At 31.1% G+C, this 144179-nt stretch overlaps 17 protein-coding genes across 17 annotated transcripts; 9 read left to right on the forward strand and 8 right to left on the reverse strand.

The window, feature by feature from the left end:
* Positions 1 to 1840: 1840 nt before the first annotated feature.
* LOTGIDRAFT_228046 (hypothetical protein) lies at positions 1841 to 4386 on the reverse strand. The gene is made up of 6 exons (XM_009045767.1): positions 4186 to 4386; positions 3880 to 3975; positions 3589 to 3629; positions 2845 to 2916; positions 2361 to 2412; positions 1841 to 2192 (listed from the first exon to the last, which is right to left on the reverse strand). Exons 1-6 carry the CDS (start codon positions 4331 to 4333, stop codon positions 2116 to 2118), a joined length of 486 nt encoding a protein of 161 aa, XP_009044015.1. The 5' UTR covers positions 4334 to 4386; the 3' UTR covers positions 1841 to 2115.
* A 702-nt stretch (positions 4387 to 5088) lies between these two features.
* On the forward strand, positions 5089 to 6799 carry LOTGIDRAFT_78082 (hypothetical protein; the record flags this gene model as incomplete). Its single annotated transcript, XM_009045768.1, has 3 exons — positions 5089 to 5247; positions 5812 to 5886; positions 6695 to 6799. Coding segments are annotated over 3 exons (339 nt in total), but the record flags the coding sequence as incomplete, so codon positions are not given.
* A 2505-nt stretch (positions 6800 to 9304) lies between these two features.
* Positions 9305 to 28317, reverse strand: LOTGIDRAFT_177167 (hypothetical protein; the record flags this gene model as incomplete). Its single annotated transcript, XM_009045769.1, has 31 exons — positions 9305 to 9403; positions 10101 to 10180; positions 10352 to 10476; positions 10654 to 10739; positions 10914 to 11057; positions 11251 to 11388; positions 11643 to 11690; positions 11883 to 12047; positions 13386 to 13413; positions 13611 to 13690; positions 13855 to 14021; positions 14459 to 14537; positions 14749 to 14817; positions 15357 to 15528; positions 15670 to 15815; positions 16073 to 16304; positions 16627 to 16730; positions 16928 to 17054; positions 17399 to 17547; positions 17725 to 17870; positions 18375 to 18423; positions 20089 to 20138; positions 21377 to 21426; positions 21698 to 21771; positions 22044 to 22183; positions 22404 to 22533; positions 24639 to 24746; positions 25302 to 25382; positions 25874 to 25954; positions 26406 to 26501; positions 28222 to 28317. The coding sequence occupies 31 exons, from the start codon at positions 28315 to 28317 to the stop codon at positions 9305 to 9307; spliced, it is 3339 nt and encodes a 1112-aa protein (XP_009044017.1).
* Positions 28318 to 33523: 5206 nt separating this feature from the next.
* On the reverse strand, positions 33524 to 40638 carry LOTGIDRAFT_228048 (hypothetical protein). Its single transcript, XM_009045770.1, has 8 exons — positions 40499 to 40638; positions 39262 to 39399; positions 38700 to 38884; positions 38331 to 38570; positions 37930 to 38017; positions 36245 to 36844; positions 35026 to 35175; positions 33524 to 34803 (listed from the first exon to the last, which is right to left on the reverse strand). The coding sequence occupies exons 2-8, from the start codon at positions 39368 to 39370 to the stop codon at positions 33782 to 33784; spliced, it is 2394 nt and encodes a 797-aa protein (XP_009044018.1). The 5' UTR covers positions 39371 to 39399; positions 40499 to 40638; the 3' UTR covers positions 33524 to 33781.
* Positions 40639 to 41106: 468 nt separating this feature from the next.
* LOTGIDRAFT_208507 (hypothetical protein) lies at positions 41107 to 43206 on the forward strand. The gene is made up of 6 exons (XM_009045771.1): positions 41107 to 41236; positions 41439 to 41544; positions 41745 to 41799; positions 42033 to 42101; positions 42412 to 42467; positions 42843 to 43206. The coding sequence occupies exons 1-6, from the start codon at positions 41172 to 41174 to the stop codon at positions 42897 to 42899; spliced, it is 408 nt and encodes a 135-aa protein (XP_009044019.1). The 5' UTR covers positions 41107 to 41171; the 3' UTR covers positions 42900 to 43206.
* A 3703-nt stretch (positions 43207 to 46909) lies between these two features.
* On the reverse strand, positions 46910 to 47509 carry LOTGIDRAFT_102792 (hypothetical protein; the record flags this gene model as incomplete). Its single annotated transcript, XM_009045772.1, has 1 exon — positions 46910 to 47509. A coding segment is annotated over one exon (600 nt), but the record flags the coding sequence as incomplete, so codon positions are not given.
* Positions 47510 to 49404: 1895 nt separating this feature from the next.
* LOTGIDRAFT_152335 (hypothetical protein) lies at positions 49405 to 50274 on the reverse strand (the record flags this gene model as incomplete). Its single annotated transcript, XM_009045773.1, has 1 exon — positions 49405 to 50274. One exon carries the CDS (start codon positions 50272 to 50274, stop codon positions 49405 to 49407), a length of 870 nt encoding a protein of 289 aa, XP_009044021.1.
* Positions 50275 to 52774: 2500 nt separating this feature from the next.
* Positions 52775 to 53080, reverse strand: LOTGIDRAFT_102930 (hypothetical protein; the record flags this gene model as incomplete). Its single annotated transcript, XM_009045774.1, has 1 exon — positions 52775 to 53080. One exon carries the CDS (start codon positions 53078 to 53080, stop codon positions 52775 to 52777), a length of 306 nt encoding a protein of 101 aa, XP_009044022.1.
* A 1095-nt stretch (positions 53081 to 54175) lies between these two features.
* LOTGIDRAFT_102306 (hypothetical protein) lies at positions 54176 to 55299 on the reverse strand (the record flags this gene model as incomplete). Its single annotated transcript, XM_009045775.1, has 2 exons — positions 54176 to 54327; positions 54618 to 55299. The coding sequence occupies 2 exons, from the start codon at positions 55297 to 55299 to the stop codon at positions 54176 to 54178; spliced, it is 834 nt and encodes a 277-aa protein (XP_009044023.1).
* Positions 55300 to 60855: 5556 nt separating this feature from the next.
* LOTGIDRAFT_102206 (hypothetical protein) lies at positions 60856 to 62198 on the forward strand (the record flags this gene model as incomplete). Its single annotated transcript, XM_009045776.1, has 4 exons — positions 60856 to 60982; positions 61349 to 61470; positions 61699 to 61828; positions 62026 to 62198. The coding sequence occupies 4 exons, from the start codon at positions 60856 to 60858 to the stop codon at positions 62196 to 62198; spliced, it is 552 nt and encodes a 183-aa protein (XP_009044024.1).
* Positions 62199 to 64729: 2531 nt separating this feature from the next.
* On the forward strand, positions 64730 to 67838 carry LOTGIDRAFT_152338 (hypothetical protein; the record flags this gene model as incomplete). The annotated part of the gene is made up of 7 exons (XM_009045777.1): positions 64730 to 64838; positions 65076 to 65179; positions 65433 to 65499; positions 65661 to 65726; positions 66180 to 66403; positions 67107 to 67254; positions 67786 to 67838. 7 exons carry the CDS (start codon positions 64730 to 64732, stop codon positions 67836 to 67838), a joined length of 771 nt encoding a protein of 256 aa, XP_009044025.1.
* A 117-nt stretch (positions 67839 to 67955) lies between these two features.
* LOTGIDRAFT_208512 (hypothetical protein) lies at positions 67956 to 75971 on the reverse strand. Its single transcript, XM_009045778.1, has 15 exons — positions 75806 to 75971; positions 74546 to 74616; positions 74195 to 74361; positions 72916 to 73062; positions 72528 to 72610; positions 72192 to 72260; positions 71697 to 71774; positions 71492 to 71590; positions 71250 to 71313; positions 70693 to 70811; positions 70309 to 70406; positions 69871 to 69978; positions 69432 to 69600; positions 68969 to 69071; positions 67956 to 68688 (listed from the first exon to the last, which is right to left on the reverse strand). The coding sequence occupies exons 1-15, from the start codon at positions 75857 to 75859 to the stop codon at positions 68555 to 68557; spliced, it is 1563 nt and encodes a 520-aa protein (XP_009044026.1). The 5' UTR covers positions 75860 to 75971; the 3' UTR covers positions 67956 to 68554.
* A 284-nt stretch (positions 75972 to 76255) lies between these two features.
* LOTGIDRAFT_228053 (hypothetical protein) lies at positions 76256 to 78502 on the forward strand. The gene is made up of 2 exons (XM_009045779.1): positions 76256 to 76355; positions 76582 to 78502. The coding sequence occupies exon 2, from the start codon at positions 76758 to 76760 to the stop codon at positions 78099 to 78101; it is 1344 nt and encodes a 447-aa protein (XP_009044027.1). The 5' UTR covers positions 76256 to 76355; positions 76582 to 76757; the 3' UTR covers positions 78102 to 78502.
* Positions 78503 to 81076: 2574 nt separating this feature from the next.
* Positions 81077 to 82058, forward strand: LOTGIDRAFT_152341 (hypothetical protein; the record flags this gene model as incomplete). Its single annotated transcript, XM_009045780.1, has 2 exons — positions 81077 to 81092; positions 81538 to 82058. The coding sequence occupies 2 exons, from the start codon at positions 81077 to 81079 to the stop codon at positions 82056 to 82058; spliced, it is 537 nt and encodes a 178-aa protein (XP_009044028.1).
* Positions 82059 to 109561: 27503 nt separating this feature from the next.
* LOTGIDRAFT_152342 (hypothetical protein) lies at positions 109562 to 111286 on the forward strand (the record flags this gene model as incomplete). The annotated part of the gene is made up of 2 exons (XM_009045781.1): positions 109562 to 109608; positions 110944 to 111286. 2 exons carry the CDS (start codon positions 109562 to 109564, stop codon positions 111284 to 111286), a joined length of 390 nt encoding a protein of 129 aa, XP_009044029.1.
* A 7697-nt stretch (positions 111287 to 118983) lies between these two features.
* LOTGIDRAFT_152343 (hypothetical protein) lies at positions 118984 to 126868 on the forward strand (the record flags this gene model as incomplete). The annotated part of the gene is made up of 8 exons (XM_009045782.1): positions 118984 to 119115; positions 121639 to 121773; positions 122560 to 122877; positions 123178 to 123310; positions 123702 to 123793; positions 124157 to 124292; positions 124742 to 124885; positions 126489 to 126868. The coding sequence occupies 8 exons, from the start codon at positions 118984 to 118986 to the stop codon at positions 126866 to 126868; spliced, it is 1470 nt and encodes a 489-aa protein (XP_009044030.1).
* Positions 126869 to 134331: 7463 nt separating this feature from the next.
* LOTGIDRAFT_152344 (hypothetical protein) lies at positions 134332 to 141218 on the forward strand (the record flags this gene model as incomplete). Its single annotated transcript, XM_009045783.1, has 6 exons — positions 134332 to 134383; positions 135655 to 135734; positions 138052 to 138225; positions 138703 to 139092; positions 139407 to 139634; positions 140712 to 141218. The coding sequence occupies 6 exons, from the start codon at positions 134332 to 134334 to the stop codon at positions 141216 to 141218; spliced, it is 1431 nt and encodes a 476-aa protein (XP_009044031.1).
* Between the last annotated feature and the right edge of the window lie 2961 nt (positions 141219 to 144179).

A 144179-nucleotide genomic window follows, 5' to 3' on the forward strand; every position in this document is an offset into this window, starting at 1 on the left:
GAAAATTTTTGTCCGAATAATGAATTTGTTAAGCTGTGCTGCAGAACTTTTGAGGTTTGCAGGAGCATTTCCAAAGATAAAACAGAAATTTGTCAAATTGGCCAACATCTTGGTGCAGATGAAGTTGAAAGTATTGAAATCGATGAAGACCCTGAACACACAGATATGTCGACTGGTTACAAAGAAGCTCGATTGATGACAAATCTATTCTGCCCTGAAACTAGTCAAATCTCTAATACTTCCTAAGCAGCCGCGGCGGGTGTGGCGCCATACGGGGTATGCTCAAAAGCTTACACTTTTAGACACCTGATACCACTTTTCATTCTGAAATACTTCCTCACTTATGATTGATGTACTTCTACATGTGAAAAATTCATTATCTGCTTCTGATGTTTCGCCAATATGTTGTTTTGCAGTTCAGATCTTTAGTTCTTGGTCCATAGTGTCTAAACACATCCTCGATTCTCAACGGAGCTAGAACACTGAACTGAGCGATATTCTGATTCTATGCTCTTATTGATAATTAATTCAGCTACAAGTAGTAGTAGACGTTATTTTTCGAGTTTTGCATTATTGACTATCACGTGCTTAAAAGTTGTATATATATATCGGATTGTACAAAAGGCGCAGCTGTATAGGGGGCGCCAAAACGATTTCTGTCCTTACAGCCGATTCGGAGCCACCACGCAACTGATGATTTGTGCTCCAATGAAATTTTGAACCTAACGTGTATGTGTAAATACGTATAAAATAAAATGATGGTAAGGAAATAAAAGATTCAGATCAACTTTATCCCGGTCTGGTTTATATAACCTTTATTGTATTATTACAAATAATATCGGTCATCATATTCCATCTTAAAGAAAACTAAAGCAACAACCACATGGTCTACAGTTTTGTATAGTTATTATTTTCTGTAATAAGTACAATGACCCCATAGAAACTCAGCATGGTAATGTTGAAGATGAGACGATACCATCAAATTTACGGTTTATCAGATATCGATTAGCTGTTACAACGATGATCTGTTCCACTATTTTTTTTATCTCCTGTCTAATAATTTCACATATTCACTAGGTCGTAACAAAATTTAAATCGTGAGAAATGGAAATCGATTTTAATGTATAGAAAATTGAGAAAAAAGCTACTCCATTTAACAGTTGCCAAGTTATTTCTTCATGACCTTTGTTCATCTAGATTTATTTTTATTTAAGAGAACAGTCCACATAATATAGATATTATAGTTTTAAATGTAAACTTTGATTTTTGAATAACATTGATATTAAGTAATTAAAATCACAGGTATTTGAAGTTTATTAATAACTACCAAATGCATAAAAGCGAGATAGTCACTCATCACTAATGGGAACCACAGAATTATCAATAGAGGGCCATTGTCAATTTATATGATAAGAAATTTGAATATAAGAGGGGGGGCAAGTCTCAATTTTGAGAATGGTGGGGGGTGGGGGGTTGGGGGCATCACTGCACCTCCTCCCATAATCGTAGGGATTTAATCATTTATTTAACAATCAGAGTTATGAACATTTTTGAGAATTCAAACAGGTCTATGAATGAATAAAACATAAACTTCTAAAAAAAAAATTTCTTTTTCAATCTATAATAACAGCTCCAAAAAAATTGAGGGTGATATCTCTACAATTTGCGCTCTGTAAATAAACGGCAAGATACCTTTAGTTAAAACCTTCAAATAACCCTATGGATAATATTCTCTAGATTTTGGTCTATAGTCATTAATTTATGCACATAACTTTTTCAATCAGACTGCCCCTTTTACATTTCCTCATGCAAGTATCATAGGTAAAGAAGCACAAGATATATGGATATACATTTACTAGAATTCTGAAATGTCAATTACATGTCGGTAACATTTTAAGAGAGTAGAAGACCAATAAATTGCAACTAATGTCTTCAGTAATTGTCTACATTGTACATCAACCAGGCACAACATAGTTACAATCAATGCTAATCTGACAAAACAGAGAGAAAATTTCAGCAAATGACTATGGTATAGATATTTTATGCATTTATTCCAAAAGAGAGATATAAAAACTAACACTCAACAAAGGCACAGATTGCTTAAAATATCCTGTGTCATCCTTTACCATCTTCATCTGGATTCCTCTTTAAACCAGGCTTTCTTTCTAAATCTGAGTATCTAGGAAATTCAGCTGTAAATAATTCAAATTTAAAAAATGATATGTTGAAAAATATAATATAACAAACAATATAATATACTTCAAAAAAAGGCTATTCCATATCTTACTATGATAATATACATGTTCACAATATCAATATAAAAAATATCAGGTGCAGGTATAACATATTTCAAATCTTACTTGATTTTTCTTTTGTATCAAATTGTTCATCTTGTTTATATTCTCCACTTTTCTAAATAAAAATAAACTAAAATACTAAACATCATTGAACTTTATGGTCAGTTGCCAAAGAATAAGTAAATTGTAGTCTTCTGATGCTCATAACAGCCACTTTAAGTCAAGATTGTTTGCATATATAAATGAGTTGTCCCCCTTTTTTGACTCAGTCAACTATTGTCTTCAAAATAAGTCTGAAAGAGTTATGCTGATGCTTAACAAGAGGGTCTAAGGTTAAGTGCTTGGAATTTGGAAATAAGAATTAAATAATCATAAGAACATTCAACCATTAAATACAGGTCGACAACACTGCGACACTTTGACACATTCAGAGATTTAGGAAATTCAAATAGTGCATCCAACACCCACCATGAGATTTTAATGATCCATGAAATCTGAGTGCATAAACAAGAATACAAAATCTACTATATATAAGGTACATAATTACCAATGATTTTTCCTCTAGTTCTTCAGATCTCATTTGTGTCCTTAATAAATATACATAATTTTCTTCTAATTCCTTTAAGAAAGAAAGATACATCTTCACGTGGTAAAATTGAAGTAGATAACACAAAATCATGCCTGACATAAAATTTTACTAGGTATTTTTTGAGGACCTTGTTCATTTCAATCACCCTATTCTCTAAAATAAATCTGAAATGGTGTCTCATAAATTTCCCTATCTTGACAGCTAGTGATGTTCCGATTGTCGGCTACAATCGATTATACAGTCGTTGAAAGTCCAGCAATGTTACTAATCGATTCTCAACTCAAAGTCGGCGACGTTGGCAAATCATATAAAAAGTCAGTCATGATGTTTTTAGTTGATAATATAAAATTTCTGATAATTAAATTTAACTTAACTTATTATAAGATTAGGCGACTAAATTAGAACCTGATAATTTGTCACACCTTTGATTATTTTTTTCTCGAGGACTAGCCTTAGATTTGGCACAGGAACAAATGAGGCATGATTTATAAAGCCTTAAAACAAATACATGTTCATTAAATGGGGTGTATTTTGATTATTAATCGATTACATAATCAATTATGCCTCTCCGATTATTTCGATTAATCGATTATTATTTTCATCCTATTGTCCATCACTATTGACAGCTCATATTTCAAAATTTCCATTGCAAGTACATGCATTCCTTCATCTTATATCTACAGTAAAGAAGATGTACCATACCTTATCAGTTGGTGGATCTTTTCGTTTGTGTCTCAACCAGGCTAAAATACATGAGGCATAGTTTATTGTTAAAATAGCCTGATGACAATCTATTTCAGACTAAGTTTATATTTCTTTTATCAATGACTTAAAGGAGAGACAGAATAGGAATTTTGCTGTAAATACAGCTGTTATATTAAAGGATAATGACAAAATGAGAGAATTTATTCATTTTTGTAAAGTATTTTAAACATGTCTTGACCAGACATTTTTAGCATTTTTCTTTAATATTAAAACAATGATCTGACATACCTTCCCATTCTTTAGGGATAAGTGGTGCTTCAAGCTCAGCTATACTCTTAGGGTTCACATCTTTTATATATCTAGCAGGACGCTTCAATTTCTCTGCTTGAAATAAAAGAAATTACAAATAAACAGAAAACACCATGAATACTATAGTTGTGACAATTTTCTGATGTAATTTGGTAATGAGTAGGCCTAAATAGGCCAAAATCTGGTTTTATTTCTACCAATCAAAGTCACCAAGTTACTTGGAAGATGAGTCGTATCAGTGATGTTTGTAAGAGTAATTTACTAATTTACTAATAAGTATCTTACCATGACGAGTACCGGTATGTTTTTCATAATACAAATTACCAATATGATCCTTTCCAATAAATACTTCTTTAGTTCTAGCAATCGTCTGTAAAGATGTTCTAAAATTAGTCCATAGTAATCTGATATAACCTACACCTTTTCCTGACATTTTTCGTTTTTGCTTTCTTAGTTATCGTCAAGAAAAATCAGTCGTTCCTTAACCTTACTTTCGTTTGCGATGTATTTTGCAAATTTTGTTTTCATTCGTTGGTATTTTTAGACCAGCCTATAAGAATGTTTGTTACAAACTGTGTGAGTTGATATAAACTATAGCTATTCACACAGCAAATCTCGTACGAAAAACTATATTCACTACTAAGACGTTTCCATAGAAATTGAATTAGGTTTAAGTGCGAAATTTGGGTCAGTAAGTATATTTAAGAGGAAAATTAACAAATTTTTAACTGAGATTTCCATTTACTACTGACAGTCATAATGTAAAGAGTTCCATTTCACATGTAAATAGGTAGATCATTTTGTAGTCTCGTATTTCTAATGTAAATAATTCTAAAAGGTATTGCGTCTGGATGAAAATGACAAAACAAGATGTCTGACAGAAACAAGGATTCTGTAAATAATTTACAAAAATTTGATAATTCAACATCGAAATCTGATACAAGCGAGATAAGACATACGGAAAGTGCCAATTTAGAAACTAAACATCCCCACGCCAATATTAATAGCAGGAAAGACATTACACATCAAGATATGAATAGATCTACAAGTTCCAAATATAAACATTCCATTTTACCAACTCAATCATCAACTTCAGAGTCAGATATCCCCCACCACCCATCGATAAATTCTGCTGATGATCTTTACTCTTACAGTGTTGCAATTCCCCACAAGACAACTGACGTTATATCTTCTTCACATGTAAAAGATTCTACCAGCACTGTGGGTGCTGCTGGTGCTGCACCTTGTTCAAATGCATTTGCAAATGATGGTAGTTTTATGGCAATGTTTAGGAAAAAAGTCAATGAGGAACAAATGAATAAAGAAAGCAAAGGTGTTAAACGACCTGTTGAAACCAAAGAGAAAGAGAAAACAAGCCCAAAGTCAGGCTCATCTTTTAACTTACCACTTGTAAGGAGTAGTTAGAATTAAATTATTCAATACAGTGCGTATGAAAATATAACTATAGCCAGATAGGCTCACAACAGTATACCAATATGTCACTCCCACTATATAAATAATTAAAAAAGAAACATTAAAACATAATTTGAATCATGTTGTTTCTTAAGAGTTTCACGCTATGCGATCTTTAGACATAAAGCATCACATAACGTAAAACAACAACAACATGATTCAAGTTCTGATTTAATATTTCTATATCGCTCTACAATTGATGTATTCAGCACCCTTTTAAGAGTGACAATATTCTATAACCGGTATTGTAAATTATAAAATATGCCGGTATTGTATTTATATTAACTAAGCTTATTCTGGAAGAGTTCAATTATGATTCCAAACCTGGTATGTAAGCTACTAAAACTGAAGTATTTTGAGGCTAAAAATTTGTAGGCTGTAGGCTTTTTTGAAGTCAACACAATTTTATACTCATGTTGTAAGATCTTCTATCTATAGGTGGGGCGAAGGAAAGGCCCGAAAATGTTAAAAACTGGTGTTGTAGCTAAAAAGGTCAAAGACGAAGAAGAAGAGGTAAAAAACTTAATATAATTCATATTCATTCTGACAGAATTCCATGCCATAAAGATAGTGGACCACAGCCATATACGCCCACCACGGCATGCGGATGGTAAATATTCAAGATTTTGGGGCAAGGGCAATAACTCTGCTTCGAAAATAACTTGATCTTCATTTTATGAATACGTATACACATACCGAATTTCATTTGATTTCATAAAAAAATCTAGTTTATAGAGCGTTTACAAGCAAATGTTGACGGACCGACAGACCGACGGACCTTCGTTTCATGAATATGTATGGAAATACCGAATTTTATTTGATTCCATCAAACACTCTAGTTTTTAGAGTGTTTATTTGCAATTGATGTTGATAGAAGCACTTACAGTATAGAGGTTAAAGGGCGATAACTCCTCAAAACTGACGTAAGAGGCCTAAATCTTGAAAAAGTCTTAAATTTAATCAGAATAAACTAAACTGTCTAAAACCTTTCGATTTAGGTCCAATAACATCCATTTTAAGTTTCATCAAAATCGGTTGAAAACTAAGAGAGTAATAGCATATTCAAGATTTTGGGGCAAGGGCAATAACTCTTAACGGTTGAAAATAGCTCAAATTCAACTTGATCTTCGTTTTATGAATATGTATACACATACCAGATTTCATTTGATTCCATCAACAAATCTAGTTTTTAGAGCGTTTACAAGCAAATGTTGACCAACGGATGGACTGGGGTGCCGACAATATACGTCCACATAGAGAGATGTGGGCGTATAAAATCGATCTGTTACAGTTTCATATTATGTTGATTTTCTCATTCCAGGAGGACACAAACTCTGATGCATGGTCGAAATATTTAGCTGAAGTTCGAAAATATAAATCTCAGAAATGTATTGAAGATGATGGAGGTAGCACTCCATTGGTTAAGTAGTATAGGTGTATGACTCCCACAAGTTTTAGGCTAATTGCAAAATCCATGTACAGATCATATCATAAGGACATAACGAAGACATAGTCGCAAAAGGGGCAGACTGGTATATCCATACACATTTTCAAGGACCTGTGTTTAAGATAAAATTTTCCCTTTTACTGAAAGTAAGTATGGGTTGTAAGGAATCAGAGATCCAGACTGTGTACAGCAATTTGAAGATTCACCAAAAACCATTCTACTGGTACATGTAGGCCACTCCTGAATTATGGGCCATTTTGGTGGGATGATTCTAGTCTTTAATGAAGTTAACAGGCTTCAGAAGTACTAGAGATGTACGAAAAATGCCTAATTCCTTCAAAAATATCTCTAACTTAGAATGCCTTTTCCTATTTCTATAGATGTCATCTATGTATGGCAGTGTCTCATGAAAAGACAACTCATGTTTTTCACTTTCAAGCACAGATAAATCTTGACACATGGATTTGAATGCTCAAATTTCGACTATTCCCATTTCTGAGACTAAAGTATTTTGGTAGAAAAATGGTGCATATGTCCCTTTTAAGTCCAGATTTAATATAAGGTTCTATTAGTTTACAGAATCCTAGTGTGTTTCAATGAGAATCTGGCTGGGATATTCTCAAATTATATAGTGTGTATTTTGAGGTATGATGTAAATGGATAATGAATAAGGTAGAAAGGTGCGTGTGTGTGGAATGTTGATGAAGGAATTTAATGTTATCTTCTTTATATTATTTCTTCATTGTCAACAAATGATTAATCATACATTTGTGTTGTATTCCTTCCCTTTATGATAAGAATTCAATTTTCATTTGTGTATTTTTACTGATATCCCTTGTTGAACGAAAGGCCCTGCCCAGATTACATTCTATTAATCAATTCTATACATTCAAGATCATAACTTGGAAGAATATACACTTCTATTGTGGCTTCCGAATCTAGATTATATGCATTGGGTAAGTTTTCATTGAAAATATCTAAAAGTCAACAGCGTTCATAATAGTATATTGTTTTTAAAATACATTTCTTACATACACAGGGATTGGATTTGAAATAAACATTCTCTAATCATATCATCAATTTACAGCCTTATTATAAATACAAGAACAAATCATTAACAATCTTCATTATACATAATATAGTAATTAATTCGAGTAAATCCATGAAATTAGGATCCAAGAAAGATGTAATCAACACTGACAAGTACAAAGATCCAAACTTTCATTGAAAAAAAAAAAAAATGTAACAAATTTTGACCATGCAAACCAATATTGTATATTTTATGCATATCAAACTTTAAGACAGAGTTTTCTTGACTAAAGTACTAAAAATTTCACACCTACAAACTGAATGTTAAAGTTCATTTGCACTAATCAATTCTTTTTGAAATGTCTGGTTATGAAAGTTTATGTCCATTTCATTTAAAATAAGACAGTACATATCGTTGTGACATTCTAAAATTTGACATGGGTTTGTGTATAAGAAATATATCGGGTAATTTCTCAATATACAAAGTCTTAAATATTTAGTTAAGACATACTGTTAGTCGAAAAGGTTTTTGACATTGCTGTGAGAAGGGCTAGAGTCAATAATATGAGCAGTATTTATCAGCTTCTGATACTTCCTATCTACATTACACCATACCTTTCCATAACTGTTTGATTGTTAAGACTATTAGGGATTTTATATTTGTGTTAAATTATATACAATAATAAATAAAAAACAAAAACTTAACAAGTTATATCAATATAATGCACCTTATACAATGTTATTCCTATATTTTGAAATATGATCATCTTTTCAAAAACGTTTGCATTACGTAGATGACAAAAAAATTGCATGAAAAAAACAAATTATTGAGTGATGATATATTTTTGCAACCATGAATAGTATAGGCCTATAATTGATTTCACCATACTAATAATTCCATTTTTATCACAATTTCAATAATAAATGTTCTATAAATATATATGTACAATAAACCATACAATAGAGATGTATCATATTTATTCACACACATAATCATTATCATATTACACACGTCATCACACTTTGAATTGTTAATTGAATTTTAATGATTAACTTAATGTGAATTGGAATATCAGGTTAAAATAGTCATGCAGTCTTACAATGGCTTTCCAGTGATTAAAATATAAACATGGACAATATTTATGTAGAGGGTTATTCTCACCAAAATTTTACAAAGTTTCTTAATTGTCAATGTAAAAAGTAAAGGAACAAAACTCTATATTTAAATCAATACAAAATGAAGCTGATGGTTGAAAACACTTAAAAATTGATCAGAGAAATTAAATTAAACAACAAAAACAATAAGAGTTTAGTTTACACTGGCATATTTTTGTTTACAGTGGGTCTTATTTCAGTCAAATATCAGACATTGTTTTAAAAAGAAAATTGTTTATGGTAAAATGTGGACAGTAGAATATGGTGACATCTCTATCATCTGGTAATATTTAAATAATGTTAGGATTCTGCTGTTAATAAATTACGTACATCATCTAATACATTAGATAAGAATGTATTGTCGGTACTTTTACCATCTATTTTGAGTGAATCATTCACCTGAAAGAATAATATACAGTGATATAAGCTGGACAACCATACTGTGTAAATATCACTTTCGAGATATTTGAAAGGGCGATAACTCCTCAAAACTGATGTAAGAGGCCTAAATCTTGAAAAAAGCCTTAAATTTAATCTAAACTAAACTTTCTCAAACCTTTCCATTTAGGTCCAACAACATCCATTTTAAGTTTCATCAAAATCGGTTGAAAACTAAGAGAGTAATAGCATATTCAAGATTTTGGAGCAAGGGCAATAATTCTGCTTCTAACGGTCGAAAATAGCTCAAATTCGAACTTGATCTTCGTTTTATGAATATGTATACACATACCAATTCTATTTGATTCCATCAAAAAATCTAGTTTTTAGAGCGTTTACAAGCAAATGTTGACTGACTGACGGACGGACAGGGGTACTGACAATATACGTCCACATAGAGATATGTGGGCGTATAAAAACCGTTCATCGAAAAATCGTGAATATGGAACTTGTCCAAGATCTCATCAACATAAATGATCACACCAAATTTCATTCGAATCAGATGAAAACTGTAGTCTCTATAGGCCTGTTTTCCATTCCTTAAGTGAACAAAATACTGTTTAATAAAAAAAAACCACAGGAATTTTGTTTGTCTTGTATTTTGTTTGAAATGTCAAGTACAAGACAAAATTATTCTAAGATATCAAAACCATATTACCTTTTTGACTAGTACACAAACAGGGTGACCTTGAATGGATCTACTATATAATGATGCACTATTATCTACTTGTTCAATCACTAAAATAATCAAATAAATAATTCATAGGCTTATACATAACTTAAAATAGATTACAAAAATCAAACCTTTTCTAGAATGTTATATCCCAGACATAATATTGTGACTGGGATTGGCAGTAAAGCTTTCGTGGACAATGATAATATGGTAAACATATTCAATAGCTTACTTACCTCGAAAATGTAAGAAGAAACAGAGTTTGGTTAATGAAATATGTAATATGGAATCAGTTGGTGTTAGCTGTAGAGATGATTTGGCTGTTAAATCTCCACTAGATAATAATGTTGTAAAGTCAGCACTGTAATAATTAATATATTGATATATAATATACTGATGACAATGCTAAGGCAGATCTTTTTATTTGCCACTCTCTAGTCACATTTCCTGATCTGGATTGTGTAGTAGATGTGAAGAGATTTCAGGATCTGTGATATCTTCTCTATAAACATGAATAGAAATAACTTAAAATATTTACCTTTTGCAAGGAGTTGTAACTAGATAAGAAGAACAAGGTAATGATAATTTAAAATCTATTTTATCATGACTGGATCCATCAGCACTCTGAAATAATAAAAACATTACATAAAGGAGAATAAACAAATAAAGTCTTCAATTTGGAATAGGCTACAACTGCATAACTTGCTCCTGGTTTTCTAAACTCATTTCATTGACTACAGTGATTATCAACTAAACCATTTCAGAATGTAAGACCATGAAAAAAGTAAGTGAGGTTACCTTCACAATGTAAGTTAACGTTCCGCGTAATTTTTGAGGCATAGTGATATTTTCTACAGAAAACGCAAATTGTCCTTCATTTTGACTTTCTGGTAATATATTAAATGGTACTTTAACTGCATCTGATTGGTTATTATGACCAAGCTGAAAAATATAATAACATATGTTAAAACTTTTATTATCAATCAAGTTTATTGCATTAATCTTATAAACCTTTACATTTAAGCTATTTTTTGGGGGGTTAAAGACAAATTCAGATGAACAAAGTATCAATATTTTACAGGAGTTTTGCATTTGATGACTATATAATAGATCACCATAAGTTCAATTGACTTACCCCACGGATTAATTTGGTATTAAGAGTATCTAACACATTAAATTCTAAATCTTTGATGTTATTTTGGGATAAATTAGTAAACACTATAGATACAATAATTTGATCACTTCTCTGATTAGTAGCACGTACTTCACATGTCTACAATAAAACATTGAATAATTCAACTTAGATAATGTAAGCTAGGGTATCAGTTGGTATCAATATGTTTCATTAATACTACTAGGTTTTTCTGGGCAATGTTTGAATGTTTAGGACAGGTAGTTTTATTTTGTATTGAATGAACCCGAATGTCAACTACAAGTTAAACCCAACAAGATCAAAATAAGTATAAGATCTTTATGTATTTTATATTGAACACTTTGATTTTGTAATGAATGTATACAACATCTTACCATTTTTAATGTTGTATTTTCAGCTAGTAACTGATAACTGGACATTGGCTGGAATAAAATACCATTAAAATTAACATAGTTCATATCAAAACAATATATTATCTTATACATATGTTTCTTGCAGGTCATAGTTTCTTACAAAAATTCTCATACAAGATTTAATGAGTTTACACTACATTACAGCTGCCATTGTGTCATTCATTAGTCTTTATAACAAGCACATATTATTATATAACTTACAGGTAGTTGTACATCAAGAGGAGTGGGTTGTTGAGACACTGAAATATTTTCTTTAGAAGGTGTCGTTATTCCTTCAGCTACTTCATATTCACTTCTTTTTAACTTTTCTTTCTTTTCCTTCTTTTTCTTTTCCTTTTTCTTCTTTTCTTTCTTCTTTTTTGTTTTCTGTAAACATAAGAGATTTCTTTTTTAGTATATAACACTAACTCTTTCAAAATTAATAGCTACTCCATCAGCTACAAATGGCTTGATCCATATATGAACAGCTTCTACCAAGTTCCATCTGTTCCCATTATCTTGCTCTGTAAGGTATAGCTGATCTTAATAAATCAACCTATCATATTGCACATTTCCAATAAAAAAATTTCCAAAAATCTTTCAACACAACTTACTTCCTCGGTTTTATCATCTTCATCAGTTGATAAAACTATGTTTTGTATATCACCATTAGTTTTAGTAAGAGTTGTAGATATTGTATTAGTTATAGTTGTATTGGCTGTGGAAGGGGAAGGAGTAGTGTCAGCACTCTCTGACAACCAGAATTCTATATCATCATTCTACATAATATAACAATCATATTCATATCCTATTCATTTCCTATCAGCGGCATTGTTGTTGTTGTCAAGTAATTCTTGCAGTGTTAAGACATATTGTCTGTCTAATCATAATAATTGTGATTTGCTACATAATTCACATTTATATTTCTATTTAGAAAACTGCACATTTTCAGGATCTTTGTTTTGGATTTCAAAATGTGTCCCTGGTTTGATAAAACATGGATTAAGGAACTCTTTTGTTTCTCACCTTGTTTGTTGGTTTTGTATTTTGGATCACAGATAAACTATCAACATTATTAACCTCTTTAACTTTGACCTCTTCACCTTTCTCTATATTATCTCCACCATTTAAAGGTGTGGCAAGTAAAAGACTGGGCATTTCATGGTTATTGCTTTTTGATTTCTTTTTCTCTTTTTTCTTGTCTTTGTCTTTCTATGATAATAAAATGGATTGTCAGATTGTGTACAAAATAAATTAAAAGCAATCAGATATTTTGGGTATACACAAAAAGTTCTTCTGTAGTTCTTTCAGCATATAGTATAGTAGCCCGACAAATCTGGTCTTAATATTCTACTTGCAGTCCAATTAATATTAGACAGGCATTTCAGTCTAGGGTCTAACAACCGGACTCTTTAGTGATCTAAAAGTGGGTCTGATTAACTCCCATAAAAAGTGCCATTATATGCCTAGCCCAATCATGACAATATCACATCCGTACATCACGTCCGAGGAACGGTTAGGGCCAGATTTGACCAACTAATAGTATAGTATTATAGTGAAATAAATAAATTTCTCAGGGCAACTTTCAATTGATTAGATTTTCAATACCTTATCTTTCTTGTCCTTCTTCTTGTCTTTTTCTTTAACCTTATGTTTTTTCTTCGTTTTTTCTGTATCAGGTGGTTGATTAGGAGAGTCATTTAAAACAACATGATGTGTTCTTACTGGAAGTCTTTCGTCATCACGTAGTGGCCTACAATTATAATCAATATAAATTGATTCAAACCAAATAGAAACAGGATATTTTTACAAGTGCTCTTGTTAGTCAAGGCTTGAAATAAGCGTCCAGACACAGACATTGTCCGGTACAATCTAGTTTGAGCCAGACATTTTGTCCGGTACCAAATGTATGTTTGAAACATAGTTTCTGATCGTTACTAATATACTTACTGATCTAAGTCCATATCTAGTTTTTTATTTAAATCATTACTATTATCATCATCATTATCATTATCAGATAGATGAATACCCTGTAATATAATATATAGTTATTTCCTAAATATATCAACAATAATTAAATGAAAGTTATTCTAAAACTTATTGAGGTAAATTTTTAAGACTGATAAATGAGAAAATTTATGCACTTTAAGATCAATCCTATAATAGTTTCAGTTTCACCAGAAAAGACTTATACCTCAGGCATATCTACTACTGTACTAACAGCATGCAGAACTTCTATATCATGATCTGATTCTTCATCACCATGTTTTCTTTTCTTCTTTTTACCCTTTTTATTACGTTTATTTTTACTGTCTGTATCTTGATAGGCTGACAGACGTGCATATTTATCAGAGGAAGATCCTACAATGTACCACTCTTTATAATACTTCATCAATTTCAATAATACCTCAGCTAGTTACTAGTTCTGAATTGTCAGTGGTAATTATGTCTCCAAAATCAGAAATGAAATGAATGGGAGTTTAATATCCTGCTTTCCTGCTGCTGATTTGGGCTAATGAAGACGGTCAATTCTCTGAAGAGTGCAAAGATAGAAATTTTGCCAGGAACACAGAATAAGCCTACTTTTTTTCGATCCCAACTGTCAAGGGACATCACAGGAGAGTCAGGTTGAAAAATACTGAAGGTATTATCTTGACCAATGCAGGTAAACGAGCAAGTGCCTACGTCACTGAGACACTGCGGCTATCCTTGATACATGAGAGGTTTGAATAAATACATGGTGATGGGGTTACATTTTTCAGTAATGTGGCAGGATAAAGATGAATAAAGGAACATACCCGGTATATGTAATGGTACAGAGAGATTGATCTCAGCTACTGGAATGTTATCAACTTTAACACTATCATTCTTACGTCTCTACAATAATACAAAACTGTTCATCCAAAGTTTACAAAGATTGAATGTATCCAAAATCTCATCAATGTACAAAGGCATAATAAGTTTCATCAAAGCAGTTGCCTTTTTCACATTAATAAGCCAATTGTCCGTAAAAGACTGGCATCCAACCCACATCATAATATGGGCATATAAATCAAATTTCAACCATATATAAACTAATAATATTTACCTTGGATTTGCCATCATCTTTCAAATAATTTGGATTGTGTAGTTGTTCTACTTTTCTTGCTGATCGACTCTGAAAAGAACAAATAACATGTATCATTAGAAGTGTTGCAATGGTTAATCAATTAATCAGTTTCGGGTAGATTTGAGATGATCGGTTAACTTTATTAGAAGTTGAAAGAAAGTATTTTGACAAAAATATTCCTCACTTTATTAATCTTTAAACTGTTCTTTTCTCTAATAAATAACCTTTTCCAGACAGGGGATTGAACCCATGACTTCATGGATAGTGAGAATGCACTGTACTCAATGGGCCACCACAGGCCCTGGAACCAATAAATTATGCTCTCTTATGATTTTAAATTGAACCTAAATTTCAGTTGAATTACAGGCACTTGTTTGTATCTTTGTCATAATTTTATAATGCAGAGGAGCTCATTAACACATTTTGAATAAAAAAACACATTTTAGGATTTAAATCAAACTCACTAACCATTTCAACAGTAATTTTTTGTGAAATTGATATAGATCTTGTTATCCTATCCTTACAGTCTATGTCTTTTTACATATCTCATACATTACCTTCATTTGCAATTATAGTAGTAACATTACCTTAGTTATTTCTTCTTCTGTAGGTTCATAAGTTTTTTTACTAGGTGTATCATCATATTGGTATATAGCCCTATGTTCTTGTGATACACCCATAGTAAATATTGATGCTCCTTGTATTTCATCTTCTTCACTGTCTGATGGCGGGGCATTGATCCATTCATCTAAATCTAACCTGTATCAATAAAATAAAATTGGGTATTAATAAAAAAAAAAAATTGAAACATGAAATTCAGGAACATCACAAGATGACAAAATATATATTACACAGTTGATAAGGTTTGTATTTTAATTCAGGAAATGTGTTAAAACATACCCTTCAGGAACTGGAACTTTTTTCTGAGCTTTCACAGCTACCGGGTTTAAATCACCAGCATATAACTGTTCTAATTCATCTCCCATTTTAGCACCTTTTTCATGTAATTTACCAACATATTTAGCTACTTGTAATATACAACATGCCTGAAAGATGAATATAACACTAAATATACCTTCTGATGCTCTGTGACACATATTTACAACAACTTTCAGGGTAGACAAAAAGAATATAAATTTCCATTGTCATGGGAAGGGTTATTCATGTTGATGGGAACAGCAGAGAAATTGAAGTAAGAAGTGGTAACCCTGTGTATCTGCTATATAATTCAGTATTGTGTATATACTTGTGATTACAAAATGACACAAAAAAAATTCTACATCTCTAATTGGGAAATACATACTCTCTCTTGGACTTCTAAATCAGCACTCTGTATAAATATAGGTAATTTATCTGATAATAACTCATTGACATTCTTTAACATTTCTTCATTTTCCTCATCTTCAGCTCTCTTCACAACTTTACCATATAATTTTAACATATTCTGTACATACACACTCTGTATATGACCAGGTAAGATGGTTATTTTAGGACGCAACATACATTCTAATGTATTTAAAGGATCTGATAAATGTCTGAAATTGAGAAGAAAACTTTTATAGCAAAACAATGATTTATGAAAGTACAGGGATGATTCACAGGCATTTTATTTTGTTTTGGGGCAGAATATTAACTGGATCATTATTTCTACTAAAAACAAATGGAAAAAAAATTCTTCTCGTTAGTATACTGTCAGATAAATAATTACTAAAACATTTGCTAAATCAGAGAGCACTTAAGGTAATTGTATTATCAAATTTCATGTGAAGGATAATAAAATATGACTCCTGATCATAGACATTATTAAGGAACATTATCTATTGATCAATGTGAAACTGCAGTAAAAGTAATACTCACTCTGCAAATTCTCCACAAACCCATGCAGCTGCATACAAAACTTCACATATACCATTTCTCTGAGAATTACTTACTAATGCATGGGAATTCTCTAACAGTAATGCCTGTAAAATTACAGATTCAATGAAGTCATACTAAGTTGAATGCTTCATTTCATATTTTCACATGGCGGCAACTTAACACAAAAAACAAGCAACATCAGAGATATTTCAAAATAATTAAATGGTATCACAGGAGATGAGATGAATTCACTATATAAGGATAAAGTAAATGGAAGTAAGAGAATTAGATAACTACATACCATCTGTGTAACAGTAAAATGTCGTATAGCTTGTACTCTGATAGCTACATCTAACATCTGAGAGGCTATTAATTTACCATGTCTTGTTCCTTCCATCCTGGTTAATTCTACCAGTATACTAACATACCTATACATACAGAATTTAATATTTTATATGAACCAATGTTACATATGATGATTTAAGGTACCTAAAGAAAGTAACATCAGCAGCTTAGAACCCAATTTTCCAAATTAATCAGGCTTTTGAGCAGAATTGGAATTGTAATCCCGACCCAAAGTGGTTGACAATGCTTAGATGGAATGGCAAAAACTATAATAATATTTTATTTGAGTGTATACAAATTTTAGACTACTAGCAGTAGTGTACTTGAAATGGGACATATTTTATCAGTAACAAATAATGTCCATATTTGTCTTCCTTTTGATATTTTCTCTCAGTATAGTATTACATTGTCGTGTGTTATTACTAACCATTCAAAATTGGTAATAAATTGATAATTAGATTGACTACATATTTCAATTATTTTAGATAATAATTCATCTCTATAATGTGAACCTTCAGCTTTATCCATATGTACCATTAATTTTTTGACTATTTCCATTAAATTCTTCTTTGATACCTACGAATATAAATCATCACATATACAAAAACATTCATAGGTATTCAGAGAAAAGTAAATCAAGTGCAAGAATTATTTTGTTCAATATCTGACTGACAAGAGTTCTTTGACACATACATACATGGATATGGCAGTCTCATTCCTAAATTACCCTAGATAAATTATGTATACACTTACCATGCCATATAATAAATCTAAAGCTCTAATTCTAATGGATTCATCTTTATCATCTAAACATTGTAAGATTAGATCTTTATGGGACTGAACACTTTTCGGATGAGTTGCTAATATGCGTGACATGGCTAATAAACCTAGATATTTTACTGAAAAAAAAAAACATTCATTTCAATTGATAGTCAGGAAAATGAATTCAAGATTGAGGTTTGGTTCTGTAGCAGTCAGTAATATCTTTGGCAACTTAACACATCATCATTTGTTAGGTTATATCAACAAATGATGGTTGTGATATCCATCCTCACTCAGTCTGTGAAAGTTTGATGAATTTGAATAAAGATGACTTTGATTAAATCATCTTTTCTCATTATTTTAGTTGATTTAAATATATTTTATTGACAAAAAAAAATCAATTGGAATTGGACACAAGTCCATTATTTTATTTGACCTAGCTGTGAATGGGTGAGGATAGTCTAGGAAAGATTACTGTTAAGAGGTTCACCAAGGACTAGTTGGTAGAAACAATCCCTATGAGCCTAACTAACAATATATGGTTGTTTCTTTTGTATTTTACGTTTCACAAAATTACTAGAAGTAAGGATATGTAAACTCTAACTAAGTTATTGAATCTTAGAAAATGCAAATAAACTTACAGTTTTGGTCTGAATCTTCAATTAATATTCTTAACTTCTGAACACACAGCTGAAATATTTAATAACACTTTTACGAGACGTATTTAACGTTAGAAATCATTATTCCATGCAAAATGCAATCAAAATGCTATAAAGGAACAATGCAAGGAACAGAGCATTCAATTAAGGATCAAAATGTTTTAGTATGGGACGTCTTAATTTTGGTTATTACATAATCATAAATTCATAACAAACTAAATGGCAACAACTAATCTGTTAGTAGAAATGAACATGGCTTAATATATAAGGTTAATTTTAGATGAAGATTTGTGAACCTAGCAGGGTTAAAGAACAAATTATGGCCCAGGAATTTTTTTTTAACAAATATTGATTGAAATCATTATCAATGTTTTTATTTTTTGATTGAGAAGGAATAACAAGGTATTGCAAGTAAACAGATGTGTAAACAGACCAAGGGTAGTAGATCAATAACAATATATTGACATTACATATACCACAGCTGTCAGTAAGCAATAACATTCATATACAATAAAGCCACAGACAACAACTACTTTACTCTTTATTGTGTTCTTTTTTCTGTAAGTTCATTATATATGATCAACATTGTCTCATTATTCCCGTTCAATGATTAATATAAAGATGTATGGCTAAGGATCAGAAGGTAGACAGGATCTTAGAGAAATATAATTCCTTCTTTAATTCTTATATTTGTAACATAGTCAAATTGCTTAATTTGTCAGAAAAAGTCACGTAATCATTGTTTTAAATGAGCATAATCCTCTATAAAGAATTGAAGTCTGCACTTTTTCATCTACAAAGCAAGAGTATTATAAGGCAAGAAGCAACAACCCCATATACATTATACATTTCTCTAAATCTACAGCTTAATGGGCACAGTAAGTAGGCCTTTAACCCTTCACCTCCAAATAACTAAAACTAATAATTCAGTGCTCTGAAATAATTTCTAATCATTGCAAATTTTATATTAATTCTAAAGATCACCACCACTGCTCAACATCATTACTGTAAATATAAAGGTTTAAACCAAATTTGAACAAATGAATATTTGGAGGGGAAAAGTCCATCACCACCTTCAATGTAACAATAAATTTCATTCATTCACTTTCTTCTATCTTCAACTCTCATAATATAGTTTATCAATGTTGATCAGATTGAAACACAGCTCTAGATATTTTGTTTCACTCATTTTCTTTGGGTTAATCACTCATTCAAACATTTGACATCATTTATTTAAATCAAGTATGGACTAATGATTAAGGTATTGTACCTGTCAGTCATTTGACTAGTTGAACATTACCCTTGTTAAAAATGTCTTTAGATTTAGATTGAGCAAAGAAAGCCACAGAAAATAATAAAACCAAACACCTAGACCTATATTTGAATTAGATTGTTAATCAATTAATAACTACAGCCTTCTTAATAATATATAAGTATTGAGTTATAGAACTAGATATCAAATCTAATCATTATTTGCTGAAAAATATCAAGAACTTGACTGGACTTTGATTGAAATCAGCAGATTAAGAATCATATTTCTTGTGAGAAATGTTCATAATAATGAAGCCAATCCCTGCTTATGGAATTGTTTGATATCATTGTCATATTAGCTTATATGTCATTAAGCTTTGTACGAGAGTTGAAGAGTAGAAATAAAGGGAAATAAACGATATATAAATAGTAAGATGGTATGTACCTGTATACTAGCAGAATGATTGGGGATGCCTGAAGATATAGAAACGAGTACTGTAATTAAGATAGAAATAACATATCAAATATTAATTATACATACAATTTAACCAGAATCTACATTATAATCTACATTTATAAAAACCTACTAGAAATACTTGAAGCCATTTTGACATAAAATGACAGTGTTTTTCACAATTACATTTGTTTTGAAAGTGATAATAGTTGGTAAGATACAGAATATATCAATAAAAATGATTCATTGTCATCATATTATCAGACCTCTTAACAATGTGAAGCCATTACAGTATAACCACCTTTCTTGTATGCCAGTAAATAAAGCCAATCATAGCCTTAACAGAGACTTTATACATTGTAACATTGTCTAGAGACTTTCTGTCGAGGACTCTGATCATCAACGTACAATCAAATCATTCAATCCATTACTTGTATATTGCAGTCAAGGTATAAGATGAAGTTTGTTATAGCATGACATTGTGAAGATGATGATAATTAGATTAACTTGGAACTTTCAGTCAATTCTGTTAGGATGTATTAAATCACGTCTGAAAAGTTATAGGAATCTCATATCACAGAAGTCACTTATTGCTATGCTGAACAAGTGATATTTATCTTCATGTTGAGGTTGTATTCTGATTTTCCAAAAACATGGACAAAAGCTCTCATTTCAGAAACAATATCAGTCCATCAAAAATTAAAAGTTGGAGATAAGACTAACAATCAACCATGATTTTGAAATTAACTACATGTAAGCTTATATAAGATTTATCAGAAGACACATGTTTAGCTTGTTGAAACAAGTGGTTACCTAGAAAGATACACCCACTTCCCTGATGAACTTTCAGTATATCAAGAGCAGTTGGTAATCTGTGTCAAATCATTCTAAAAAATCTTATTTGTCCATTATATTATTGATCTGACATAAACTGTCGCCATTCACAAACCACATGTTAGATAATTTAAGTGCATCATTTATATCAAATAAAAACTCTAGTCTCTATTGTGTTCACAAACAAATTTTGAAGCATATTTCCTAGTCTCTATTGTGTTCACAAATAAACCTTGAAGCATATTTCCTACGTCAAGGGCAAAGACATTAAAAATCGGATAAAAACTGTAGTCTCTATTGTGTTCACAAGCCATTTGTGTATGGATTGACAGGGGCGATGACAATATACAACCATAATGTGGGCGTATAAAAACAGAAACAGTCCATAACAGATACATTCCATATTGACTGAGGAAAGGGAATATATAGGAATAAGATATCCTACCTGCTATCACAGTATTAATACATTCATATAACAATGACATAGCTGATGTACTGAAAATATATAAAAAATGTCCATAAAATGTAATTTTCAGTTACATTAGGTAAGTTTTGACAATTTCTTCAATGCTATCTTATGTTTTCAAAAATTTGGTGTAGAAAATATCAATTCATTTTGTATATCAATTATCATACGTAAGATTATGATACATTATCTAAGATTCTGCTTTAAGAATCATGAAAAGTTCTGCCAACTCAGTTGATTCTAAGAATGTTACATGCGTACCTAATAGACATGAAAAACCCATCAGCAGAATATACTTACCTGTGTATTAAATTGGTTAATGGTTCTATTAATTTCTTTCCTAACCTAGGTTCTAATGGTGTTAAAGCTCCAAACTAAAAATAAAACCATAATAATTAATTTATCTAAGACATTAAGAAAAGACAGTGATAGGTGTAAGCTTTTAGAACATAATAAGCTGTTAATTGTTATAGTTAATTCTTCTAGTTCAACAAATGGTTGGAGACGTATGTGCTTCAAAAGAAATTGTATGAGTTGATATATATTGCAACACAAATTATCATTCTTACATATTACCTGACATGCATGGTTCCACACACCATAAAATTGTTTTAGAATTTAAGTATGATATTAACTGCATGCTTACCAATTTGATGATTTTAATTAAAACCCAATTATTCGTGGAACTGGTCATAAGTTTAAAGAATAAGGGAGCTAAAGACAGGTAGTTTTTAGGATTTTTTCTGGCCAATTCACAGATGACATTGACAGCCGCAGACTGGGCTCCTGAAAAAAAAAAACAATATTTCATCATAATGATAGTCATTTTAATCTCTTTATCATCAAACAGTTATTTTGATCATATCACACACAATCCAATGGTGTCCTATGAAAATTGTGTCCTACATCCAAAAAGTACTTTATTTTGCAATCATCATCTATGTTTGAAGAGATTGATCATGCGACAGACTTTGTGTTAATGAAAAGTATGAAATTGAACACAAACCAGGATCTGGATCTTCTAATTTTTCTTTTAATCGTGGAAAAGCTGGTCGTAAAGCTTCAGGAAATTTAAGGAATACTTTATACATAATCAAAACAGCTTTCTTTCTTAAATAGGGTTTCGATGATGTCATCTGAAAATTGAAGAAAACTGACCTCAGCACATAATTATTCTTATTTAGGTGTCAGAAGTAGATTTCATCATATAATTATTCTTACTTACTGAAATTTACTAGACATTAAAAATAAACTATATCAGTTTCTACTACACCATTTCATTATTTATCATAAGAGGTGTCAGAAGTAGATTTCATCAGATAATTATTCTTACTTATAGAAATTTACTAAACACTAAAATAAACTATATCAGTTTCTACTACACCATTTCATTATTTATCATAAGAGGTGTCAGAAGTAGATTTCATCATTTAAAAATATATTCATCAGTTAAAACCAATATTTCCTGTCACATCAGAAATGGCTAGGGTTCATGTTAGATTAACTTAATGGGGTATTGCACTTTTTTGTAAGTTTTCAATATCAAAAACATTGTAAATTATACCATAAAATATTCCAAAGTATGTTATTTATATCTATGCATCTTCTTGATCAAACTCAATTTGTATTAAAAGGGTTAAATAATATTGTTAATTAAGCAGTTTGGCCTAGTTTTGGTGTTGGGCTTTAAAATGGCTTGGTATTATTAGTTGAAACCTTTAGAATACATAGGAGAGACTTATTACCAGCTGTCGGAAATGATAAAATCTTTAGCTGCTTGATTATGAATTTTCAAAAAATCTTTAAAATATTAATAGGTCACGGCAAAACCTCAAAAACATTTCATCAAATTATCATCCAATTCAATAATGAAATAGCTTGCCAAGCAAGGTAACATATGCCCACTAACAACTCTCAGAAATAATAACAAAATCTTTAGTGGCTTAATAATGAATTTTCAAAGAATCTTAAATTTAAAACATCTGTAAATCAAGGCAAAAACCTTATCATCAAATTCAAACATGACCAATGTCGCATCGCTGTACACACAATTGCAATAACTCGGAAACTGTCATCCCATAATTACCAATTTCTAACTTGACCAAGATTGGATAAAAGCTGTAGTCCATATCGTGCCTGCAAGCCAATTTGACAAGTTTTTACTAAGTCAACGGCAATAACTCCACTCGAGTGAGATCTCATCAATATATACATGCATAACTTATTTCATGTAGGTTGGATAAAAACTGTAGTCTCTATTGTGCCAACAATCAAAATTTGATTCGTTTATACTAAGTCAAGGGCAATAACTCTGAAACTGTTATTCCGATTATTACCAATTTCAAAATTTGACCGAGATCTCATCAATATATATATGCATACTAAGTTTCATCAAGATCGGATAAATATTGCAGCCTTTATTGAGCATACAAACCAAATTTTAACGCGTTTTTACTAAGTCTAGGGCAATGACTGTAAAACAGTTCATCTAATTATTACCAATTTTGAACTTGACCGAGATCTCATCAATATATACATGCATACTAAGTTTCATCAAGATCGGATAAAAATTGCAGCCTTTATCGTGCATACAAGCCAAATCTAACGCGTTTTAAATAAGTCAAGGGCAATAACTCTGAAAACATTCATCTGATTATTACCAATTTCGAACTTGACCGAGATCTCATCAATATGTACACACATACCAAGTTTCATCAAGATCAGATAAAAACTGTAGCCTCTATCGTGCATAAAACAAATGTTGACGGACGGTACCGGTTCTTCCGTTTACCCATGTACAGTAAAGAAAAATGAAAAAAATGTGGTAATATTATCCGTCGATGAGGCCATACTAAATGAGATCATAAAACTAAACCTAAACTAACCCTATGGAAGACCCCGAAGGCAGCTGGACCTTGTTCCACACATTTGAACATATGGACATCCCTGTCTAACCCTAAGACACTAAAAATTCGATTGTTTTGATTTTTATTTTTCTGTTGCGCATGGGTAAACAGAAGTGCCGGTAAAATAGCGAAAAAGGAACTAGACACAACTAAATATCCACTTAGAGAAATTAATGGATGGATTTTGGTGTATATTTTTCGCAGAATGTCCTTAATGTAAAATAATAAGTTTATAATTAAGCTTAATACATTTCAGATTGAAAATAATATCTTTTGGCATGATAATAGATCATTCAGCAACAGTATATCTCAACTATTATTAAATATCAACTTACCAATGTCATGATGTCATTAGCTAAATCTCTGGCTAAATCAACTGTTATAAAACATGATAAACCATTTAATGCTACACCAGCATCATACATATTTTGACTACTTAAATCCTGTAATAATAAAAAATAATAAAGATATTCAGGACTCTTCACTTCCGAAAGACATGAAATCATTAACATATAAGATTAAGGTATTAAGGTAAAAAGTCAGATATAATAAGTAAATTCTTTTTAAAGCCAACAAAATCAGATAGCAAAGGTAGGCTCAATTTTTGACAGTGAGCTGTGAACACTATAACTGATTAGCTTAGCTAAAAAAAAATCTGTTTCTGTGACTAATGTACGATGGGTCAAACAGATGGCCAACCTGTCCCTTTAAATATTCCATATTTCTAAATTTCAGCTGTAACCTCTTGTTTATTGACACTAGTGTCTATTTTTGCAACATCATCACCATAAAACCAATTACATGGATAACTTAATTAAAACTAGAGAAGAAGAATGAGTCCAAGAATATGGAAAGCAATCAACTAAAATTCAATACTACTCAACATGATCTATAGAATATACAATAAGCTAATTATATTACTATAGAGACTTGATCATTGATTTTCTTCATGTCATAATAGAATATAGTAATCATAACCATGTGTTATATTAACTTACCTTTCTTATCATATTGGTTGTCAACATCAACACATCAGTTCCATCGTGGAAGCTCTGAGATGCTGCCAAATATCCAATTCTCTAAAAAATTTAGACATTTATACAGTTATATTTATCCTAAGCCTAATTTTTTCATGCTTCATTATACTGTGAGGGCTCAAATATTTTCAGCACATGTTTCAGACAAGTAGTTAACAGTTCCTCATGTAACCATACAAATAAAATAACCCCCTTTGATATAATTGAACAAATAATTATCCCATTTTAAAAATACTAGAGATTTTCTGAACTTTTCATGTGTACCGGGGTTCTAATAGCATAGATTTGCATTATTCCAATTTTTTAGTCAGGTGTCTGTAGTTCTAGCAATAATTCTAAAACTTAGTGTAATTGAGAGAACCACAGAAACCTTACTGAAATTTTTTAGAAAATCTCTTTACAATCCCTTTTATGTAAATATCTCAAATGTAAGTTTACACCCATTCATATAATTCATATTCTCTTAATGTAAACATGACAGTTTCAAACTATTAAGTTGCAAAATCAATATATCTAATATTTCACATATTTACCTTATATGTAAATTTAGTTGAGCTCATCACCTCAATAACATTAAAAGCTGCCCAACTTATATCATATCCTAGCATTTGTAGCTAAAATAAATGAAATATGAATGTAATGTATGCATAAAGACGAATCAATGGATCAAAGACCATTCTGATGTAAAAATTATATTTCTGAAGAAAATGTACGCTTTAATTCATAAATCATTTTCTCTCAAAAAATAAATTAATTTAGATAGAAATAGGATAAAATTGACATGAAAACACAAGGATCATGTTATTTTAAACAAGCATTCATTCAACTCTAATAGTCCATCAAAAAGATAAAAAATCAGTATGTTACAAATAGAACATTACCCTGAATATCAGATTTAATTAACATACACTGATCAGCACAATCATCAATTTTCTTCTTTATGAATATTCCAAACATGATCATGAGGAAAATAAGCTTATTCCATTACCAGGACAACACATAATAATGATTTCAGACAGTCTGAACCCTAGGAAAAATCTATATAAAAAAATTAACAGTACTTACATAATTTAGTTTACTAACAGCATTGGCTTTCACTGCTAAATTATCTTGTTTTAATTCCTGTTTTATTTCATCAATACAATCAGCTATATACTTAGACTAAAATGAGAAAAAATTAATAAAACTGATAATTTTCACATTGGATACAAGAACCTTTATATTATGGTATATATTATAACCTTACATCAAGAAACTCTTCATAATTCATCCTTCTCATAAGCTTACAAATGCTATATTGTATGTATCATTTCCACTGGGTAATTGAATATGTTATGAGTTATGTGATATGTAATGTTTCTATACTAAAAACTAATTTCAGATAATTACAACATGAAATAGAACTCAACTTAATGATGATTGTCTCATATTTTTCATGCATATTGATTACATTGAAAACATCATTTTTCAAATGGGGAAAAAAAATTGATTTGTCCAAATTCATGAAGTATTTTACAGACAGCATTTTCTGTCTGGTCGCTTCAATCATGATTTGAATTTTAGTCTGTCCTTTCACAAATAATCAATATCAATTTTTCAGAAGCATGCTTAAAAAATATAATTTTCTTAAATTTCCAAAATTATTCATTCAAATTTCCAAGGAATCCCATTTAGTGACATTGACTTTTATGGATTACCTTTCGCAACTAGCAACATCACCAAACACTTTAGTTACATTGAAGGAACCACAGACTTCTGATTGAAAATTGGAATGATGCATATTGATGATATCAGTATTTCTGATACACATAAAAAATTTAGAAAATCTCTTTAAACAATCTATTTAATAAGCAATGACAGAGATATACTCTAAATTTGTCAGAGTCTAGAATATCATCAGAAAATTCATCAGAGACTGATGATTCACAATGCTATAATAACATAGTCAAGAAACAAATTATGTGTACTATACATGATATGAAAAGAAATGAGTTTTTCATCCTACTTTTATGGGCTAATGAAGATGGGAAAAGCCATGCAATGTACAATGAGGGTAATTTTGCCAGGACAATGGCATTAGCCAACTCATTTTTCAATTTCTAACTTTCGAGAGATCTTTAATGTGCACAGCCTGAAGCATGTTTATTGTCCCTTCAATGTTTTTTCCACGTCAGCTCATCCAACCTGCATCACTGACAGGGGGAAAACTCTGAAAGTATTATGTCGGGATTGATCCTTAAACAAAGGGAAACAGTACTTTATGCATGTGGAGTTTCATGAAACAATTGTTATGTTTGGTAAGCAAGATAGATAGATATCGGCTAACATATTGACAATGAGGACCAAAGACGTCTGATTCAGATTAAAGACATCATGCTTTGTGCAATAGGAGAAATTTTGAAACTACTGGTACGGTACCAAAATAAAACAGGTGTATATGAATTTGACAGTACATTATGTGTAGTGCATCTAATAAATATCCTATGCTGCTGGCATTATAAATTTCATGGCTGTAAAACAGCACATGACACAATATCCAGGTTTACTTCTCTACATGCTAAAACTGGCTTTGTAGCAAAGGGCAGCCTTGTAGAAGATAGGACTTGCAGGCCTAATAGCAGGCATGTCAAAGCTTAAGAATTCAAGTACTAGATCAGGTCTAAATGGAATATAATAAGTCAAAGGAAATATTGATTTTATTTTCTTGACATACTGAGCTGTATTTCACAAACTGAGGTACACATAACAATTACAGGAGTATTCAGTCATATAGATATAATAGAAATGAAACTACAAAAGTAACTGTCAAAGTGCATATTGAGTGCCCCACCCCTTAATTGTATTATACATTATGTATGCTATTATTGTTATTTCTTGATACCTCAGATTCCTTATGATTTCGTATCCCTCTAACTAAATCCTGTAAGTTCTTATCCATGACCCTATCCAGGGTTCCTTTCACTTTCCTAAGCGCCATTCTTAAGGACTTGGTTAGTCTTCGATTTAAAATGACATTATCAGTACTATTTCAATATAATTTTCACAAAATTTCAGCCGACAAAATGCAGATTACAGAGAGGCGAATCCAACATGGCTTCCAACACAATTTGATCATGTGACACATTTGACGCGTACGCACAATTTAAAGTGACGCCTTGCGATAAATTTATCTTTGGCAAAGGGCGATAATAACAATAACTCGATGATAAAGTATGAAAATATCTGTTCAAAATGACAAATATAATCACCATTTCCTTATTCTAAACAAAATTTTCTCCCAGGCAATCTTATGAAATATTATTTGCTGTTTACTATTTATAAATAAAAGTCTAAAGAATTATGAGAAAATTCCAATTCTCGAACTTTCGATCATTCATTTTTCCACATTCCAAATATCGTTTGAAACTATTAAATGCTTAGTAATTGTTAAATATAATTGCGTATATTTTAGAACAATAAGACTGGCTCGTCTAGATGCACAGTAAACTCAAACTCAAACGTAAACTCAAACGTAAACTCAAACTCAAACGCATGCCGATTCAATAAAAATAAACGGACCAGGGCAAATCCTATACAAATCAAATTTTCGACTTACACGTGTCCTAGTACATATGCAGTGGCAGAGCCAGGTTTACGTCCGGGGGGGGGGGGTCGGGGGGTGGGGGGACGGGTTCTCCGCCACTGTGCACATGTAATCGTAGCTTAAAAGTCGCTAATTGGTAGACAGTCGCGCAAAAGGCGGCAAAATTGTCATCAGTTATTAAGCTGCGATTACATGTGTACACCAACCCAATAAAGAACTAACCATAGAGCAAATTCATACAAAGCCTTAGAAAATAAAATTTTCGGCTTAGCCTACATGTGTTCTCAAAACGGATGGCTCTTTGAATTATTTTTTTGCGTCAAGCTCAAAATGCCATGATACGATAGGCTACGTATCGTGACACAAGGGTCACGATACGATACGTATTGCGATATGGTGTAATAGGATAAAAATAACTATCTTCAAAATTTTATATATTAATTCGGTTTATTCCTATTTCGTCCCTTTCCGTTTTGTTCCTTTCCAATTCGCCCCCTTCTTATTCCCATTTCGCCCCTTCCCATTTTGCCACTTCCCATTTTGTTCCCGATTCGTCCTTTTTTGAATTTGCCCCTTTCCAATTTCGCCCCTTTCCCATTTTGCCCTTTATTCCCACTTCGCTTATTTCTCAGTTCGCTCTTTTTCGCAATTCGACCCTTTCACATTTCCATTGCATTTACAACAGTTGAAGACGGTATAAGAATAAGTTAAATACAAAAAAAAGAATTGCGATTAAATTGATATATAAAAAAAATTAAAAAAGGAGTAGGCAGACCTCAAACAGTAACATTATAATTTCAACTAATTGTTTTGCCATTCCAGTCTACTCTTTATCAAATTTCCAAAACCATATAGAACCAAAATAGACACAGGAGCGGAATTCAAGGCACCAGGCAAGGTGTATATGCAAAAAGTATTCACAAAGTCAAACTTGAAACTTATTATAACCATATATCATAGTGTAGCTTATTGTTTTCCTACTGCATTTCAAACATACAAAGGCCAATGCTGGAGGACGACGGGGGAAACACGTCGAAACGTTGCATAAAACTTTAACCAGTGATTGTTGTTCCATAAAGCTGTGTCTATATACTATAGGATTTGTCAAATAGATATACAAAATTTGTCATATAGTCTTTGACTGAGCACTTCCAGGAGTTTGGAATGAAAACCCCATTATTTTGTACATTTTGCGATATTCGCAGCATACCGGTCCAAATCCCATCCCCATTACTGTAATTTTAGAACATCTAGGAGCTTCGTCTAACAAAGGTGCCATTTATTTTGAACATTTTAGGATATTCACAGCTGAGATTAAATGGTTGGTTTCAGTTTCTATACCGAAATTTCTATGAAGTTTCTATGAACTGGTGGGTTCGAATATGGGGCGGACTGTCTCGTTGGGGATACATGACCCATCGTAGTTGAGATTCCAAACGTGGAAGCTACAGCCAGCCAGTCAACAAAAAAAAACAAAACAAAAAACAGCCATTTTCTAAATTCCGAGAAATAAATCAAAAAGAAATTGACCATGAGGGGCTTCGTCTTTAACTAATCCGTAACAGATGGGCATGAACCAGAGGCAGCTGCCTTTCGGCCATGGAAAATTCGGCCCATGACAAAATTTTGTAACAGTAAAAATTATAAAATAGTCAATAAATTTCCGCGGGCTCATCGAAAATTGTCCTACAGGGGCGTGATGTGTGAGAATCGACTAAATTGTTTGAGCCGACTGGTGACGAATGCCGATATCATGCATACGATTGATGCTGATGAGCTGATTGATCTGTTCCTGAAAAAAAAAAGAAAAAAACTCCTGCCATAAAATTGCAGTCACACCATGCCCCTTACCTAAAATGAGAAATTAGGCCCTCTACCGTTCGTTTGCCTACGGCCCAACAAGTCCAAAATCCGCCACTGGAATGAACATACTAATATTTTGGAAAATTTGGTTACCCACCACCATCACTTTAGACTTTGAAAAATAGATTATAAAATAAATGGCCAATGGTCTATCTGTCATGGTATCATATATCTGTAATGCATGATAAGCGTGATTCTGATGACCATGTAAGAATAGCATCCAATTCATCCAATATTTTTCGATTTTCTGCTTTTCAGTAATGTTCGGGTGATTCAACCAAGTTTCTTTAAAATCTGTTGAGAATAGTGCCTTGAATGAGATTTCAAGAACAAGGGCAATAACTCATATCAAATATTTTCCTATTTGTTTTACGAACCTTCAAACCATGTTTGTCACAATCCATCAAAACAACAATTGTGGACAGACAAGACAAGACAAGACCACACCAAAAACAATTTATCTGGGAGGTCAAAGTAAACAAAAGCAAAATGACTTGTATTGTATATTTGAGACACGAATTGCATAATTTTTACAGTATTTTTGAATAAGTACATATACCTAAAAATAAACAATGGGCTTGACTAGTATATTTTTTTTAAAGGGGCAGTCTCATTTTCAATGAAAGTTTAGTGCTCAAATAAATGAAAACTCTAGACCAAAATCTAGATCCCTTGGCATTAAGCTAATCTGAAAATTGAAATAAAAAAATGTGTTGGTTTCTAGAATGCCAAAACTATTTAAAAGATTTACGTTAATTTTAAAGTTGATATGATTTTGGATTGTGTAAGAAAAGTAATGTACAGATTTTAGCAAAAAAAAAAAAAAAAAAAAAAATAGCGATACCATCGTAATACGCCCACATTTGTAATGGCAGCTAATATGTTCGGGAGGTTGACAAGAGTTATCAGTAAATGAATTTTGTCGAAATCCATCAAGAATTGTGCCTTGTAGACTGTTTACGAGCGAATGCGGACGGACAGACGACAAAATACGCCCTCATTTCATGTTGGCGTATAAAAAACCGCTCATCGAAAAATCGTCAAATTCGAACTTGACCAAGATCTCATGAATATGAATCATCACACCAAATTTCATTCAAATCGGATGGAAACTGTAGTCCCTATTGTGTTCACAAACAAATTTTGACGCGTTTTTCCCGAGTCAAGGGCAAAAACTCAAAAACAGTTCATCGAAAATGCGTCAAGTTATAACTTGTCCGAGATCTTATCAATTCCAATGATCACACCAAGTTTCGTTAGAATCGGTTAAATAGAGACGTTTCGCAAACACACGATTACGATTACGATAACGATTTTATAATTGTAAACGTAATTTGCATCGTTATTTGAAAAATGTAAGTTTCGCAAATAAACGATTTCGAAAATTACGATTCATGTCCCAAGACGGGATTCGAACCTGTCGATATATTTCCCGGCATTAGAATGTAGGTCCCGGGCCCACATCATCATGATTTTCATAAGCCTGTAGCTTCAATCCAGCTCACGAACTATTTTTATCAATTTTCGACGCGTTTTAACAAAGTCAAGAGTAATATCTCAAAGATAGCTTGCGTTGCAAGGTAACATACGCCCACTGGCAGCTGTCAAAAAAAATAAAACAGTCTTTAGTGACTAAAGTAACAATTTTCTCATATTGAAGAAATTATTCATGCTGAATAATTCCACAATTTTTTTTAAAATCAATATCAATAACCCAAATACAACAAACAATTAAATCAAAAAGCTCTAATCAAGGGCAAAAAACAACTTTTGACGCGTGTTTACAAAGTCAAGGGCAATAACTCAAAAAATGTTCATCAAAAATATCTCTTGTTAGAACTTGTCCGAGATCTTATCAATTCCAATGATCACACCAAGTTTCATCAGATTCGGTTGAAAACTGTAGCTTCTATTGTGCTCACAAACAAATTTTAACGCGTTTTTCGTAAGTTAATGGCATTAACTCAAAAACATTTCATCGAAAATGCGTCAAGTTAGAACTTGTCCGAGATCTTATCAATTTCAATGATCACACCAAGTTTCATCAGAATCGGTTGAAAACTGTAGCTTCTATTGTGCTCACGAACAAATTTTGACGCGTTTTTACAAAGTCAAGGGCAATAACTCGAAAACCGTTCATCAAAATTGCATCAAGTTAGAACTTGTCCGAGATCTTATCAATTCCAATGATCACAACAAGTTTCATCAGAATCGGTTGAAAACTGTAGCGTTAATCCTGCTCATAAACTATTTTTTAGCAAATTTCGACACATTTTAACAAAGTCAAGGGCAATAACTAAAAACCCGTTCATCGAAAATGCGTCAAGTTAGAACTTGTCCGAGATCTTATCAATTCCAATGATCACACCAAGTTTCATCAGAATCGGTTGAAAACTGTAGCTTCAATCCTGCTCACGAACTATTTTTAACAAATTTTGACGCGTTTTTACAAAGTCAAGGGCAATAACTCAAAAACCGTTCATCGAAAATTCGTCAAATTCGAACTTGACCGAGATCTTATCAATCTAAAGCATCACACTAAGTTTTATCAAAGTCAGATGAAAACTGAACTGTAGTCTCTATAGAGCTCACAAGAAATGTTAACGAACGGGCCCACGACAATATACGACCACATATTTATGTGGGCATATAAAAACTGTAGTCTCTATAGCGTACACAAGTCAATTGTGACAGACGGACGAATAGGGAAAGTGGGCATATAAAAACACCAAATTGTAGAGAAAATCTTTTCTATTAATTCCAAAGGTTTCAACAAAAAATAAAGGTTGGACAAGTAGATACATATTTTAGAATTCTTTTCACAAAATTTTCATTAATGACAGTTTCACATACTGCCCCTTTAAAATCTTGCAATGCTGCATTTAAGTGTATTTGAATTTCTGATCATTTGACATTGCAAGCTTAAATTTTTTTAATATGTTATGTTATAATATAAATGTAATTCTGTTCAATACAATAAGTCATATGTTCAATTTTATACATGAATAGACAGAGAGGCAAATCTGTACTGCAAAGATGTAGGATTTCTTATCAATACACACAAATCAACATTAAATGGACTTCTGTTCATTAATTCATTTAGTCCAAGAAGGGAACAGAATGCCAATCCTGACCCTTGTCCCTGTCCGAATACAAAACGTCCACAGTTAACAAAGCCAATAGTTTTTCTATCATTCAGGGTCAAATCAACAGTATCAGATGGCAAAAATTCTGTTCTCTTTTTCTTAGGTCTACTTTTCTTATTTTTCACCTTCTGTTGACCCTTATTATGATCTTCATGAAGTGTTTCTGTTGGTCCACCATATTTGGAATTTGTAGATAATAGTTTCAGATCGTCAGTTGAAGGGATACAGACATGTGAAAACTTTGATGGAATTCCTCTATATCGCACAGTAATTTGAACAGGTATAAGAGCATATACATGATTACTCAGTAATGATTTCATTTGCTCTAATACTTCACATTCAGGGTCCTCCTTTCTCTCAGCAATAGGTAGACGTTTTGAAATAACTTTAGAAATATTCCTCAATTCCTTTTTATTTCTTAAAACATAAAATTGGTCAGAAAAGTCTGATGTGTCTTGAAACTGATCCTTCCAAGCTTTAACTAAACCATTCCAAGAACATGAAAATGGAGAAGGCACACCCAACTTGAAATAATTGGGACATTTATCAGGAGGATATCTTTTATATTTATCTAAAAGTTCAGTAGCTACTTTTGTTTGTTCTGCTTTGCCTGCTGGAGTATCTATTTGATCAGAGGGAGAATGAAGTGCACCCATTTCAGCATTTAAACTTTCAGCTTCTTGTAGACCCCCTGTACGTCCTCCTCTATAAACAAATGCTATGTGAAAAGCCATTCCCCAACCAGATGGAACTACTATATCCCATCCACTACCATAACCTAATCTTCCTGCATCAGATTGTTGATTACCAGGTCTCTGTATCAATAGGACAGGAATTCTTGATTCTTTTTCTCCTAATTCTAATGCTGAACCTAAAATAACATTGTTTAACATAAAAAGTACATTCAGAAACTAGTAGCTGTTAAAAATGTCCAGTTGATGTGGACCCTGCTAGAATATTTCACGCCATCTTTACAGAATTGAGAAAAGGACTACCAACTTTTTGTCGACAGTGGCATAATAACTTACATGCTAGTCCATGATATTATCTTCTACTTCATCATTTGTCGAAGAAAAATAAGAATACACATTACCTGGAACCACAAGATGAGATCTCATTTTATTGAGTTCTGCATCTGTTATTTTAGTTTCTTTCACTTCTTTTCTAATATCTAGATTCCACAGTGGTGAACTGAGTAGATCAGGACTGGGTAGACATGATTTTATATCATTGGTGTTTAATCCTATAAAAATACAGAACATATTAACTCAAATCTTATACTAACACAATCCTGTAATTATTCACTTTTAAGTTGATATGTGCACACTGACATTTCAATTTTCAGATGGGTCTGTAATCAGGGAAATTATCGATAAGTACACATGAGAATAACCATATTGTATATTTTATCTTAAATATCATAGTTTATGATGAATCAGACAACAAACATTTCTCCACAATAACTGAAATTCAGCCATCTGCTGAAAAAATGAATATTTAGATGGCTATATCCCTTTAAAACAGATTTGAAAGGACAAAGTGCATTGGATAATTGTCATGAACTGGAGCAGGAATCGAACCTACATCTCTTGATTATAATAATCAACGCTCTGCCACTTGAGCTATCCAGTTTTGTGTATTATATAGAACAAATAAATTCAAGATAGTTTTGAAAGAAATTCTGACATAAAACGACATTGCAATAGGGACTCAACTTATTATATAAGTATATTGAATACTTTCCTCAAAAAAAAGATTAGAGTTAGGTCAAACAAAAAAGATAGCTTGCCAGATAACATACTCCCACTGGCAGTGGGCAAAAAAATCATAACTAAATTTTTATTAACTAAAAATATATTAGAGATCTTCATAATACAAAATTTCTCATAATGAAGATCTTCGTAATGCATTTGTAGTTCAAAACCTTTATGCTATGCATACCAAGTGTCATTAGCCTTTATGGTGTTTACAAGAAATGTGAACAGACGGGTGGACAGTTTGGGCGACAGCAATATACGTCCACATGGAAGATGTGGGCGTATAAAACAGTTACAGATACATCGTTTTTGAATGCAGACCGAACAGACCTCTGAAGGGTAACAAGCTGAAGAATGAGTCTGTTGTTTATAGATTTTAGCAACCTAAAATAGAAGCCTTCTTTGCTGATGGAAATTAACTTTATTTCCAAAGCAAATATACAATACAGATATATTTCAACAAGCCCTCATGTGCAACAGGACTATAGCTTAAAAATTGCTCAATTCACTGTGATCAGAGGATACTTTATTTTAGAACCTACCATGTTAACTTACCTTCAAGTTGCAGTTTAAGTTTTGTCTTTTTATCAGGAAGAAATAATCTAGGATCCCTTACTGTAAGAGGCAAGATCATTCTTGGTGGAACCTCTGCTGGTGATTGACATCCCTGAAGCTCCTTCCACAACGCAACTTGCCCTTTCGATTGTTTAGCCTTGCTTTTATAGTATTTTTGCCACCAGGAATCTTGACAGTTTATACCACCCACTTGTGCTGGTTTCAATGAATCAATCAATATTGTATGGCTCAATGGGCCAGTTAAACGGAATTTCACTAAATTATCTTTTAATGAAGTTATTATTGTTTCTCCTATCTTCACTTGCTTATCATAAAGACAATTTTCGGTCATCTTAACAGATTCCATGAGTAAATTTTCAGATTGGAATGCATTAGTAATTTCATACCAGATAGCACTATAACAGGACGGGTGGCACCAGAGCCAAACTTGTCTTAGTTTATTCTGCTGGCTAATAACTTCAGGGTTCCAGAGAAAAGAAACCTGTCCTACTGCCTGTTCAGGATATTGTTCATAACTATATAGCATATTTTGCCCTTGACGATTCCCTTTGATGACAGCAGCTCCACCTATTGTAGAACCTAGAATGAATCATAAATAAACACTTAAAGGGATTGTAAAGAGGTTTTCTAAACTTTTTATGTGTATCAGAGACACTGATAGCATCATTTTGCAAACATTCCAAGTTTCACTCTGTGGTTCTTGCAATTCCACTAAAACGTCACTAGAGGAGAACTGCATAGATATCAATAGTAGCTGCCGGCAACTCCCCTCCAGTGACATCATAAAATGTGGTAGTATTAGTGGAATTGCAAGAACCTCAGACGTCAGAATGAAAATTGGAATGGTGCAAATTGTAGCTATCAGTGTCCCCAATACACATAAAAAATTCAGAAAACCTCTTTACAATCCCTTAAAAGAGATTGTAAAGAGGTTTTTTTTAGCTACAATTTGCACCATTCTAGTTTTCAATCAGATTTCTGTGGTTCCTGCAATTCCATAAAAAAAGTGTTGAAGATGTCACTAATTGCATAAAGCATATTGAGTGACATCATCAAACACTTTTTTTTTACCACTTACAATTCCTTTAATTCAACTTGTGAGTTTTTACATGAAATGTTCATTGGTATTAGCATTAACTGTATCCAACAAATTTATACGAATGACAGACCCACAAGTTTCTGGGACCCAATATCAGTTTCTACTACACCATTTCATTATTTATCATAAGAGGTGTCAGAAGTAGATTTCATCAGATAATTATTCTTACTTATAGAAATTTACTAAACATTAAAATAAACTATATCAGTTTCTACTACACCATTTCATTATTTATCATAAGAGGTGTCAGAAGTAGATTTCATCATATAATTATTCTTACTTATAGAAATTTACTAAACATTAAAATAAACTATATCAGTTTCTACTACACCATTTCATTATTTATCATAAGAGGTGTCAGAAGTAGATTTCATCATATAATTATTCTTACTTATAGAAATTTACTAAACATTAAAATAAACTATATCAGTTTCTACTACACCATTTCATTATTTATCATAAGAGGTGTCAGAAGTAGATTTCATCATATAATTATTCTTACTTATAGAAATTTACTAAACATTAATTTCTTGAAAATTGACAAATAAATCCAAAAAGTACAAACCTGTTTGATTAGTCAATAAATGACTAAAACACTGAATAATAACATCTTCGTATCCACATATTTCAATACAACATTCATAAGATACATCCTGAAAATAAAATGACTCCTTGCATGAGTAAAGTCAGGAATGTGTCATTCTGACATTTAGGACCTCATCAGATTTATCAATGTCAATATTCTTTCTAAAAATGTAAATTTAAGTTGTGTTTTCACCTCATCAGGTACTTTGCAGTTCCATTCATTTCAGAAAATTTATATTTCTATTAAATTTACCAAGATTTTATTAATGACACTTAATGACAGCCTAAAAATGTCTACACACCAAAAAATTAGAACAGAAATCACTTCTAAAGATTTCACAGGTACATTATTTCGAAGATGTAACCTTAGAGCTACATTACCTGTAAAAGGCAATGGTTAACTGTAGCTCTATAACAAGCTCTATAACTTCTATCAGTAGGTCGAACAGGTAACTTATATCCCCATTTTTCTGTCATATGAAATCGTTTTGCATGCCAAATGTGAGTCTCAAGCCATTTAACTCTACGCTGCCTTCTAACATAGTCAGCTAATAAATTCTTAGGTCTTCGTCTATGTTTTCTACTAGGTCTTTTAGTACCAGTTTCGGGCCTATTTTTATACTGAAAAAAAAAAAAATCAAAATTCATACAATAATTTTCAGTTGGAACGTTTACCTTATGCCGAGTGCTTTTTCAACATAAGAAACCTTTTGTCAGATTTGTGATGTATCATATTACAGACCTACATACCTCAATAAGCGCAGCTTCTCTCAGTCTCCGGGGAAGTCTCTTGATGTTATGACTCATAGCACGTCGACGTAAATGTCTAGGCAACTTTTGGAAAATTACTCTGTTTCCTCCTATGTGATGAATGTTTTGAAGCAATGCATTGATTTCTGATGCCCTGCTTTCTGCAAACCTATAAACTTTGATTTCTGAAAGAGACAATCATAAAATTTCAAATTCTAATATATATATATATATATATATATATATATATATATGTGTAAAAAACCTAATGATGCACAAGAAGGGTGGAATGATATTCATCACTTTCAAATTATTTTATGCATCAATTTAAATAATGTGAATATTATCAGTTTCTACTACACCATTTCATTATTTATCATAAGAGGTGTCAGAAGTAGATTTCATCATATAATTATTCTTACTTATAGAAATTTACTAAACATTAAAATAAACTATATCAGTTTCTACTACACCATTTCATTATTTATCGTAAGAGGTGTCAGAAGTAGATTTCATCATTTATATGATCTGAATAAAAAGGAAATCACCCAAAGAAGCTTACCCCTTGGCATAACAACATCATAAACATCAATTCGAGATTTTTTATTCTTACACAACTTGTCTTCCTTTCCATTGTCCAAATTTCTCTTCTTACTAGATTTACTAGTCATGTTGATCTTTCATCACATCAGGTCAAATTCTGTAAGCATAATTGTACCAATAATAATGACTCAAGCTTATCCTTATAATAAATGATCTTTTGGTTTATCACCTTATCAACAAAATTAAAAAATAGTTGGTTCGACTAACATAGATATTCTTATCTGTCACAATCAACAATTTGTAACTTTCTAGCTTTAATAATCAAAGATTTAAGATAAAACCAACAAAAACGATAGATTAGTTCTGTGATTGTCAATTATACTTTTCAGAAATTAAAAACCAGCCATCCAAGGATAATTACAAATAATAGGGTAGTAAATGTTGTTTCTTCCAAACAAAAGTTGGAATATGTCTTTTTTCTACCTCAAAATAAATAGCAATAAATTTAAAGCTAAGGGTCAGATTTTATTTGAGTTGATAAATCCTATATCAATAATAGACCTTATTCACACGTCAGGCCATATTGAAACCAGAACGTGATTCATAATGCAAACAAACGTAACAGCATAGCATAGCATGTCAATGCGGTAAAATTGCCAACTTCTGTCCTTCACAAATCTGATTAACTCAAAACTAATTATAGTTTACATCATTATAATCAGAGTTAATTAATCTGCATCTTGATACTTTCAGATAAAATTTACCCCCACCCTTCAGAGAAAGGGCAGCTTTATGGACAAAACTGCCAAGTATCTTGTACAAAGGGTTTACTGCATTTACAATCGTCAGACTTGTGATTCAGACTTGTGATGTATGTCGTGAGCTGAGAAAACTTGATATTTTTCAATGTAGCTAACAGTTTATATGAAATCTTTGTCCGTCGCTGGCCATAGACTGCATGTTAAATCGACGTTGTTTATCCCGAGGCGTAAGAACTAGATTGATTAGAGGAGAATCAGTGTGTTGCGCATGCGCACGTATAATACCGAATTGGCTTATTCATTGGCAGTTACCAGTCTGATCTTTAAATGACCAAGTGATATTCTAAGTTTGACCTTCCTCCAAAGTCCACAGGCGACTAGTCGCCAAAATCTTATCGGATGCGGTGTTTATTCACTTAATTCAGTGTGTGTTCCCGTATATCTCGGACTACACCACAGGCTAAATTTTACATGTAAAATTTATTCTCAACACACCTCTCATCAAAATAACAAATCACCCTTTGCTACGATAACCAAAACTGTGGGCATGAATACTCTTTATCGTGCCTTGCTTAATTGTTCTTAACAAGCGTTTTATCAACAGAAATGTGTGAAACTAAAACATTTACAGAACTTGTCAAGCAACGTGCTGTAACTAGTGGGCGCTGCGATCAGTTGATCAGTTGAGGGGTGTGTCTTTTTACAGCCGAACAATGACCAACCTTTCTGGAAACGTAGCCTCAATGACATGGAGTTGTAGTCTACCCTCTTCTTGTCTGGATGAATGCATTGATTTTCAAGATGTTAATGCTATCGTGAAAAATAGCACTGTATTAGAATCTAAGTGTATATTTCATAGGTGGATATCTGGATACGTAGCCTATGGAATGTATTTTGCAAACTCAATTACTGTTAATCATTATTTCTCACTTGAAACGTTTTATCCTTGAACAATATGCATCTTGCGTAGTTTTATTTAGCCTATTGTAGCATCTGACACCCAACTATAGAGTTATAACTCAATGCACCAAACTACGACCAGTCCAGATGGCTAGTAGATTACACACACCATATTCGTGACACCTTTATATGATGGGAGGTAACCGAAATTAACAAGTCTACTGAAGATATTGACAATCCATATCATCATTTCAAGATTACCACCAAAATGTCAGGATTTGTTAGAAGAATAATTCATACATCGAAAGCACCTAAAGCTGTAGGGCCTTATAGGTAACTGTGATATTAATTTGGAATGACTCGAGGCATGTATATCTGTATATCTTATGGACTTATGTTCAGAAGGAAATGAATTGGTTGGTGTGTCTTTGAGCTCAATTGTGGCCAAAATGCACATAATGTGCAAATCTGAACTTTCTTAAGATTCATTAAGGCCTATATAATTTCTTATTGAGACTATTTTTTGTGTTTATAGTCAAGCAGTTGTTGCTGATAATACTATGTATATTTCTGGACAGATAGGATTTAATCCAGAAACTATGGAATTGGTGGAAGGTGGAGCAGTTGGGCAAGCCGATCAGGTTTGTACATTAGATTAGTGTAGGCCTAGTGTCAGCTTTGTATACAGCATATATACTTACGGTACTATAAGTGTACCTAGGTTTACTGGACTATATTATAGAAATTTTGAAGTCTATCAAAGTCTATCCTTGCATTGATTCACTGAGTAGGCCTACCTTTAAGTATCACAGTAAGCCTACCATTTTATTTTTATTTCTAGGCGTTAAAGAATATGGGAGCAATTTTAGAAGCTGCTGGTGCAACTTTCAACAACGGTAGTCATAAATGTTTTTAGTTTCTTATAGACAAGATAAACACTGAAAAGGCCTTTCAAGGATTTAAGCAATTGTATTAGAGGAAATATGATGATCAATATCATAAAGTAGATATTTTGTGGCTCAAGTCAGACATGACATAATTTATAAATTTAATTTAAACTATCCATAATCAAATTTTTATTCAATTTAGAGTTACTTGCATTGAAAATTATTTCTTTGTAAAATTTCAGTTGTTAAATGTACAGTATTATTACAAGATATTAATGATTTTACCAAAGTAAATGAAGTTTATTCTAAATGTGAGTACAATCCAATCAAAACAACCCATATTTAACCTAATATATAATGTAATTATTTGATATAATTGTACTTCTTAGTGGTGTTTCATTTCCACAAACTCCCTGCCCCTCCCTGACCCCTCAAAAATGAAGCTAGACCAGCTACCACACACCACCAGCCACCTCTACTTTAAATTTCTTATATTGGAAAGGGAAAGAAATTGCATGTGAGCTCCCTTTGACAATTTTGTGGCCATTACTCTGGCCCTCTGATACTTCTGTCAATACTTGTGAATAATACTTTGTATAAACTACGTTTTTTTCTTTTTAGATTTTAGTAAATCACTTCCGGCTAGAGCAGCCTATCAAGTTGCTGCCCTTCCAAAGGTAATAATATGGATAATCTCCTCAAATCAATTCTTTTCCTTGCAAATAGCATTTATATTTTACTCATTTGAACCCAGAAACTTTTGATGTGTGTAATATGGGCATCAAGAAACACTCCCAGAACGTGTTTCGATTGTCACCATATTGGTAAGAAATATGATCCAAAATTGTTTGATTGGTAACTACAATCAGTAAACTTTGGTAATAATTTTGGCTACAGTCGCTACAGTTGTCAGTTATTGTCTAGTCATCGAAACTAATATCAATATCAATATAATCTGTAATTTTTTGTACTGTGCTTTAAATAAATGGAAAAATTTTATTAGGAGTAAAGTAAAGTAAATACATGTGAAAGGTATTCTTATCATATTTCAGAATGGATTAGTTGAGATAGAGGCTATAGCTGTATTGGGAGAAGTCAAAGATCAATGACTACATTTTACTAGGACATCTAAATCTTATCTTTGAATTATCTTTGTGCCTTTTGTTTTGTGAGTGATCAATAGAGTATTTTCTTTGTTATTGTAATTATCAAATTGTGAAAATTATTTTTTAATGGGCTAAATACTATTTTAATAGTTTATAATATAATATATACGTTAAAATTATACAATTCTTTATATAGAATATTGAATATTACTTACTGATATGTATGAGTTTTATATGTACATTTAGACAGTGATATCTTTACCTATATAGAAGTAACCTTGATTATCTAAGAATTAAATCTACCCATGTCCATGTAGTTTCTGTTAATGGATCCTGGATATTTCTTTAAATGTGCAGAGGTTTTCTTGCTTTTAAGTCAGTGACAATGAGAGCATCGATTTGCAGGGTCCTTATGCACATAAAATGTTAAGATAACCTCTTTACAATCCCTTGAAGATATATATACATGAATTAAAACTGTTGACGGCATCAATTAATTAAACTATAAAACAAAATGAAACTTTATAAATGAAGTTGTGCCTGGTAAATTGTTACACAGTAATAGGCCTAGCTGTCCATGGGGTACCCTACCAAGTTCAAGTATAATTATAAACTCTTTATTTGACATGGGTCATAATTAGGTCCAATACGCAAGGGCATGGTCCTGTCTAACATTCAGCCCATGGGGACAATATCATGGATGAAAAAACAAATTTCACCTTATGCTGAAAATTAGTTTCACAAAAATGCTTCAAAAAAGCTTAAGTTCCATACCTGAACTAAACCCAGTTTACTTAAAAAAAAATAATTACCTCTCCAAGTTATCCCTTGGGTTAAACCCAATCATAATCCTCGCTAATAATCTTAACCGTAAGTCTCGGCGGCCGAGTGGTTTATGCGCACGCTCCGAAATGAAGTACTCTTTCCTTTCATATATTTAAAAAAAAACTATAACCCTTTAAGTAATATATACGGAGGGGTAGGGTATTTATTCGAAGTAATGGAATTTGACGATTGTGGGCAATCCATACTTTGCCCCCATGTAAGTAGCTACGCTAATGTTTGTTGCGAAATTTTTACTACACATCTGTTTCATTCTTTTTATTTGTTCTATATCTAAGTCAATGTTCAAAGATATAAGGAATAAGGAGGTACCTGTTTTATTTATTGAGCTTTAGGTGACAAGGTTATGACATGCTGTACTGTCCATAAAGAAATACCACGGCATAACAATATACAAGAATACAGATAATTTTTTCATCAATATTAATATACAGTTAACAATTATTATTTAAATGGACAATATAATATATATCACAGATAGATAGAAATACTTGTTGGAATATTAAATGGAATTTGCTTGTGTACCCATGTTTTGTTGTTTAGCGCGCCACTGAAACCCTACTTTTAATTTTATCCTTATCCGGAAATTACAACGTTAAAAATACCAATCCCATATTATTTTGCAGGTATTTAAACAATTTTTAAGTGTGATTAAATGAGAATTCAGATGAACCAATTCAAGATCAATTCTAATAAATGACACGGCAATGATTCGATTTAAAAGCTATTCGAAGACGGGTTTTAATTAATTTTGCCACATATTACAAATAATAATAATGATCTCGTTGTTGTATATACATAGTTGTGAGGAGTAAATAGTCGTTGTTGTTTAAATTGACAAAGGTATTCAGCAAAAAATCAAAAGATTATTAAATCTTTGGATGTTTCTTTTAAATTCCACATTCCAAAAATACAGTCTGAAAAAATGAAAGATTAAAAAATTGGAGGTTATAAGTGAATTAAACAAACACATGAGATACCAAAAAGTCTGTAACCAATAATTTCTAGTTCGTACCTTTTTTTTTTTGTTGAACAGTTGAAATTACGTTTCTTCTGCTTCTATCTGTTCAGCAGCTTGTTGGTTATCCGCTGTAGTTCCATCTACAAAATATATAAATATCACTTCTGTATTACAACCCTCATACCAAATAAGCCAGAGTACATGTATTTTTGTGTGTGTGTGTGTCTTTTCAACTAAAATCTTACTAAAGACTAACTAATTTTCACATAATTAATAAGCTTATCTATTGCTCTGTGGCCTAGACCAGTGCTTTCATTTAGACTCGTCTCAGGTATCAAAGATTGAAATATCTGCGTCGGCATTAACCCCAATTGGATGCAATGTGATATAATTATGCAACAAGCCACACGCCAAATAAATTTTTTTTATCAAAGTAGCAAAGGGGAAAAAGATATATATCATTAACCTAAAACAAAATGTTTCAAACGGTCATTTATCATGGTGGGATCTAATGAATGTTCAATAAATCTGGCGAGAAACTAAAATGATAGTATAATAAACAAGGTGATTAAATACAATAGTAATATAAAATATTTAATATAAATGGTATTGATTGATAGATCAATATAATCTTTTTGTTCTACTATTTCAATATACAATGTTCTTGGGTTTGAGTAATTGACTAATTTCCACCTATATTAAAAATTTACCATCTAATTTTATGTCGTTATTCGTCAATATGACACTCTGTTAAGGGTGCAATTCAAGGAAGCTATATTACACGATACCATGCATATAAATTTATTCATATGAATACTTTGATTAGTTTGATCTTTTATCTACCTTATTCTTTTATATTTTGTTGGTAACTGATATATTCATATAGAGTTATGATGTAATATGATCAGTATATAATTTATTATGTTTATTATTAACTAATATATAATCATAGGAAGATTTTCGTGTAAATAGGATCGTATTTAAGTACTTTATATTAAAGGTAAATGCAAGTTATATAATGTAATGTAATTTAGAAATTTGAATATCAATATGAGACAATCTGTCCAAAGGGGTAGACGACAAATCAAGACAGGAACACGACAAGAACAAGACAAGACAAGACTAGAAACTGTCATGTTATATACTAGATTGGTTTTTTTTCGCTATGCTCTCCACAACAGAAGACTCCTCCAATCCTTCCGTCCTTAAAGTTTTAAAGTTTCAGGGAGCTGGAATTGCATGGTCGCTCGCTCGACCTTACCATCGGTCAAGATTATACCTTAAGATTTTTTTACCTTTTCTTCCTTGACATGCAGGAAGACTTACTACTTGACAAAGACTCCTTGGAGGAGAGTGGTTCAAATCAGACAATAAACCAAGATTCAGTGTGCTGCAGACTGTGCGTGTGAAGATCCCTGGACAGTTTGCTACTCTTTTGGCAAATTTTCCCTTGTCGCACTCTGCATGACGTTGACCAATTTTATCAGTACAGGAGGCTCTTGATAAATAACTATAATATGATCTCATACACAGTCTTTCAGTCAAATAAGTAAAGGAAGAGTGAGTATTCCTTTGATCGTTGGTAAGTCCAGAACTATCAGACTGACATGATGATCAAAAAGTCATAATTTGACATTATAACGTGTTCAAAATTTCTTACCTTTTTGTGACTCGACAGGTTTAGTTTCCTCTTGTTCCTCTTTATTTGTCGTTTGCTCTGTTTGAGTTGTCGTTTGCTCTGCTTGAATTGTCGTTTGCTCTGCTTGAGTTGTCGTTTGTTCCTCTGGCTGGTTTTTTGTTTGCGCTACTGTGGTTTCTGCAGATTCTGATTTCGAAGCTGTCTGATCCGTTTTACCTTTACTCTCCGCTACTTGAGAACTTTTACTTCCACCACAACCCATGTTTTTACTTATAAATTTCCTGGTTTGATTCGATTTAAAAAGAAATTGGTATTCCAGTTTGTTGATTAGAGTTTGGACACAACAGTATTAGCGTACAAAGATCCAAATCCAACGAGCAAGCCAGCTTTACCTATGTTGATGTTTATCATTGTGTTTGGAAAGTTGTCTTGACTACTCTAATCTAATTTCTGTAATGGTATATCTTATGTGGTGATTCGTTTGTATAATTAGCTACCGGAGACAAACAAATATAATATATAAATTAATATTAAATTATTATATTTACTCTGAAATCTAGTATGTCACACCTACTTATTTAGATCAGTGTGTCGTAAACTAAATACTAAAACAAACTGATGAATGAACTTTAAAATGAACTTTAAAATGTTAGAAAGACATGTACTTAATAAAATGAAACACGTGCTAGTTTTGTGTTCTTGAAAAAAAGTAATGAATATATAAAAATTTATCAGAGTGATTGATAGTGACAACTGAAGGTTGTTGATTGTATTTGGACACTGATGGTAGTTGATTGCAGTTGATTGTATTTGGAGACTAATAGTAGTTGTCAGTGCTTGGAGACTGTTAGTAGATGATTGTACTTGGAGACTAATTGTAGTTGTCAATGCTTGAAGACTGTTAGTAGATGATTGTATTTGGAGACTAATAATAGTTGTCAGTGCTTGAAGACTGTTGGTAGATGATTGTACTTGGAGACTGATAGTAGTTGTCAGTGCTTGAAGACTGTTAGTAGATGATTGTACTTGGAGACTAATTGTAGTTGTCAATGCTTGAAGGCTGTTAGTAGATGATTGTACTTGGAGACTAAGAGTAGTTGTCAGTGCTTGAAGGCTGTTAGTAGATGATTGTACTTGGAGACTAATTGTAGTTGTCAATGCTTGAAGGCTGTTAGTAGATGATTGAACTTGGAGACTAAGAGTAGTTGTCAGTGCTTGAAGACTGTTAGTAGATGATTGTACTTGGAGACTAATTATAGTTGTCAATGCTTGAAGGCTGTTAGTAGATGATTGTACTTGGAGACTAATAGTAGTTGTCAGTGCTTGAAGCTGTTAGTAGATGATTGTACTTGGAGACTAATAGTAGTTGTCAGTGCTTGAAGCTGTTAGTAGATGATTGTATTTGGAGACTAATTGTAGTTGCAGTGCTTGAAGGCTGTTAGTAGATGATTATACTTGGAGACTAAGAGTAGTTGTCAGTGCTTGAAGGCTGTTAGTAGATGATTGTACTTGGAGACTAATAGTAGTTGTCAGTGCTTGAAGGTTGTTAGTAGATGATTGTACATGGAGACTAATAGTAGTTGTCAGTGCTTGAAGACTGTTAGTAGACGATTGTACTTGGAGACTAATTGTAGTTGTCAGTGCTTGAAGGTTGTTAGTAGATGATTGTACATGGAGACTAATAGTAGTTGTCAGTGCTTGGAGACTGTTAGTAGATGATTGTACTTGGAGACTATGAGTAGTTGTCAGTGCTTGAAGACTGTTAGTAGATGATTGTACATGGAGACTAATAGTAGTTGTCAGTGCTTGAAGACTGTTAGTAGATGATTGTACTTGGAGACTAATAGTAGTTGGCAGTGCTTGAAGGTTGTTAGTAGATGATTGTACTTGGATGAAGACTGTTAGTAGATGATTGTACATGGAGACTGATAGTAGTTGTCTGTGCTTAAAGACTTTTGGTAGATCATTGTACTTGGAGACTAAGGGTGATTGACAGTGCTTGGACACTGGTAGTAATCTTTTGTACTTGAGAGACCAGGAGTAATTGACAGTGCTTGAAAAATGGTGGTAGTACATATTATTGTACTTGGGCACTTTCATATAATGTAATTCAGAGGCCAAGCGTGCATAAGATTGTACAAACGTTGACTGCTTTGACAGTTCGATAATCAATGATTACTTGTGGAGTTAAAAGTTTTAGAAACATAACAATGCATAACTTATCAAGGACTATGTAAAACTTGTAATCTGTAAAGTGTTATTTGGTGATAAGATTGAGAGATATCTGTTTCAAATACATGTACTTTATAATTCAAGCTGAATAATCCAAGGTAGATAAACAGTGTCGATTATCTTTATCTATTAATTGGATTCAGATTAATCACATACTTTTTCTTCGTTGTTATTTTACATTTTAGGCCTTAAACTTCTTTCATTTGGCATTTTGGAGAGTCCACATAACCTGTTAAATGGTTGAGTCCATAACAGGAAAATCACAAAATGACAATTAAATATGCATTTATATTTGAGAATGAGTCTGCATTAGTTGTAATAATACAGCATTGGGTATAACAAGTTACAAACCATAATGTTATATTGGTAGCTTTCAACTAATTAATACAACAATTTATGTCACTTCTTTTTGTATTAGGGATAAGAATAATGCCACATCTACAACCATTTAAATTTCTAATAATCTTCTTGACTAAATCGATTTCTTTTTATGAAAACAATATTTCAGTTACTTTTCCTCATCAGAAAAGTTGAACCTATCACTAGCATTTACGGTTAAAGTGTATCACGTTTTTCCGACTTTAGCTGATCACCAGCTGACATAACAGCTACTTTGATACTAGTTACAACAGTTACATTATGGGCTACATTATGTGTATATGATAAAACAATATCATCGACAATATATGTCGAGTTTAACGGTTTGAATCGGCTTCTGAAAGATATTCAATACCCACAAAAAGTAAAAAACATTGATAAAATAAATTATGTAGGTTAAATGAGTACAGTAATAAAGATAACACTGTCTACGAGTGTTTCAACTTCATTTCTCATTACGCTTTTTCAACAAGTTTTTTGGCAGCCTTTCTCAAATAAGTACATTTTATCCAAATAAATGGTAAAATGAACGACTTGGCAATGAATAGTATTTGTGCTACAACTTGAATCCAACAAAATGCATCACAATTTTCCTCCAGGTTTGGGCATTTAATAATGTCATTCCCAAAAGCCAACATCACGGCTATGGGTGAATAAAGTAAAATTGTTAGAAAACTGGCAGAACACACATCAGTTGGTGGCTGCATATCGATGTAAAGAGGTCGGGTGTCCGTCAGACGAATTGATCTCCACATACAGCGGTAGGTGAAAACAGCTGCAAGTGACGTAACAACTACCAGGAAGGCGGCAGGGAAATACGTCACTATCAAGAATAAATGTTGCAGTTCACTAATATCGAATAAAAACGAACACGTGGATCCCAAATTTTCTATAGCTAACAGAAATAATGGAACCATCACTCCGATTCCCAGTAACCATGGTAACAACAGTAGAACAGATTTCATACAATACTGGATCTTTCCAGTTCCATAACATTCAGAACCAATATTAACAATATAGTCCAGATTCAACATGGCAATTGACATCGTTGTTACAAAAGGCACGACGATGCTGTAGGTGACTTCCAATGCTAACTGAGCATGACATATCATTGGTCTGCTCCACATAGACACGTCAATAAGAACAGGTCCTACGTACAACCCCATAATTATGTCACCAATAGATAAGCTGGCCAACATCAAGTGTTTGCTGGAATATCGTAATTTATCAGAAGACAACACCACGCTAATCAAGATAGCATTGGTAAGAATAATCAAGACTGTAAAAACTATAGTTAGAACTAAATATATTATATCCAGCGACATCTTGATACTGTTTTATTATCTCGTCCTGAAATATAAAGATAGAATGTTCAAGACACAAATTTGTCATTTAATATCTTATGCTTGACAGACTAGCGGAAACTTCCGGCAAAATCCGATCTTTTAGACAGAGATTCACTCAGTCAGATCGACAACGTTCACAGATTGATCAGCAACCCATGTCATCAGTTGCAAACAGTATATATTATCTATATATTTTGGTGAAATACGTGTTTTAGTAAAAAGCCAATTTATGGTACCAGACTATTGTTTTGGAAGGAAAGGTAACGGATATCCTGTTAGTTATAGAGTATATATATTGTGTAATACAGGTCTATATTAGTAACTACAGATTACTTTAATAACACTGACATTTACCATATTGTGAATTAACCTAAATTCTTTACATTAACATTATACATAAATACTAATTTTCTCTGTTTATAAAAAAATTATTATCTATCAGTCTTCACTCAACAAATTTATTTTATATAGTCCTAGGCCGGATTCTAACCTCGGTTTTCGTACCACCTTCGTACCAGCTATGACGACATTAAAAGCTGATTGCGACCAAAAGAAATGAAGTAGGTCTAATCATATCAGTACACAATTCAAAAATTTGATTTCGGTCTGGTTTTTAAGTATATAATATAAAGTACATCAAGTAATAATGGTTTATCTATACACTTGGGGTGTAATTTATGTTTAAGTATAACAGTAACAGGTCTGAAGTGTATTTAGTATATATAATGGAGTTTATGGTACCAAAAAACATCTGTTTATACTGTAACAAGTACTTGAACAAATATTAGTATACACGGAAACGCAGATATCATACTATTTTACTATTTAACATATTATATTCCACACCAAATACTAGAATCGTTTTTACAGACCCAACCCTTATATTATTTTCATCACATTCCCTGACTTATGGTACTATTCTATTCTGACTAATTTACAAATGTCTGACAGAAGACTATTCAATTAGTAAAACAAAAACTATCTGACTACTTTATCCATATATGTATAAACACGAAATTATGAAATCTTAAACCTTATGGCCCACAATGATTTCGCAATTCTTTAATAATACATACAATCAGTTACTTATCAACAAATCTCTAATACTTTTTTTTTAGGTTTTGATTTTGTAAAAGTTTTATTATGACATCTGTTGTGGCAACGACTGCAGAAATCAAATGATTTTTAAATCCGATCAAACGAAAAGTTAACTTCAACATATATAGCTGGAAATATGAGATTGTTCTAAATTTCTACCGTGCTAGGTTATGAACTTTACAACATGGTACTGATTTAGAACGCTATTCGATAAAATATTCAGACTTTGGTTCTTACCTTACTTATTGCTACAAATTTAATAGACTTATCCAAAACATAATGTTCAAACTATTCGACACTACGTCTTTATGTTGTGTTTCTGAAAGAGATTCAGAATGGTTTTTAAAAATAACAGAAAATTGAATGATGAAGTTAAAGTTAGTGAGGTTCCTGTTGTTAATATCAAGTAGCCAGTACGATGGAATTCTTCCTTGAGTAGCCTGATATTTTACTCCGGTTCACATAGTTACTAAAAATAACTCAAACATGTGTGGGTTAAACTTCACGCCAAATTCATTCTTTCTCCGACCTTGATCTCTTTAGGTTGTCACAACTTTACTGAGATTTAGTGGTTTTTCATGTATCAAGCAGGGTATAGAGGTGCACCACGCGTTTAATAGTAGCACTGCGGTCAAATTATGACAAATTATTTTCGGTGTATGACATTAACATGTTATTATGGGGCCTCTGAAAAAATATTTTTTTCGAAAAGAAAGCAGGGTAAAAAAGTGGAAGAGAAAATAGCATGCCCTGCATCACCTTCACAATGGTTAAGGTATACGTTTTCATCTTATACCTTAACTGCAAGGGCCCATTTTCTTGTTCAGCGGTCGGCGATTTGATCAATCAGTGCCCTCCATTTAATGCGTAATTATTTTTTACAGTCTTTCTGTCGAGGGCTCAGATAGGCGAGTCAGGCTGTTTTTGCTGGAGTACTATCGAATCAACTCAATTCCTCAATCAACTTGCTGCATTCACAAACGTGCATGAAACAGTATAATATACACATAATGGATGGCGATTACTGGGCATTCATGGATTTCTAACCACAGATAGTTAAATGAAGAATAAGTTAGGTTTTTGTCTGTTCTATCTGTGCTTGTGGCCAAAGACTGCATTAATAGAGTATTAAGGCTATATATATGCAGTCAGAGACACGTTTTCAGGAAAGCTAAATAAATAATTTGGAAAGATAAAACAAGATTTCGGTTGTAGGTAAAACGTTTATTTGATGACACCAAGCAATATTTGTGTATACTTTGTTGTTCACCAAAGATACCAGTAGTTTGAAACCAAAGATATATATCAGAAAAACATCCACATTCCCACACAAAGCCTTCAATCAAACACATTACGAATATCAACGGATATTCGGAGCTAGTCAATCATTATGGCTAGTTTCAGATGTAATTGTATAAGAACGATATGTCCACAACATCGGCATAACACATACTGCTAACATTAAAAATACGAAATAAATAATTTCATAACCAAGATAGTCCGTTAAAGCTCCGGTTATAACAGAAAAACACAGTTTACCAATCACTTCACAAGTGGCCAGAGTCGTATAATGAGTGGCTTGAACATTGGATGGTGCTCTTTTTGAACATTCCATCATCAACGTGAATGTTAATGTTGTAATAGAACCACTAATGACGAGCAGGAAAGACATAACAATCACCACCATCACTGAAAATAAAAGAATGACCAAAAGAATTATAATTAAGTAGTCAATTTTTCTGAAATTATGAGGTTTCAATCAGATGCAGTGGCAAATAAGGAACAGACAAACTCAATGGGGGACAATTGTCCATACTGAATTAAAAAAGCGGCAACTCCGTGGAGTCTTCGAAGTCGTAAGCATCTCATTGAGCGTCTGCAAGGGTTCTCCCAAGACAATTTTCGAAAAATTGAATTGATTGGAGCATCTTGACTCTTATTTTGGGGCAAAAAATATAGTTTTTCAGACTTTTTCGCCACTGTTCAGATGTATACGCTTTCGAAATTGTTCCAATGATTTCAAAAGACCGTTACGTGTCTGTGAACCAATCATTCTGATCACAACCAAAAAAAATTTCTGACATGACAATTTAATTCAACATTTCCCGCCGTCCTTGGTGCTTCGAAACTTGATAACAACTTCACACCTGTAGTAGCTTGCTGCTTGTACAAATGGTAGATGGGAGTTTGGGGAATTATGCTTCTACGGTGCTTGAAAAATTGTAACGTAGGAATATGCCATGTAACTGCTACCTTACCAAGATTAATGTGGTGTCCAAACCAAACCTCTATGGATGACCAGAAACAAATGATGATACATTGAGTTAACAGAAGTACGATTCGAACTGTGTTTGTGAGTTTTAATGACGATATAATTGAACATCTACAATACAAAATATAAATAAATGATTGATCCATATTCTTCTACTGGTTGTCATACAATCTCAAGCTATTACGATCTTAGTCTTGCAATGTCCACCTTTCTTTTATCACAGAATGCAGCTATTTGATTGTACACTATCGAATACAACCAATCACATCCCTTGACTTAAAAGACTGTAAATGTAAACATTTTGGCTTATTATTTAAATACTTTCTGAGGTCTCTGATAGGCTTTATTTCTTTGCGTACAATCCATTCAACTCGCTGCATTTACACATATCTGTGATACAAGAATGGTGGGTATGGCAGTAAAGGTATAAGACGAAGTTCGTAATAACTTCACTTTGTGAAGGTGTGAAGATGACATTTTTGCAGATGCTGATCATTTTTACCTCAATATTTACCTGAAATAAGATGAAACATAGCCTCCGATGATGGAACCGACAATAGAAGCAATTTGACCAACAACACCAATCCAAAATCCCACTTTGGTCGTAGATACACCATTATCCAGTAAGAACAATGGTGTCATACTTAAAGCACCTTGCTCTCCTGTAAAATAGAATTGGAAAGGAGATCTTTATATATTTGTAGAGATTAAAAGAGGGTTTCTTATATTGACAATAGACGAGGTACGGTACAGGATTGTCGATACAGTAGAAAATAATAGAAGCAAATCGTTTCAACATCCTTTAGTTCGCACCATTTCGAATGTCCGTCCAACGTCTGCTCTGTCCCTGTAATTCTACAAAAACTTGATTATAATTGATACAGTTGATCACATTATAAGTATGTTCATTTTTCGAGACAATTTTCACGTTTGGTTTGATAAAATTTCTTACCTAATTTATAAATCAGAACATACACTAGAATCCAGTAAGTTCCTTCAGTATTGAAAACATCTGAAATATGGCGTTTCCACCAACTATTTTGGTTGGTAACTACATCGTCTTTAAGGTCGCAATTTTCTTTTTCGCTAGTTTTCGGGAGGAATGTGAGAACAATGAAAACCCCAAGACAGTAAACCATAGCTAAGGATTGAAATAATACTACCCAACTTATATACTCCATTAACCACGTCATTAATCCACCACCAAATATAGCACCAAATTTATACCCTACAACTTGAGCAATATTCCCATAGCCTAATTCCACGGTCGTTAGTAAATTAATTGCCACCCCGTCTACGGCAATGTCTTGTGTAGAAGTCAATAAATTGAAGAGTAACAGAACGCTGGTCAGTTGAATTATATTGTCTGGTTCAGAAACAGCACCAAAGAAACATGTTACAACCAAACCAACCATACTAGTCACCAACCACGACTTCTTGCTGCCATATTTATCTACCAATGGTGCCCAGAGTGTCTTTAGCATCCATGGTGCCAATAGTAGTTTAAATAGTCCTAGTTTGGTTAAAGACATTCCATTGGATCTGAAATAAGTTGGCAGAAATCTAGACTGTAGACCATACGGCAGTCCTTGTATAAAATAAAGAAATACTAACAACAACAGATGAGATGACATTCTCAACCTATCACTTTTTGACGACCGTCGAATAGTTACATCTTCCAATTCTGAAAAATAAGAGACAAATTATTTCCAGGTTTTTAGTCACGTTACCTCACAGTTATTCAAAATAATAAAGCATGGACTTAGAGAATTAGTTGTGGTCTGAGAACTGACTCAACTGAGAGAGAATGCAAAAAAGAAATTATGCTCTGTTGTGCTCCGTTCATAGAGGTATGGCACTGTTATTAAAGGGAGGTAATCATTGAAGTGGTTGTGGCTACGTGTTCTTGTGGCGAATCGGTGTCGATAACAATAACTTTAACCTTTATCTTCTAATTTAATTCTATAACTTTAACTATATGTAGAATAATATCTCCAATGCCTAAAGAACTTCGACAGATAAATCGTCGAATAATGCTTCTTTTCGATTCAATACTTACAATACCAGTTCCCATTTTTGTGTTGCCGCTTACATCAATGACAAACGTCATTAAATTTGATTTTCTTTTCTACATCAAGCATCAGCCAGTATTTATTATTGAAAATCATTTCATAATAATGCAAACTGTACATTAGAAAGATATAAAGAAATCATTCAAATATAAGGACAAAAAAGAAACGGAATTATGTTTGTCATTGATGTAAGCATGGAGAAAAACAACAATGGCGGGATAATCAAAACAAAATAACTCATGAAGTATTAAACTAAATTATTTCGCAATGAATTTAACCAAGAATTTGATAGAATCTTTGAAAAATGATAACTTGGAGTGAGTTTTCACCCTAATTACCTCTTGTCCTTGATATTATCATTATGGTTGACTGTCGATGTACAACCATATTCATATTGATCACTACAGTGGTGTAACCTATTTTCGTGAATATAAGTTTTCAAAACCGAATTTCTTCCAAATATGAAAACGGATGTTTCTTCAGATATTCTATAAAATAATCAAAATTGGTTTGGTTCTTTATGAATCCCTCACCTTGACCCATATTTCATGAGTAAACAACTCGACCATGGCTGGTAAATGCATCACCTATTTTCGTGTACAATGTTTGATCTATAAGTAAAAATAAGTCAAGAAAAACACGTTGTATGGATACCAAGTTGTATAATTATCATTTCTTAGTATTTATCTTTAATTAATATCAAGTCATTATAACCTATGTCAATTCCTTCGAAAAACAATGATTTGAAGAACAAAAATAGTGACTGTCAAAATATGATAAGTCAAACCTAAAGTAAAAGTAATTTATTGCTAAAATTCATTGAAACAACATATTACATGTAATATGACCTAATCTACATTGTGAATTTTTCTGTTGACATGGAATCCGCTAGTTTGTCATGTTACTTTGTTCACTGGAATATATTTTAGCAGACGACACTTAGAATTCCGATTACAACTGGGGATTATAAGGAAATTTGGCCGATAAATTGTCACATTTGGTAATAACTGAAATCCACCATTTTGTTTATGTTAGAAATAGATAATAAATGTGACATTGCTTTGAAACGATTGGAAAAATTCTGCGTGTTGATGTTTTAGAGATAACCCAAGTTTATGAAAAGATGCAAATGCTGAGGTCACTTGAGGTTGCAATTATTTATTATTTCGGAAGATGCACAAAGTTAGGTTTGCAAGAAATTAGGTTACTTGACTGTATTAAAAAAAATAATGAATGTGATGTCAGATGAGACTGGGGTGGCTTATGTCAGGGGAATGTAAAAAGCCCCAAAATTAAATATTGACAAAGTCTGAGAGTCTGTAACTGTTGTGTATGCATCGTTATAATTGGGTTTAGACTTTAAAGGTGCCTACTAGTAATTAATACTGAGTAAGAAATAAAAACATGCACATACTATATTTACTATTACAGAAATGCTGAAATATTTCTTGTGCAAGGAGCAGATCCAAACTATGTGTTTCCGTCAGAAGGTGTTGCTCCTATACATTTAGCTGCTGGTTTGGGTAAAAAGGCTTTGTCTTTATTTATTGAACACGGTGGGAACCCTAATATAAAGTAAGTTATTGATGGCACTCATTTTAGTTACATGTAAATTGATCTTACAATAATTTAGATTTTATAAACAGTAGTTGGAAAGGGACTTAGTTTAATGATCCTTAGAAATAAGTGACAAATATTTTGCATGCAAATGAAATGCAATATCTGCTTGAGGGAATTTGAAATTATAAGCTTACAGTTAATTAAATCACATTGTGTGAGTGATGTTGTGTCTTGAATCTAAATATTCTATTTTCAGATCTATAGAAGGATCAACACCTCTACATGTGGCTGCTACTTGGGGTGATGATGAATGTGTTAAACTATTACTACAGTGTGGGGCTGATCCACTGATTAAAGATCAGGTAGTTCTCGTTGTATTATGGTTCCTGCTTTACAGGTCGTCTTCCTCTGAGTGCTGTCTTCATTAGCCTATTAGGTGTAGAAAAGTAACAAGTATTTGTTATATTTTTTTCTAGGATGGCTATCAACCAGTGGATGTAGCTAAAGTATATGGTCATGAAGATGTATATGTTTATCTGAAGTATTATTCTTTGTTATTATTATCTGATAATCATGACTTTATTAGTGAGAAATATACAAGTTAGTAGTTTATTTATAATCACAAATGTTCATGATAATAATGTTACAATCATAGGCAGGGAAAATTTAACATTTATACTGTTTCCGTGTGTATTAAACTCACAAGATTTATGTTTATAATTTATGGTAAATATTATCTTGATAATGCAGGTGGTGAAGCTTAAAATCATTATGCAATACATTCAACAATAATCAAAATAATTTTTTTTTTTGTATTACAGGAATGCGTATAAGTGAAGATGATAATCAAATAAGAACAGATGATAGTAAATTTGATTCTAGTTATGATAGTGATGAAGCTTCACAGTTATTTGATGATTGTATCACATCCAGAAATTATAATCATCTGTATATCAACAAACTAAATCATCAATTATATCATCATACAAGATGTGGTCAACCAATTTCTATTGATGTTACCTCCCCTGATCATCCTTATATGGATTATAAACAGACGTACAGACAGACAAACTGTTTATCTCCTGTTTCAAGTAATTCCTTAGAAGATTCTTTCATTTTATATGATAATACATCAGCTGTGACCAATCCTTATCATCGAACTTCATCTAATGTGAGAGACAATGGATGTCAATACAAGTTTATGAGTGAGCCATTAAAAAGTCCAGACCAATTTAACAAAAGTAAATATCTAATCACCAGTTCATCAATGAATGATATTCAAAAGGATGAAGCAACTCTGAGACGAGGTACATCTCCTTTACCTGAATTTCAGAAGAATTTCAAACAAAACAATACAATACAATGGGTATCTGAACATGCTGATATGTATAATAGAACAAATAACAGTAAATTGGAAGAAACTGATGATGTATTGAGATCTCAAAACCGTGAACATCTGCCCATTACAGTTTTAAACCGCTGTCATCCTCATTCTAATCAAACTCCTACCCTTAAAAAATTCTACAGTGTTGGTTGTAATTTACCACAGTTAAGTCGGAAAACCGTACCAAATTGTTACTCAAGTATCCATTGCTCTGCTGATCAACCAGCTTGTAACAGCTACCATCCAGAAATTCATCAATCATATGGAAATCAAGGTGAAAGAAATTATCAACAAGAGCATCATCATCATCCTTCTTCCCCCAAACCTAATCAGGATGTTAAGCATTATATGCAATGTCATGCAGATAAGCCTTTAGATACTGCCATACCAGCACCATCATCTTTACAGCATTCAGAGTCAGAGTCAGATTCAACTCTCAGTCAAAATTCACAGAAATCCAGTAATAGTCAGTACTCGAAAAGAAAATTTGTGAAATCAACAGACAATAATATTGTAGCTAGGAGATGTAGAGACCGCCAAGATCAATTTAATAAATTATCTCAAATCAATGGATCTCATAATGTTCCAGAACCAACAGATCAGAGAAGTTTTAATTTTGAAGCTTGTATAGATTCTGAAATCAGTTCAGATGTATCACATCATATGATATCAGGTTGTGTACCTATACATAGTGAAAGTAAGAATATTTCAACATTAACAGACATAGTATCTCAAAACCGAGCTGCTTACACAGAAAGACTATTAGAAAATAAGCAGAAGTGGCCAACTCAACAAAGCCTGTTATATTCTGGAGAAGTACCATTCACTCCTGAAAATGATAACACGAATGTTAACAATTCCTATATTTCTGATGATTCCAATCTCACCAACATTTTAAACACAGCTCAATTATCAAACACATTACCATTTGAACTAAATTCCAGCCAATCTTCAAATTCAACAACTAGAAATTCGGTAAGTAACACCAGACGTGAAAGTAATTCATCTTGTGACACTTTCGTTACATGCGAAGATGGTGACCCCAACAGAACAATCTCTGATGAGCATATCAACATGTCATCAACATCCAAGTCAAGGACGACTCCACAATTAAGCTCTCAAGGGGACAGCAGTATTAATAATACAAGTGAACATTATATTGAAGGAAGTAAGACATCCAAACCAAAGAGAACCAAGTTTAATGTTGGTGATCTGTCAGATAGACTTCAGTCATTTAAATTTGAAAGTCCTAAAAGAGGGAGAAGAAATAGAAGAGAAATGATGGATCATGATGAAAAACTAGTTAGAATAACAGATGGTGTCACCAACAGAAAACAGTATGAGTCCTCATCAGAACCCAGTTTGATTTCAGTGTCAACACCAAATGATAAAAATATCTCTCCTAATACAAGGAAACTATCAATCACGTCATCAGTTCTAGACAAGAGATTTTGTGGAGACAGGCGGCCATCTTTGGATAGTATGTTCAGTAATATTACAGTTAAAGAATATGTTTACAGAGATGTGGAAAGGGGTATAACTCTAATTGAACGTCATGTATCATCAGAATGTGGCAACAGTACTACAGGAAGATTGTCCTTAGATTCTGTTACCAGTGCTAGATCAATTGATTCACAGAAAACTGAAGAATATGACTGGAAATCTTATGTTAAAACTAAACCAGATTTGAAGCAATCTGAGACTGACAGTGATGTTGAGACAATTCAATTATCTCAACAGTTCAATTCCATGTCTAATGAAGAAATAAGACAGAGACTGTTATCATATGGTGAAGATCCTGGGCCAGTTATTGCTGCCACAAGACAGACATATTTAATACGTTTGGCTAGTATTACCAGTAATCCTGGTCTGATTCAACTTAGTAAACATGGTCCAGGTATGTTTCTGTATTCAAACATTAATAGTTTTTAATCCTACTTTAAAATGGAGCTCATTATTAGGAAAGGTGGCCTTTCAGAGTCTCCATCCAGGGACTGATTTGCCTCTTATATTTTGACAGATAATACTAAATTGGCTAAAATTTATTATCAATTAATTCAAGTACAATACTACATTCACCTTAAATGTTTTATTATTCAGACTATTCTGTAGAGTTGCGGAATGCTATGGAAGGAAAGTTTGACGATGTTGGTTTACAAGATCTAGAAATAAAGATGATTGATTTATTTAATAATTCTAATGGTAGAAAATGGAGAGAAGGTGCTTTAAAATCATCTTTCAATTATTTACTTCTTGATCCCAGAGTGACCAAAAATCTTCCATTAAGAGCTAAAAATATGGGTGAGGAGGAAAAGAAGATAATTTTATTTTTTAAGCCATGTATGCACTAAAGATTTAATTTCGTATGAACCTGATCATATCAACTTTTAGAAGGTATTTTCAGTATAAATTCATGATAAAACTAAATACTGTACAAATAAAACCAAATGATGCAACCTGTGTTTAACTGAAAAGGACACATCTTTAAACAGACATACAAACTTGACTTGTAGTACAGACACAACTCTTGAGTAACAACATGTTTTCAGGTTCTGGTTTAATAATTCTTTTGTATCATACACAGATCTGAATCAAGAGAGCTTTGGAACATTTCTTCATCTTTTGTACCTATTGGCCAATTACTTATTTTGACTATTATATTTACAGCTGATGGAGATGTATTCTGTACATTTGTAGCTGCTATATTTTATATTGGTAAAGGCAAAAGATCAAGGCCTTACACTCATTTATATGAGGCAATAACACAGTTACAGAAACCTAAACCTAATGTAAGTATATTCTATAAAATAGAACTATCACCAGAGCAAAATAATTGTTATTAGTCAAGTGATATCGATCTCTGAAAGAGTGGTATAAAGTGTACACAAATATCAGACTAAAACTTATCTAATGAAAACTGTTGGAGATAAAACTAGGCTTGTTAGTTTGTAGGCACTATTAACTGATAATTGTCATAACTTATATCATTACTGTATCTATGTATTTTGTATTATTAGGTTAGTAATAAAGTTCAACAAATATTAGATATATGGTATGAACAACAAGGTGTCGTTTCATTACATATCTTTCAAAACGTTATACCAGTAGAAGCTTATACTAGAGAGGCTTGCATGATTCAAGCATTCAGTGAGTTGAACAATTTTATCTTAGGAAAAGTATTTACCTATTGCTTTCTGCATTATTTTCTGATTAGTCATATTTGTTTCCATGATAAATTTCTTGTGTGTGCGATATGTGCACCATGCCTCCAAAATTCATTCAAATATCAAAATATTATGTAAATATTATTATTAATACTGTGATCCTCTATTATATTATTGTAGGTTTAGATAAGTTAACTAATAAAAAGAAGGGAGATTTTTATGGAACATCTTCTACTTGGTCTATGAAAGTTAAAAGAAGAATGGGTGTGTATTTTTTGAAGAAAGCTTTACAGATTTTTTTAGCTGAAGGAGAACGTCAAATTTGTCCACCTGATATCAAAATGGGACAATGATCTTTTGACATATCTTATCCACCACCCTACTTTCAGGGAAATATAATATATTTTTATATGCATGATATTATATAGTTTGTCCATTTGTTATTGTATATATATCATCAAATATATTTCCTCTTAATCCAGTCTGTACATACACAGACATTCATGATTAGTTATGACTCTTGATTATATGCAATTGGTATTCTATTTATGATATTTTATAAGACTTGAACGTTATTAGAAGTGAGAAGTACATGTCACAAACACAAGACAATATTATGGAATAAGCACACTTTAATAAAATATTAAACATATATAAATATGGAAAGCTTCACGAATTTGCACGTCATCTTCCCGCAGGGGCCATGCTAATCTTCTCTGTATTGTCCCAACTTTAGTATATGAATTCCATACGCAAGCATGACATGCGAATTCGAGAAGCTTTCCTAGTTTTTAAGTTTAATATTTTATTAAAGAAGTGTGCTTATTAAAAAATATGGTCTTATGTTTGTGATATGATATTTTAGTTTGTTTATTTGTTCACATATTTCCTGTTAATGGACAAATTGTTTGTAACTAAGTCAGTGTTTTATAGCTATGTCCCATCATTAGTAATCTACATAATTGTTCTAATTGCATTTGACTGTTCTTTCTTAAAAATATAGTGTCTGCAATTGCATCGAAATATAATATGAGTATCAGAGGGTTCAATGCGTATTTTTTTTTCTTCACCTTTTCTTCAATTTTGGTTAGGTTTTTCAATGAATATTAAAGATGCCTTTCCTTATTATATATATATTTGATTATTGGAAAGCTAATACTTATATCAATCGAAAGTAGAGGTGTTCTTATGATTGGGAAAAATACCAGTTTGTCACAAGAGTCCCTAATAAACTTGTAATTAGCTAATTAAATAAGAATGCAGACAAATTTTCTAAAGAGTGTCCGATCAATAAAGGTCAATTAGTCCCTTTTATTATCCAGGCTGTACATACACAGAAATTCATGATTAATTATATGCAACAGCTACTCAAGTAATTTGATATTGCATTTATTAACTCCAGTAATAGGAAAAAATATATTTAAATTTCATATAGTTTTAAAATGCGAAAAAAACATCTTTAAGCCTGGCTTCATTGGTTTATTAGTTTTAAAAAAAACCACTATATTTCATTTCATGTTCAAAAGTATTATTAATTCATATCACCCGGTGAATTTTTCAGTATATTCAATATTTCAGTCTTGACTAAGTTGTTCATTACAGAATAAGTTTGAATTCATAACAGTGCCATTGGATTTTTTTGGGTATTTGTCGTTAAGTTTCTGTTTGTTGAATTGTTAATTAGTTTGTTATGTATGTAATTAGAAATATAATGTTTAATTTGACATATTGCAGAATTTAAATGGATGAATCATATTATCCTACTTTTACTTACAGTCCTAATTTTTTACATCTTGATGTAGCGAGTTCATTGACCCTCTTTGATCTTGATCTCATAACTAAACTTTGATTTGTTGAGGATTTCTTTCTCTATCCATTACAACAAAATACTAAAAATAATTATTATGTAGATATCATTGAGTAAGTATCAATATTAGTAAGTATCGATGTATCAGACTCAATAACTTGTGCCATTATTCATGAAGTTTTATAAAAAAAACTTATGATAATCTATCAGCAATTCAGTTAAATTTGAATTTAAAATGAATTAATTGTTTAACATGTAACATTCAAATGTGAAAGCCTCTGGATTATTTCAAATTCACATTTTGGTCACTATAAATATTGTTAAAAGTTTGTTTTTCGTGTTGTGAATAATTAACATGTATCAGTTATATTTTGTTACATTCAAAGATCTTTTGCGAAACAAATTATCAAGTTGCTCATCTTATTTACATAAATGTGTATTTTGTTGAATAAAAAATCAATCTGAAATGGAAATTTTTATTTAAATTGATATAAGTAATGATTTATAAAAGCCAACAATATCTGTTCGGAGAATTCTGTATTTCACACTGACCCAAATTACATACTTACCCATAGAACTGTATACTGACATACAATTCTATGCTTACACTGTTAGCATTCAAGGGAGATAATCTGTCGTATGCTCTCTAAAGTTGGAGATCAATTCAGTATTGTTATTATAAAAAAAGCCAAAGTAGGATGACTCACTTGAATAAGAGGACATTCGATTTGCCCAGATCTTATGAGTATACACAACACACGGTATAAACTTATATGGTGCCAGTAGGTCCTGTACCGAAGTTGAATTTTGAGAAATATTTTGGAGATACCTGTCTGGAAATGAAAAGAAGACTTATTAGGCCAATGAAAAAAAATCGAAATCTAGGACCCTTGAATTTGTATCCTAATAAAAAAATATGTAAACATTGAACATTTTTACCGGCGATTAATCTATGTGGACTGCCAAAGTGATGTTGGTGATAAAAAAAGGTCCTTAGTGTTTAGGTCATTGAAGATATTTGTCATGGATTCAAACCAATCATCATCTAAACAGCCATCACCTGATAAAAATAGAAAAATGGCATCACCAATAAGAAGAAGAACATTTTCTGGAAGTCGTTTTTTCTCACCTGTAGACAGTGATCAAGAATTAAATGATTTGGAAGTGGAAAATGTGTTTGGTGATGGTAAGTAGCCTAATGGGTAATTAATGATCAAAGCTAAAATGACCAGAATAATATTATATATAGATATCACAAGATTCCTGAAAAGATGCGTCCTTAAATGTTTCCATGTTTACCTTATTTTTCCCAGAATTGAGAGCTGTATATTCAATAGTACCAGGGGTATATACAATTTTTTTTTATTATGCATTAATAATTAATTCATATATGTTACATTGATAATTGGTTTTTATAATTTAGGTAATGAAAGTCTTAATGGAAGTGCAAGTGATATTGATTCTTCACCAACTAAACAATACAGACGACCAGGCACTGCCTCCAAAATCAATTACTCACCTTTCAGGGTAAGATAATACACAGTTTTAGCCTTGGAATTTATTTCTTGAAAAAATAGCAGACATTCAATTAAATTTGACGTCACAAATATAATGTGTTGCAATATGTATTTTATAAAATCAAGATGTATTATTTATTGTTTTGAATATTTTAAAACAGTATATTATTTTACCTATTAATAGCCATGGATTTATAAAAATAATTTCCAATATTGGTCTACCCTAGATGAATAATAAGTAATTAATTTCATTATGATTACAGCCATCAACAGTGATGTCTAATTTACAAAGAGGTAATGTTCAAACAACAACACCATCAGTTATACAAAGTAAGTTTTCCTTTTGTTATGTACACAGACATCATCTTCAAGTTTCCTGAGTTGGACATGAAAATTTTTTCAACTTTATTCAATCAAATAAGATGTACCATAGCAGAAATCTACTGTTAAAGAATGTTTATTATATAATAAACACTATAATTTGATTATAGATATGAGTATACATCAAATGGCAGCTCAAGGTGAATTAGTTTTATTGACACAAGAGATTAAAGATGGTATGTAGCTAATTAACATGTATTTATGTATTTCTGATTTACAAAGTTCAATTTCAGCTGCTATTGTACCATGCTTGTACAGACTTCTTGTTTCCAGGGCAGATATAACTTACAATTTAACATATCAGTAATAACAGTAGACGAAAAGGTCAAAAACAAAGGTTATATGATTTGCACCGCATGTATTTGTTGAATTGTAACTGTGTATTAGATTTTAACTCTGAAAAGTGATATGTATTTGTTGAATTGTAACTGTGTATTAGATTTTAACTCTGAAAAGTGATATGTATTTGTTGAATTGTAACTGTGTATGAGATTTTAACTCTGAAAAGTGAAATATATAGCTGAAATTGATCTATATCAACAAGTGAAGCAAATTGGTAAATGACTCTATCTATTATATGAATAAATGCAGAAGTACAGTAATTGACAAACTTTGACATTTTTTTTCAGGATGTGATATCAATAAAGCCGATGATTCTGGATTCACACCTATATTATGGGCGTCTGCTAACGGTCAGATGTCTAGTGTAGAATATCTATTAGAGAATGGTGCCTGTATTAATACTGTTGGTAATCATGGTGAAAACTCATTACTATTATCAAGTTGTTATGGATATTCTGATATTGTGTTAGAATTATTAAAATTAGGAATGGATATTAACTATAGAGATGAGGTATACTATTTGATTTGGTTAAGTTTATGTATTGTTGGTAGATGCTAATGCAAATACAGTATATCAGGGATGGTCAAATCTGTGTCCAAAAATCTAATTTGGTGCAAGATATTGTTGATTTAATCAAACACAGAAAATTTAATAAAATTCTGACAGAAACTGTCACCTTTATCGCATTAACAAGCCAACAAATTTTGATGCGTTTTTACTAAGTCAAGGTCAATGACTCAAATTTCGTTGATCGAAAAATCGTCAGATTCAATCTTGACTAAGATCTCATTATTATAAATGATCACACCAAATATCATTTAAATCGGATGAAAACTGTAGTCTCTATTGTGTTCAAATTTTGACCCTTTTTTCGTAAGTCAAGGGCAATAACAAAAAAAAAACGTTCATCGAAAGATAGCCAAATGTGAACTTATCCAAAATGATGACACAAAATTTCATTAAAATCAGTTAAAAACTGTTGTCTCTATAACATTCACAAGCCAATTGCGTATGACGGAATGACGAACGGACAGGGGCGACAACAATAAACGACCACATTATAATGTGGGCGTATATAAATACATGTAATATTTTATGGATTTTTAATGCACAGTATTTAATCTGGTATGTACTCATGTTAATTGGGAAAGAAGCTTACGATTATTGCAAGGAATTTAGTAAATATAACTGAGTGCATGGATTTATCTTTTAGAGTGGAAGTTCAGCTTTAATTTATTCAGCTTTCAATAATCACCTATCATGTATACAGTTATTATTAGAATGGGGAGCTGATATAACTATTATAAATGAAGATAATCATACTGCTTTTGATTTAGCTGTAGGTCAAGGTCATAAAGCAGGTAAGTAAATAGACATTTTTCGTTGGGATACATTTTACTTGACGGAATGAGCTCTTATGAATACCAATAAGATGACTCTAATAGCTTCTGTTGTTTAAAGTAGGCTTTGAGAGCCTCTGAGACTCAGTAAGTTAGAAGGTCCAGGGTTCCATCCCAGCATAGGTCGTGAAAATACCTTCAACCCGGTTTCTCCCTGTCTGTGATGCAGGTAAGACAGGCTCATGCGGATGGGACAATAAACCGTGGCCCCATGTGCTATAAGCTGTTCCCAGTTAGAAAACGAAAAAAAGGAGGCTCATGCCAAAATTTTCCTCATTGTAGCCTGCATTACTTTTTCAAGTAGGCTATAGTTTTAGGAAACATTTCAATCAAAGATTAACAGTCCACCGTATAATCATGTGGTTTTGTATTTTTCAAATTTGTTCAAACAATATGTACAGTTCTTTGCTTGGTTTTAAAATGTACATGTCGAAAATAGAATAAGTTATATAATCAGATTGTAAAAATATGAGACAACCTTATATTTTCCAGCTCAACAAATAATAGAGAGACATATGTTAGGGATGTTTGAAGATCCAAGCTGATATTTACAGTACAGACTGTTTTAAATAAATCTCATAGTTCTAATTTTAATTCTACCAGGAACAAGTGAAGGAAAAATTGAAAGACTTGTATCTCAAATCTTTGGCACATGACTTCTTGAAGGAAAGATGTCATTGAAAGAAATATTCCTTAACAATTACAATGCTGTACAGAATGAAATTAATCGTAAGGCTGTTTAAAAAAAATTTTTTTATTTTACTATGTGTAAATGTAAAATAATTCACAACAATTAAAAAATAAATATCAACAAAAAAGGGCACTTAAAATCACATGACACTGGACAGTCCGAAATGAGAGACAAAATTAAAACATGATGGAGATTATTTGGATTTGATTGGAATGTGAGAAAGTACAATGTGATAAATTATGATGTGATATCAACCTTATCCTCTGTATTAACTTTAAAGAAATAACCGGTATATGTTAATATTGTTATTTGTACATGCAATATCTTGCAATTGGTTGAGATAAGTAAATTGTGGCTATATCCATCATCTACACTGACTTGGTAGTTTTTGTCTCTCACGTATGAGTAAAGCCCCTAAATGTCCTGCTATGATTTTCATATTGAGATAATCATTTCTTTCAATAAGATAAGATATTTTTGGGGATCTTCAGTGTTATACCATGATTGATGCAAATTTGGTGAGAAAGAAATAAAAAATATCACAGAAAATAGTACTTTGTCCCTATTTAATCAGACTGATTCATATTCTTTCTGCCAAGCTTCATATTTAGGTTTAAGTTGTTTTGCTGATGGTTTAGTTCTTTCTAAGGCTATCATAACATCTCTTGTTGTAATAGTATCTAATCTCAAATGTAACAATTCACCTGAAATTAATCACAAAATAAAAATTCCACCTTGAATCTATATTAGTTTTATGTTGTTTTTTTTAAAAAAACTCTTGGGGCATGAAGCTATTACGATTTGCATAGCATGTTTACTAATTGGAATTTATTTATAGCTCAGTAAAATACAGAACTGAACACAATATCAAACGATCTTTCACACATGATTTTCCCTGATTTCACCCAGTTGATGGTGAAAAAAGAACCAAAATTAGGAGCATTCTTATGATTGAAAAATTTGATATAAAATCATTATATTTACCTTCATTATGTCCTTCTAAAGCAGCAAATATTTTCCTCACAGGTCTCATAGCTGCTTCTTTACATAATAACTTAATATCAGAACCAGAATAGCCATCAGTGTGCTGTTTAAAACAGAAAACAATACAGGAAAATCTTATGCAGTCAATTCAATTATGGGCTTTCAATAGCCAAATTGACTTTAATGCTACAGTATAACAGTATTCCTTAATTTTGAAATCATTATCTGATCTGAATTATATACAATCATATTTCATATAGTAAACATTTAGCTGCATTTTACAGTCTTGTTTAATAACAGCTTTAACATGTATGGTACAACTTTTTATTATACAAATTTATATTAATAGTTTGGCAACAAAATAAATTTGATCTGTAATCTGATATGTCTAGAAGTCAAGATGTTGCAAAAACAGCTATCTGTTATTAACACAACTATTAATGTATGATATATTATAACTCACCCCAGCTAATTTACCATAATCTAAATCAGCTAATAATTCTAATTCATCAGAACCTTGATTAACCACTGGTGGTAGGAACTGGTTGATCATTGACTTTCGAGCATCATAGGTAGGCATATCAACTAATATTCTCTTTTCTAATCTTCTCAACATAGCATGGTCCAATTCCCTAAAATACCCGGAGCATTTAAAATCAGAAGAAGCAGGTGATGAGCTTTTATCAATATATTTACAATAAAAAAAAACGATTCATGTTGATTCAGCTGAAAATTTCCTACAGAATTGCTGATGGAATAGACTTTTTTTTTAAACCAAACTGAAATTTGTGTGATGTGGTTTAATACTAATGGGAAAATTTATGGATCATATTAGCAATCCTATAACAGAAAATAATATAAAGTACAAAATTGTCCCATTGTTTTGAGAAGATCATACCTACCAAGGTAAATTAGAAGCTGCTAATAAAAATACTAAATCATCTGTTTTAGCTAAACCATCCATTTGCACTAATAGTTCTGTTTTCATTCTTCTACTTCCTTCATGCTCACTACAACCAGAAAATCACATTATATGTACTTAATATTCTTTACTTTATTCAGAATTGGTATACATCACAGACTTATAGTATAATATATATATAATATATCTTAATCAAAATCCATAACGTGTCCATCTAAGCTTATGTTGGTGCACATCAATTCAGGAAAAGGAAAGACTCCTGAAACCTTTCTTTGAAATTGTGCCAAACCCTACTAATCCAGGATATTACTAACACACAGGCATACCAACTGTGTTCAAATTTGTCCACAAGAAATATTAAGAGACTGAGATTGTTACTATAATATGTATCTACATTTAAATTGTACATGATTCTTACCCCCCACCCCCTCCAGATCCTCGTATACTCATTAATGATTCTAATTCATCTAAAAATATTGTTGATGGTGCGTGGAATCTTGCTAACTCAAATAATACCTGTAATAATAATAATAATAATAATTTATATTTCTTTAAAATATGCTCTATATACATCTTATTGCTTGTTATAAGTTAAACAATATTTCACGTTAGTTCTCATACCATCATCAGGAATATCATGAGTGTCTCTTATCTATTCTAATATGCCATTGAATAGATTGCAAAAAAGATCAAAAGAACCCAAACTTTTGTTAAACTAGTACTAGTAAACAAATAGTCTATGCACATCAAGCAATATCAAATGAAAAGTAGGATCTGAAGAAAAGGGCAATAAATAACTTACCCTAACAAGTTTTTCAGAGTCACCTCTCCATTTACTTACTATGCTAGAGGCTGATATATTAAAAAATGTTGTATTACATTCAGTTGCTACAGCTTTAGCTAATAATGTTTTACCAGTACCTAAAATATATACACATAAAAACCAATAAAGATCGTAGAATTTGATAAATAATCGCTATCAAGATTAGCCGCATCCAATGTAATTCTTGGCAGTTTCATTAGAGCAGAAATTATGACTTTGTCTTGTCTGTCAATGTCCAATAAATATCGTTTTTTTAGTGCATTTTGGTTTTGGCATTAATTTCAACAGAAGTAATCATTGGCTTATGAACTTTTCCCAAAGCAGTCCATTTTTCCAAATTTTACAACTCGTATTTCCTTATGAGATAAATATTCAAACAAAACTTGTAATTTGCCACACAATGCATTTTAACAAACAATTAGTAAGCCTATCAGTAACCTTCAGCACAATCAAGGAAAGAATGAAAGTGACATATATTTAGATAGCAGTTTTGTATCAAAGTATTTGTAAGGCAATAAATGTATAACATGGCTTACCTGGAGGTCCATATAACAACAAACCTTTCCACGGTGATAATATACCTCGAAATAACTGTGGATACTAAACAATATAAAATACATTTTATAGTCAGAAAACCAAGCAAATCTTAAAGATTAAGCACATTAAGTTGATAAAGATTATTTTTGGTGATGAGGATGGTTTCTTTACACTTTAACCAACAATAAAGACAACCTGATATTATCATGCTAAAAATACAGAAACATCATAAATCTTATACCTTTATAGGATAAACAACAGCTTCTTTAACTAATCTTTTAGCTTCATCTAACCCAATAATATCATCCCATTTAACATCAGGATTATTAGAATAGATATCCTAGAATAATATATTTTATATGAAATAGAAAGATGTAACAGATGGACATTTTGAAATCATGTTTGGAAAGGCTTATTACTTTCAGATAATTATAGGAGAAACTTACTCTACTTATAACTTGAGCCAACTCTCTCCATTCTGAATTATATCCAACATAACCACCAAGAGGTTTTAATAAACGATCCTAAAAAATCAAATACAGTTTAAAACGTAAAATCTTTTCAAAAATAATCTTACATCAACCATTTAAAGGATTACTACCTCTTAGGATAACATACAGGGTGTCATAATTATACAAGAGATTCCTCTATAATCCAATAAATCCATAAAACTAAGTAATTATCCATAAATCTAAGTAATTAAGATAATAAGGTAATCATTAAAAAATTGATATTTTTAAAGATATCTTTAGTTTTAAGGATTTATTGTTACATACATGTAGTCTGTTTTTTATTGCAAGAGATAGTATACCTTTGAATATTAAAAATATTATTCTTTACAATTAGCTTGTAGTATTTATGACTATAAATCCCTGGCAGGAGGAGCTATTGAGAGATAACGTATTACTTCTAGCAGTAAACCAATAGTTAGTTTGACTTACACTACTATCAACACCTTCTTCAGCATTCATTTTAGTAGCATCATTTATCATTGCACGTATATCAATAATCTGACCTGGCTGAAATATAACAAGAGTCACTTACATACAAATCAATTATAACCTTATAATGCATCTTGTTAAATTTAAAAAGACCACTAAACATATTATGTATGCCAAATCTTATTTTGTCACTGGGAGCATATTTTTCACTTTTCATTTCTCTGATATGCATAATATTAAGTTATACAGAATGAGACTTTAGCACAGATAACTCAATATCAGTTATAATAGGTAAATATTGAATAAAGTTATAAATACCCGATTTCGTTGTTTGACTGGAGCACTATTATTTGATAATTGTATGTCATTTTGATTATTTTGTAAACCCTGGACTGTTAAACCTTGTAAAGCTAAACCATCTCCATTTGTTACAGAATTACTTTGATTTGCACCATTAGTTACTGTTGCTTGCTGAAACACAAAATACTGTTTGATTAACATTCTCCCCTGCTATATAATACATAAAGATTTCATACATAATAATACTTGAAAATTTCATCAGTATGTTTCTTACTACATGTCAGATTTTCATCCTGAATAGGGTCTAAAATATTTGGACAATTATATCACCAATTCAAACTGTAAGACTCAATTCCTAAATCTTCTAATTTAGTAACATCTCATTTTTTTTTCAGACCAGAGCTGTAACATTAAATATAAAAACATACCGTATGACCATTGACAGCTGTGGTTTGTGGTTTTTTACTGATCTGAGGTTTAATTACTGGAGCAGTGACTTGACCTTGACCTCCAGAACGAGGTCGTGCTGGGGGACTAGGTAATCTTGCTGTTTGTGGTATTTTTGGTAGAGCTGGTGTATTATTTACCTTAATACTGAAAGATGAAAAAAAAGCAAAATACATTCCTCATACTTTATAATGTTATGTCATGATATCTTTTGGATCAAAACAAAAATGTTACAGAATGCATATATTTTTAAATATCAGCCTTTGGCAGTTAGTTCACATTGGCCTCTTGAGAATGGGGGTATACAAATACCCCCCCTGTACCCTCACTTGTGCCACCACTGCTTGTTCAGTGATATAGAACTGTTCAAATAGAATAAAAAAAAAATTGATTTGACTTTGACTTAATACTTTGTGTGCACTACACTCTTACCTTGTATTTCTTGTCAGACGTCCCTTTCCACCTCCCCTTCCATCAACACCAGCTACAAAAATACAATTTAATTAATGTTTCATACTTATATACATCCTTTGAAAAAATTTAGATCAAAATAATGATGATACAATCAATATCATATAACAATATATTTAATATATAAAACTCAAGTAAAGGAGTCAGAAGCCAGTTCAGTTCAATATTAAGCTAAAGCTGTGGATTGAAGTTATTGGAGAAGTAAGGGAATTTTTAATAATAATATAAACCAAACCAAACAACAAACATAATAATTATTCCGATTACTTGGTGAATCTTAACAGGCTTTCATCTTTCATTAACAAAATTGCAAAAATTAGACATCATCATTTGGTAATGACACAAATGTCAGACATTAAGATTAATTTAAATATAATAATCAATTATCACAACTACAAAGAATAAACTGGATTAAATTAAATGTGGGTTGTGGTAGTAAAACATGGTAAGAAACGCTTTAAACCAAAATCAAAGTATTAAAAAGTTAGATTCTCAACATCAGAAAACTCAAACAATTACCTGTAAGTCCTGAATAAAATAAAAACAAGTGTAAATTTGGTGTAGAAATAACAAGAATACAAAATAAATAAAAATTTGGTCACAAGAATTTCAAGTTGTGTAAGCTTATGCTTTGATAAATATTTGACAAATTCTGGATGCATGAATTTCATTTTAATCATAAAAGACTTCAAACACCAGAACGCAAGTCACATTTTGGTGTTGCATTAGGAAAAATGTGACATTTTGAGATAGTATCAGTGTTTTGCAGTCAAAATCTTACTTACCACTTTGAGTGAGTCGTTTTGTTATTTTAGGATGTCTATTAAATTTAACATAATAATAAGATTCATATTCCATTAAAATAGTATCCAGATCTATATTATCACAAACCTCATATTTACTCATATCAATATTAGTCTCTTTAGATAATGTTTGTGCTGAATCACGATATCTATAATTAAAATATTCATTATCAAATCTTTGAGAAAAAACAAAATGGCTAGCTAAGCTCATGCTGCTGACACATGAAAATAGCGTTTAACAACCAATAAGCTTCAATGTTTTAATACTATGGTATCCTAAGAATTTAAATTGTCTTAAAAGTAAAAAGCTTAGTTTATCAGCTCAATACCTACCCTGATTCGGTTAAATAATTCAAAACTAATATCAACAGATTTTTCTTTCTTGAATCTGTTCGTAATTCATCCTTCAAAGTAAAATATAAAAATCAAATCATATTTTATCACCATAGTAACACAGATCAAGCTGTCAACAGTTTATTTTCAGCTATCTTAAAATAATTTAGGTAGGTTTAAACAGGGAACCGTTTGATCTTCACACAAAACTTTATATAAACATGTATCATTGTATGTGTCCTGCTCTCAATAAGTTTTGGATATATAATGACTAATAATTCACATACATGACCTCACATGACCTCCGCATTTGCATGTTTTGATAAACATGAGTTGACTTTTCTTGTTGTATCAAAGCCATGTCAAATTTGTTATTTATTTTTAATATATACAAAATGGTGGATTTCCGTTATTACCAAATATCACAATTTTTTATAGGATTAATTTCTTTATAGGCTAATCCTTTTAATTACAGCTTTTGTAATCAGAATTCCAAGTGTCGTCTGCCAGAATATAACCCAATGAACGAAGTCACATGACAAACTAGCGGATTGCGTGTCAGCAGAAAAATTCTATGGAACACAATGAGGGCCATATTCTTATGTTGTGTCAATGACTTTTAGCAATAAATCACTCTTACGTTTTACATATCTTATTTTGTAAGTCAATAATTTTTTTTTTTATAAATCATTGTTCTTTGAAGGAATTAGTTATAAATGATAATATACAACTGGGTATCCATACAAGGTGATTATCTCAACTTATTTATAGATCAAACATTGAACACAAAAATAGGTGACGCATTTTGCCGCCGTTGTCAAGTTAGTTACTCATAAAATATGGGTCAAAGTGAGGGATTCATAAAGAAAATAGAAACAAACCAATTTCAATTACTCTATAGGATATTTGAGAAATAAAAAAAAAATTTGTTTAATTTCGACAAAATTAGGTGTTGAATTCTTATATGCACGAATATAGGTTCATCACTACAGGCCTATATGAGAAAATTACCCATATTTTACTAAAATTTTTAGAGCGAAAATTTCTCTAAAATAATTCATGATGATCATTCAGTAGTAATATGAAGTTGCTATTCAATCCATCCAAAAATGATTGGCGAAATGCTATTTTATTAACACTGAAACAGATCGAGATTCCATGTCAGCTTCGACGACAGTGAGTGTGAATGAGTCCCGAGTTGTCTGAAACTTGAGTTTTCTCGGACTAGCCTAAGAAATGAATAAAAAAAAACAAACTCACAGCTTCTCGAGCCTGATTTGCAGACCGAATTGATTGATAACTTAATTCGCTCATCGCGCATTCCGGCTGACGGGTATCTTATCTCAAAACAAACAAAATAGGTTTAAAAATAACAGTGAAAGTTGAGAAAAAAAGATTGTTTATCGTCGTGAAGAAAGAAAAAATGGCGAATGACAACATCCGGCGGTGCAGAACAAAATATTTATACATCCTTAAGTCCACAACAAAGTTTTGTTTTTCATTCTATAAAAACTTCCCTTAAATGTCTATCCGAAAATAGTATTATTCTCATATAATTGTTGGATAAGACATAGAAGTCGACAAAATAATAACAATAAATAATATGATCTGTATTAGTGGACTTTTAGGGCTTTATATTGGCAGCATGAAATATATGTACACCGCTCGCGTAGACTAGGTCGATGAAATTACAAAAGACTGGACAATCGAATCAACTATATATTTTTTGTCGGTGAATAAATGTGTATTATAATTTAAACAAAGACCAAAATCAGCTGTATATTTTACATATGGTTGTATACTGTACATGGTAAATATCTATTTTGCTAATTGGAACCTCATAATAACTAATTTATGCTGAAAATTATTTCAGAAAACGACAAGTTACTAAAATATGGATGCTCTTACTTTGACTCTGCTGATGCATTAGCTATTAGGCCCTATTTACCAAACTACACTATGTAGTCAGACTAGGCGACAATAGAATCTCCTTTTATGGACAGTTATATGTTTATTTAAACTATTTCTTTTTTAGCTTAAAACCTAATTTCCATACCAGTACTACAAGTCAAACTATTGAATTCTGCAACTCTAATTCATCATTATGTGGCTTTGAAAACTATTCAAAGTAGACCTAATAGCTACTCGCTACCTGTCACTATCTAGGTTTGATTTCCATATTGCTTTATTTCCTATTGCCAAATTTAAGAAAATGAGTGAATCACCAGATGAGGAAGCTAGTGCTCCACCACTAAAGAAAGCTCGATATCATTGGCAAGTTAAAAATTCAAAAAGTCGTAACAGAAGGTGTGCCAGTGAAGATGAGAATGGAAACCCTAGTCATAGTGTTGAAAATACTTTGTGCAATGACAATCAATCACATTTGAATAATGACGAGAACATTCTGTCAAATAGCATTGATATAGATAGTGATGAAGATACCCTATTAGAACAAAATAACAATGGTAGTACAGAATTTAAGATACTGAACAAAGTGAGGAAATTTGTAAATGGCCAAACACAACAAATTGTTAAAACTATGGTGTCTGAGACAAATGACGAAAATATTGACTGTTTAGGTTCTGTTTTAGTAGAACCTGCGATTAATAATAATCATTTAGATGAAACCAATAATGTTAGTGCTTCAACATCAAATGCTAGTAACAGATTGTTTTCAGGGCCTTCTGAGACTATACCAGACATTTCTCATAATTCTGATGATCAGCCTGAAATTCCAGATGTTGTGAATGATAGGGCTGCTGCACCTAGATTAGACTATGTTTCTCGCTGGCAGAGTCAACAAAAAGCAAAAGCTATCGTTGACAATGCAATTAATATGACTTTAGAAGAAATGGGTTTGACACCTGATTTGGATCACAATTTGCCTATATTAGATCGTCTTCATGTAGAAGATGAAAGTATTAGTGAAGCTATTCGGCGACGTGGATTATTTCCTCAAGAAAACGAAGATCAAGATGCACTTCAAGGAACCATAACACCTTTACTACACCAGTTAACACAGGTGTCAGATCGTGTTTTTGCCGACAGGTTAAATAACATGAGACTTTTTATCACTATACGTCAAACTGCACGCAATCCAGATGATGGATCGGAAACACCGCTAGAATGGACTGATGAGTTAGCCATTAGAACTCTTCAATCCAACAGTCAGGGAGGTAGTGAGACATTAGTAAATGATGACAATCCAATTCCAAACCAAGCATTTCAATTGACACTTAATTCTAATCAAGGTCCAAATCAACCACCTGATGGAAATGTTTCAGTGATAGATTCTTCTGACAATGACTTTGAATCTGATGTTGATAATTATTATGACCAGTCTGAAATATTTGGTGATTCAGTGTTAGAGGACAGTAATGCTCATATTGAGCATGTAGCAAATGATATCAATGTGATTGACGATAATGGACATGAAAATATTGATACACCTCTGGTTCAAGCTGAACTGGAAAATGAACTGGTAGATGACAGTGATTTAATGAATTATGCAGTTAATGCTGCTATTAGTGCTAAAGGATTAGCTGTTCCAAAGTGAAGTTTGCATTCTGTCATGTTTGTCCATCCACAAGTATTAAGGTGCTTTAGAAAATATTACTCAGTCAAATATCTGCTCTAAAATTTATCACATATTTCTCAGCATTTCCATGTCCAGTCAGTAGTTGTCCATAGAGGCATTTTGTGATTTTCTCGTCTGTTTTCATAAGCAGGTGGTCAGCCAAAGAGAAATGCTAATAAAAACCTGTCTTCAATGTGTTAGCAAGTTGGACACAATAATTTAAAAAAAGGAATGTTTTTCTGCTATTTTTATGAAAAACTTTCATTCTTAAAAATGTTGTAAATTATAAGCTTATGTGTAAAAAAATTTCTGAAATATGCTATTTATTTCTATGTATCTACTTGATCAACTTGAATTTGTTATAAAAGGTTCTAATTGTCTATAATTTGTGTTTATTTTGCTAAAATCATAGCAACTTTAAAAAATAAGCTTACCTTTTAAATTGCAGTGACATAGATTAAAGGCAAATCGCAAGAAAATAATAATCGATTGATCGAAATAATCGGAGAGGCTTAATCAATGTCATTGTTTAATAATTGAAACATGTCACATTTATTGTGGCTTATAGAATACATTTAAAATGTACACGATTAAAGGATTTAAAAATTACTTTCATAGTTGATTTGTTCATTATGATAGTTTTGATGCAGGTAATTACAATGTAAGTCAACACTCAGCACAAAATGCAAATTCATATTTTCTTAATCAACACAAAACAATATGACTGGCTTTTTAAATCATTGGCAGATATCTGTGACTTTCGATTGGGAAGTGATTATTTATTATTAGTTTAACTACAATTTTCATTAATTTAAAAACCTAACTTTCTCAACCTACTAAAATAAACCGTTCTGATAGATCACTTTTATCTTATTTTCATTCATTACAGTCAACAGGTAATGTTATTGATAATTACATCAGGATCCATGTAATAAAATATGATTTTGTCCAGTAGCCTATGTAATCTCATATTTTAGATTATTCTATATCATTTTGCCTTGAATTTTATGTTGGTAAAATATTTCTCATTAAATAATGTAATTTAAGTCAAGATTAAAGGTATATCATACTATCAAAAACAAATTGCAGACTGATGTCTTGTCATTTATTACTGCTACCTATGGAAGCATATAGTATTACTTAGTCTAAAACTTGTCTGTGTTGTTAAGTGTTAGGTCCTATATCAAATGTATTTGGGAACCACTGTGGTTCAGTGAGTTAAACACATACTTTCCAACCTTAAGGTCCAGGGTTTATTCCTGGCAGGGGTCCAGATATTAACTTCAGATTTTTTAATCTGTTTTCTTATGTCAGTTATGCAAGCTGAACAGAGCTGGAAAGAGTTCAAGATCCTTGACAGTTTAAATTAAAAAATAGTAGGCCAAAGCCATTGTCCATGCAAAATTCCCTTATTGCGCACTGTATAGCTTTGCCCAACAAGTTACAGAAACGTAGTCTAAAAACCCTATTTCACTTTTATTTCACAGCCAAATATTTCAACCCAGTCCGTGTCATGAAGGACCACAAAATTATTTGTAATATTTTAAAAGAGTTTTCTCCCTTTATCGTACAAATTGCTGATTTAAACATACGGAAGAATTGTGTGAATAGTATATATGTCTTTATATGTTACCGAGTGCGTGTCTACTAATTTTCCTGCATCTCATTCAACGAAATATGTAAATGTAGAGCTTATTTAGTCATTAAGGCAACCTTAAGTAGGGCAGTTTGCAATACAGACTATAATTTTTAAAATTTTAGTATAAGCTATAAAAGTCAATATTATGTCGTTGATTTTGTTGTAATTGTCGGTGGTTTAAAGTCATTCCCACAAGCCCCTTGGACTGAAGAAGTTGTGTTTATCTATTTTGGTAAGTACGAAAAGATATGAAACTCTACTATAAAATGTTGAAAATCGTTGTTATTGAGTGCCTATAGAAGTGTATAAAAAAGATATGGTGCAATGACAACAAAACCTATAGTTTTGATCTTTTCATGCTGTTTTTGTGAAGGTGTTCAACCACCTGTTGTATGTGGGTCATATCACTGATACTGTCACTGTCAGTGCAAAGGAATGTCAACAGTGTCAGTGATGATAAACTTTGGGCGTTTTCGAACGAAGTTATGATATGACATCAAGGCTTTTTCAAATCATACTGAATACGATGTAAAGTCTAAGGCTACTGATATGGATTATCAAAATGCAAAAATATCATAATTAACTAAGAATATACAAACAAATTTGCACCAAACTTAGACCTTATTTAATTTGGTTTGGACTCATTTAAAGGGACAGGTTGGCCATTTTGGGGGGTTGATTTTAGTCTCGAAATATGTAAATATTTTTCAAAAGTACTAGAAATGTATGATAATCACATAATTCCTTTAAAATACTTCAAACTAGGAATTTTAGTCACTATTGCTATACACACTGGCTATTTGCACAATCATGATGCGTGTTCTCTTTGGCTGCTAACAACGGTACGGATAAGATAGGACACAATGGGAACACTTATGTTTTTTTTTTTTGCCTATCTGTCCCTTTAAAAGAACTAAAAAAATAGGTTTAGTGGAATTTCTTGTATACTTTTTTTATAAAATGGAGTTCATTCAATGATAATCTTCACAATGTCAAGCTATTACAACTGCCTCTTGTCTAATACCTTGACATCATTGAGCACTTTTTTTGTATCGCCAAAGTACAGAAATTGGATTGGAATGTACATACTAGCAAATACAACCCATTTATTTATCTATTTGATTATATTTATTTCATTATCTGAAGTATGGGTTACTTATTTTATATTAGAATATCAGGCACTTGTATGCTTCAAAATTTAACCATTCCCCAGGCTTTTTACAAGTTTGACTGCACTACATTCTGCAGCTGATATGATAAGAAATGGTGTTTTTCAGACTTATGCTTATGATGTCAATATTATAGAAGTTATAAGATGTCTCTAGTAGCAGGTAAGCAATCTTAAATATGATTAAGTACATTGTTGGTACATCTGTAAGTGCTGGCACGATATATCCTTTAATCGATATCACAATACAACATGAAATGATAGTATCGTAAGGTCTTGTATCCATACATGAGGATACCTCTCATTTCGTAAAATGGTGGGGATTTTTATAAGTCGGTGAATGGAATCACTAAATATCACAGTTATAAATTAATTAATATTGAAACTTTGAAGATAAAATGTTAAATTTAATCCTATACCCCATTACACAATACATATCATATTGTGACTTTGCATCGCGATATGTATTTTATCATGGAATGATTGGCGATAACATTTTTGAAACAATTTAAAATTTGTTGATTTCGCAATAAAGGTCAACTCATAACTCTATTTTTAATTAAACTTGTGTTGAAAAGTAATAACAACAGGAAATTTATATTTTTTAGATTGTGAACAAGCTGCTGATATAGTTGATAGATTAAAAGCTAGTTTACAAGAACAGGGAGATTTCCATAAAGATGATGAACTCTCGTCAATTTTATGTATGTTAAAAAGTCCTTTGTTTCATCAACTGCTGACTTTACAAAAATCATTACATAAATTAAAAGAAGTTTCAGAAACACAACCAATTACTGAAGATAGTTTTGACTTTTCTTCCTCTGGGGAACTTCATCTCCATCCCAGCTATGGTCACAGATATAGTGATGATGATATCAATAGTGACACAGCTACATTAAACCTACGCCAAGCATATCAAAACAATGCCATATCTACGTACAATTATAATATCGAATTTCAACGTGCCATAGAGAAATCTGCTAAAGACAGAGAAATTGAAACAATAAAGCTATTTAAACCAGATAATAGTTCACTAGGTTTTAGTGTTGTTGGTTTGAAAAGAGAAGATAAAGGTGAATTAGGTATCTTTGTTCAAGATATCCAACCTGGTGGAATAGCTGCCAAGTAAGTCAATATTTTATACTTAACACTACAGTGAACAAATTCAATAACAGAACAACATTTAAGCACTTAAATTGAATAAAAGGAATTGGACATGAATGACAGATTTCCATTAGCAGTTACTGACATGTCACATGATTAACAAATCAACAGCATGCACTTCCTGTAAAACAGTAGGTTTTTTTTTCCTCTTTTGATTATTTTATACTACATGACAAGTTTTTAATGAACTTAAAGGAATCCAAGTGCTGAATTTATCATGCAACGCAGCAATTTTAAAGATAAAATGGTGTGGGAAAAGAAAGACACAGTGATATTTTTCTGTAGCCATGAAATAAAGCTCTCTATAGTGTCAATATTCTCACAAAGACCTTGGTTCATGCTCAAAACAGAATTATTTATTTCTTCTATGTATTTCTGTACTAAAGGGAGGTCACTCTAGTGATTGGAATGCAAGGTATTCTGGTTGACTGTAGATATAAATTTTCAAAATTGCTTTGCAATTATAGTTTCTTGAAAGTTTTATTTTGAATTCATTTATATGTAAGCTCCTTAGCAGGTATTTCAGCAAGGAAGACACATCTTGCTTTTTATTGTTTAGTTCTGGTCTTTGGTTCTTCATATTTTCAACATGCATTCCCAATGTCAAAGTGCAAATATTACCCGTGCTAAAATAATATCTGGCAATTTTATAATTGAACTGCTATTCATTAACATATAATAAAATTAAATACTTAGGTAACACTACGAGTTCTGCGCATTTAATCATAAATTGAAAGATATATTTTATACAACATGTTGTGAAGAGATGAGTTATATTATTACAGTCCTCTAACTTCATCATGATGTTAGACATTGTAAGGAATGTTAAGATATTTAAAAGGATTCAATTTGACATTTTACTTATCTCAGACTAAACAGAGAAAACATACAATAACACAAGTTTTCTAGTAATCTTCAGATTACACATAGTAAGCTTACACATAAGGTAAAGTTGGCCAGTTCATATAATTAAAGTAAATGTTTGTAGAACAACCATAACAGTTTTATTATACGCCCATATCTTGTGTTTATATTGTATACATCCTTGTCCAACTCTCTAGAATTTATTTTTCAACCGATTTTGATAATAAAAAATACCTGGATATACAATCTAAACAAGTAGACTTTGTGTGATGTTCAGCCCTTTAAAGATGGGTTTTCTTGATCAAAAGTAGTCCAAAAGAGATTAAAAGAGCTTGTCCATGGATTGGCCCTTCTAGTGGTTAATCCAAACATTAGTTTGTCAATCAACCACACAAAGGCTTCGTCAAGCTCAGGGAAGCCCTTGGTCTATTTACCTTCTGGAATGAGGTAATGGCGTCATAGCTAGAGATCACGTGACATGATAATTTCTGATTTAAATTGAAGAGTTTATCCACATTTTCGTAATTCGAAAGGAGAAAAGCAATATGGTAAGTAAGAATATACTTAAAATGATTACAATTATTCATCTTGAACAAATGGAAACATATTTTGCACTGGCATTAGAGATAGAAAACCGAATACCAAAATATAATTGCCGCCATTGTTGTAAGTGACAGAATTTTCTTTGTTATGATTGTCTTTTTTGATGCGCTTGCGCGCATTCTTTTCAAAATAATAGCCAATCAAATTAAACATTGGAAATCGGGACTATTGGAAATGTAAACACGGGGATTCCCTCGGTAATAAGTTAATTAGGGATCGCACAGATTAACCCTTGTACTCGGAAGTCGTTAGGATAACCGGCCAATCGATTTATATTTGACACACAACAATGGATTGGAAACAAAAATGAAAGACTCCATCTTTAATATGGCTAGAAATGAAGTTATTACTCTTGTCCTTGAAACAGAAACCAATAATCTAGAAGGTCAAGCTAGAATGCTCAATCTTCAAAATAATTGAATACAGAGTTATAACCTATATCCATGAATATTAGAAATGCTACAGCTTCATAAGTTTAACTGCTTTACATTGCATTGAAATAGGAATTTTTTGGGCAATTTTGAAATCAGACTTTTATGTTCTTAACCTTGAACAATGAAAATGCAGTAACTTTTCAACCGATTTTCATAATACTTTGTAAGTATTTTGAGGTTACCATTTTGAGACAATCTTATTGCTTTTATATGCCCACATTATTTTTTATAATGAGGATGTATATTGTTGTTCCACTGCCAGTACATCAATACAGTTCAATCAAAACTTAGTATGATGCGTATATCTGTAAGATTTCAGACTAGTTTGATATTTGCAATTTGTCACCCTTGTCTCAGCCACATTATGTCAGTGTTTTGTGAACACTATTACTGTTAAGTCTACAGTTTTGATGAAACTTAGCATGCTTTTGTATATATTAGATGAGATTTTTTGTGATTTCTGAGTTATTGCCTTTGTCTTAGCAGCTTCCTTCTGTTTCACCCAAAAATGCAACATATTTGACTTGACACCTTATAGCCTGTTCTGGGACTGCCCTTCAAATAGTTCTGCAGAAGATCTCAATTTGTTTAAAGAAACTGACCTATAAAACAAGAAAAAGATATACTTGTACTTGAAATTTCTTCAAGAAATATTGATTGGTAATAACAGAAAAACACAGTCCGATGACATTTACTTATTTCAGATTATATGCCAGACTTCTGCTTTTTCTCTTACAGTTTTAAATTGAATTGTTGAACTAAATCATTATTCATCTGTCAGATGTCTTATATACAATAGAAAACTTGTAAGCTGATCTTTATTTTAGTGACACGAAAGCCTTAACATTTCCATCTTTATTATGAATATCTCAATATATACTGTAAATTTCAACATTATTTCTTGCCAGTCACCCTGCCCCTAAAAAATAAGTAAGATGTACAGTAATTATAACTTTATTGATGACATGGAATATATTTTTGTATTGTTCAGTTAGTGAAAGAATTTGGTTATGACTTGTATTCCCTGATGTCAGTTAAAATAAACAAAATTTTGTAAAATGTCTTAATCTAAATCAGCTTGCCAACACTGTTGAATATTTAAGGGACTTAATACCTTTAAGCTGTTTGTTTCTGAATGAAAATAATTCCAAACAATCCTTTCAACAAATTTTCTTCTCCAAGCCAAGTGTGATGGAGCAATTTGGTATTTATTGCTATTTAAAGTGTATTTCTTGTGTTTATAGGTATTTAGACCATATATTGTGAATCCGTCTGGATTCATTTAATATTATTTTACTCAAGATAATAAAATGAAGTTTTTCACTTTACAAGATTGGCTACAGTGTTTAGTTGAATTGTGCTAGAATATATCAATGTTCTCTGTACTGTACCAGAATTAAATTGAATTGTACATTAGAAGCTGGTAGAACTTGCCAATGTTATTATTGTTGAACATGAACTAAGTCTCGAGAATAAATGACATTGATCTCTTTTATTCAATAAGACTTTAGAAAAGAACATGAATGTCTTGCCAATAATCTTACAATTAGACAGAAAATTAGCTAAAAGCACACACACATATTGGAGAAATTCCAGCCTTCTTTACATTGGTGAGGCCAGTTGTATTAGTGTTTATAAGAGAGGGTTAATAGTGTAATTCTGTGGCTGGTATTGCCTCCAGCATCTCCATTCAGCTGGTAGAAAACGATGATAATATTAAGACCTCTAATGGTTATATTGATTAAAGTGGAACCCAAATCAATTTCAAGCTTCATCGATTGAAAAATTCTCGTCTTGCAAGGGAGATAATCTCCATCATCTTATTGAAACTGACAATTTTCATTGGCATTGATTTAATATGATATGTTAACCAGCAATTCCGACTATGTACACAACTTTAAATTGAAATTGGTATGTGTAATGAATATCTATTAAAATGAAAAATCTATTATATAAATACTTCATTCTACCAATCCAATAACTCTTACTGAGAAAGTTACATATAACACTTTTATTTTTATGAAATGTTTGGTCTGTCTACAGATTTTTTATGAATTGTTTTTTGTTTCTTGTCCGAACATTTCAGAGGAAAGGACAGTTTTTTCAGCACTTTTAAAAATGTTATAGCAAAATCTACCATTGATATTTATTCTTATTTGAGGATGATTTAAAACATTCTAATAATCAAAAAAAGCTTGAGGTCCTGTTGTTATGGCTTTGGTGAGGATTTAATATTAATATTTTGATGTAGATTGCAATAGTAGATTCCAAAAAGCAATGGAAATGAATAAAAAAACAGCAACAACTATTAGCATGTATAACAGCACAAGTCATTTTAAGACATTTTTCATAGCAGCTATTATATTTTATATGACAATGTTGTTTGGTTGTAATTAAAACATACCAGCAGAAATGATAATAGTCAAAGCACTCATACAGCTATTCTTCTATGAAGATGTCACAAATAAGTGGGAGAATGTTATTAGCTGCTTCCATGGTCCAAAGCTTGATATTCTTTGATTACACATAAAAATAATTTGTTTTTTCTGGTTGCATTATGTTGGCAGTGAAGCCAAGCTTGTTATTGATAGATTAAACCCATTTGTAAACACTTGGTCAAATAGTCGTATAAAAATAAAATAAAATCATGATTGTAGACTGGTCAATTTCAAAGACTTGTCTTCAGTAATTTTCTAACTATTATAAGACAATCATTTATCATATAACACTCTTATAACCTAACCTTTTGCTTTAGTGAGAAAATGAGTGTTAGTTCCAGAATTAATTAAGCTAGATTCCATCCTATTATCTCATTCTTCTCCAGAACCTTAGCATTTATGAATCTCTTCATCTGTAGCCACACTATTGTGACAATGAAGACATTTTATGCATTATCAGTCACTGTGATTTGTTGTACATCAATGCCATGAATTAATGGAATATTTATATGTCAATGTAGTCCTATGTTATTGATCATTCTCTAATACCAAGTTTTACATCTTACAATATCCCCGTGTTTTATAATCAAATAATCAAGCTAGTACCAGATGTGGAAACGTGGAATGAAACAGAAAGTAAATATTATCTGTCAATTTAATTCTGAATTATTGACACAAATTGGATATTCAGCTCAAATTGTGCATTTATTCAAATACTTCTTTAGATCTTTGTAATAGGATTTGGTTAGAATGAAATGAATGTCCTTCAGTCATATTACGAATAATATATGTAATATAATGTCATCCACAATATTGAAAGATTGTTTTTTTTTTCACTATTTTAAAATTCAAACTTTTCATGAAAATATTGTGTAAATAGATAATCTAAATATTATTCACATTTTCTGAATGATTCTACATTTTAATTTACACTTTTGTCTACATTTTAAAACCCATCAATTTTTCAAAGCAAATGAATCGTGTGCTAGCATTTAAACTTTTAATCTGACTGCAATATTTAAAACAAAATTTTATGAACTTGACATGAGGATGTTATTTTTGGTTTGTACTTAAGACTTTCCATTCAACCATAATGTCCACACCATAATTTACTATGCAGTCTACTCTCACAACCATCCATTATATTGAGAAGTGTTTGTGAACATGACTACAGTTGTGAAACATTATATTGTTTCTGATTTAAGCGCACTGGGGCTATCTGCAGAGTAAACACCATGTGACGGCATGATTTTGAACAGGTTATACCTGTCTGCTGTAATTTTGTTACCATCTTGTGGAAAGCATATTTTGGGTGTTACTGGTTGATTGTTTAGATGAGGTAATGTTGTATCTGACCACATATCACCAATATATTTGCAGTCACTCGTGGTATTTTCGCTAATGCAACCATCTTGAATGCATATTAATTGACCACTTGAATTTCTGCCCTCAGCATGTAGCTTCTCTCCTGAGTCCGAAAATATCCGATAGGATTGATGTTCACCTCAAGGCCTGAGTAGCCAGAAAACTTATTGAAATAGTATACTTGCATAAATAATGAGCTATCTGTTGCTAATATGACTTTTTAGCAGATAACTCTTGTGTGCAGCAGGCTAACAAATGACAAATTCTATTATACTAAGATGAAATTTATTTTATTTGTCAAAGTTTTTATGAATATATTTACCTGCAATTTTTTTCTTTTTTTGTGAGGTTCTCTACCACAGTCGTTTAGAGCATTTTGTCATGACATCATTTGCATGGTTACGTCAAGCAAATGGCGGCTGTGAGTTTCAATTTCGATCGGTATGTGGAAAATCAATGCCAAGAGGTTTGGCCAAGGACTGGCAGAAAGAAAGTTGCTATCCTTGTAAAATATAGTTGTTTCTTTCTTTCTTTTATAGTGAAAAGAATATTGCATAAAAGAAAATGCATCCATTTCCAAATTCATTAATTTCTTTGTAAGCCATGGCTAATGCATCAAGATAAACATTTCACTTGTATTAAATGAAATATATAGGACAGTTTGGCATGGAAATAATTCTTCGATTTAAACTTCATTTCAAGTGTAAACAGATTAAATAGTTTTTCCACCTGAAAACACAATTTCAATTTAAATGTTGGTTGACATTTAGAGAGAAACACCAGGAATGTTATTGTTCTTACTACAGAGGAATCAATCATTTTAAATTACATTTTGAAAATTAGATTTCTAAACAACTTGTCATTTTACTTGATTTATCCACATAACAGTTTCTCAAATCTATATAGAAGTGATTCTCTCTGAAATATCATAACTAGACAGGGTGTCATAACACTTGACAAATATTCATTGCACAGAAAAGTTCTCGATGGAGGTATACAGCAATATCTTATCTATACCAATTCACAATCAGACAAAATCAGTTAGCCATCTTATTCTTCAAATGTATTTTTTATTGTTTTTATTTGTATTTCATTGTATGCAGAGATCTAGAAAACTGTGTATGTAAGTGTAAATTTGAATCGGCCAAATCAAGTTTTCGCAGTGATTCAAAATGGTGACATCTGATTCAATTTAACGCTTGATTTCCTCATGGTTTTAAAGACTGGGACTGTTCTGTCAATTTACACTACACAAACAACATTATGATGTTTGCAAAGTTTTTTTGAGATGCTACCTTCTTTTTACTTTGGTCACATCGGAAAATCAAAATGATTTAGAAAATAAGGGGTTTTTTTTGTGTGAAACTTCAAGTTTATGAAGAGAACTAGGTCAGGTGCATAGTTTCATATGCTGATTTATCAATTTTGAAAATTGTTTATAGGTAGTAGAGATGACCCAATTATAAGCACAAGTTTGGTTGTTGGTAGCAACCTTAGTTTCAAAGGGACACGTGAGCCATTTTTGGGGGTTGATTTTAGTCTTGAATATAAATATGTAAATAGTCTGCAGAAGTACTATAAATGTACGAAAATCGCATAATTCCTTCAGAAATGCTTCATTTTAGGAAATTTACTCACTATTTCTATAATGTCTTTTCTATATATCAGAGAGTATCATTTTAACATTCAATGGCAGATAATTTTCGACACACATGTATTTGAAAGCTATAATTTTGATGGTGATTTGTGAACACAATTACTGATTGACTTAGCTAAAAATTCCTGTTTCTGATACTAAAGTATGATTGGTAATAAAATGGCACACCTGTCCCTTTAACAACTGCAAGAATCTGGCAGCATCTGTGACAATCATACCAGTGGCTGAATTCAGTTAGCCTTAGCAAACCAACCTGTAAAAAAATCACTGTTGTCACCAGTTGCTTGTGTTTTTATACGCCCACATGGAAATGTGGACGTATATTGCCGTCACCCCTGTCCGTCCGTTCACATTTCTTGTAGGCGCGATAGAGACTACAGTTTTTATCTGATCTTGATATGCATGTATATGTTGATGAGATCTCAGTCATGTTCGAAATTGGTAATAACAGGATGGATGGTTTCTGAGTTATTGCCCTTGACTTCAAATTTGCCTTGAAGGCGTGATAGAAGCTACAGTTTTTATCCGATCTTCATGAAACATGGTATGCATGTATGTATTGATTAGATCTCGGTCAAGTTCGAAATTAGTATTAATTGGTTGAACAGTTTCAGAGTTATTGCCCTTGAAAAAACGCATCAAATTTGGCTTGTAGGCACAATAGAGATCTGATCTTGATTAAACTTAATATGCTTGTATATATTGATAGATCTCGATCTCATTCGATTTCATGAGTCTCTCTTTTTTTTTTCTCAACTTTACAAACTCCACTTGATGTGGTGAAGCCAAGAAAATTAATGAAGTTTCTGAGAAGGTTATTAAGATAGTAGAAAGGTAAAATAGGATTACTACTAGCTCATTAAATGGCGTTATTGATTTCTTATTTATAATACTTTAGCCTTCTTACATGTTGCAATTTTAAAGATATGGTTATGATGGTTGAAAATGTAGCAGAATATTGTTGTTATAAGGTTAATATTAAGAGTAGAAGATGAGTACAGCACTGTACTGTTTGATATTGATTATTGTTAGTATCTTGAGATGTGACAGTCAGCCATATTTCACCGACACTATACTAATTTCAACACTAACTCTATTTGGACTAACTACTTGCTATTAATACCAGGCAGGGAATATAACATGCGATATATATATTGCTAGTAGGATTATTGGATGCATATGCCTTATATTACTTTCCTACCAGATTTAATTCCTCTAAATACAAAGGAAGGATTAGTAATAATAGCCATGTCTAATTATAGCTGTACTCAACATTAAGCCGATAGAATATCTTCTTATTGTTTTGGGTTAAAGCCTGCAAGGATTAATTATTGTGGTGGATATGTTGAAATACTGAATCAAGACTGTTGACTGCTGTTGATGTTTCACTATTGAAATCATCCATAATAATGGAAGCTGTATTAAAACAAGACACCAATATTCTAAAGATGGCACTACAGTAGGAAAGCTTCTGGGCATGTGCGGATATTGGCTGATGCCAAGTTTTAGATTTGTATTTATTGGAAGAATTGACAATGATTGGAGTAGGTTGGAATACTAGTGATCTATGAGTCAACCTGTTTTTAATCTAAAGGTACAGTTATTATTTATCAATAATATATAGTGGCTTCACTTGTTCTACTAAACAATACTATATTGAATTGTTAATTAGTGTGTCACGTCACAGCTTGCAGGTAAACATTTCTATATGGCTTTTCCAAAAGTGACACACTTAAGGTAGATGCTGTAGAGATGTTTACAATACTAAAAATGGTGTTTTTTAAATGCTCATTCTTTCCTATTACAATATCTGGAGCTATTTAGTTGTTGTTTATTAATCTTTTGGTAAATAAGAGATGATATGTATGCTGTTTTAATGCAATTTGACGTCACGTGTGATCAATATCTTGTTTATTGCTATGACAGTATTATTAGATGCAGCAATTTACAAACTTTACGTACATCGTGTTTGATCAATTGATGAGTTTTCATATAAAATATTACTTATAGCAATGAGGAGAAATACTTTTTGGTAATTGCTTTTTTTTATCTAAAATGTCAAATTCCAGGACTATAATTAGTCTTTATAAATGATATTGAACATTGATTAGAAGTGTTTCATTGTTTGAAATATTTGTTGGTAGATTTATTAAATTGAAACCGATTAATCTGAATTGTGCAGGACATCTCACCAGTTGAAGCCATTATGAAATACAAAAAGCCACTGATGTGACTGGACTAATTAGACTTGATAATGGTTTTATATATTATATAAATATTACATGTACATTGATCTGATCTTATATTAGGTATTCATCTCCTTACTTCAGACTTATTATAAGATGAACCTGTTCTTCCTTAAGTTCAAACTAAAGTGGCCATGGTCTTTAGTCTAATCGATTAGTTGTCATCACATTATATTTTCACTTTATTATGTAAGGGCACCGGGCCATGCATATTATTTTTCAAGATTCTAACTATGGATGGCATCAGAGCTTGTCTGTCATTTCCTTGATTCATTTTGTCACCTACAATCTAAAGAATGTATAAATCTGCAGATCTCCAATTTCAATTCTGAACACAAATGTGATACCATATTTGTTGTGATATAGGAATGGCATGATTGGCTTTCTAAGCTACTTACAACTAAAGCTGTATAATTGTGTACAAACATCATTAGGCCTAATAACATTATATTTACTTTGATTTCCTAGCCAGTGAGATATTGAAAGCAGCAGGAATGAAAAAGAGAGAATAATATAGGCTAATATAAATATAGATTGATGTTGTATTGAATTGTATAGTTTTATAATAAGTTGAGAGGAGAAATCCAGTAATTGATGGTTGATGTGACTTGTATAATATTTGGTTGTCATGCCATTTTATACTCATTATCTGTATTTATCCCATTATTATTACCTAGGTCTTGATAATCATTACCCTCACTTCCTCTATAATAACCCCTTCACAGCTTCTTCTTCACAATCCTGCATTTTTTATTGATCTAAATAAATTGTGTGTCTAGGTCTGTTGTTTAGTTTTTTTTAAAGAAAGAGTACATATGAACATATTATCCTTATACATACAATTTGGAAGAATAGTTTTCATACTATTGTCAGTAAATAATATTTGTACAAGTATTTTTTTTATGTAAATTTAAATGTCAGCTTCTAAATGTTACAGATAGTCTTAGTATGACTTTGCATTGATTAAGATAAAATACATGATCACATTTTGGTTCTTAGAATATCTTTTAACAGAACAGAAATGGAATCTACTTGTTTCTGTTTCTGTTACATCTTGATAATTTTAATAGTGCAAATGGATAATTTGTAGATATCTTTCAAGAATTCTTTTAAGACTTAGTGGACTTAGACTTGGAGTATTTTTATGATTTCAACTTATTTTTATAAATACTCACAATAATTTCTTGTCAGTTTGAGATGTTTTATTTGATATGTTTGTTGTACAAAGAAAGATGTCTGTCACTGACACCTGTTGCATAACCTACAGTCAATTTTATGTACAATATTATATAGTTATTTAATGTCAATCTTTTCTACATTGCTGTGCCTTTTCACATGTTAAAATACAGCACATAAATCTGTTAATGCAGATATTTATGAGAATAGATCTTATTGGCACCATGTCAGTTCAACCCCAGAATTTGTTTGTGGTATGTTTATTGAAACTTACACAAAAAGAATCAACAATATTTTTTTTGTAATATTTAATATCCTCATGACTTATTTTAGTAACCATTTTATTATGAACTAAAACATCTGGTATAGATTACTAGTGATGTGTTGCTGAACATATTTTAGTCTTGCCACCATCTGTTTGTTATAGTCTATGAATTTTGATCTTCATCAAATACCTGTATCCTAACTAAATCTTCCTTCCACCAGTGTTTTATTTAAACCAGAAACTGACATCTCAGTCTACTCCTCCTCTACAGTGGGAAGTTATTCATTGTTTGAATGAATTAAAAATAACATTTTTCTTAGTTGAATGTTAATAAAAGTGTGTAGTTTGCTAGGAAAGTACTGATATATTTCCATCATGCAATTGAAATCTAAATTTATATTAGGAAACTAATAGTACTTTTGGGTTTGAATTTTGGTAATAGACCTTATTCTTGCCTTGTTTTTAAAACATCAAAACAAGGCTCATAAAATAAATTAAATTAAGCTAGATTTAACCTGAAAGTATCATAAAATAGCTTAATCAATTCAGATTTGAATATCATAAAATATGATTAGTGTTGAGTTTGAAGGATTGGAGAAAGGTGTTAAAGATGTCACCGTGGCGATTTTACAGTGACGTTTGATACACTTTTTTTGTTTGCATTATGAGACTCGTTCTGGATTCAATATGGCTGATGCATGCAAAAGGTCTAAACAGCATTCAAAATTTTAATAAACAGTTGATCATGGGTGAAATTTATATTATTATATAGATGTTGATGGTACAACTTAAGTAAAGACTGCTTGAGTACAAACTTTTTATTTTCAGGAACTTGAATGTTTTACTGTAGCTTTGAGAATTTTAGAAGTCTGCGTTTCCTCATCATAAAGTTATTATATAGTATCTTGTTTAAATGTGAGTATCATGGGGAGCTAGTTTAATATTAGTTTAACTCTGTAGTTGTATGAGATGAAAGGTATGTTAATGACAGGTGGAAATGGAACTCTTCTTCTATTAAAATAGAAAATTGGCAGTGTGTGGAATATTTTCTCCTACACTTACCTAAAGAATTGTTACATAATATACTTAGCTACCAGTCTTATGATATATCAGTATATATATATATCATAGTGCTAGTAGGTAATATCTTAGACCTGTGTGAATATCTAAGCTGTATTTTTCTCAGTTTGTAGTACCAGTGTTTATTAAGATTCTGTAGATGAAAGCTTGAAAGGAATTGTTAGCAGAAATGTCATCTACAGAAATGTTGGCTTCAGGGGAATAGGTCTTTGGATGTGTTAATGACTAGTAATGAGAGCCACTGTTCTAGATATCAAACTACATTGTTTTCTACAGATATATCTAAAGTGATTTCAATGGCTTAACGTCATCTTGTAACTTGATACAATTTTGGTTTGTTATGGAATAATATAGTTCTGAGGAAGCTCTAGATAGTATTGTGTTGGAATATATTTAACTGAAACTCAGGTAAGGTTTAAACACCTTACTTTGTGGGATATCAAAGTTATGATTGAACTATCTTTAAGAAGAAAAGGTGTAGCTGGTGGGTAAATAATTGACATTAAAACCACTAATCTTTGTTGCGTTCAAAAGTCAACAATTATAAAGTTTCTCATAGACCTTGAATATAAAAATATGTTACTTACCGATGGATAATTGTTAGAGTTGCTCTGTTGAAAGAGATATATCTGGATTAAAAATGTTCTAATAATGAGCCTTTTCAAACTATTACCTCATGGTGTTTGAATAGAGAACTTGTTTCTCTCAGTCATTAGGTAATATAGATATGAATTTCTTCTCATGGCAAAATTTAAACGTTTTTATTGGTGTTATTTGACCAAATTATTAGGTCACAAATTATAAACACTTAACAGTTTGTTAATGTCTTATCACAATGAACATGTAGGATTGACTTAAGTTGAATGGATTATTAATAGTGTTTGTTGACAATATTGATGATTTAAAACTGATCAATAACCTGAAACATCATACCATCAGCACTGACTACATCTCTATCTTTAATCTAAAACATAGAATAGAATGGTTTTTACCCATGTACTTACTACCAGTACAATTTTAAAAGGTTGGAATTTTGCCATTATAATGATTTGTTAAGAATTTTGTACACAATGAGGTTTTTCCATGCACCATACATTTTATATGAAGAGGTTCATGAATCTTAGTTCTATCTGTTGAGTTGACATTATCAACCAAAAAGTCACATCTTAAGAAACATAAAGTGTTCTGGAGAATGTCATTTAATCTCCACTTATACTGCTATCAGAAATTGTCTAAAAAGTCACCATAGTGTATTCTGTTAATGGATATTACTTCAATTATAAATCGGTTCTATCATGTATTTGGTCATTGTAATGGATTATACTGTCGAATTTTATGAATCACTATTCCACTTGTGAAAGAAATATTGTTTCAAGATTTAAAGTGGCAATGTGCGACAATTTATAGGCTATATTTGGCAGTTTGGATCAGATTGATATGAAAATTAAGATTATATAGATTATGTGATTTGTTATGTGATTAGGTTACAATTCTAGATATTGTAAAATTCTAGTCTTAAAATTGATAGAAATTGACACACATTTATATTTTGCCTAGTAAATGTTCAAATATATGGACATCAAGTATTTTAGTCCAGTTGGAAATATCCACATTAATTTTGTCTGAATGCCTGTTTTTTTATTTTTTTAATTAGGTTCCAGGTTCTGTTTCACAAAAAAATCTTAGAATCAGTTTTGTTGCTGCAAGTATGGTTTCTTTCAATGTGAAAATCAACATTTACAAAAAAATCTTTCTTTGTGAAATGGGATTCTGAACTGCAGGACACAAAGTTTTCATTAATTTACAGGTTACTAATTTAAAGATGATATGTGAATATTGCTAGGTACTTTGTGAGTATGATTATAATAGAACTGATAATGTTAAGTTTGATATTGAACATGCTGTGAATATAATGTTTATAACAGTATGAGTTTGAGTAGAGGAAATCACCTATATATTACTTATCTATAATATAACTACTAGAATGTAAACTCTACATGTATAGATGAGATTCATATGATTATCATTAACATTTTAATTACTTTTACATGCTGCAAAGCACTCATTTTCCATACTTTATTAACTTGTACCATTATGATAATTTTCTTTTTTCTTTTAGTGAAGAGTTTCTATCAATAATTCACCTTAAATTCCTTTCATCTTTGATAATATCTTTAGGCTGTGTTGATTTCTTATGCTAATTAAGACAGCCTGAATTGTGAATCATAATGGATAACATTTTAAGTCAAATAAATTTCAAAAGTTGAAGTTGCAATAATAACGATCTGGTTTATGCCTTTATGCATGGTCAATATTGTGCGTATGTAGTTGGTATGTCAAGTATTACGGACCGTATACATGTATCCCAGGAGTCATTCACACTGCCTTTATATTGCTTCTAAAAATCTCAATCATTATCAGGTTTTACCCTTATTATGGCTTTAAGAAACATTATATTAAAGGGACAGGTGTCATTTTGGGGGGTTGATTTGAGTCTTGAATATAAGTAAATAGTCTTCCCAAAATGTACGAAAATTGCATAATTCCTTCAAAAATATCTCAAAACTAGGAATTTCTTTTCCTATTTCTGTAGATGTCTTTTTTATATATGGCAGTATCTCAAAAAAGAGGATGACTCGTCTTATTAACTTTCAAACAATGATAATTGTGGTCACACGGATGGATTTGAACACTATTACTGAATGGATAAGCTAACAAAATCCTGTTTCTGAGACTAAAGTATCATTAGTCAAAACAATGGCACACTTGTCCCTTTAAAAGTAATTCACATTGTGTGTAGCCACATATTTCCTTGCTTGGACTTATAATTTAAATTTTATATTCATATCAATCAGATTCTCTCTTTAAAATATTTGGTTGAAAACAAGTAGTCTAAAAAGCTTAAAATGTGACATAACAAAAAAAGAAAGGCTTAAATATTCTCCCAGGAGTTGACTCTAAGCTGGCTTCTCTCAGTCTTCTTTTAAGCCGAATCAAGTTTAAACTGGAACACAATCTCCATGGTAGCAAGGTTAATGTGATGGAGGTTGATAAGTAATAATGAAGTAATTATTGGAAAGTAATAATAGCACACCACTAGAAAGGATTGTGAAATATTGTCAAATTCTAAACGTACTGAAACTAGTCAACTGTCAAGTGTGTCTGACACATTCAAGATTAGAAGTAATGTCATTTCAACTTGTCAAGAGTTCTAGACTAAATGTTTTACCTTACAAGATTTTCTTTGTTTTTATGGATCATGTAATATTGTTATTGGTAAACTTTTCACGATTGTTGTGATAAAATCTGACCAGTTTTTGAAATCACTATAAAAAATTGGAAATGAATGATATTTGCTAATAGACATTAAATTAATTAAGAATCATCCCTTATTACAGGGAGTTCTCTTACCTGAAAGTCTAGGGTTCAATCTAAGCATTGGTTGAGATAATACTTTCAGATTTTTTGAACTGTTTTTCACATGTCAGTGATGTAGGAGGGAAAGGCTGATAAGGCAAAAAAATCTCATGTTTTATGAGACGATAAACCCTCTCACCATGTGCGACAGGCTGTGCAAGTTACCTCGATTAGGTGCATAAAAAGTAGAAATGTAAAATTCCATTCATTTCATTTTCATTTTCATTTTTGATCCCTAATTACAAAAATAACAAACCTTTAAACTTTATTTTCTTTTTTAATTCTCCAATATAAAAGGTTCCACGGCCTACTTTGATTTTTTAAAGTGCTGATTGTAAACTGAGATGTTTTCCTTATTTTTCTTTTTTGGTTAAACAGTTGTTCTGACATAGAAATACATAGAGTTATGTATTAATTGTGGAAACTTATTATGATGATAAAATCAGCAATAGAACTGCCCGTAATTTGTCTGGTATACATTACTCAAATCAGTTATTTTATTAAGTTAATTATGAAAATTAAAAAGTTATATTTCTGGAATGATCACCTGTGAGAGCATCTATTGCATATCATGGTAATTATTGTAAAATAACATCATTCTTTTGACAGTTCATTTTCACAATTGTTTATATTATTATCATGAAATTCTTAAACATGATATTGATGACATTTTGGAGCTGATTAAAAATAAGATACCTTTCTTTATGTTTTATAAAGTTCAATGTAAAACTGATGTTGGTAGTCAGGTAATCCTATTAGTTTTGTAGATTACATGTAGTTTTTTATGCCTTCAAGCTTTCATTACAATGTGTACTCTTTTATTAAGTACTGGTTTATATACTTATAGCTGATCATATATACTGATGTCTGGTAGGTATTTATATATTCTCATTTCCAACATCATTTTGAAGAATCAAGTGTAGAGTGTTGGTAAAGTATTAAAGAATTGTTGAGGAAGGAGTGTCAAGGTATTTTTTTTATGGGAACTTGTTGAAAGATTGTTAATAGCAGTCAGCTGAGCAACATTCTCACAACTTCTTCTACTGCAGACAAGAGCTGTCGCTTAAACTATTGTCTCACTAGGAAATCTTGGCCAATTCCATACTTCCTAAAAAAAAACCAAGTAGGACGTTCTGAAAGCATCCATCACATGACTGATCAAAAAGGCCTCATGTCCCTATTTTTGGAATCCACAGATTTAGCAGGGTATAGTCATGGGTATTCTTGTCATCGTTGACCTTGATCTTCTAAACTGGCATCATTCACGAGGTCATCTATGGTTGCCATGATAATACCAATTGATCCATCAAGTTTTATATTGGTAAGTTACTTTTTCTAGCTCAGCCAATGACTTAGACATCCACAAACGGCCAGTTCTGGAGTCTTTGATAGATAATTGCCTCCAGATCTCTTGAGGCAGGCAGTTCTGCTAGTTCCTCTGGTCCGTTGCAGACTTAAGGAATAGATGGATAAAATATTTTCTTTGATACATTCAGTTATGCACCTGCTATAGTTGCTTCAATTTCAGTAAAATCTCAACTAAGTATGAAAAAAGGTTTGTAGCCTCAGGGACCAAGTTCTCTATTTAATTCCATTGCCCATCTATAGTCTAAGAATTGAGTGAAAATTAATTAGCTTAGAGAAATAGATTGAGAATCTTTGTCAAATTAAAAATTGTATGTGTATTAAACAATATAATGTTTCTGTAGTAAAAGAACTTCACAGATATTTAATATTTGATGATGGGTCGAAATTTGTCACCTATATGTTAGTTATTAGTTTTAATGAGCAAGCAACTACCTGTATGACTAGGTTTTTACCCTTCTTCAATCTAATTTTCAAATTGTCAGAACTTAGTAATTATTTCAAGGTTCAATACTGATTTTGTTTAGAACTGTGAATAATATGAGAAAATGGTGTATTTTCTGATTATCAATCTATTTTATTATCTAATCTAAAACACTTCTGGTAGTCTATTTCCTTTAACTGTTATTTGCTTCTATCAATGATATAGATGTTGGAATAATATAGTTTTAAAGGTTAAATTTAAATCCTAATGATACCCTACCTAATGGTGACTGGAAGCAATATTCTCTTATAGCCAGATTGATCCATCAACTTTGTGAAACAGTAATAATAGGATAAGTGTAGAGAAAGTCAAACTACTGGCCATTATTAGATGGATAGAAATTGAACAGGAAAAGTGGCAGATTGAATGGAAGTCTGTTCTTGTTTCCATCACAATATTGACTTGTGACGTTCTAACACTTAACTCGGCTAAAAGACAATTATTTCCAAGGTTTCTCTCTTGTATTGTAAGAGAGAATAGGAAGAAGTTAAAGAAAGGTCAATAATAAAAGATTTTGTACCATGATTCAGTTGTTTCTAAAGATTTCTTACTATTTCCATTGATCTGTTACACTATCTTAACTATCTTTTTAATATCATTACTTCTGACTTTCAACATACAAGTGTACAAATATAATTACCTTGATAAATCACTTTTCTTTAAGGGATAAGGTTATAAATGATTTGTGCGCAACCATGCAAATACGAAACACAATAGCGGATAAGAAATTTCATGAAGTATTTGGACATGAATCAAGAGTATGAAACTGACAGGTTAAAAAATGATCACAGTGTTGTCCACCAGAACAGTCTGCACTATTAGCAATTTTGGGCACAGGGCAAGTGCTTTGATTTTTTTACTTGTCCCAAGAAACATTCAGCTGTTTCTAGATTCATTTTGTTTCTATCAATTTCAATTATCTAGAGCAGGGTATATAAAATGTATACTTCAGGTCTAATATTTGAAAATAATCAAAATACCAACAGACACTGACATTTGCCTCGTCTTTAAGGATCACCTTCTTTGAGCAGATTTTATAAAAATATTGTGAACCATGAAGCATCTGGAATTGAGTTCCAATTGCTAGTCAGTACAGTTATGTTGGGAACAATGGAAGCAATTGAACATCTATTCCAACAGAGACATTGTTGAATGAAGAATGCTAAGTGACTCTGTGCTATCTCCATTTACCTTGTTAGATAAGAAAATAATGCTTTAAGATTAGACGGTACCTGAAAAGGTGAGGAAATGTCTGATGACATTGAACAGTCATCTTTATTCCAGTAAACCCAACTGTACTTGGGTATCAATATAATTCTGATTAGTGAGCAGTAGGCTTGTAGACAGTACCTAGCAGATTTTTGGGCATAATATATGAATGTAATGCTTTTGTAGTTGGGTATAAGTGATCTTTGTAAGTTATGGTGTAAATTTAATGCAAAGTACAGACATAAGTGTAAAGTAGTAGTTATCTTTCATGATACAGCTTCATGACTTCCTAGTTGTAGTTTAGATCATCGTTCATGATTTTGTTACCACTACACCAATAATAACTCGTAAAGTTATTATTAAAATTGGTATAATTCATGACAAATGATTAATATGAAGATACCAGTCAAAACGTATAGAATTGCAAAATAGAGTTCTAATGTAGACTGTTACTTGTAAATGTTAAAACCATGATTTGAGAATTTAGACATTACATCAATATTATAAAATGTGGTAATAATGGAATTCATATGATAATGTTTTAAAAGCAGTAGTCTGAAATAGTGTGATTAAGATGAGTAGTAGTCTATTCTGAATTATTAATCTCTATCATCATATATCAGAAAAATTTACCATAAGACCACAGATGCTGTTTACAAATAAATTGTGTTCTATCTATCCACAAACAGTTTTTGAGTTTTGCCCTTGACCTAGTTAAATGCGTCAAAATTGCATGTGAACACAATAGAGATCCCAGTTTCATCTGATGTTAATTAAATTTTGTGATCATCTACAACAATGCAATCTTAGCCAAGATTGAATTTTCAAGTTATGCCCTTGACTTTGTAAAAATGTGTCAGAATTTATTTGTAAACACAAAAGAGATAAAAGTTTTCATCTGATTTTAATGAAATTTTTTGGTATCTACTACAATGAGATCTTGGTCAAATTCTAAAAAAAAAATTTTCAAACAGTTTTTGAGTTATTGCCCTTGACTTAGTCAAAACTCAGCAAAATTTGTTTCTGAATACAATAGAGACACTGCAGTTTTTATCTTTTAATGGAATTTGATGTGATCATTTATATTGATAAAATCTTGATCGAATTTAATGATTTTTCGTTGAATGGATTTTGAGTTATGGCCCCTTGACTTATTATAAAAGTGTCAAAGTTCATACAAAGAGACTATAAAGATTTCATATGATTTTAATAATACTTTTGATGTTAAATTTGACTTGTCAGAGGTGACAGTTTATGTCAGAATATTATGAAATTTTGTGTTTAAAGCAACAATATCTTTGACAAGTTAGATGGCATGATTTGACACAGATTGGTGACTGCCCTTGCTACACTGAAAATTTATCAGGGAAGTGGGCGTATCTTGCTAGGCAATCATTAGTTTTTATATTCTCCTGTATAATGTTTTGGTCACCATTTTAAAAAAATTCGGCTTAAGTTATTTTTAGGTTTGCTAATGATCATATTCTCTTTCCATACTGTTGACTTGCGGATTGTGGTCATGTAACATGTGTCTGGCTTTCTGTTTTACTCTTGGTGGAGATATGAAAATGTTTGGACCTTTAATAAGTCATCTTACAGTGAGTGACTGGCTAGCGATAAACGGTTACAGTTAATCCGGGAAAGATCTATACTATGGCAATAGGTTTGTCAAAGACTATCTGTCAGAAGGAATTCTCATGAATCTGAGTGTAAACCTTCCTTATTAGTCATTTTTACTAATAGTGTATAATATAAGCTTACATCTTGGATACTGATCCAGTAAATTATTAAGCCTCACTGTAAACACTTTGTTTTCATTCTGGACATGGAAGAGCCTAAGATAAAAACACTTTTGTATTCTGAATTCCATGATAAGATCTATCGGTATGTCCACCTGATTTTAGTTACCATATTTCTTGTGTTTGTGTTAGTAATTAAGGTACTGGATGAGTGATAATGGTCTATTGATAAACATATGTCTCTTTAATTATCTTCAACAAATTATTAATGACACTTTCATAATATCAATAATCTAGAATCCCAAGAGTAGGGATAAAGAGACAGAGTTAAATCTTTAACTAGAAGGATTGCCTATTTTCAATCGAGTTAGTATATATATCAGAAAGAATTGGTTTCTTGTTTTTCTGTCTAGACTTCTCCTTAAATCATGTAGTCATTAAATCATTTTTTCTTATTACTTTTTCTCCTATTATCTATCATTACTATCTATTTTCTACTGGACATAAAGGTAGGTTTTTAGAATTACTTTGTTGACTGTTTTATGCTTATTTACTGTTTACAAGATAGGTGATGAAGTATGATTTTGTGGAAATTGCTGCAGTTTTTGATTCTTTAAGATAGTATATAATTTACAGTGATATCAATGAGGATGTACTAAGAATGTTATATATAGGCCTAGTTGTCTGAATATTTCCTTGGTTTGTTGATTGGGAAATTTCCTCAAATTCATAGATTTGAAACATATTCAAATTTCATCTTAAATTGAGCTTCAGATTTCAAGATAGTGTATTTTTGATTAATCAGATCAAGATCTAGGTGTATTGATATAGCTTTTGAAAATATATGGCAGATTGGAGTAACCTAGTAGTAAATACCTGAGCACAGAACTACTATTACTAAGATATAGGAATAAATTAAATATACTGGTATTACCTAAATGCTAAAATAATTACATTGGCTCAATTCAAAGCAATTCAGAATGCTTTCTGCAAGACAAAAAATGCTGTCATCTTGAATTACCTTTCGGCTAAAAGGAAGGGTGAGTAAGTTAAATTATATTTGAAAAGCTATAAAAAGAAAGTCAATGTGCTGTAAGTTTAGTGGTATATAGGATTTATATGAATGAAATATAATATTATTGAGGATTATTAAAATTATCGATATAGATTATTAGATATTGGAACATATATTTATTTTTAAATTGAACAAATTATATGACACACTGTCAAAATATTTTTTATTCTGCCAATGTTTCGAAGTTGAAGACTATTTCAGTGTTACAAAACAAAGGTGTGTATAGAATCATATCATCATAAGTAAAATCAGTAGGCAGTGTCAAACAATTGAAATTCTTCAGTTCAACAACTGATATCCTTAATTCTTAGGATTGCCAGGAATGTTGGCAAGGAACCCCTGAAGATAATTAATCTGTGATGTAAAAATAAGGTGAAAGGTAATAAATGAGGAACTATTTGTAATGTATTGTGTAGAGTGGTTTCAATTGAAATGTCATTTGTTAAGAGATGTTTTTAACTTGTACTGTTTTTTAAGTTAATAAAAGCCAAGTTTATTTGTGTTTGTACTATATTGACCACCACAGTTATCTCCAAGTTAGAAACAATTTGAAATTCCCTAGTTAGTTATGATAAGTGATGGAAAATGAATTTTTGGCTTCAGTTGACTTAATACAGTTATTGAGTTGATTGGATTATAGTAGGGTGACATATTTCTCTTCAATAAATCAAATCATCATTTTTATTTTATGATCTTATTAGTTTCTAAAGGTCAAGTCCTAATGTTTTGTATTTTGTGCTTTGTGGTTAAAATACTTCACTTCAAGTCAAACCAAAAGGCCCACAATGGCCTAAGTGAATAAAGAACAGGAACTTGTTATTTGTTTCTCTTTGATATATTTCTGGAGATTCTTTAAGAAAACAAGACCCTTTTACATTTTCAACACAGTTTGCATTTGCCAGTTATAAAGAGTAGAAGTTGATTGATACATATACACATGTTATGAAAACACTACATGCGGTGCTTTGTAATAATTCTTCAATAATGTTGAATTTGAGCAGCTACATTATCACCTGCCTGTGCCATAACGTCTATGTTAACAAATGTAAAATGGTATGCTATAGAGACTCCATATTGTATTTAAAAGGTATTTATATTGTCAATAATAAGAGATAGAAAGTATAAAAATCAAGTTAGAACTAATAATATTATTGCTATGTCAGATGTGATTGATTTGCTTATAAAACTGAAACAACAGGATATTACGGAGGCTAATATCAGATCAATAGATTTTGACTAGAATTTTAAAATCAATTGCGATAATGTTTTCATATTGAAATTATTACCTTACAGTCTTATATCAAATATAATGTATTGATTATTAAAGAGCCATATTATTATAGAATTGATATCTTCTATATTCTGTTTATATATTGAATTCAGTTTCTGTAAGTGATCTCTTATCAAAATAGGTATTGCTGAATGCAAAACGGAATTAATATATGTTATGAATTCATGAGGCTGTATTTGATAGTGGCATTGCATTTTCATCAACATGTATGCATTCAAAACATTTGTTTTAGTACCACTTACTTGTAGAAGAATAGAACATTTCTAACAGGTTGACCTTTATTCATTGTATTTGTATAAGAAGAGTATATCTAATTACAGTGTCATTTGATCATAAAGATATTTAGATATCTACAAACACTAACTCATTACTACACTAAAGCCAGCAGTAATTGGCATTGATTTCAACTGAATGACTAGGTATTGAGTTAAAGTCCTTGACATGGTAAAATTGTTGAAAATATACACACAAATGAAATGAAAACTATAATTATGGTCTGATGGATGAAATTTGGTATACATACTAAACTGGAGTTACGGTGATTGAAGAAACTATATATACATGTTAAACAACAGTTATGGTCTGATTGATGAAACTATATATACATGTTAAACAACAATTATATTTGTGTCCTCCACCCAACTCCCCACATCCGTCAAACATATCAGACCAATTTGATGGTGTGAAATGTCATTTATTTTGCATGACCACAAGAATATGAGAAACATAAAATATTGGTGTAAAACTTACACTACATAAAACAACTCAAATATCTAATAATGCTCATATTCCTGTTGGGCTAAACACAATAATGATAAAATACGCCAAACACAGCCCCAGCTGTCATGCCCGGACAGTCTTCCGTGCGGATCATTGCGGACTAACAGACCGCCATGTCCCCAGCAAGTTACTCGACACACACGCCGATCCAAATCCAAATTAACATGATTAAAATGCGATAAATAAACCGCTAACCGTTTTATAGAGTTGAATAAAGAGGCACAAGCTCATGTACAGGAAGAAAACCCGCCATGTTGTATCAACCAAACGAAAACGAGGCCAAGCACCAACCGCTTTTTTTACTAAAATTATGACTAACTCGTCGCTGACACGATCCGTGTTTAAGTGTTTAACAGCCTTGGCGGGTTTCTCGAAGAATGACCCGGATGTTGTTTTATTAATAGTATGCAGAAAATAACCACACACCACAGAATTGGTTGAAACACAAAACGTATTATTTACAATAATATTTATATATGGTCTGATTGATGAAACTATATATGCATGTTAAACAACAGTTATGGTCTGATTGATGAAACTATATAGACATGTTAAACAACAGTTATGGTCTGATTGATGAAACTATATAAACATGTTAAACAACAGTTATGGTCTGATTGATGAAACTATATAAACATGTTAAACAACAGTTATGGTCTGATTGATGAAACTATATAAACATGTTAAACAACAGTTATGGTCTGATTGATGAAACTATATAGACATGTTAAACAACAGTTATGGTCTGATTGATGAAACTATATAAACATGTTAAACAACAGTTATGGTCTGATTGATGAAACTATATATACATGTTAAACAACAGTTATGGTCTGATTGATGAAACTATATATACATGTTAAACAACAGTTATGGTCGGATTGATGAAACTATATATGAATAATTACAATTGGACATGGCCTTTGAAAATAATTCCAATACAGAATGTTTGTGTTATTATCCTATAAAAGCAATAACTTGAAGCAATATATTTTCTAACATCTTCCATGTGTGTCAATGTAACCAGGAGCTATCTGTAAAGAAACCAAGTTAGAATGATATTTGCTGTTGAGTTTTTGTGTATCATGGTTTAAACTAAATTCAATTAGACACTCATTTAGCTCGTGATAAAATAAGAATGTTTAATGGGATATTGTGAAATCCAGTTAAAAAAAATCGGTCTGTAAATGTCAGTATATTCATTATCAAATTCAATTTTTTCCTTTTTGTGTAATGATATTATGGTAATAATACTTTGCTAAAGAAAACATGTTTGAAACATGATACATTTTTATACGCCCACATCTCTCTATGTGGACGTAGATTGTCGGCACCCCTGTCTGTCTGTCGGTCCGTCGGTCAACATTTGCTTGTAAACGCTCTAAAAACTAGAATTTTTGATGGAATCAAATTAAATTCTGTATGTGTATACATATTCATAAAATGCAGATCAAGTTCGAATTTGAGCTATTTTCGACCGTTAGAAGCAGAGTTATTGCCCTTGCCCCAAAATCTCTTAGTTTTCAACCGATTTTGATGAAACTTAAAATGAATGTTATTGGACCTAAATTGAAAGGTTTGAGAAAGTTTAGTTTACTTCTGATTAGATTTAAGGCTTTTTCAAGATTTAGGCCTCTTACGTTAGTTTTGAGGAGTTATCGCCCTTTAACCCCTATACAATAAGTGCTTCTATCAACATCAATTGCTCATAAACACTCTAAAAACTAGAGTGTTTGAAGTAATCAAATGAAGTTCGGTATGTGCATACATATTCATGAAACAAAGGTCCGTCGGTCAACATTTGCTTGTAAACGCTCTAAAAACTAGATTTTTTGATGGAATGAAATGACATTGGGTATGTGTAGACATATTCATAAAACGAAGATCAAATTCGAATTTGAGCTATTTTCGACCATTAGAAGCAGAGTTGTTGCCCTTGCCCCAAAATCTTGAATATGCTATTACTCTCTTAGTTTTCAACCAATTTTGATGAAACTTAAAATGGATGTTTCATTTCTACCATCTGCATGCCGTATATTGCTGTGGTCCACTATCTTTATATAAACAGTAACCTTTTGCTGATTTGTGGCACAGTTTGTTTGATCAAATTGAACAAATAGAGCTCAAAGGATTTTAATCTTGATCTGCATGTGATTGTCTGGTTACCTTGAATAAGTCACCTCCTTGCTGTAAATGGTACAAGTAATCAGGGAAAGATCAATGCCAAGATGTTTTGCAAATGACCAGCTGGTAGATATGATCCTTGTGAACCTAACATTGAGTTGTTAATCTTGCAAAAATGGTTGTTTGCTTCTATTGGAATATTTGACACAGTATTTGAGTAAGGGCTAATGATTTTATTGAGATATATGTTAACTCGTATTCCAATACTTTAAATCATTAATAATCATCTTCACACCAACCATTTCTTCTCTCTTTTAAGGGAGTTGGAGGGGGACGCAAATGGTTGTTGGTTGGGCATGACAGCTGGGGCTATGTTTGGCGTTTTTTTTATCATTATTGTGTTTAGCCCAACAGGAATATGAGCATTATTAGATATTTGAGTTGTTTTATGTAGTGTAAGTTTTACACAAATACTTTATGTTTCTCATATTCTTGTGGTCATGCAAAATAAATGACATTTCACACCATCAAATTGTTCTGATATGTTTGACGGATGTGGGGAGTTGGGTGGAGGACACAAATGGTTATTTCTTTCTTTTTCTCTAATTCAATGGTCAAGTAAGAGATTGACCAGGATATATCCAAGGAAGCCAAGAATATACATAAGAAAGGAGAGAGTTTTGATTAATTAGTTTGTAGTAATTATAAATTGATTAAACTTGTCTAGTGGACATCATTTATCATACTGCTTAATGGTACTAATTATTATAACACTATTATACCTTAAATCAATAATAATACTCTCTAACTACTCAATCAATAAGGGGTATTGAGTATATTTGATTCATTTCTTATCTTACCGAAAGATTACAAGATAAATATGAGTTTCACTATGTTTTAAAGCGCATGAGATGTAATCTTTATTGCAAAGTGCCATTTAGACTCAACAGCATGATATACATTATATACAATATAATATACAAAAAATACAATACAGAGATAATACAATACAATATTAATAATATTGCAAAAATTAATAATATATTAAAGATATTGATAATATTAAAGATATTAATAACATGAATAAATAAATATTACTGAGTGAATATTAAAATTATACAATATATCGATTACTGAACTCTATAAATCATCTATAAATTGCTCTTCAACGAGCTAATTAATTATCGCACACGGTTGCGAACCTTTTTTTGTATTGAGAGAAGTTCTACTAGTTTAAAACTGACAGTTTGTGATCAAGTGTTTTTCAAGTAATTTATCTTAAGCCCTCTCTAGACTAAGTTCTTCATTTTTGACAAGATTTCAAATTGTGGATGACATAATTTAAGTTTTTCCAGGCCTCCATTCTAACTTCTGTATCATATATACTTAAGTCAAGGGTTTCATAAAAATTTTATTTTGAAAATTTTCTGTTAAAAACTCAAATTAATGAAAATGTCAATAATTTTCTTTTATTTGTTAAATATTAAGGACAAAGAAATATATTTTATTTGCAAAAGCACACTTAACATGTGAATATATTATTTTTGTATTAGTCAATGCTCCAAAATCAAATGGTATGCTTAGATGTAATTAATGTCTTAAATTATGACCAAAGCTTCAAACGGATTGTAAAGAGGTTATCTAAAAGATTCTGTGTGTATTGTGGACATCAGTTTGCACCATTCAAATTTCCTGTCTGGAATTTAGAATGGTGCAAATTAATACTATCAGTGTATCCAATACACATAAAATATTTAGAAAACCTCTTTACAATCTAATATATGCATGAATAATTAAATTTTGGTCACATTTGTTAAATTACAAATTTGGTTTTGGTAAAGGTTTTATTAACTAACATGAAAAAAACAAAAACACTAGGCAGACAGATCAACCTCATGTATCAGTAAGCATGTAGGTATAGAGCAAAAAGGGAGGATATTGAAATGTTAAGCTGATATTTGTGAAATGTGTTTTATTTATTCATGATTGTGATTGTCTGGTGATAAAATCAATGTAAGAATTAATATACGATTAGAATTAAGGGAATTCTCCTTTTATTTGGTTTGCTGATGAGATTTGTAAGTGATGTGTTATGTCTGGAATATATATCATTGTCTATGATAACTAATTATATGTTTTGATGCTTCCTGGTATTTACATGACATTAGTATTATCATAACATGGAAACTGGCTAACACCTTACATACCACATGCTAATATTCTCAACCAAACATTACCTACAAAAGCCACTCTAAAGAGCGCATGGCTACAAGAGAAGCATTGGACATTCTTAAGGCAAACTTTCTCTCACTAAATGGTTATTGTCAGCCCCCACAAAGGCCTTATTGTAAATGAAATACACATACACAATCTGTAACAAAGGGAGATGAAACTGAAGCTCAAGAGCTGAAAGTTAATATATGTTGTTGACTTTTTGGACAGGTCTTGTCCATTGGCAATCATCAAATTAGAAATGGGAGATGCTGTATTTAAACATTGCTCACTTGATATTAACCAAGCAATATTTCAATCTAAATTTCATCCTCCAAAAGTGACATATTCTTTTTGCCAATAAAGATATAATAAAGAGCTTATAAGAACTTAATACCTGTTATACACATAAACATTAAATGTCAGAGCATATAGAATCTTTCAGGAAGCCTATGTCGTGAATCAGGCTTATTTTACAAGAATTCTGTCTTTGCTTCATAGAACAATGATATTTAATTCTGTGATAAAGAATTAAAAGAATTACTCGATACTGATTTCATTATCTCAAAAGTGCCACTAAATTAAATATGGCAAAAAAAGAAATCAAATTTGATTGATTCCGGTTCTATTCCAATCAGTGAACATGTCTTAGATATGAAATAATATTATTGTGAAATAATCTGAAAAAATCAGACATGAAAGGAAATGTCAGGCTTTAAAAGCAATATGTATTAATGATTTTGAAGAATAACTATAATATAAAATTCCACCAGTCAATATCAGTGGGAAGTATATATTTCTAGTTCTATAATTATTGAATTTTACCCTCAAGCCACAATATTAATAAACACATTAAATTGAAGCTGACATGAGCTTTTTGTAGTTTTTCACAGAGTGACATCAAGCTAAAATATCAAATTCTGTAGGATATTACAGCATGATTCAAAATGGAATTGAATTATGCTTCCAGAAAAACTGTATAAAAAATTTGTATAATAGACAATATCAATTACTTGTATATTTTCAGAGATGGCCGACTTCAGGAACATGATCAAATTCTGGCTATAGATGGACAACCATTAGATATCTCTCACCAAGAAGCCATCCGTATCTTGCAATCAGCACAAGGATTGGTGGATTTGGTGATAGCTCGTGGACCTTTACCAGAATTGGAAGAAGATCCACCTGAGATTGATGAAGGAAGATTAGAAGTTGTTAATGTTGAAGAGAACTTAAACTCCCCTAATAATTATCTAGCAGAGAAATCATTAGACGAAGACGGTGTTGAGAAATCTGCAGACATGGTGGTATGTATTATTATAGTAAATGTTATTTGTAACTATTCCTCAGCTTCAAAAGCTAAAGATTGACTGATTGTTCCAGAATATTTATACTTCTTCCTACAAATACCATCTTACCTATCAATTATATTTTTAACTCCTGGGTGGTATGAAATGTCATAGTATGACAACGAGAATGCCAGCAAATGGAAAGAAATATATCAATTGTAAAAGTTATTGTGCATAAAGCAAATCACTTGAATTGACATTGATTTCTCCTTATTTTATCAATTATCCCTGTTATTAAGTAATCGTTACAAACCAGAAATGATTGTTCTATCATATAGGCTTTAAAAGGTAAGAAGTCATTTTTGAATAGTGCAAATTGAAACTGCACATGGCCTTGTCCCATAATATTACATAGCTTCATATTCTTTTATTGGACCACAAATCTGCAATCTATACCCTGCTTGAATGTTTTGATAAAAAAATACTTGTTCAAGGAAAATGCTTTGCTGCGTATTTTAAGATTCCCCTATATTGCCAAATGATACTGGTTGTATTCAATACAATTCTTTTTCAATTTTTGTACTTTTTAATTTTTGTACTTTTTTTATGAGAAAAACTAGGTTTTCAAATGAAAAATAAATTCCATACTTATCTTTTGTGGTGAAAGGGAGGTAACTTTACATTTGGTTGTATCATATAATTGATGATAGTTTGTAGCAATAAACAAGACAGATGTTATGAATGTGTTGTTTGGTGAAATTTAAAATTGACTTTTTATCAAATAAATTTATTTCTCACCTGGTTGAAACATAAAGAAACAGCAATTATTGACTGCAATCACTTCTTCAACAGACCACATAAGCATTGTATGTGCAATAAGTTGAAAATAAATATCAAACCCACTCTTGGAAGCACTGGCATTCTTACAGTAGAGCCTTGTTTATCCGCGCATTCCCACTCAAGATAAAATGTGATAGACATGTGTGTACTTTATAGTGCTGATACGTCGTGAAGAACTCTGATTATTTATAATTTTTCATTTCATTTCAATATCATAGCATAGTAATAACAATATCATTCCTTTATTCATCTTCTTAGCTATAATGTTTGATGTGTTCCGTAGCAGTGATGGAATTCGGGTATGACTGAACGAAAAATTGAATTCAAGTATTACTGAATGTGATAACTAAATTAACCGCATATTCTCAAATAACGATTTATTAAACACCGATCAACGAGGCATCATGAATAAAACTAATCAGAAAGCCAGTTTTGCTTATTTATAAACACAAATTTCTGTGCCGTTACTTTGTAGGGCTAACGTTTTATGCATTCCGTAGCAATAATAGAATTCAGAAAAAGAAAAAGAACATTGAAGTATAACTGAAGGATAAATGGTATACAGGTATGATTATTAAATCAGATAATTAAATTAATCGAATAATCTCATAATTAGGATTTATTAAACACCAATGACGCGCCATCATAAATGCTGCTTATCCGAAAACCAGTTAGATTAAGAACTCACTTGACATGCGACCGGATGATGAATACTAATAATAATAATAACCGTTTTATTCTCACACTCAGTGCAATATTACACTAAAACAATACAACACAATACAATTACTCCCTCTAATTACTATAGAATTTTATAATTGTTTCCCGTGCAGAGCCGTGCAGAACTGGATTAACAGTTACTTTTACATAGTAATTATTCTGTTCCCAGTAAAAAGTGAGCAGATTTCCGGATTATCTGCAACCGGATAAACACGGTTCCACTGTAATCCTTAAGCAACATTTAGGGGTAGAGATAACATTAAAAAATGTTATTTAATCTATTCATCTATTGTACAATAATTAAACCCTCTAAAGACTCGGCTAATATTCTAACAAAATGACCAATGTGACTTGAAAATGAGTTTTGAATGAAAGTGTCAAAAAAATTTAATCAAATAGATTGGTATAATATTTCCTTTCTAAATCTTTTTCTAGCTGAATTACCTAGATTCTTTAAATAAAAACAACTTGTGGACAGTAATTTATTGGTGAGAAAGTGTTTTTAGAAACCTAAAACATTAAATACAACGCTTCACCACTTCAGTTGATTTCATTAAACTCAATTCTAATATTCTCTTTAAATTTTTTAAGACTGGATGCATGAGTGTTAGAAAGCAATTTCTTTGCCGAATCAGACTCTTTACGGACAATAAGCAGATTGGTTCAACATTTAAAGATAGTTTCAGCTGCCAATTGAAGTATCTCAACTGACTTCATATGACTGCATCTAAATGACTGGTTAAACTTTGATACATTAATGTATATTGATTTGTATATGTTGATTTGATGATTAGAGACTAGGGTTTATCTAAATTATAAGTTCATCATCCAATTGTCATCTTGTCACTTTATTCTCAAATTTTTTAGAAATTATTTTCTTAACTTGACTTACCACTGACTTGAATCTTCAAATACATTATTGTGTTTCTACCTACTTTTATATGCCAACATTTCTCTATGTTTATATAGTGATTAATATATGTCTATCAGTCTATTTTCTATTTAGTTCCTTTTAAACATCTTAAACTTTAGATTTTTAAATTTTGATTATTTGCTGTCTATGGATTTATATTTAGGTTACCATTGTCAATCAGTTGTCTTTCAGTTTACAAAGTATCTACAGTCTAAGCATGATATTCTGTATCTTGCTTAATAAATGATTCGTAATACTTAGATTCTATCTCTACTTTGAAAGTGAATAGTATCTATACATGCCAGTATAAATGTGGTCAACTTTCTGGTTAATCTATTTAGAAATATTTATGTGAAATCAGGTTGTCTGTGAATACAAGCTAATAAATTGATGTATTTTACAAAGTCAGAGTATTGACTTTTTGAGTTTTCTGTGTTGAGTAGCTGTAGTTTCAGAAATAGCCTACAAATCAATGATTTATTTTGAGTTTGTGTACATCAAATTTCATGAAATAATGATGTTTAAATATAAACTGAAGGATTAAATCAATAGATTTTATACACCAACATCTTTCCATGTGAACATATCTTTTGGGGCATATTACATAGGCATGTAGACACTCTAGAATTTAATATATAATTTTTATACACACACATCACATCCCACATGTGTGTATTATTATCACCAACAATGTTCGTCTGTCCAACTGGGGTGTGTTTGATCCACAATGCTTTTGTTGTGACCATTGTTCCATCATATGAAAACATATTGGAAGTGTCTCCAACACGAAATTGAAACACACTTATCTTGCTGATTCTTGTAAAAACATTTCTCACGTTAGGTCTATTTGTAAACAATGAATATTTTTACGCAATTTGGCAAGAGATATCACAGCAAATAACTATGAATTTTGTGCCAGCGGCGAAGAATTTTCATGCAGGTTTGCCTCCTGATTTTTGTACATTGTCGACAAACTTTTAGGCCTGGTATATTTCATGCTTTCTGATCATAATTACTGTAATCTTGCTGAAAATACAAACGCTCTGGTATTTTTTTAATCAGATATCATAAAACTATCATCAAAAAAATATCATAATGATTAAGTGAGATCTTCATTCCTTATACCAGATTCATGGAAGTCAAATGTATAGTCAGAAAGTCTTTCACATCTTTATGTTGATACTGGTTCATTATTGGGTATTGTGATGATTTTGGTAACCATCATGTTAAGATCCAACCATGCTACAAATTAAAGTACAAATCACAAATTGACATCAAATTCTGACTTAACAGATATAGAGATGGATGGTATGCAAATACAACCTTGATCAATCCCTTCTGAACAGTCCTGATCCTCTGAATTATAGTGACTGGAATATGTAGCAAAAATAATTAATAATAATAATTTTTAGCTTGCATAGCCAATTGATTAGATGAGAATATTGTTATATATTGTATGTTATTTCTAAATATTGTCTGTAATTATTTATTTTAGCTCCCTAGAATATTAGGCATTTAATATTTAAGATATCTGTTTTATTGATAAAATAAACAACACAGCTCAACAGTTCTATTCAGTTATCACATCTTTAATTTATCTAATACCTTGTGTTCGTGTTAAAACAAATTCATGTCTAATCAGATTACTTCATATTGAAAAACTGACATTAATTTAATTTCCTTCTCTTCTATTTGATGTATTTTCTATCTAGTGATTTCCTATATCAAGCCAATAATAAAAACCTTCTTCAAATGCAACGAAATATGATTTTCAATTCACTTAAACCAGGAGTAGTGTCTTATTCAGCAGATGTCATCATTTGCAGATAAAAATATAGAAGAGTTCATGTTCTAAGTGCACTGTCTTGCGCTAGCATATTAAAATAATTTTATTTAATATTTGAATTCCTTCGGACATTACCAGAAACATGACTTTAAGCTTTCATTTAAGATGTCTTGGATGGATCTTTTAACAAGTGGATTTTTTTTTGCCTTGGGGAAACTTTTTATCATTGATATTATCAACATAATATTTACTCTGCTAGTTTGATTTCTTGGGTTTTTATCTGGATATTCAACTGCTTTTGACCATTTTGTTGCATAAAGATTTTCAACTGGACATTTTAGATGTTAACTTAAATTAGTTTGTTGTGTACATTAAAATAAACAATAAGTAAGGTCGTGGGGTCATGTTACAGAAATGACTAGATGGATTTCCTACAGTTCAAAGATAATGGTTAGAAGAAAGTTATCGATTAAAACCTTCACCCTCAGGTTGATACAGTCTTCTAGGCTTTTTCTTAACAAAAATAATTTTTTTTTAATAAAATCGATGAATTTTTTGAATGTAAGTGAGGTTGTATAAATAGTGTTATAATATGACTGAAGATTAATATTGATATTGAAAAATAGAATATTTATTTTAGGAAGAAGACTTTGTTCTAGTTTTATGACTTGATCATTGATTTTATACCAGATTCAGCTGAAGTTATCTTGACCTCAATCCATAGTACTTTCTTCTACAATTCTACCTAAAAGATCAATTTGTCAAAATCCTGCATAATCAGACAGATTGTGTGCCTGTTATCTTGATGTACGTTCATCATAAAATACCATCATTTACCAGTCTTCCACTTTACTCTATTACTTCATGTTTGATATAGGCAAACTGACATAGCTTCAATTATGTTGACAAATCATTTGCTGGAGTAATGTCTTTCGTTTAATCCTGTAAAAGGATTTTGTTTTCAATACATGTATTAACTTCTTAAAGGGATTGGAAAGAGGACTTCTAAATTTTTTATGCTTATCAGGAGCTCTAATAGCATCAATTTGCACCATTCCAATTTTCAATCTGATGTCTGTGGTTCTTGTAATACCAATAAAGTGTATTATGACAGCACACCCGCAAAATTTGCTTGAATCACATATGACATTAGCAAGGGTTTTAGTCTGAGTAGAATTATTAGAACCACTGATTTTCTGATTGATAATTCGAATGACTGAAATTGATGCCATCATTGTTCCCATTACACATACAAAATTTAGAATACCATCCCTTTAAGTTAAATTCTTAAAGATCAAAATACCATCATAAGATTAACTTTTGCTGTGACATGACATGTGGCTTTGGCAATTAAATGACATGGCATATTTTTATTGTATACTTAAGAATTTTCTCCTACAGGTTCTGTTATTTGTTATAATACACTGTATTTCTTTATAATAATTGTAAAAAAATGTATAAGGAATAATGGTACCTTTCCAATCTATTATATCTTTGTTAATATTCAACTGAACAACACTGTGGCCTGAAAAGTCTCCCATTCAAATGTTATACATGAATTTTGATGAAATTTAGAAATAAAGAATTGCTGGATGGAACTTTCATCCTTTGAGAATTGATGTTAATAAAATCTAATATATTTCTATGACTATTTCTCATCTTAATATGATTGTAGAGGGAAATATTTAAATCAATATTAATAATGCGCTATTTTTTCTTTATTTAAATTTTCTTAATTCCGAACTTTATTTTCCTCCTTTTCTGGTTAAATTTTTATATTCAACCCATTATGCAGGTTAACAGGTTCTGGGCAATGTTGTTAGTAAAAATTTCACAAAGTGTGTATGTACAGGATAGCAATGTCTCTGTGTGAAGTTCAACACCATCCGTTAACTGTTGAAAATAGAGCAGCAGTATTAAACTTATTTCGTGAATTCATCTCAGTGCATGATTCAGTGTTAGTGCCATTTTTCTTATTTCAGTAAAGAAAAGTAAGATGTTTATAATTTTTATTTAATTTCAAACTTGAATCAATAATATTCAACATGCATAAAAACTCAACATTTCTGAGCTATGTCAGTCTGTCCATCAGTTCACAGGTTTTACACAAAATAGAATATTATAACCAAAACACAAAACTTAAAGATATGGTTCACAAAATTATCTGACACGAGGTCCCATGTAAACCGAAAAAGATATATTGTGCTTTGAATTTCAGTTATAGAATTCAGAATTCTGTAGGTGTTTTTGGCTTGAATCTATAATTCAAATAATAATAAAAGATGAGGTGGTTGTACTGAGATTAAAATTATTGAGAAGAAATGATATAATAATAAAATGTTATTAAATTTGTTGAAGCAAAGATATTTAGAAAGTCTATTTAACTCCATCTAGTTCTGATTAGCTACATCATACATATGAAGAAATCAAGTAGCGCATTTGTCTGTGGTGTGTTTCGAGCCATCCTTCGTCTTACTTTAACAGTATTGATTAGTGCACGAAATGACCAATATTATTGTCTTACTATATTTAGTATTGTCCAGTTGTTAAGAGCTGTAATAAACTGAATGGTATGAGGTATAAAATGATAATAATGACTTGATAGAAGGTTATTTAATGGAATGGATTGTGAGAATATTGGAAATATATGGTGAATCAAATCTACACAAGTAATGTCTAGTGAGGACTGTCAACAGTTGACTTGAGCTATACAAGTCAAAGATCACCGTTAATACAATTAGTGGAGTAGAAAGGAAGAAAAGGAGAGTGATTTGCCTCTTCTTTGAAATCACTGGTTGATTTGTTGACTTTCTATTGGAATTCTTGGTACTGACTTGAGTTAAATAGCAAGTTGATTGGAGATTACTAGTCACAATTACCCATCAGCCAATATATAACGTGAAATAAACTGGTTTCTCTACTGAATTTATCAAGTTTAGTGTGTTGTATGAAGGAGTAATTGTGAAATGTTAGTGTCATTTCTAGAGATAATAGAATAGTATTATAAGGATCTGTTCCAATTTGTAGCAATAAATGAAGGATATATTATTAACTTTAATGAAATTATGTGGTATTTAGGTTAAAGAAAGAAGTGTGTGTGACCAGATCTGTGTTATTTTAATGAGGATACTGAAAGCCAACTTGAAACAAAACAGTCTGAGCTTTATATATAATTGTGAATGGAATTAGTTGATTGATATCTGTCCAACATTTTCTGAGAGAAACAACATGGTTGTTCGATTAACATTCTGATTAAAAAGCCATCAACACTAATGTTTCAGGAAATATACATCTATTTGTTTGAATTCTTCTGGGAACATTTTGCAGTTAACAAAGTCAGCAAATGTCTGTCTGTTATTGACTGAAACCATCAAATAATTGTGTCAATGTTGTCGAGAAAATTCCATGTTTCATGGTAATGGACAAGTATAAAAAGAATGTGGTGGATATACCATAGTATTATTTAGGATATTCTCTTCTATAAACACACATATTTCTCTATATTCGTGATGTATTTAGATGGAGCAAGTTGGACGTTCCTACCACGATGCCATATGTGGTGCTCTAGTGGCAGCTATGTGTTATCTAAAATCTCGTCAACCTGCTGTAACCCATGCTCCACAACAACTACCTATCTGTAAAGCTGTACCGGTAATCTTAGTTATTTTTTTTCAATTTGAATACCTTATTATAGTTAAACAGGAATTTATTTGAGTGGGAAAGGTATTGTTGATTGTCTTAGTCACCAAAGTTAAAGGTAAACCTTGGTATTCCATGATGATGTACTGTGGTCTGACATTTGAAGTCCTTTATCTAACGCCATTTTCTGTTCTTTAGTAAACTAACACAGATAGGCAGGGCATTTCATTTTTGTGATTTTGTCCAAGAACAAAAGTGGTGATCCAATTTCTGTATTTACGATGTCTGTAAACTGTTAAACTACAAACCTTCGGCTATCGTCCACTTTGAACTAGGAAGGAACCAGTGTAACTTGTGAGGGTAATGTGGAAACACAAGTCTGAAAGACATTTGCGATTCAGGTCTGGATTTTCAGCAAGCACTTTAGTCTGTCAAAGATAAATTCAGGGCAAAGTACGATTCATGTTTATTCTAATTCATCCAACTATTTCAGCTTTGAGATTGCAGAAACATGGTTCATTAATTTTTATTTGAACATATTAGGTAAAGTAGTGGAGTAATATAAGCTGTGTATGATATTCTATAGAGATATTAAATATTAGATAAAACTAGTTATAATGAAATATAAATATTATTTAATAGAAAACTATTGATTTTACATCTTATATTGTCTTTATATTATACCAATAACATCTTTTATATTACAACTATAGTTTTCTTATACATTTCTTATAGACAATTAATTACTCAACCCCTAGTACTAGATTTATCTGCTAGATTTGTTTTCTAATATTAGTTAATAATATATATATAATTTGTAATCATCTAGATACCATTGGAATCCAAAAAAACCCAAGTTGACCAGCTAGCATTTGAGTGCGGTTTGCCTTTTCTTACATACTATTTCGTTTGGTGTTTTGATTGGAGTACTAACTATAAAGTACCACACCCATTGCAACAAATAATTCATGGTATTTCTAAATTTGACCTTATTTTACCTTTGTTGTGTACTTCGCTGTGGGATTCCTCCTGGAATGTGATTTTAACAAACATAAGATGACGTCATAGGGAGTTCCCTATAGCCTACACTGGTCAACTTGAATATCTTACTTGATTTGTTGTCAAAAAAGGTAATAACAATATTGCTTGTGGAAATTATAGCCCATGAGTGTTTAAACAGGTTTCAAAATATGGTTTAATGGTAATTCGCTGTCATTTGCTCTATTATAAGCTGGCACTGCAGCTTTTAATTCGGTAAGCGAGATTATGAAAACAATGTTGATTCAATCATTCGAGTCAAGTTGAGTAGAAAAAAAAGTAGTTTGACAGTATTCAATGTATGTGTGATATGGATTCGATTATTACATGGGCCTGATTTTCTGTGTATCGGTATAGTAGGATTACACATGTATACACGTAATAAAACCTATATTGGGGACCTTGTAGAGAGAAAAACAAACTTATGCATTGATTCAGTTAAATTTTTATTGAATCTCTGAAATATAGAAAGCAACTTCTATGGTTCACAGCAGATCTGTTTTCCTGTGGATAATGTAATGTGGATACAATGTAATCATACATTTACCCTAGAGGTAGTCTATAAAAATGGTTATTGTCATGATATAATTAGTTATTGTTGTTGTTATTAATGGTAGAAATTAATTAACTGTTTATAAATATATGATATTATTTACATGATCACTTTATTATCTCTTATAGTTCAAATGTCAGCTATAATAACATGGTATTATTTGTTAGGGTTTCTATGGTAACATATTTAGTTTAACATAGTTACAGCGTTTCTATTTCCTGCTTAATTTCATCCTGTTATGTGCACATGATCTGATACTGTAGTGCAATGACAAGATGAGATTTGTTGGTGATGTCCAAGCAAAGACAAATGTTGAATAACTTGGAATGAAATATCTTTTTTTGGTATATATAAGCTTGTAAAAAAACAATTCTTGATAAATTGTTGGTGACAAGGATGGTTAGTTCAATTGTGTTCAGTTGGCAAACTATATTTCTATGTCCCTTGATATTTCATTTTCAAATATGTAGACTTGAAAGAATCCATTTTATAGATCAACTGGTTAAAAATAATGAGTAGAGATCAAGTTGGTAAAATGATGGCGCCCAGTGGCTTATATATCTAAATTTCATTTCTTAATGTCACAAATATCATTGACCTGTATGTCTGGCTTTAAAATAATAATATAGAGAGAGATTGCTGACTTGAATATATAGGATTTTCTCTGTTAAGAGATTGGTTTTCTCTCAAACAGATTCCTCTAATGCTTCTGATCTACTCCTTTAAATCACAACAAGAATCACAGAAACAATTATCCTATTTCTTACTATTTAAATTCTCATGCTTCATAAATGGTCATCATCAAACATGGTTACAAAACATGCTTTCATTTAACTTTACAGTTGTCTTTATTCTGTGTTTGGTGCATAGAATGCTCAATTCACTTTTTGTACATCCATTATAAGATAGTAAAGTAATTGAAATGTTATATTTTGTAATTGTAGTTAAGTACAGAATGGAGTCAGATAGAAGTTATAGATCTAATAAATGATGGTACTGGACTAGGATTTGGTATTATAGGTGGACGTAGTACTGGTGTTGTAGTTAAAACTATACTACCTGGAGGTATAGCTGACAATGTAAGTATACAAGCGAAACAAAAGTTACATTCATTTCAAACAAAATCCTGCTTCATGTATACAATAATACTAGTACCACTATTCTACTAAATACCTAATGGAAAAGGGAACAGGCTTTTGCTTATTTAGTTATTTGAAACATGACAGAAGTACTTACCTGGTTTCTGAGTATAGTTTTGCCATTAGGGCCTACACATTGACGATTGATCTTACTTGATTATATTTTACACATTCTGCAGATATAAAATCTGGAAATCAAGACACTCACTTTACAGGAATTTGGATGATAAAATATTCTTATGGTCAATATCCCACAAAAATGATAAGCAATAAAAGTTTGAATAATATATATCAACTGTAGTCGTATTTTTACAGTGATTAAATTATTTACTTAGATGATTGACAGTCTATTAAAGTAGCGAGACAATTCTACACCATTTTACATCTCAAGTATTAGCTACTCTTCCATCATTTCTCCTCTACAACTCATAAAAATGTCTACATTGATGGCAGGAAATGATGGTAGAAAGTTGATTGCTTTACTCTATTAGAATCATTATGACATAGTCCTGTATATTAAGTATCATACTGGCTATGACTAATGTTAATATGATAATAAAAAATCATATCTTCTCAAAATTAAACATCATTTCATATTTTTGCAAATCCAAACTTAGAGTTGATGATTACTAAATAGGTTCAATAAAACTAAATGACTCATCCATGGATTGATGGAAAGTGTGTACTTTGCTGTATTACAACCTAACATTTTCGTTTGTATTTCAGGATGGAAGGTTACGAAGTGGAGATCATATTCTACAGATTGGTGATGTTAATGTGAGAGGAATGAGTTCGGAACAGGTTGCTCTTGTTCTAAGACAGAGTGGTAGCCATGTTAGATTAATTGTAGCTAGATCTATATTAGAACCCCCACCCTACCAGGTCCCCAATGCTCCCATCATACCAACTGGTAGCCTTGATGATCATCTTATGCAAATTAATGAGATCATGAACATGGACAATTCTGATGGAGATGAAAATAAATTTGGTGAGAATGAATATAACCATCGTGGAAATATGCAAGGTCAAGTACAAGTTCATCCAGTAAGTATATTCCTATGATAAATTATATAAACTTATAAAGATTTATTGGAACCATTCTGTGGACCACTTTTTCTTTTTTTGTGGTCTTCCGTATGTGTATAAATTTATGTATGTAAATGTAAAACGCTTGACTGTATGGATTGCTAATTTTCTCCTTGATTTATAGATACCTGTAAATTTTCAATGGTGATGACTTCTCATGAAGGCACTGGCCTAGGTCACAAATAGATGTAGTGTTATATAAGTCCTTGTGATATAGAGATTATATTTCTTAATACATACCTGATATTTTGTTTCCAGCACCCTTCAAGTTATGAGATCTATGATGATTTGGCTGGATCTGAAATATTTGATGTTGATTTAGCTAAAGATCATCAAGGTGTTGGTATTACTATTGCTGGCTATATTGGAGGTGATGATGGACCTGGAATAGGTAAGGCACTTTTATTTAATCTTGTGCAAAGTAATGCTTGGTGGCTAAAGATGTGACAAGGTTCAGACCATACACCAACTCACACATATTATAATCCTAAACTCTTGTTGAATTAGCCTTGATTGAAGCCTAGATATCTGATTGTGAATATGAAGTTAGATTTTTTTTTATGTGTACACAACTTAATTGATATTATCTGCCTGTGTTAATTTACTGATTGATACATGAAACGGATGTGTGGTATCACTTATTTTTACAACTGTAGCTATTCAGTGAAGAAGTAGGGTTAGTTATGATAAATCCACTCATTTTTTAAAAAAAATTGGAATATTTAAACTTGAATATTAATATATTGTCATTACTAAATGTCTTTGTATTATGTTTATTATAGAAGATATATCTGGTATATTTGTTAAATCTATTGCTGAAAATTCTGCTGCAGCTAAAGATGGAAGAATCCAAGTCAATGATCAAATTATACAGGTAAAATATTAAAGATCACTATGCAACAGCCACAAAAAGTAGATAGAGACAATAAATTTTCCGTATTTTGTTTTTCATGGCAATATATTAACAGGTGATATTGTAGAACTGTGATTAATACTTGATATTGTAGAACTGTGATTAATAGGTGATATTGTAGAACTGTGATTAATAGGTGATATTGTAGAACTGTGGTTAACAGGTGATATTGTAGAACTCTGGACAGTTGAGCTGAAGTGAAGGAGGGAAAAAAGTTAACATTTGAATGCAAGTATATTACTATTATGAATAGTGAGCTGTGATCAGATATAGATAAATGGATGTCATTGTAAAATGTTAAGTTGATAATATTTTGTATTGTAGGTTGATGGTCAATCGTTACATGGCTATACTAATCATCAGGCTGTAGAAGTTTTAAGAAATACTGGACAAGTTGTCAATTTGAAATTAATACGCTATACTCATGGTCCCAAATTTGAAAAATTACAACAATATTTAGGTATTTATGATCATTATTATACATTACAGAACAACTTCAATGTGTTATTCTTATTAAGCATTTGATAGTTTGATAACTTCCAAAATTTTTTCTTTCATTGTAATTCCAACCTATCTATATGGGGATGAATTTGAGTAATAGAGGACCTGTTTCAAGAGGTCTAGTAGGACCTATGCTGTCTAACTGTAAAAGGGATGTTGTTCATTTTTTCTTAATATAATCATACAATATATTTGGCAAAAGTAAAATTTTTCCATTGAATGCATTGGTTCATAATACAAATAAAAAAAATATCATTGTCACATTCCAGTGTTCTGAATATGAATAAAAATATTAGAAAGAAAGAAATATTATGAGAGAAAAAGCTTTCATATATTCTGAATTTTAATACTTGTTTGAGTACCTTTATTATGCATGATTTATTTGAGAAAGTTTTATTTTATTTGTAGGTCAGGTGAATCAGATGGTAGTACCCCCAGCAGTAAATAATAAATCACCACCACCTCCCCCTGTCACTACCACTACCAGCCCTATAGAAGATAATAATAATAAAGATATAGATGTAGAGGATGTCACAGTAGAAGAAGATTACAGTAAGTAAAAGCTTTTTAAATAATTCATTGAATAAGGTTAACTCAAGGGCAGAGAGTGCCTTGTTCCAGTGAATTGATAGTTAAGAAAAGATATTTTCTCTCATTTTTGTTTTATTAAAGACTTATGTAGGTACAATTCACTATGTTTTGAGATAGTAAAAGTAGTACAGAACTCAATAAAAGTCTACCTTGTATTGTTTCAATGATGATTTAATCTATCCAAATATACAATGGACTATTCATATTGATTCTGACCAGGATGTGTCCAAATATCATAGCTAAACTATACCTATAGACAGGATTTTAAAGCAACATTCGGGAGATGTAGGTAATGTAACTTGTGATGAAATGTGAGCTTCCCTATTTTACATATCCACTATAAACTATTTTCCCAAATTGTAGGATTACCCAAAAATTTATCCACTTCATACACTCTTTTATATTTATTAAAAATTTTCATTCTACTTTCTTAAACTTTTGATCAAGAAAGTTGTCATCTGACACTATCGAATACACAATACAGTAGATACATAACATAAATTCAAGATATTTTCAATGGAAATTTCTTTGTACTTGCTCTATATGGAAAGATCTACTTTACCGCATTGTTGCTAAAAATGGGAGATAACTTGAGTAGCATTTTGATCAGTTTTATATTTGATTATCATTAGCAATCATACATGTAAGTAACTATAGATTATAACATCAACTATAGATAATCACATATATCTATTAGTAATAGGAACATTAACTAGAACATTTTACTATTTTCTGTTTTTATATAATATAACTCTATAGGCTTGATAGTATCAGTTCCAAATACCACATATTTTACCCTCAAGGTAAAGTCAACTGCTCTCGTTCATTATAATAAAATTAAAATTAGATTTGCAAATTGTTATCACTTTGTATTGGTAAATAAGTGCAGAAACACCAACAAATTTATCCATTGTTATATATGAATTGCAGTTAATAAAACTATGACATATGAGTTGTTTAATATATATATATATATATCTGTCTCCATACATACTAATAATAATCACTTAATTAATGAAATATATTAAGTTTGGTATTCTTTCATGTATTTTGTCATGAATATTTTATACTTAGTATATAGTTTACTTTGAAAATTAAAGTTCAAACATTGGATTAAGAATACATTGTAATAATCAGAATATAGATTCTTTAAAATGAATTTGTGAGATGTTTTTTTAAAGATTGACTTGTTAAGAAATGAATATTTAAAGAAGACAGTTTATAAAAGAGTACTATGTATGAAGTAAAATAAGAGAGAAGAGGGGGGTATTGATTTAAGAATGATGTTTAGACAAGAAACAAGATAAAAGACACTTTAACACAATATTCTCTACTAATCATTGTATTGATTTATTCCTTCTTTCTCTTTAAAACTTTTCACAGTAGAATAATGTAAAACTTTCAGAGCAGTAAAACATAAAACATTAATTTCTAAAAACTTTATAAAACAGTTGGAAATTCCATTTCTAAAAACATAAAACAGTCAGAGATAAAACTTTGATGTGTAAAAACTTCATAAAACAGTTGAAATAAAACTTTCATTGCTGGAAACTTCATAAAACAGTTGAACAAGAAACCTTCTCTTCTCAAAAACTTCATAAAACAGTTGAACAAGAAACCTCCTCTTCTCAAAAACTTCATGAAACAGTTGAACAAGAAACCTCCTCTTCTCAAAAACTTCATAAAACAGTTGAACAAGAAACCTTCTCTTCTCAAAAACTTCAAAAAACAGTTGAACAAAAAACCTCCTCTTCTCAAAAACTTCATAAAACAGTTGAACAAGAAACCTCCTCTTCTCAAAAACTTCATAAAACAGTTGAACAAGAAACCTTCTCTTCTCAAAAACTTCATAAAACAGTTGAACAAGAAACCTCCTCTTCTCAAAAACTTCATAAAACAGTTGAACATAAAGCTTTAATTTTTTTAAAACTCTGGAACAATTGAATATTAAACTTTAATTTCTAAAAACTTGTGATTGAGAATTTCTCAACTATCACCGCATTTCTACTGAGAATTGTAAAGTAAAACTATCTCTATGCTAGCTTTAAGCCAGCTATATTGCCAATAGCGTTGTATTTAAACTGGTTCCTGAACGATTGATTACTAAGTCAAACAAGATAAAGCTGGCTTTTTGCGTTTCCACTGAGTTAAGTGAAAGCTGCATATTAAGCAAATTTTAATTAGACCCCCGATAAATTTCCGAACATATAAAGAGAGGTTTTCAATGAGGCCATTTGCCCAGTAGAAACACACTACAGCTAGCCTTAAGCTGGCTTTTTCCGTCAGTGAAAACATAGTTATATTAAGCCCTATAATCTTGTATATTGTTAAAATTTGGTATTGATCAAGATTTGGTAGAATTAAACTATTTAAAACTTAGTTAACCTTTGTCACCACTCAAATTAAAAGTTCTTAAGGTATTTTTGGTTTTCAACCAATTTTCATGAAACTTGTTACCTTTATTAGGTGATGTTGGAGATGGATTAGCTTTTAAGCAACCATATGCCGAATGCCAGATCCACTTACTGAATAATTTATGTGAAAACCCATTATTAAGTGATATATTTCTGGACATTGGTCAACTTCATATATTAACTCATTATTGACTACATATTATTTACTACTTAATTCTAAACCTGTCTTTGAGGCCACGACGGCATCATGCTCACTATTATTGGAGCTGACAGGAAAATAACATCTAGTCCTTCAAACAGAATATACACAGGTTCTGATCCCCAAACAAAAAGTAAGATAATGGACTGCAGTCCTGGCAAAATTTCCTCATGACACACTGCACAGCATCTTTATTAGCCCAATCAAGTGCAGAATAGTAGAACATCAAACACTATTAAGTATAAAAGTTAAAATTAGAAGGGTGTAAAATTCCTATTGTTTCATCTACAATAACTTTAATTATTGTAAAGTTGAAAGTGACAGACAAATATCCACATAGTGTGAGATGTGCTTAGAGATATTATATTCTTACCATTTACACACAGTACTTAGAAATTGTTGAAGACAATGCACAAAAATTGTTAACAGTAAAAGAAAAAGGCCACCCTCTCTAATGCATCAACTCAAGCAGTTATATATTTCTCTCCTTGAAAATTATGAGGTGTATGAACATGACATAGCAAATTACATCTAGACTTGCCACAACATGGTATCATTTATACCAAAGCATCCCTTCAGACCTTCAAAGATGAAGTCTTCATTAATATGTGTTGACATTAACGTTGTCTTCAAAAACTTGCATAATTCTCAAACTGTGACATTGTGGCAGAGCACTTTCATTCACTTTAAATCCAGCTAGATATTCGGTTCAATAAACATCCTTTTCAATTAACTACCATACTCAATAACTTATATTTTTTTTATTTTATCTTATTAAATACAACATGAAAGAGGACTATTTATAAGAACACAATAGATAAAAATTAGGCCTGTTTTGTATGTTAAAATACAAAAAACATGTCAACACTAGATTGTGTCTGTAATATATTTATATAGGTATATATGTGTGTGTGTGTGTGCAGAGTAGATATACTATATAAATATTATTATATACAACCAGTTATAAGTTGTTGTATTGACAAGTAAAAGATGATAAGTCCAGACTGAAACATCTAATCATAGTCAGCCTATAATATTAGTATCTCAAAACTTTATTATACTCAGTGGGTTTAGTTGTTTCATCATAGTAAACATGGTATAATACATTAGTACTGTATGGGTATACAATATTAATTACACAGTGGCAGTGAAAAGTGAAAGTTTGATTCTATGCAATGTGTTGGATATAATGATGGGGAAGATCTGTGTGTTAAAGGAGGATTATGTAAGATGATAGGTTCAAGTATGTCACGTAAGATATATGTCACCATGAAGTACTGTGTAGAAGATAAGATATGAATATAGGACATCAGTGTAATCAAGATCATTCATTGTGTTTATAGTTTAAATGATTTTGTTTGGATAAAGTTTAAAATATGTTTTGAGTGAAAAACCTATTGTGTACTGTAAATAGATACAATTTTAGTGTAGTGTTGTTGTTTAGTTTAGTATTTTTTATGACCATTTGGGGAGAATTGAATTTGATTGATTTTAGGTTATTAGGTTGAAAATTGTTTTGGAATATAAAGATTATGAAGTTAACTAATCAGAAAAGGTGATGTTATATTGAAATTTATGTTGTGCAAAAAAATAACCCTCAGCAAGGTGGACAATTTTGCTATTTAAAAACCTCCAACAAAAGCAGACCAAGAACAATTCAAAGCTTAATAAAGAGCGCAAAAGAAGGAGGTAAAGCTCTTCTTTATTTGACCAATGCTCAAGTCTGCATTTCTATTATGTATGTATCAGTGATAACTTTCATTAGTACAACAAATTAAAGTACTCAAATTGTGCATATGGTTTGAATTTATTAAAGTATATATGCGAGGAATTTAAAAATATTTTTATAATATGTTGAAGAAATGTAAGATTAAGTAGTTTTATTTATCTAAGATAATTTAGAACATTTGGCAGACATATTAAAAGAAAACAGAAGTAGTTAATCAAAGTGATGAGGTTTCAAGGTTATTTAATAAATTGCAGATTATGTCTTATATTAATGTCTGTTTATCAGTTTGAGCTACATGCAAATTACTGTTCTATCAAAACAGAGATTTTGTGTGTAGTTAAGATAGTTATGGTTAGACTTTCAACTTTACTTCATGACCTATTTTAAAATAATTTGAAAGTATGCTATGAATTCAATAATATGTCATAGTTCATCCTAGCATGTCTGAAAGATGAAATCTCAAAACTAGTAGTAAGAGGAAAGAAGTTTCTAAAAACTCCTAATAGTGTTATATATAGTGAAATCTCCTATTATGTTAAAGTTCAGTAGAACCATATCCTAGATTTTGAGATCTATATAATGGAGTGTTAAAGAAGTGGTGATTTTTATTGACCAGGATAGTTTGAAATGGTTTTAATTTTGAGAAGAGCAGAAATTGATGATATCTGAAATTCAGTGTGACGATTTATTCTCCACATTATCTGACTGGAAGATAGGGAAATTGATCGACTATTGCCTGTAGTGTCAAGACATAATTTCCTGTTGTACAGACATGACAAGTCACTAGGTCTGTAATATCAGGGTGCTATGTGGAATTACATTGACTTTGTCAGATTAATGTTATCTATATTTCATAACCTTGTCACCATCATTCTTTTACACTACCAACATTTCTCATATTCTGTCACTTCCAAATCATCCTTTTAAAAGAAACAATATCATGTGGACTTTGAAATATGAATAATAAATATATGCCATGTTGTTTATGAATATATAAGACATAATCATTGATGACAGTAAAATTCTGTATATTAAACAAATATTTTAAAGCTTTTTGATGATATAACATAACTATGAACAAGATGACTTACAAACTAAGATAAGGACTATAGTATAGTTTATTTTCTAATGGTCACAAAGGCCTACCAAATTGTTGATTTGCAATTTTTATTGTAAAATGCTTTTTTCTCATAATGGATTAGTGTAGTGTTCTATCCAGCAGAAATTTAGCAACTAAACATTCTTGGCAAGACTGACTTTAAAGTCTTTATTAAAACTGATAAAGCTGATCTAAATTTTACAGATCATTTATTTTCCTACATATCTAATGTAGTGCTGTATGATATTGGATTGTTTGTTAACCTCATGCTAATAATCAATAGTTACATGTACATTGTAAATAATGGTTGTTGCTTCACGCTATAATCATAAAAGTTATTAATGGTGCCTACAAATGTTGTCATTATCCGACTTGTATTTACATGATAACCTATCACCAGTAGATCTCTGATATACAAAGTCATTAATAACTCAATCAGTGGCGATATTATATAACTATCAAATTGTCAATGGAAACCAGTAGTTTGTGTAAGATAACAGTTGGTTATTACTATTGTAATGAGGACATAAATAATAAACTTGTGATTAACTCTATCAGTCTTTAGACAAATTCTGGACAGTTCAAAGATATCAGTGTGATTATTGAACTTAACAAATTAGGATAATATTTATATTTTTGATCAGAACTTTGAAATTTTGCATGAACTTTTTTAATGTTTCAGTTCATTTTTAAATGGGTGGATTTCCAATGATATTTCCGGCAAAAGAAAATCTATGACAAGATTGTTGTCTGTGCTTCAGTTTAGTGTAAATGTTTTTATTGAAATTGGAATGTTTCAGTTGAATTCCGAAGGAAATAGAAAACCTAGATGTTAAAGCATTCCATGATTCTTGCTCATCATACTTGTGTTTTATTTTCTGCTTTTGAAAGCTCAACCTTTTAAAAAACATGTTAAAAGTAAAGTTCTCAAAGAAAAAGTTTGGATATTGGTTTTTAGTTTTAGTGGTTTATATATTAGTGTTGTGTATATGGTTATGAGTTCAATATCCTGATTCATGAAGAAGATACAAGATAAGATAGTTCTTTAGAAACATTATCAGAAACACATGAAAGTGTGCATGAAAGAAAATCAATTGATTTTTGAAAAGCTTTTGACTCGTTCAGTAAATATTAATGATGCCGTGGCTTGTTAAGCTGTTACAGGATTCTCTCAAGCAGAAGTCATTAGTGATACCATGATCAAACTATAATGGAAATCAATTTTGTTATGTAATAGTCATTCAGACTTTATTTATACTAATGCATTTGGGTTTAATAATTGTGATCGTGCTGCTTTTAATAATTTCATCGGAAGCGTAAAGGATGTTTTCAAGTATAATATGCTTCTAAAGTTTGATCTGATCAGTACATTTTTACATGATATCAGTTATTGGTTATATCAGATATGTTGGTTGATATTGTTATCAAATGTTTTAATGTTAAAGCTCTTTGTCATGAAGATGGTATAAACCCCCTGTCACGAAGATGGTATGAACTTCTTGTCATATTGATGGTATGAACTTCTTGTCATGTAGATGGTATAAACTTCTTGTCATGTTAGTGGTATGAACTTCTTGTCATGTAGATGGTATGAACTTCCTGTCATGTTGATGGTATGAACTTCTTGTCATGTAGATGGTATAAACTTCTTGTCATGTTAGTGGTATGAGCTTCTTGTCATGTAGATGGTATGAACTTCCTGTCATGTTGATGGTATAAACTTCTTGTCATGTAGATGGTATAAACTTCTTGTCATGTTAGTGGTATGAACTTCTTGTCATGTAGATGGTATGAACTTCTTGTCATGTAGATGGTATGAACTTCCTGTCATGTTGATGGTATGAACTTCTTGTCATGTAGATGGTATAAACTTCTTGTTATCTAGATAGTATGAACTTCTTGTCATATTGATGGTATGAACTCTTTGTTGTGATAATTTGATGAACTCATATTGATAGTATGAACAACAACATATAATTGAAATTAGGAAAGTATGGGCCGAGGTAAAAATTCAGCTACCTCATCATGACATTTATAGATTAATATAATTATATTATGAAGTAATATTACTTTGATGTGAGACCAACTGTTTTATAATAGATAATAACCTTTTGACCTAACCTGAAGACCTCTGATTTAACCAGTCAAATTTTTCACTCTCACAAAATCCCAGCATTGGAGAGAAACTCAAAATTGATTGGTTCAAGTGGCCTTTCCTTAGACCCTAACTGAAGTGGCTATATAAATACTGATAAAAAAAACTGACCAAAGCTTGGTCTAATTTTGTTGATTGTATGAACTCTTATGTTGATGGTATGGACTTTCATCTTGTTGATGATACCAACTCTAATATTATGTTACTCCTTGTCATGTTGATGTAATAACTCTCTGTGATGTTGTTGGTATGAACCTTAAGTTTATCATATTGATGGTATGAACTCTTAATGACGGTGTCAGGTTGGTGGTATTTCGAACATTTTGTTATGTTGATGGTATTTCAAACATTTTGTTATGTTGATGGAATTTCAAACATTTTGTTATGTTGATGGAATTTCAAACATTTTGTTATGTTGTTGGTATTCGAACATTTTGTTATGTTGATGATATTTCGAACATTTTGTTTTGTTGATGATATTTCAAACATTTTGTTTTGTTGATATTTCAAACATTTTGTTATGTTGTTGATATTTCAAACATTTTGTTATGTTGAGGATATTTCAAACATTTTGTTATGTTGATGATATTTCGAACATTTTGTTTTGTTGATATTTCAAACATTTTGTTATGTTGTTGATATTTCAAACATTTTGTTATGTTGAGGATATTTCGAACATTTTGTTACATTGATGTTATTCGAACATTTTGTTATGTTGAGGATATTTCGAACATTTTGTTATGTTGATGTTATTTCGAACATTTTGTTATGTTGAGGATATTTCAAACATTTTGTTATGTTGATGGTATTTCAAACATTTTGTTATGTTGATGGAATTTCAAACATTTTGTTATGTTGATGGAATTTGAAACATTTTGTTATGTTGTTGGTATTCGAACATTTTGTTACGTTGATGATATTTCGAACATTTTGTTTTGTTGATGATATTTCAAACATTTTGTTTTGTTGATGATATTTCAAACATTTTGTTATGTTGTTGATATTTCAAACATTTTGTTATGTTGAGGATATTTCAAACATTTTGTTATGTTGATGATATTTCGAACATTTTGTTTTGTTGATATTTCAAACATTTTGTTATGTTGTTGATATTTCAAACATTTTGTTATGTTGAGGATATTTCGAACATTTTGTTACGTTGATGTTATTTCGAACATTTTGTTATGTTGAGGATATTTCGAACATTTTGTTATGTTGATGTTATTTCGAACATTTTGTTATGTTGAGGATATTTTGAACATTTTGTTATGTTAATGTTATTTCGAACATTTTGTTATGTTAATGTTATTTCGAACATTTTGTTATGTTAATGTTATTTCGAACATTTTGTTATGTTGATGATATTTCAAACATTTTGTTATGTTGAGGATATTTCAAACATTTTTTTGTTACTGAAGTTTTTTTTCTACAATGTACATTGTTGATTGATGGTGCAACAGTTTAACTGTATAGATATTGTAAACTAAGTGACGTTTTGTCAATTTTCAGATTGATGGTATGTTGAATATGAATTTTGTCAGTTCTCTATGTTGAATATTGTGAGCTTTGAATAGATATTGTGTACTGAACAAATGAACTATATGTATATATAGAGTGATATATAAGATGTGTACTGTATAGATCATGATGTTATTAATGTGAAATTTGATTATCTGATTCTAATTACTAAAAGACACGAAAGGTAGTGAAAATAACTGTCAGGTTATAAAACCCAGTATTATTTTAGAACGTTATCGAGAATCAATCTATATTATTATCATGATTAATTTGGATTAAACGAGAGAGAAGACATGAAGTTCTTAACCCATCGTCAACTTCGCACCAATCACCATGTAATTTGGAGTAAGTTTTTTCTCTTAAATATGATTTCTATACATTTTTCTCACATATTTATTCTGTTAACATTTTGAAATAGAATGATACAATGCTTAATTATTTTACAGTCTATATTCTCTTCTCTTTGAATTACCAGATAACAATATTTGTACTTTACAAAAAATTGTTAATTAACTATTATATTCTTTCTTGCTGTTTCTATGAATATGCCAGTAGTATTATAATTTACAGTAATGTTTAAAGTAATATGTTTATTTGACACTAATTGACAGGGTAAAGATATTGATTCTTTCATCTCATCAGTATATTTTATTATCTGTTTTAGACTTAATTCTGAATTGAATTAATTTTTATCTGTATTTTTAGAATATCAATTTAATTAAGATTATAATAGGTTCAATTGAAAATAATGGTTTATAGCTGATAAAACTCTTTAAAAGAATAGCACTATCAGCATCTTGAAATTGTACTAAAATATAATGTTGATATCTTTAATTTCAGTAAAACACTACTTTCATTTTAAATTCAATTTTCTACATATTCAAATCTCTAATGTGTTAATTGGATAAAGTCAAATATTGATGAAAAGGCCACCACTCTTAACATTGTCTCAACAAGATTTTCTATTTCCTTTAGAAATCTCCTGAGTTTCTTAATGTTCTTTTACAATATGGAAATATTTAGGAGTGATATTGATAACATTTGATAAATATACACTTGGGTACCCTTACCTATTTCCTACTAATGAAAAAACTTTCTATATACATAATAAATACCATCCATCGTCTTTCTCAGCCAACAAGTTAGTCTAGATTCTTCTTATTTTGACAGTAAAAATCAATCATATATGTAGGCCAGTTAATGGTTGATTTTGAAAGATGTTTAAAAGTTTAAAGCATATTTGTCTGACTGTATTCAGAGAATAGTCCTGCAATACATTTTGAAATATCATTAGATGACCTGAAACCATAGAATTAACATTTCAGCAAATTATTTTTAAAAGTCAAAGATTGTCAAATACAATGGACATTTTATTTTATTTTCGTGTTGCCTACATATAAAGAAACAGCAACAATAACTATAACATTCTTAAATATTTAAAATAACTTTCAATTTGTTCTTTCATTAATTAACACACATGCTATTTTTCAGACTTATATACAAAACATACGCACATGAATAGAGGTTTATTTTTAGGTTCACTATTTGATTTCAGATTAAGGATTATTTCACTATGTCTAAATATTTTATTAAATGCTATAATTTTATGATTGCAGGTGGTGATCTAACATCAGATGAAGAAGCTTCAATAAAATCATGTTGGACATCTATAATCGGTCCTGATTTTGATGTTGTGGTAAGTAATTTGTTGATTTATGAATGACATAAAATAAATAATGAAAAATAGATATTTATAAATTCTTTGAAATGATGCTTTTGATATATTCAGAACTGATATCCACTAGGGAAATATTGACAAAATACAGACCAACTTATCACAAAAACTGAAGCAATAACTTAAGCATATATTTTTAAAAGTAAAATTAGGCAGTACATGTAGGTGGACTGAAGAGACAAATATTTCAATCTAAATTTTGGCCTGAAACCAAACCATTAATTTCAAAGTCTATTTTCTTATGGGAATTGTGCAGTACAGAAATAGGATAAATAAAGATTTTGAAAAGCTATATTAGCGTAATAATTGGATAAACTTTCAATTTTCTATTGATGCAGAATAATGAAAGCAGAATTACATTTGATACATTAATAAACTTTATCAAGGTAGACAGACATTAAATTATTATTATTAGACTAATATTACCATCATACATAGAGAGCTCTTTTAACTCAGTGTCATTTGTTGATAGATTAATTGAGTATAGAGAAAAATCAATAAAGTCCTATTATCTGATTGGAACTTAATTGGTATATAGAAGATTCACGTTTGTCCATCGGCAAAATGTCTTTATGAATCAATGAAGCATATAGGATATAATGTTATTATCAATAATGTTCATTTGATTTCTACCATTTTCTGTTATTTATACTCACTTATCATCTTCCAGATTATGTCAACACAAATTTACATCAAATTAAGCATGAATTTGTATATATCTGGACCAAGCTTATTTCTCATCAGAAACATGTTTTAAGGTTGGTTTACACAAAACAAATAATAATTCTTAATTCTGATCTCGATTGGAACTTAAAATTCTGCTAACTTCGAAAAAGACGTATCTCCTCATTAAACCAGAAAATTATCTTGAAAATTCATTCAAGGACCAGCTGGTAGAAGAAAGTAACTAAAAAAAACCTAAGCTTTATCCTAAACAACAACTCTCTGACGTAATGTTTATGTGGTGCATTTTCTAAGCAACACAATTTTGTATGACCAATGCATGAGTAATATAGAAATTAATTATAATATGAGTTTCTGAGGTATATAATATGAGTAATTTATCATGTAGAGTATTGTCAGGTAATAACTGTAATGTATTAATAATGTAATAAATTGCTTAGTAATTGCTACAGTATTTGTATTATTTTGTAAGATTATTCCGATTATAATTTTACCAATCAATATTTCCTAATCAACTATTGTTGACATTACTTCATTCTGATTTTCTGTTAGGATTGATTACATTTTACTCAAAAAGAAAGCATTGTCTGACATTTTGAAGTCGTAACACACCCAATATGGTGAAGGTAATCTTATTTTGTGTCAAAGCTGAGTGAATACCATATCTTTATCAGCTTAGGCAGGAGGTTTGGCATCCATAAAGATAATAGTTATTAATTGAACTTAGACTATCATGGAAATTATAGATTATTGAGAAATAATGGAAACATGTCAAACCTAACAACATATTATCTTGTAATAAATCATTACAAATTTAATCAAGAATTTCAGATAATAATGGCAGTATTAGTATGGATACAAGAAATATTTTACAACACACATGATGCCATTGTGCAACTGGGTTTGTCCACTGGACATCCCAAAATTGTAGTCAATCTTAAAACAGGAGCAATTTGTTCTCTATTTTTGAGATGAACTTGACTAGTTTACATATGGTTTGATAGCTGACATGTTTAATCTTATTGTTGTGTAAGAGCTGACATTTTCTGTCAAAAATTGATTAAAAAGTTACCCAGTTATATCCTGGCATGCAATGAAAATGATTATTGAAAGTCATGATAAGTACTTATATACTCCAAACGCCTTTTGTCAGTTCCAAACACCTTTTGAGAGTCCATCCACCGGTCCTTGTTCTGAAACAATTGAGAAGACAGATTTTTATGAAATATGTTGAATAACTGATTGTCACCCAAAAATGAATCCTATCAAAAAGTGAAAAATGAAAAAATTCTTAAGTATGTTCTTCAAGAAACAAGTTTAACTTAAATAGCTTCTGCCAAATTTTCTAATCAAAACAGAGTTGAAAGTGAGTGTGTTACTTTGTCTGGCAAGCTATTTTATTGTTTCTGCTTGCTGAAAAGAACAGGAATTAACTGAAGATTGACTGCATAGTGATGTATAATTTAATTGTGAAAGCAATATATTACCAAACTGTCCTGGCCCGTCATCATTCCCCTTCATCTCATTTCGCCAACACTACTTTCAAAACAATATGGATAAGCACTAAACAAACATTGATTGATAATTGTTTCAGGTTGCTAAATTATCTAAGTTTAAAGAAGGAGGTGGATTAGGTATCAGTTTAGAAGGTACAGTTGATGTAGAAAATGGTGTTGAAGTTAGACCACATCATTATATAAGATCTATTTTACCTGAAGGTCCAGTTGGTCAAAATGGACGATGTAAAAGTGGAGATGAACTCTTAGAGGTAAGTTTCCTGTTTTGAATCTTCAAAATAATTCTGATAATTCAAGAGCATGGTGAATCTGGAGCAATTATGAAATACTTACTCACTTATGATTGATATACTTCCTCATGTGAAGAGTTTTCGTTTTGCGGTTCAGATCGTTAGTACTTGGTTTGAATTTTTATCCACAGTAGCACAAGATTTGACTAGTCTGAATAGGGGCCTGAATAGTAAATAATTAGATGTGTAGGCATGTGTAGGTAGTAGTACATTTAGAAAATAAAGTAGATGCAGAAACACACATACAAAATTCTCTGTATAAGAATTCTCTAATGCAATATCAAACTGAATCACAGATTGTGTGTTATAGGGACACTTATAGATATATATGTGGTACCTGTACTTCCAGATTATCTTTCCTCAGCTTTATATCGCAAGTGCAAAACTAGTCTCTTTCAATGTTAAAATATAGATATCTAAGTTGTTTGTGTTTTGTAGGTAAATGGTAGGAGGTTATTGGGATTGACTCATGTTGATGTTGTAGCTATATTAAAAGATTTACCTCAACATGTGAGACTGGTTTGTGCTAGAAGGAAGACACAACCAACAGATAACTATGCAGCACAGCCTGATGATGTAGATTTTACTAGTTCTGGTTTTAATACTGGTGTGAAAGAAAATTTACCACTATCTAGTAAAATGGTGAAAGCCAAATCAGATCTAGCCATTTCATCAGTAGAAAGTACATCTTTACAGGATACTTTGAATAAAACCAAATCTCGATCTTTAGAACCTTTAAATAGTTTAGCTATGTGGAGTAATGAACCAGTGGTTATTGAGTTGATTAAAGGTGATAATGGTTTAGGATTTAGTATACTAGACTATCAAGTAAGTGGTTGACATTTCTTACTCAAAAATTTGCAAATGCATGATTTTGAGTACATGTTCACAGCTTTTAGATTTTCTTAGAATAAAAAATGATTAAGATCTAATAATTTTATACTATTTCTATAAGCAGGCAAATGGATGATTTAGAAACTGATCGGAATAAGTAAAAAAGAATTTCAATACTAAATGCCTACTTATGTTGAGATGACAAATAAATTCTCTCTTGATAACTACTGTTCTTGATTCATTGATAATTAAGCAAATTATTTCATGAATATTTCAAAAATTTACCATGACTTTGACCTTTATTCTAGGACCCAGTAAATCCCAACGAGACAGTAATAGTGATACAGAGTTTAGTACCAGGTGGTGTAGCTCAACAAGATGGTCGTCTAGTACCAGGAGATAGACTTATCTTTGTCAATGATGTCAATGTAGAGAATGCTACCCTAGATGAAACAGCTCAAGCATTAAAAGGTGCTGAGAAGGGAATTGTACAGATTGGTGTTGCTAAACCATTATCTTTATTACCTAATGAGCAGGTAAATTATAACTTGTCTTGTATATTCTAGTAGTGAACTGAATAGATTATAATTCAATCAAATCTTCATATTACTTATGAGTTGTTTTTGTCTGTTTTGATACCAAAGACCAATTTCATAAATTGGATATTGAAAATCTGAATTTCTCAACCTTTCATGGTAGAAACAGTAATATGAAATCTGAATATTTTTCAATTTCTATGGATTATATCTGAATAATATATTGTGTTCATTACTGGAATTTATTTTTTTACCACTAATATGTATAACAATACCTTTCACACAATCCTCAAATATCAAAACAATCCTTGCATTGTCACCTGTTCTATATTTCACAAATTGTGGTTCATGAACAAACTACAACCTGTATTTAGTCAGTAACAAATTATCTCCCTTCCACCACAAAACAATACTTCTTCTGTTTATGGAAACTTATGCGTTCAAAATATCATGTAGTGTTACCAAAATTTAAGCATGACATTTGTTTTGTTTTTGTCTGTTTATTTCCTGCATGTTTGATTTTGTTTTTTGGAAATTGGTCAGATCTGTAGTATTTATTATGAAAATTGTTATGATTTAGATATTGTTTATTGCAATGATATTGTGACTAATGATGAAAATATTTCAGCATTCCAAAGTCATACTTGTGATAAATACCCTTATTTTGAGTTTATTTACAGACCTACAACAAGATTCAATTTTGAAATTGGTCAACATTATTAAATGAATATTTTCGTCTATCTTATTTTGCATGTTCTTTTGGAAATGACACCATTTTGGTCTTAATAAGAGACTCTCTATTATAAGATTTGAGTTTTATCACATGTATGCGTCTATATTTTAAAACCAAACATTGGACCAAAACCCAGATATATTGTAATTGCACATTAAAAATTCCTTTATCATCTTTTGATATATTGAGTTGTTTTTGCTTCTGGCATTTTGATATTCAGATGTATTTTCTCTAAATTATGTTTGGTTTTAAAAAGAACCCTCAAACTTCCTCTAATCTCTAACTATGGCTTGAAGTGTTCTTTAATTGCACGTGTGCATTTTGCTTTCTTTTGTCTTCTCCAGTCGTCTGATGCACTTCCTTCATCTGATGCAGCACCATCATCCCCAGATCATGTGACATCATTTGTCGAGCAGCTCCCGGAAACTTCCACTATTACCATGACAACCCATGATGAATCCTATACTGAATCAACTCAGTCCAGTGAAGGTGATGGTAAATCAACATTAAAACGTAAAGATAGTTTCTATGATAGTGATGAGGAGGAAATAAAAACTCCAAGAAAAACATCACCTCAAAAATCTGGCACAGAAAAACCAATTACCCCACCTAAATCTTTAAATACGTTTGGTAAAGAAGTGAAAGAGACTAAGAGAGTGGTACAAACAACCAACAAGCAAAAATTTGATTATGAAGATATTGATTCGTTACCATCTTACCAAGAGGCTACTTCTGGTTCATTACAAGTAACAACTGATAGTAAATTGACTAATCAACATGAAAGACAAGTTTCTGATGCTCTCTCGGACCAGGTATTTGGTTTAGACATTCCTGATAGTTCGGAAGCGTAGTTAGACAAATGGTTGATATTAATATTAACTCATTTCCATCCTTTTATTGTGTAATGGACAGTATCACTGAAACATGAAGTGAAAATTTCTTAATCAATTAAACATTTAATTCCGCACAAACTTTTTTAGCAATAAGAGACACGCTTAGACTGTTATGTGGACGCATTAAAATTGTGATATATTATCATACATCAAAAAGTGCATAGTGAATTTTGTATATTTTTAGTGAGTGAACCGTATATTTGTGAACCTACAGTGCCCAAATATGTGATTTTGTAATAAATTTTTACGATCTTTTTTACTTTCCTACTTAAAGCACTCAACTGGGTTGTTTCCCAATTTTAATATTTTCAATTTGAATTAATCACTTTAGTGACACTAAGTAGCGACCTATTATTTATTTATTCAATGCTTTAGCTTCATGTTTGGTGACCTGTTCAATGCACATTGATGTTAATATTCTATATTATTCTAAACATGTTCAAAACTCTTCTCAAACTATTTTCAAAAGTTTTTGAACATGTTGGCTACTTGCCAAAACTGTAGTTTTTTGCACTGTAACAAAGAATATTCTTTCAAATTATATTATTTGGTTTGTAAATTACCAAAAATCGATAAACTACAGTTCCAGGCATGTCAAATTTAGACAGATAATTCTTTTGTATTTAGCATGATGATTTTTTCTGTCTATCATCTCTATGCAATAGTTATAGCATGTTTAGTGTAGTTATCTCCCTGTATTGCATGACAAATCCTCTTTCTTTCTTTTCATATTTAAATACAGATATTGTACCAAAACTGTGTTTATACACATAAGAAATTAAGTGATATAGAAATGGTTTCTAGAAAAGTTGATTTTTATTACAGCTAGCTACATTGTAATTCGAGGACTGTTAAGAAACTTAGGTTAACTTTTTACATATTTTACATTTTTTGAACATTTTTATCGTTAAATTTTTTTTAGATAGTATCTTCAATTTTAAAAGCCCCTATTTTGAATTTTACCATTTTTAACCTATTTATCTCTGACTATAAATTGAAAATCGTAGAATTTATCATTTAATATTATTAGAATATTTTATTTGGTCACTAATGTGCCAAATGAACAATTTGAAATTGTTTGTTGTAGAACATTATAAGATACAAACTCATATTAAAAATTAAAACATGACATGAAAAATTCAAGCATTTAGTAGAAAATATTCATGGCAAAAGTAAGCAAAATAGAATAGGGTGAACCTGAACAGAATAAATAAGGTCATAATTTATCTTTGAAAATAGCTCTGAAATAAACTATTCAAATCAAAATAGATATACCTATATCACAGTTTATGATTTCCTGTCCGTTTTTAAAACAAACAAAATATGTAAAAGAAGGAATAGTAAGTTAGTTAAACAAAAGTATCTCGATTTTTATATTATCATATCTAATAGTAATCAGTAAAGTTAAGTAAGTTAAGCATGATTGAGCTTGGAAATAGTGACAATATTATTTTCTGTAAACTTGTTTTAACAGTTTTTTGCCATCATTATTTCTCACAGCCTTTTCGTAAGATTCATGTTTGTCCTCTCATTTAGTCATAGTCCCTGATCATTTTTTATTCTGGATTTCTTTTGAAGTATAACTTATAGCATGAAGTCCTGGTGTTGGTTACCTGTTTACCTTTAAAATCAACATTCATTAACAACAACAAGACTGATGTGTTTATTTTCATGGGTATTCAAAATCTAATTGGATGGCCTGGAAATGGTTTTTGGTACCTTCTAATTTACATCTTGAATCTCAATTGACTTTCAAAAATACACTGGTCCCTTTTCATGAATTTGTATTGCATATCATTTATATATAAATAACATAACAGTCCCAAACATTACTAACATTACAAACTAATATGTTACTGTAGCAAACTAATATGTTATAATAACAAACTTATATGTAATAGAAAGAAACTAATGTTATAGCAGCTAACAAAGTACACACTAACATTGATTCATAGCATTAACATCTCTAACATTAACACCACTAAACATCAGCTAGTAAGGAATCAGATGTATATTTTAATGCTATTAAATGTAACATGTTAACTATATCTAGTCATATTCAATGTTAATGCCGGTATACTATTACTTTACAATTACATCGTTTTTGACTTCATTTTTTTTATTTTTGTCGACTCCCATATATATATATATATTTTGTTTCATTACACGTTATAAACTTTATTAGCAAATCTTGAGTATTTATTTCTTTCTGAATTTGAATGACTTTAAGAGAACAATACAACTTGCTGAAGGTGGCTTGGTCCTTGGTTTTGGTGATTTTAAAATTTTCATTGATATTGTGATGTGATATTTTGGTATTGGGTTGAATAACTCGAAAATTAGCTTAAATGCTGAAACTAGATTCAAGGCTTTTTAAATAAACTTCATAGGTTGTTAGTAAATTGGTATAAATTTCCCTCAAATTGCTTTGGTTCATTGCCAGCTAGAATCCATTTGCTAATATTGTGCTCATTTTATCCTAGAAAACAAAGACATTTATTTTAAAACTAAAAAATAAAAAAAAACAACACAAAAAAATGTGAATGTTAAGAAAGGAAAATTTATAGTTAATTAGTTGACATTAAGTCATTTGTCACTGTATTCAGATATCATTTATCTACTGGTACTAATGACTCATTTCAAATCTTTCTTTAAAATCTACTGTACTTTATTGATTAGAAATCCATACTTCCATGTAGAACTTCAGAAATTCTATCTAGAATGAATCAGAAAAAAGTGTCAACCTATTTCCATTTTATTATATACATAGATAACATTAATGAAAACTGAAAATGTGAATTTTACAATTCTAGGATATTTTCCTTGATAAACAGTACAATATAATACAATAGGCTATGTAATAAAAAAAAAAGTCATGCAAAATTGTTCAATAGCCAGCATTGGTTTTTAAACTTCAAG

Source organism: Lottia gigantea (assembly GCF_000327385.1).
Source record: "Lottia gigantea unplaced genomic scaffold LOTGIsca_1, whole genome shotgun sequence".
In the NCBI taxonomy this organism is placed as follows: domain Eukaryota; kingdom Metazoa; phylum Mollusca; class Gastropoda; family Lottiidae; genus Lottia; species Lottia gigantea.

What these genes read in the sequence shown, in the direction of transcription:
- LOTGIDRAFT_208507 (XM_009045771.1), top strand. Translation starts at nt 41,172, where the DNA reads ATGTCAGGATTTGTTAGAAGAATAATTCATACATCGAAAGCACCTAAA. An exon ending in CAGTTGGGCAAGCCGATCAG is followed by an intron (nt 41,545 to 41,744) that starts GTTTGTACATTA and finishes TTTTATTTCTAG; the next exon opens with GCGTTAAAGAATATGGGAGC. An exon ending in AAGTTGCTGCCCTTCCAAAG is followed by an intron (nt 42,468 to 42,842) that starts GTAATAATATGG and finishes ATCATATTTCAG; the next exon opens with AATGGATTAGTTGAGATAGA.
- LOTGIDRAFT_228048 (XM_009045770.1), bottom strand. Translation starts at nt 39,370, where the DNA reads ATGACTAGTAAATCTAGTAAGAAGAGAAATTTGGACAATGGAAAGGAA. An exon ending in TGATGTTGTTATGCCAAGGG is followed by an intron (nt 38,885 to 39,261) that starts GTAAGCTTCTTT and finishes TGTCTCTTTCAG; the next exon opens with AAATCAAAGTTTATAGGTTT. An exon ending in ACTTAAACTGCAACTTGAAG is followed by an intron (nt 35,176 to 36,244) that starts GTAAGTTAACAT and finishes GTATTTTTATAG; the next exon opens with GATTAAACACCAATGATATA.
- LOTGIDRAFT_228046 (XM_009045767.1), bottom strand. Translation starts at nt 4,333, where the DNA reads ATGTCAGGAAAAGGTGTAGGTTATATCAGATTACTATGGACTAATTTT. An exon ending in ACATACCGGTACTCGTCATG is followed by an intron (nt 3,976 to 4,185) that starts GTAAGATACTTA and finishes TTTTATTTCAAG; the next exon opens with CAGAGAAATTGAAGCGTCCT. An exon ending in TGATACAAAAGAAAAATCAA is followed by an intron (nt 2,193 to 2,360) that starts GTAAGATTTGAA and finishes AATTATTTACAG; the next exon opens with CTGAATTTCCTAGATACTCA.
- LOTGIDRAFT_208512 (XM_009045778.1), bottom strand. Translation starts at nt 75,859, where the DNA reads ATGAGCGAATTAAGTTATCAATCAATTCGGTCTGCAAATCAGGCTCGA. An exon ending in TGTCAATGGTCATACGGTAT is followed by an intron (nt 72,611 to 72,915) that starts GTTTTTATATTT and finishes TAACAAATGGAG; the next exon opens with ATGGTTTAGCTTTACAAGGT. An exon ending in GTTGTTATATGGACCTCCAG is followed by an intron (nt 70,812 to 71,249) that starts GTAAGCCATGTT and finishes TATATATTTTAG; the next exon opens with GTACTGGTAAAACATTATTA.
- LOTGIDRAFT_228053 (XM_009045779.1), top strand. Translation starts at nt 76,758, where the DNA reads ATGAGTGAATCACCAGATGAGGAAGCTAGTGCTCCACCACTAAAGAAA.